Below are 124,403 nucleotides of genomic sequence, written 5' to 3'. Positions count from 1 at the left end.
TAGTTATTACCTTTAAAGCACTGCAAGCCTTAAGTCTGGGCTACCTTAGAAAGCACCTTCTTCTGTATGATCCTCATCGCACCTTGAGGTCATCTGGATAGGTCTGTCTCCAGTTACCACTAGTACATCTGGTGGCAACTCAAGAGTCAGGCCTTCTCTGTAGCTGCTCCTGGCCTATGGAATGCATTCCAGGCAGATATCCGTAATTTAGGCTTGTGGTTGGCCTTTGAGAGAGCCCTAAAAACCTACGGGTTTGGCCTGACCTTCCAAGGATTTTAAATTGTTTTTAACTATTTTAAATGGATTTTTAGAACTGTTTTAAAGTTGTTTTTATATTGGTTTAAGCAGTGTGTGTTCAATGGTGTTTGTTCAATGGTGTTCAATGGTGTTTTTCTGTCATCGTTGTTGTTGTTTGTTGTTTTTAAACTTGTGCACTGCCCAGAGCCTTTGGATGAGGCAGTCTAGAAGTTAACAAAGAAACCCACAGGTTTAAACACAAGAATAGTACAAACACAGCTGCACAACTGATGGCCACTAGAAATAACTGTTCTGAGTTTATTATAGTAAAAGAAAGGAACAGGGTTCGCAGTCAAATAAGAGTCAGGATAAAAAAGAAGTTGTACAAAAAGCACAAAGCATTCATAGCTACTTCCTGGTGTAGGTGTAGATGGACCAGGAGGCAATTTTCCTGGTTGCAAAAGAGATGGATTCAGAATCTCAAGCCTAGAAGCATGCTTGTGAACCTTGGCCCTAGGTGGGAACAAAGGAATCCGATATTTCATCAAAGAGAAATCTGTCTCTAGGTGTCTGGGCTAATCTCTAACAGGATTACCGATGGCCTGAAATCCTCGGCTGCTCTTTAATCCTTACAGCCACACAGGCAAAGGGAAGAGAAGAACACTGTTCCGCCATTTGCATCCATGACTCTGAATGCCTGTGATGATGGCAACCATTAACCCCAAATGGTCAAGTGTGGAAACATACCGTCTGCAGGTGCCTTGCAATCTTTCCGAAAATGGAGTCTAAAACTTAAAATGAGGACACCGAACACAGGGCTTTCTCCACATCCATGTCCAATAAAAGCTACTTTACCGGTATGGCCTCGAATCCCCCCTGAACCAGGCTTGAATTTGAGCTGAACAGAGGCCAGTTCGGGTGCTCACAAAACTGGACCGGACCTGGATCAGCTTAAATCTGGTTTGATTTGAACGAACCAGGTTTTCTGGTTTTCTGCACACCCCTACTGCTCTGATGGTGAAAGTGCAGTACAACATCTGTTTTTACTCACGGTCATCTTTACTGGTGTGCACAAAATTGGATTGCTCAGTTCAGTAGGAGTCCAAACTCGTCTCGAACCCAACCAGTCATGTTCGGTTTAGGCACAGCTAACAAACCCGCCAGCTAAACTCCAATTGAGCTGGTTCATTGGGTTTAGAGTTTTAAAAAATTGTTTTAACACTAACTGCCTACAGAGGGTGCTTCTGCAGCTATGGGGGGTGGGTCTCCAGTGGTTCCTCTTCTCCGATGCGGCCTTCCCCTGGTCAATCCTGGTCCCTTCTGGGCCTTGCAGAGATGATGGTTGCCATTTTGGAGGCCACCATACAATCACCCTGACCATTTATTTTAGAACCCTTGAACCAGCCCTGAACTGGTCTGGGGGAAGGTTAGGCTCAACTTCGAGCTGAACCAGGCCCAGTCTGACTCAAGGGCAAGCCTTTGAGCTGGACCAGTTGGATGTTGAACTGACTCAAGGTCAAGCTGGTTGGCACATCTTTTTTTTTTTTTTTAGTGCTGGTGCCTTGATACTCTGAGACAACTGCCTGACCTTGCCTCATGAAAGGGCCATCCCTGCTACACTACAAGACAGTCAGTATGTCCTCCAGAATCACTGCCCTGCCCCAGCATGTCACTCCCTCCCTTGATCTCACAGCTCAGCATTACACGGGCACAGGGGCGTAACGATAGGGGGGGGCAGGCAGGGCACGTGCCCTGGGCGCCACCCCAGCGGGCCACGTGGGGGGGCGCCAAAAAGTGGCTTTCCCCCCGCCCCCCGGATCGCCCGCCACCACGGCGGTGACTGGTGGCCGGCGTGGCGGCAATGGGCTGTAGCGTGGCCCGAGCGGCAGCAGCGGATCAACCACTGCACCGAGGAGTGCAGACAGAGTGATGCCGAGCCTGCCTCCTGGCCCGGCGTCGCTTCCCAACTGTGTAGGCGTGCCTGCGCAGTTGACAGAATAACCCGCCGCCACTGTCCGCCATATCGCCGCCGCATGCCCTCAGCACTCGGCTGGCGACCCACCGCCGAATCTGCTGCCTGGGGGGCGCCCCCGTGACCTCACAGGTATGTGGGGGCCGGGGGGCGGGGGGCCGGGGGGCACCATTACAGGGCCAGAGCTTGCCCTGGGCGCCGTTTCCCCTGATACGCCACTGCATGGGCAAGCCTGGCTACCAGTCACGAAAGCTTCTGTTTTCACAGTTACAGCTCTTCCCTCTTCACACAAAGGCAGCTGTAACCATGAGCACCAAGATCGAGAGGGTGAGTTATGTTATTGCGGGTGGGTGGGTGGGGTGGATTTCCGGCTGGCTTTGGTGCTGTAACCATTAACAGGGCTTTTTTCTGCCCATGTCTTAATAGGACTCTGGTCTTCTCTTCCCCAGGATAAAAATACCCAGATCATTCAACCACTTCCCATTGAACAGTTCCAAGTTCCCTCCCTGGTGGCATCTCAAGGGAGGGCTGAGAGAGCCTCCTAAGGACTGAAGAGTAGTCAGTCCTCCCGGGAGGGGGCTTGCTAGAGTCCTCCTCCTCCCTTGGTGAAAGCTTTGACTCCTCCTGCCAAAGAGATTTCCCCTGAAACAGGAAGACCTTTTATGAACTTTACTACAAAGTCAAGTTTTCTTGTCACACAGGAAAAAGGAAACACCGGAATTTCAAGGACAAAGACTATTCCATGGAATGCATCTTCAAGGTGCTCCCAAGCCACACCAATGCCCGCATCTTCTAGCCTCTTTTTGTACAGCAGTCCATCATCTCTTAGTACATCATATTCACAGGTTAGAATGTACGTTTCTGGGAGCTGGCTAATGATGTCGTCTTCAGCTAGAAGTGGGGAAAAGGTGGTGTCAAAAAACTCATTGGATTGTTCTAAGACTTTGGGGGAGAAAGGAGTTGGTGGTGCAGGCTTATATCCTCTGCTTTTGAATCTTTTTGGGATATGGTCTGGATTTATCCAGGTCTTCCACTTGATTCTCATGTCCTCAGGAACATGGGAGCCCTTCATAGCTACCTGCAGAAGTGACCAGTCTTTTCCTAGATACTTCAACCCAACTTTCAGTATTGTATTTTTGGATATCATGGGCGCAAAAGCATTTTGCTGATATGATGGTAAATTAAAATCTACCGCCTGCAGAAAAGGGTGCAGCAAGATTTGGGCCCGCACTTTGGGGAGGTCAGTTCTCTTGACCAACTCTTGGCAGACGGCAGCGGCAAGTGTAGCCCCTGAACTATCTCCGCTAATTACGATACAGTCAGGATCCACCCCGTATTCCTTTGCATTTTTCAAAAGGTGAATGGTAGCCTTCAGGCAGTCTTCAAACTGTGCAGGATAAGGGTGCTCAGGAGCTAGACGGTACCTGGACCAACACAAACACGCATCATGCCTCATTTGCTCCTAGAATCACCGGCTTGACACTTGACACTGCAGCACTTGTACAAACAAACCCATCACATTAGTGCAAGGCTGTGGTGCTAGCCAAGAATCCCAGCCCCAATGAGAGTCACCTTGATCCCACAGACCCAGAGCAGCCAGAGCAAATTGTGAACCCTTTGGGGACAGGGAGCAAACTTATTTCTTTGTCTATGATCTCCAACTGGCAATGGACAGAGGAAGTGTGATCCTCTTGGGTCTCTCGGTGGCTTTTGATACTATCAACCATAGTATCCTTCTGGAACGTCTGAGGGTGTTGGGGATGGGAGGCACTGTTTTACAGTGGTTCCGCTCCTACTTCTCGGACAGATTCCAGATTGTGTCAATTGGAGACCGTAGTTCTTCAAAATCTGAGCTTAGGTATGGTGTCCCTCAAGGCTCCATACTTTCTCCAGTGCTTTTTAACATCTACATGAAACCGCTGGGAGAGATCATCAGGGGATTTGGAGCTGGGTGTTACCAGTATGCTGATGACACCCAGATCTATTTCTCCGTGTCAACTTCTTCAGGAGTTGGCATATCCTCCCTAAATGCCTGCCTGGAAGCAGTAATGGGCTGGATGAGGGAGAATAAACTGAAGCTGAATCCAGATAAGATGGAGGTACTTATTGTGTGGGGTCGGAAGTCTAGAGATGATTTTGATCTGCCTGTTCTAGACGGGGTCACACTTCCCCAAAGGAACAGGTTCGCAATCTGGGAGTACTTCTGGATCAACATCTCTCCTTGGTTTCTCATGTTGAGGCGGTGGCCAGGGGTGCTTTTTACCAGCTCCAGCTGATACGCCAGCAGTGCCCGTTTCTCAAGATCAATGACCTTAAAACAGTGGTACATTTGTTGGTAACCTCCAGACTGGACTTCTGTAATGTGCTCTACGTGGGGCTGCCTTTGTACGTAGTCCGGAAACTTCAGTTTGTTCAGAATGCGGCAGCCATGTTGGTCTCTGAGTCATCTCGGAGAGACCACATTACTCCTTTGCTGATGGAGTTACACTGGCTGCCAATAGTTTCCCGGGCAAAATACAAAGTGCTAGTTATAACTTATAAAGCCCTAAATGGCTTAGGCCCTGGGTATTTAAGAGAGCGTCTTCTCCGCTATGAGCCCCACCGCCCATTCAAGTCACTTGAGGAGGTCCGTCTCCTCTTGCCCCCAACGCGTTTGGTGGCTACACAGAGACGGGCCTTCTCAGCTGCTGCCCCGAGATTGTGGAATGTGCTCCTTGCCGAGATATGATCCTCTGCATCTCTGGCATTTTTCAAAAAACACCTGAAAACACATCTCTTCAACCAGGCTCTCTCCGCTTTTTAAAACTTGTTTTTAAATCCTTCTGATTATTTAATTGTTGTTTTACGATGTTTTTAATTGTTAATTATTTTTATGCTTTATAATTTTTGTTTTAATTATTAATTGATTTTAATGGTGTTTTAATGTAAACCGCCCTGAGCCTTTTGGAAGGGCGGTATAAAAGTTTTAATAATAAATAAATAATAAATAAATATGTAAAGCATTTGGGACTTTTGTGGCGGTGGGGGGGGGCTGCAAAGTGGTATATAAATACTTATAATAATAACAGCTGACATAGTGTGCAATGCTATGCATCTATGGTGGGTCATAACATCTGTGGAGTTGCACAAGAGGCCCATTTTGGGGCACGTGCACAAATGGAAATGTGCAACCGTGCAGCAAGGATATATAAAGGCTGCACGGTCACACAACTCCATTTGTGAATATTTAATCCAGTACAATGGTGCTTTCACTAATTTTACATCCCACTGTATGTGTGATCTTGCACACACTGTCAGCAAACAGCAGCAACAGCACCAGGGCTGTTTTCTATTGAAATTAAAAATCCACATGTTCCTTCATGTCTGGACCCGAAATGTCCATGGCTGGACCCAAAATATCCACAATTGTGAATTATCGGAATGTGTTCAAACACAACAGATGGGATCCCCAACAGTCAAAATTCTGGCTGAGCTCCCTACTGTCATATCTGAACGAGGTTAAATAACAAGCAAGCTGACTCTAACCTAAAATATTCCTGCTGGTGTGGGACACAATCCCCAGAAAGATATGAGAAATGCAGTTGCCTCTGAAGAAGAGCATTCGATGCTCAAAGCATACAAGGCAATAAACCATTCATTGACATCCATTTAACACCCCTGGGAATTTGTTCCCCCTCTTTTGTTCTGACTGTTTGGTGCTGCATCATCTCCGTCCCCCTTCTGTCTTTTCTCAGGTTGCTTTGCCCGCACTTCACAATTCTGGGAGTAGAATCCTCAAACAGCAGACCAGGAGGCAGCTGAAAGAGAAAGTCTCCTTAAGCCAGCTTCCCCCCCCCTCCTTTTTTTAGAAAAAAATGCTTTTATTAGTATTACAAGTAGAAACAGAAAGGTTACGTCTCTGAGAGTCCAACAAAACCATACAAGTTTACATACAAGATCTTCAGGAAAGGAGGAAGGAAGGAAGGAAGGTCTGATTTTGGGGATTTCTTTTATCAGCACTGAGTTCATGCTATGCTACCTATTGCTGCTCTGACTATTTTGCTCTCAGATTGACAAAGGGGGAACAAAAAGGAGGGCATTTCAAAATGTATTCAAAGGGACGGAGGCAGAGTGAAGCCTTACTTCAGGAGAGGAGGAAGGAATTAAGGGATTTAATTGTGTGGTTTTCTTTTCTCAGCACTGAGTATATTGCTATTCCACCTTCCTATTGCTGCTATCTGGTTTTGCTGGATCTCAGATTGACAAAGGCAGAACTTAGGTGCCTTCTTACCTTCCTTGAGTTATGGTTTTGTCTGTTTTTGAGATGGTGTTGGTGAGAAATAGACAGTTTCTGTGAGCTCTCTCTCTCTCTCATTTTCTTGGTGACTGCTGTGAGATGAGCTCCATATCTCACTTTGAGAGTAACTTGTGCTTCACTTACTGCTCTGGTCTGCTGTGCAATCTGTAAATATTCTGCATTGCAAGGTGAACTTCTCAAAATATTGCTGGAAAAGCTGCTTTAGTTGAGCTCATTGCTATGCTTTCTGGCTGCTAAGGGTGCTGCTGTGGCAGCTGTTGCAAATGAGGACAGAGTCCTAATTGTGTGTAAAAGAGCAACTTGTGCCACTGATGCTACTGCAGCATAGGGACTGTGGCTGACAGTAGATTCTGGGTCAGTGATTCTTTTTTGGCCATCTTTAGACTGTGTGTTTGGCAAAATGTGGTGTTCTGTACTGGGAGGAGAGATTGTGTGTGCTTCTGTTCTGCAGTCTTCCAAACCTTTTCAAATTTCCCCTCAAACTCCCTAGGATCCTTTAAGAAAATTAAAAACCACCCACTTGCCCATTTCTTTTGTGGTTTGGGTGGTAGGTAGCACTCATCACACTGTACTACCCAACCCACTTTGGTATGCCTCGGACCAAGCCATGATTAATAATGGGATGATTTGAATTCCCCATCATTCCCTATGGGTGAATTACACAATATTTTTGCCAATATTTGATTTGATTCATTCAACCAGCCGGCTATGATTCATAAACATCTTGAGTAGGGAGCTCGCTGGTGGCTGGAGGATGAAGTCCTGCTGGGGACTCCCCTTCTTCTGTTATCCCAAATCACATGAAACCAAGCCATGCCCCCTGTGTCTGATGTCAGACACAAGGGGAGTGGAGAGTACCAGGTATGGGGCCAATCAGCCCCTGCAGAGTTTCCCAAGTCAGCAGCTTGTTGAATTTCTGGGACTGGGAATTTCTTTCTCTGTCTCCTCAAACTCCACACACTCCCCCTGCTTCTGATGTCAGATGCAGGGGGATTAGCCACCCAGACCCTCTCTCCATCCTCTCCAGTCAGTTTTTCATTGAAACACCCCAAATGTCAAAGTTTCCTCCCCCACCAGCCCAGCCAGCAATTCAATGGACCACCAGCTGCAGAGGATGGCGAGATTGTCTAAATGGATCCTTTCCCATAGCAGTGGACAAGCCCTAACAGAACCGTTTAGTACACACCCCTACTGGGGAGGAGAGAGAGATGGACTCCAGTGAGCACTTCCCTGGCTGGGTGCAGGAGAGGGCAAGGGGCTGCACCATCTGAGGGTCAGGGGGTGCCTTGGAATCCATCCAACCTTGCCGGCCGAGGGATGTTCATCCCCTCTTGCTCCATTGTCCCCACTCTCCTGTCTGGCGGACAAGATAGGAAAGGTGGAGACAGGAGAACTCTGAGGGAACAGCAAGCCACTAGGAACACTTATGAGCTTTCATCATATTCTAATTAAGCCTGAAATAAGTAATGAAGCAAACCGAACTCACTTACTCGACAGACACAACAAATGAGGCACTTTCTCTGGCAAGATAGCGGCAGACCCTTTCGTAGATATCTGGGGAGTGCAAACAGACCGGAGTCAGTATGTTGGCCATCATCAGAGGATTCCTCTCCATATCGCTCAATATGAATGCAACATTCAGAAATTGGAATAGCCCTAAAGGGTCAGGGCCAAGGCCCATCTAGTCCAGCATCCTGTTTCACACAGTGGCCCACCAGATGCCACAGGCAAGAGCTGAGGGCATGCCCTCTCTCCTACTGTTACTCCCCTGAAACTGGTATCTAGATGCATCCTGCCTCTGAAGCTGGAGGTGGCCTATAAGCCTCAGACCAGTAGCCACTGAGAGACCTTTTTCACTGAGACCTTTGCGAGACCTTTGCGAGCCATTGAGAGACTTTTCCATTGAGTTGACATTTTCAACGGGCTGTCCACCATGACTCCAAGATCCCTCTCCTGGTCCATCAGTGACAGCACAGATCCCATCAGTATATATGTGAAGTTGGTGGTGGTTTGGGGTTTTTTGCCCCAATATGCATCACTTTACACTTGTTAACAATGATCTGCATTTGCCATTTTGTTGCCCACTCCCCAGCTTGGAAAGATCCTTTTGGAGCTCCTTGCAATCTCTTTTACCCACAATAGTTTTGTGTCATCTGCAAATTTGGCCACCTAACAGCTTACCCCAACTTCTACATCATTTATGATAAATTAAAAAGCAACAGTCCCAGTAAAGATCCCTTGGGGACCCCAATTCTTACTCCCCTCCATTTAGAGAAATGTCCATTAATTCCTAAACTGTTTAAATAAATTTTTATTGTTTCGCTTGATGCTTTTAGTTAAAAATGTTCCTCAGACTCTCCTTTTGCTTCCCTCATTGTCACCCTACATTTCTGTGGCCTGAGTTTGTGTTCCTTTCGGTTCTCTTCATTTGGGCAGGCCTTCCAATTTCTGAAGGATGTATTCTAACCCTTTATAGCTTCCTTGGATTTACTTTGTATTGTAGCCATGCTGTCAGTCTCCCGGACCTGGTGTTACCTTTCCTTGGTGGCGGTGGCGGTGGTGTTTTTAATATACACATCCCCCTCCTGTGGGTAGCACCATCTCATCCACGCACTGAAAACCCTCAGTTCTTCTCTTGAATGTGGAACAGGTAGCATTTCTGAGAATGCTTCCTTTGGGTTCCTGGGCTTCGATGTGCTACCTAACAGCCTAAATTGGGCTTTCAGGACCTCCTGATTGCATTTCCCATCATCGTTGGTGCCAACATACACTATGACAGCTGACTCCTCCCCAACTCCCCGGACCAGCTTTGGGGGTTCCAGGGATATTAAGTATTTGAGGGGGGAGAAGTTGGACTTACTGACACTGAGGGCTTCCATGGACTTGGGGGGTGCTGCTGTAGCCACGGAGTGATCTCCGTGTCTCCCCCTCCCCCCGCTGGCCAACCCCAGCCTATTTCAGGACTCTCTGAGCATGTGGTGGCCATTTGCGAGGCTACCACACATGTGCACAAGCCATTTACATGCCCGTGGTTGTGGATGCCAAGGGCCTAAAATGGGCAAGTCCATCCTTGGGGAGACCTGGGGGCAGGCCGGTGACGGGTGGAGGGACCACCATACCCCCTCATCAGGGCTGCAGAAGCCCTCAGTGGGGGTAAGTCTGCCTCTCCCCCCGAAAAAATTAACATTCCTTGGAACCACAGACTGGCCCGAAATCGGCCCGGATGTTCAGCTTCATCTCGAGCTGAGCTGAACCGGGCCTGGTTCGGCATAGGCTGGAATATTTATTTATTTATTTATTTATTTATTTATTTATTTATTTATTTGGAACATTTGATATACCGCCCACTCCAAAGACTCTGGGCAGTGTACAAAAACATGCAAAACAAGACAGCATCAAAATTGCATCCTAAATAAAACTAAAGTAACTAACGGGGTGGGGGGGATAGATAAACTTCAGGGTAAAAGCCTGGCGCAAAAGAAAAGTCTTCAATAAAGATTTAAAAACCGACAAGGAAGGAGCTAAACGAATCTGCAGGGAAAGGAATTCCAGAGAAGTGGGGCGGCACCCGAGAAGGCCCTTTCACGGGTTCTAGTGCCCCAAACCTCTCGGAAATCGGGGACCTACAAAAGGGCCATCTGAGCAGATCTGACCGGACGGGGTGTAACTGGATGGGAGAGGCGGGTCTGTCGGTAAACAGGTGCCAAACCCCGCAAGGCTTTGAAGGTCAAAACCAAAATATCACATTCAGTATCATATCACATTCACCATATTCGACATTTATTACAATGGGCATATAGCAGCCATAATAAATGCTTTTAATTAGACTCCTTTCCTTACTAATGACATTCCAGATGCAAATTCCTCCGTGAAAGAAGAGAATTCCTCTTTGATGCTTGGTGTGGTCTCCCCGTGACTGGCACAGCTTCACAGGCACACCGTCAAACCGGGATTGCGTGATATGAAGCTTCGGATCTTGTTTGAAGATGGGGAATCCCTTACAGAGAAACCTCGTCACAGTGTGGTGATTGCAGAGGCCCATTTTCCATGCTGTATAGTCCTGTTTGAATTGGAAGAAAGAAATGTCCGTGCTCAGAAATCCTCGAAGCCTGACACAGAGCAGAGTGCTCACTCTTGTTATTTATTTGATTTATATACTGCCCTTCCAGATATGAGTTGTATTTGCTCTGGAAATCTACCAACAATAGTTGGGGCAATATCTTCACCTGACTATTCTACTTGAACAAAAAGCATATAGAACAATAAATAAATAAATAAATAAATAAATAAATTTTTAAAAATGCACAGGGTTTTAATTAAGGCTGCAATTCTGTACAGACTTATTTGAGAGAAGATCTGATTGAAACCAACAGTGCTTGCTTCTAAGTAGGCATGCATAGCATTTAAAGCCTTCAACCTGGCAATACAAATCCTAATAGGCAGGCAATGAAGCTCTTCTCACGATCAGTGAGAAGAGCTTCTGGCAGGACTGCAGGGAGAGCAGGCTTAGTTTGGCCCCTGGAAGTGTCCGGGGCATGGTGGAGAGACCCCCGAGGCCGGGATGCTGGCTGCAGCCTCCTGGTCTGGGATCTACTGGTGTGCCGCTGTGCACCGCAGCGGCACACGAGCAAAAAAATGAGGTTAACAGAACTCTCGCTCTGTTAACCTCATGTAAGGGAAGGGAGAATTAGATGGGCTAGCTGCCTTGGAACTACCGGGTTCACCTGGAAGGGTTGATTTGTTACGAGCACAAATCAAATTTTAAAAAATCAATTTGTGCACATCCCTACTTTGTAGAACCCAACACCTTTCAGTTTTATACTGTAGTTTGTATACAGCTTCCCTCATCCATTTTTCATGTCTGGAGAGAGAGAGAGAGAGAGAGAGAGAGAGAGAGAGAGCGCCACCATCCTTTGCATTATTTATTTATTTGAAATGTTAGGGAGGCCCCACACATGCTGATTCACCCTCAGACCCTTTCCCACCTCCTCTGCACCTTTGTGGATAAATGTATCCATGTGCACCACTCTGGGCTTTTTGGAAGAAGCACAGGCTATACCTGTAAAAGTAAATAAATCTATATGTGCCACAAGAAAAGCAGTGACGAGCTAAAGAAGCAGAGAACAGATGCGTTCTGAAATTCCAAGAGGAGCTCTGCCTGCCTATTTCAGAAAGGCACACATAAATAACAGAAAAAATACAGGATTTTCCAAGATGCTTGCTGCCACTATGAACCATCTCCTGTATAGGACAGCATAGGAAGCAAAGATGCATGGGGAATCTCTCATAGAGTACGCTGTGCAGAGTGGCACATTCACTGCTCACAGCCCCTCCAGCCACAGTACTCTCAATCAAACATGGCAGACAGTACTTGCCAACACAGGGGAAAGTGTGGATGTCACAATCACATCCCTTGGTCCCGGGGCCCCTGCTCTTCACTAACCTGGGTTAAGATTGAGGGCAAGAAGCAGGGTTACCCAGATTCAGTCTGTCAGGGCATGGGCTTTTTGCCCTGCTTCACATGAGCATGCAACCCTGGTTTGGAGGCAGAAATCCCAGGTTTAGGCACTTGTGTAAAGAGGCTTAGTACTGTCTTCGGCTCTCCAGTGTTTCAGGCAGGCTCTTACCCAGCCCTACCCGGAGACGCCAAGAGGGATGGAACCTGAGACCACCTGCATGAAAATCAGCTGTTTCTACCCCATCCCTAAAAGATATCATTACACAATCAAAACTGGGCATACAATTATCAGGATGTATCAGTCAGAGCTGGGATAGAAGGCCTGCATGTGTCGGAAGATGCCATGATTGCCTTGGCTCAGACATTCATTCATGCTTTCTTTACGGTGTCCCCTCTACCCACCATGACAGATACAAATTAAGAGCCTTTGCAGATGATATAATTTTGTTCTTACAAGATCCTCTATAGTCACTCGATACATTACTGGAAATATTAGAATCATATGGTAGTTTGGCAGGGTTCTATATAAATAAGGATAAGACAAAGGTATTAATTAAAAATATGAACAAAGAATATATTGAAAATTTTGTTTTGAGATGTAGTTTCAATGTGGGGGGAAAGGTAAAATACCTAGGAGTTACTTTACAACAAATAATGCTTTATTGTTTCAAAATAATTATATTAAAACCTGGGAGGAAATAAAGACTTATGTAGATGGAATAGATTGAATTTATCATTAAGTGGAAGAATTGTGTTTAAAATGACTTTCCCTAAGAGCCCAGAAACAATATTACTAGGAATTGATAATAGCTCACTGCCTAGAAAATACTGGATCCTTTTTATGTATTTAACAGCACCAGCAAGATTGACACTTGCATACAAATGGAAAGATATCGATTGCCCAAGTAAAGAAGACTGGATATTAAAACGCTAGAGCTTCAGAAATGGCAAAGCTAACGGCATTATTAAGAAATACTTTTGAAGCATTTAAATGGGAGTGGGACCCTCTTCTTATTTACCTAAAAACACATTATAAAATAGATTTGTATCAGGCTTTTGAGTGGTAACAAAAATGTTTCAAAAATGCCCTAGAGCTGACTTTTGTATGATTTAACTGGGGGAGAACGATTAGGTTACAGGCAAGACTTGGGTATTGATACTTGTTCTAATGATGAGATGAAAGACCATTTTTTCTCTTATTATTGTTTTCTATTTTTTCCTTTTTTTCTCTTTTTTTGGTTTGGTTTTTTTTCTGTCTGTGTGTGATGTTGTGGAAAAATTGAATATAAAGTTATTGGGAAAAGAAAAAAGAAAAAAAAAGAAAGTGATCTCTTTGCAAAAGTTAGATAACAAAAACTCTAAATAAAATTCATCAGAGTGATCTAGAAACTTCCCCCAAAGAAGAGAAATTAGTTTTAAACTAGCATTGCTATAAAATTTACAGTATAAAATTTATTTATTTATGTATTTTATTATTACAGCCAATGGCCTCTCAATACAACAAAACCACACACAAAACTATACATCACAAGCATCTCAAGAAACTGCAATAGAACTCGTACAGTAAGAGTATCATGCATAAAAATTTTAAATAAATAAAATCTGAATAAAATAAAATTCCCAACAGTATAAAATAACATGAGTGGTAGTTTCCAATCCCACTTCCATCCTGCAACTGAGGACCTTCCAGTCCAAGTTGCTGATGGAACTGCCTCAAGGGTGATTGGTCATCACCCCCAAGTTTGGGCTGTTGGAAATTCTCTGTGGTGAGAGAATTCTTCTCATTATAGCAGAGTGCACAGAGGCACAACACAGCAGAAATTTAGTTAAGCATGCGTGTTTGCTGAGAGTAAAGTAACTTGGAGCCAATTCATTAAGGAACTCCATTCTAGATAGGAAAGTGAAGAGTTAGGATCTCTAATCTATCTATCTAGCTGGATGCAGATGGATTCTGCATCCTCTCTGCACATATGGTGCAGGGAGAGAGGCTTGCATATTGCAAGGTAGAAGGAACAGGAAGAGAAGGAAGAGGAAGTGCAAAGCGAGTAGCAAGAGTAGCAATCTACATTTCAAAGGGATAGCATCAGAGCAGTGGAGAAGGGATGACCAATGTCGACGCTCTAGCCCTCTGACTTACTAATCTGTCCTCCACTGTCTGAGGCAAAGAGACAGCGCAAAGTCCTTTAACTTCCAACATGGGCGATGTCAGGAATTTAGCTCAAAAGGGAGACTGTTCCAAGCAGTTTTAATTTATGCAAGCATCTGAACTCAAGAAACCGGCTTGAGAGAGAGTTTAATTAACAAAAAGGGGGTTATTGGAAGAAAATTAAAAGCAACTAGCTAGGCCAGACACAGAGCACCTGTGTCTCTAGTTCTCCCCAGCCGGCCATTTCCTTCTTCCCCCCAGCCCTTCACCACTGCAGTTTTCTCCCGCCTGCCCTGTCTCCCCACTCCTGTTTCCTTCCATTCCTTCCTCCTCGCCCACCTGCCTCCCCCGCAGTTTCCTCCAAGTCCCCACCTGCTCAAGCCACAATTTACTCCCCGTCCATGCCCACCTCCGTCTCCTCCTCCCCACCCACCTCCACCACCATTGCCTCCTTGCTCTCCCACACACCATCTGGAGCTCTTGTTTGCCCACCTGCTGCAGCCGTAAACTCCCGGCCAGCAGGCCAGCTGCCCATCCCCGTTGCTATTGTCCCCGTTGCTGTCCGGCAGCTCTGTTTCTGTGTCCTGTTTCTAGTCCTGCCCTGAGGAGCAACAGGGAACAAGTCCACTCCTATTTCCTGCAGGTATCTGAAGATGGTGCTCATCTCTCCCCTTAGCCTTCTTCTCCCCAGGATAAATATAACCAGCTCCTTTAACCGTTCCTCACAGGACTTGGTGTTCAGATCCTACACCATCTTTCTTGTCCTCCACCGAACCAACTACAGTCCATCATTTATCTCAGAATTCATTTCCCAAAACTGGACACAGTAAGCCTCTTCACACAAGTTTCCAAACCTGTTTTATCTGACTCTAACCCAGGGTTATATGCTTAACCAAGGAAAATCTCCCAAGCGCTAGTAGAGGCTATTCACACAATGGAGGAAAACTGGGCTAAGGAAACCCATCCCGGGTTCCTTCCATCATGAGAATGGAGGTGGCTAGCCCGCCAAAGCAGCTCTCCCCTTAAATGAGGTTAGCAGAGATGAAGTGTGCTGTCAAGTCTATTTTGACTTGTGCCCATAGAGCCCTGTGGTTTTCTTTTGGTAGAATACAGGAGGGGTTTACCATTGCCATCTCCCATGCAGTATGAGATGATGCCTTTCAGCATCTTCCTATATCACTGTTGCCCAATATAGTACCAGCAGGGATTTTAACAGGCAAGCTTCTCCTTGTTAGCCAAGCATTTCCCCGCTGTGCCACTCATTACAGCAATATGCAGATCAAAGGAAGGAGACATTCTTCCATTTGCACCCATGACTTTTAATGCCTCCCAAGATGACCATCATCCCAGCTGGTCAGGTGTGAAAAATACAGGCTGCAGGTAACTTGCAGTTTTTGAGGAAATGGAGAGTAAGATTCAAAACAAAGACTCCAATCACAGGGCGAAAAGGAGGCCCTTCTCCACCCCCATGATCAATAAAAGATATGTTCCTTTCATCCAGATGAGATATGTAGCATCTTTATTGCCCCATGAGTTCTGGGGTGTTGGCAACTGAGGGAGTTATGGGATTGCCTAACAAAATATCAGGAGAGACATCAGAGCACCATATCCATGGCTTGTGATCAATAGACAGAGTATGGCAAATAAAAAAGAAGAAGGGTGTGTACTCCTAGTACAGGAAGGTCAAGATGACTTGATAGATAGAGCTGAGATTTGATAGGATCAAGAACACTATGTCAAAACTGTTTACACCGGCAGAGAAATAAAGAATACTGTAGCACAGTGGAGAACATCGGGGGGGGGAATATATGGAGATGGAAAACGAAAAGAAAAATAGTAGCTGTGGCTAGGGGTGTGCACGGAACCATTTTTGGCAGCTTGGTGCAAATCCAAATAGTATTCGAACCAAACACCAGCCCACAAACTGGTTCAGTCAAAACGGCTGGTGGTGCAGCCTGTTCAATCCAACCAGGTCATACGGTTTTGACATGGTTTGACCCAGTTCAAAGGACTATATTAGTAAAGGGGAAACCAGTGAGGCTTCCCTTTTACAAGCAAAGGTGAATCCTGCATCTCAGGATTCTCACACAATGCCCAGTGGGGTGGGGCACTCGCCTGACCAGGAGGTGAGCAGATCAACAGTTGGGGGTTGGCTGGCCATACACGAAGCTGACAGCAAACATGCTGGGAGGCAGAGGAGGGTGAGGAAGACGGGAGCATGGCCACCCTTGGTGGCACTGCTCCCCAAGGTCAAATAGTTGGCAGGACAGCAGGAAGGGGAAACAGCTATTAGAGTTCTGATTGCCCTTCCTCTGTAATGGCCAGTTGACCTGTCAATATTACTTCTTCAGTTCCCTACCACCACCAGATTTGCAACCCCATAATTAGTGGATATGCCCCCTGTTTCCCAGTCTCCAGACAACCCTATATACATTAAATGTGTCTCACCCAAAGGATGCTTCAAGCAGAAGCCACCCATTCAACCACCACTACCACACGCAAGGTTCCTGGACCAAGAGGCCTGGCCCGCACCCTTGTTAACCCCTGAAGTGGCTCCCCCAAAGGGGTGGCCCCCTTTGGTGGCGACCCCGACTGTGGCAGGCCTTCCGCCACAAGCACTGTCCCTTTATAAGCCACTCTGGGCAGACGGTATGACTGCTGAGTCACTCCTGGGCCCCAATCCTGTACAGACTCCCCACAGAGCAGCCACAGCCAGAGGCCAATGTCCCCTAGTCAAGCAGGGGCTGGCAGATGCTCTCACCCTCCTTCTCTCCTGCAGCCAGCCACTCAATAGCAGCAGACAGCACCAGCCTCTCAGCCTGGGGGCTGTCTGGAAAACAAGTGGCCTCTCCCTCTCCTGCAGAGCTTCTGGCAGCTGAAGGCATTACACTTAGGAAATGCCTCCTAGTGTCTATCCTCAATTTGCTTCCTTGACATTTCGGGAGCAAGAAAGGACTGCAGTGAAATGCATTGAAGAGAAGTGTGGGGATGGAAATAGGTTATCCCGCCTCTGACTGATGGAAATGTACCCTTCAATGGTGAAGGGTACAGGAACCGGAAGTTCAATTAGAACAAGGACATGCCTGCTTCTCCTTCAGTGTGGCCCTTCAGGGCACAGTCGGATCTCCCCGTAGTCTTCCCTTCTCCAGGCTAAACATATCCAGCCACTTCAACTGTCATAGGACTTGCTTTCCAGTGTTTTCCTTTCCCTCCAACTCAAGCTGTGTATTGTGAACGGTGCACCGATTTCCTGCTCCTCTCCTCACTCCACCATTCTCTCTCCATGTTCCCCCTTCTCCTGGCATTATCTCCTTATCTAAGTCCCACTCTGACATTATGCTTCCCACTGGGAATCTGGTCCTGCTTCCCCTGCCTTTTGAAGGACAAGGGATAGGGAATGTAGTAGCAAAAAGAGGAGACCACAATTCCTGCCCCTCCATTCCCCGCCCCCGGTCTTTTCAAAAGGCAGAGAGAAGCATGGGCATGTGGTCACAGAAATGGCCTCTATGTGTGCACAGAGTTCACTAAAATCCCCACACACGTGCTCAGTGGGCAGAACCGGGCTGAAGAAGGCCTGAAGTGGACTGCCACTTGCCAGAGCTACTCTGGGGCAGGGCGGCAGTGTGGGGGCCCCACAGCACCCACCTTAAGCCACTGACATAGTTGTGACTAGCACTTAAGTACTAAATTACTCTCTTCTTGCCCCCTCTAGGTTTAGGAAAGCCCTAGCCCCAGCCCCTTAACTGGTAAAGGGCAATCCTAACCATTTCAGGCTTGTTCGGTGGTCGAACCGGACTGGAGTCCGGTACGACCACTGCGAAAACTGAACCAGACTGACAAATTTTGTGCACATCCCTACCAGTCAGTGCAGTAGTCTCAGTACTACTTCTTGTTGCAAATAAATACATCTTTCCATAGAATTCGAAAATTATAGAGTTGGTGAGGAAATTTGGAAATCTTCTAGTAAAAGGTGTGCAGAAATCAGTCATTTCCCAAAAAGATATGCTGATCAAGGGAGGTTCTGACCTAATTAGTTCCCCATTCCTTAATTCTTAATTAATTAGGATTAAGCCTAATTAACATGCACCTTAGTGTTACACGATGTTCTGATACGGGAGAGATGTGTTCTTGGGTCCTGACTCTATAAAAGTACACTGGAGGCAGCCACTCCTTGGAGAAAGCAGAGTCACAGACTGTCTCTCCACTTAGCCTCTTGCTATGGAGACAATGTACTTTCTGTGGGTCCTGCTGTGGATGGCCATTGTTGCAGTTCTTCTTTGCAACCTGCTAGTATGGACCTACCCTCACTACCTCCTCAGATATGAATTCCCATTTGCCATTTGTCAGCGGATCGTTGCCAGACTGACAGAGAACACAATCTTCATGGCCCTTAGGCTAGTAAGTATATTCTTCTGACTTAGGCTGCTTTGAAATTGGTCGGTCATGGTGGGCAGAGGGGGCACTGTAAAGAAAGCATGAATGAATGTCTGAGCCAAGGCAATCATGGCATCTTCCGATACGTGCAGGCCTTCTATCCCGCCTCTGACTGATACATCCTGATAATTGTATGCCCAGTTTTGATTGTGTAATGATATCTTTTAGGGATGGGGTAGAAACAGCTGATTTTCATGCAGGTGGTCTCAGGTTCCATCCCTCTTGGCGTCTCCGGGTAGGGCTGGGTAAGAGAGAGCCGAAGACAGTACTAAGCCTCTTTACACAAGTGCCTAAACCTGGGATTTCTGCCTCTAATCCAGGGCTGCATGCTCGTGTGAAGCAGGGCAAAAAGCCCATGCCCTGACAGACTGAATCTGGGCAACCCTGCTTCTTGCCCTCAATCTTAACCCAGGTTAATGAAGAGCAGGGGCCCCGGGACCAAGGGATGTGATTGTGACATCCACACTTTCCCCTGTGTTGGCAAGTACTGTTTGCCATGTTTGATTGAGATTAATGTGGTTGGAGGGGCTGTGAGCAGTGAATGTGCCACCCTGCACAGCGTACTCTATGAGAGTGTCCCCATGCATCTTTGCTTCCTATGCTGTCCTGTGCAGGAGATGGTTCAGCAAGCATAATGGAAAATCCTGTATTTTTTCTGTTATTTATGTGTGCCTTTCTGAAATAGGCAGGCAGAGCTCCTCTTGGAATTTCAGAATGCATCTGTTCTCTGCTGCTTTAGCTGGTCACTGCTTTTCCTGTGGCATATATAGATTTATTTACTTTTAGAGGTGTAGCCTGTGCTTCTTCCAAAAAGTCCAGAGTGGTGCACATGGATACATTTATCCACAAAGGTGCAGAGGAGGTGGGAAAGGGTGCTGCTAACCAGGACTGTGCCTGGGGGTGTGTGGGTCTGAGGGTGAATCAGCATATGTGGGGCCTCCTTAACATTTCAAATAAATAAATAAATAATGCAAAGGATTGTGGGTCTCTCTCTCTCTCTCTCTCTCCAGACATGAAAAATGGATGATGGAAGCTGTATACAAACTACAGTATAAAAACTGAAAGGTGTTGGGTTCTACAAAGTAGGGATGTGCACAAATTGAGTTTTTAAAATTTGATTTGTGCTCATAACAAATCAACCCTGATTTGTTTTTATCCAAATCTACCCCCTCCAAATCACCCCAGTTTCGATTTGTATTTGCCTTGATTTGATTTGGAGTTGGAAAAATTTGAAGCACTTAACAAGGACCTAGGAGCACCAAATTTAGCAGGTGTGTATGTCCAAAGGGGTGCCACCTGTCACCCAAATTTCAAGGCAGTGAAACACTTTGTTGATATTTAATGAATTGTTTTAGTTTTTACTGATTTTGAACATTTCCACCATAGGAAACAGTAGGGATTCGAAGTTGCCATATTTTAACTCTAAAACAGATCCCCAGCTTTCTTTAAAAACAACAAAAAAGCTAAGCTCTAGCCCTTGTAGAAGTGATGGAGCAAAATGTGCAGTCATTATTTTTCAAGTGTTTGGGTTCTTTGGTGTATAATAACATTTCTTCATAATGAAGCGCTATAAGGATTCATAGCACACCTTCCTTCATTTCTTCTGTTCATTTTGACTGTCACTGGACATATGCCAACTACAAGCCCCACATGCAAGGCATTGGGGTACTCATATTAATTTTTAGGAATATTGAAATGCTTAGATGTTTTGGTGTCTAAAAACTTTTTCTCATGATGAAGCCCTATGAAGATTTATTATATGCCTTCATTTCTTCTGTTCATTTTGACTATCATTGGACAGTGCCAACTGTCAACTGCCATGTGCCAACTACACTCCCCTCCCTGGGTAGTCAGTTTATTTTTAAGGTATTTTTGAAGTGTTTCGATTCTTTTGTGTTTTCGTTACACACCTTAATTTATTCTCTTCATTTTGACCCCACTGTTTTGCAGCTGGGGGGTGGGGGTGGGAAATTAGTGGCATCTCCGTGTTCCAACTACCCCCCCCCCCACAACGTACAATCCACTGGGTACTCAGTTCATATTTTAGGAATTTTTGAGGTGTTTAGACTCTTTGGTGCGTAATAAATCCTCATATTGATTCATTATTAGGAAAGGTTATTAGACACCAAAGAGCCTAAACACTTGAAAAAAAGCTTAGAACATAAACTGAGTAGTACCCCACTGCCTTGCTGGTGGGAGTGGGGTGTAGTTGGCACATGGCAGTTGACAGTTGGCACTGTCGAAAAGACAGTCAAAATGAACAGAAGAAATGAATGTGTGTATTGAATTCTCGTAGGGATTAAATAAGGGAAAGTTATTATACATCAAAGGATCCAAACACTTGAAAAATAGTGAACACACATTTTGCTCCAGAACTCCACTTCTACAAAGGCTAGAGCTTAGCTTTTTTTTGAAAATGAGAGCTGGGAATCTGAAGGCATTAATAGGAGGGATTCGAATCTCAAATCGATTCAAATCGAACCAGACATGATTCAATTTGTACCCGAATATAGCCAATGGACCACAGGGGTGATTTGTTTTCTCTCCAAATCACCCAGATCAGATAGATTCGGATACAAATTGATTTGTACCCAAATCAATTTGCACATCCCTACTACAAAGCTGCAGCATTTTTTCTGCCCAAGACTCTCACTGCTTTAGATAGACTTGAGTTTATTTTCTTGTTGCACTTGCTCCCTTATTATGCCATGGCATGCAGGCTCCTGTGCAAGCCCCGCCCACCTGCCGAACAGCTGATTGTTGGAGGGAAGGGACAGGAGGCTCAGAGGAGCTCAACAGCATCAGAAGCCTGCAAGCCAGCAGAGAAAGAGCTTTGTGGAGCTCACACTGGCTGCTCCTGCCCACCTTCCACTCCCGCCGCCAAAATGTGGGGGAAAGAGGGTCCTGGATGGGACAAGCACTTCCCCTGAAAATGCGGGACATCCCACATAATGTGGGAATGTGGGCATCCCTACTCATTTCTCTATCCACCCGCACGAATCTCTTCCTCTTCCCCTTTGCCTATGGGAAAGAGAGATGGTTTGCAAGCAGTGTGTCTAGCACCATGCTTTTGAAAATGACCCCCACACACACACCTGACTCCTCAATTCCTTGCAGCAGCATCCCAAACAGGCACATCACCCCCTACACACACACAGTGTGCTGTTGAGTCAGTGTCAACTCCTGGCGACCTTCTCTTTGGTAGAATACAGAAGGTGTTTAGCATTGCCATCTCCCACGCAGTATGAGATGATGCCTTTCAGAATCTTCCTATATTGCTGCTGCCCAATATAGGTGTTTCACCAGTGGGGATTCAAACCAACAGCCTCTGGCTTGCTAGTCAAGTCATTTCCCCATTGCACCATTAGTTGGCTATAGACATAGAGGTGCACCTAGGTGATTTTGGACCCTGGACTGTTAAAGGCCTTTGGAGTAGGGTTGCCATGTCACCCGGAATTTTGGGTAGCCCCCAAATTCTGGCTCCTCCACCCGGCTGCTGAATTAACCCATATTTTACCCTGATTAACAAATATGCCATCCAGTTTACCCGGATTTCACTGGTGGAGTGAAAGCAGCCTGAGAAATCTCTGCCCAGCTGCTTCTGTGTGTTGTGTGGCTTTCAGTGCAGTAATCTCCTGAGGACTGTTGCCTTTGTTTTTTATCAGCAGGGGCTCTCTTATCAGGCAGTTGAAAGGATAGCTTGCTTTTGATGTAATTCACTGAAGCTCTTCTCAGGATCATTAGGAAGTTGGCCAAGGGAACCTAGCCCTCTTTCTCCTGATAGTCAGAACCAGCGGGCTTGCGGGCAAACCCGGTGGTTCCAAGGCAGCTAGCCCGCCTAATTCTCCCTTCCCTTAAATGAGGTTAACAGGGAGAGAGTTCAGTTAACCTCATTTTTTTGCTCGTGTGCCGCTGTGGTGCACAGCGGCACACCAGTAGACCCCAGACCAGGAGGCTGCAGCCAGCCTCCCGGCCTCGGGGGTCTCTCCACCATGCCCCGGGCACTTCCAGGGGCCAGACTAAGCCTGCTCTCCCTGCAGTCCTGCCAGAAGCTCTTCTCACTGATCGTGAGAAGAGCTTCATTGCCTGCCTAATAGGATTTGTATTGCCAGGTTGAAGGCTTTAAATGCTATGCATGCCTACTAAGAAGCAAGCACTGTTGGTTTCAATCAGATCTTCTCTCAAATAAGTCTGTACAGAATTTCAGCCTTCATTAAAACCCTATGCATTTTTAAAAATTTATTTATTTATTTATTGTTCTATTTGCTTTTTGTTCAAGGAGAATAGTCAGGTAAAGATATTGCCCCAACTATTGTTGGTAGATTTCCAGAGCAAATACAACTCATTTCTATAAATCAAATAAATTTATTTGTTTGTTATTTCTCTGTGTAAACCACCCTGGGCCATTTTGGGAAGGGAGGTATAGAAATTGAATTATTATTATTATTATTAATAATAATAATAATAATAATAATAATAATAATAATAATAATAATAAATAACAAGGGTGAACACTCTGCTCTGTGTCAGGCTTTGAGGATTTCTGAGCATGGACATTTCTTTCTTCCAATGCAAACAGGACTATACAGCATGGAAAATGGGCCTCTGCAATCACCACACTATGACGAGGTTTCTCTTTAAGGGATTCCCCATCTTCAAACAAGATCCGAAGCTTCATATCACACAATCCCGGTTTGACGGTGTGCCTGTGAAGCTGTGCCAGCCACGGGGAGACCACACCAAGCATCAAAGAGGCATTCTCTTCTTTCACGGAGGAATTGGCATCTGGAGCGCCCTTAGTAAGGAAAGGAGTCTAATTAAAAGCATTCATTATGGCTGCTATATGCCCATTGTAATAAATGTCGAATATGGTGAATGTGATATGATACTGAATGTGATATTTTGGTTTTGACCTTCAAAGCCTTGCGGGGTTTGGCACCTGTTTACCAACAGACCCGCCTCTCCCATCCAGTTACATCCCGTCCGGTCAGATCTGCTCAGATGGCCCTTTTGTAGGTCCCCGATTTCCGAGAGGTTTGGGGCACTAGAACCCGTGAAAGGGCCTTCTCGGTTGCCGCCCCACTTCTCTGGAATTCCTTTCCCCTGCAGATTCGATTAGCTCCTTCCTTGTCGGTTTTTAAATCTTTATTGAAGACTTTTCTTTTGTGCCACCACATGCTCAGAAAGAACTGAAATAGGCTGGGGTCGGCCAGCGGGGGGGGGGGACACGGAGATCACTCCGTGGCTACAGCAGCACCCCCCAAGTCCATGGAAGCCCTCAGTGTCAGTAAGTCCAACTTCTCCCCCCTCAAATACGTGATATCCCTGGAACCCCCAAAGCTGGTCCGAACAAATTCAAGCCAAGCTGGGTCCCTCATTCAGGGTGCCCAAACTGAACCTGCCCAGTCTGGTGTGTTTGCAGTTCAAACTCAGACTTGATGGGTATGTGGATGAGACCTTCAGGGTTGTGGTAGAGGCAACCCACTCCCACACTGATGTCTCTGCTGCTGTCAGGAAGAATGAAGGTCTTTAGGATGGAGTACAGCATTCGCGGAAATGGGAAATGCTCCCTTAGAAGGAATCCCTTCTGTGAATGATGAGCCCATATACTTGCGAAAATGCGCCCATAAGTGGATTTATAAGTGGATTATGAGCCCATAAATGGATTTGCAAAAAGGAGGCTGGGGGCCTCCTAGTAGTCGGTGATTCATTCATTAGGGGTATAGAGGTCTGAGACACGCATGTAGACTGCAAGGTGACTTGCCTGCCTGGTGCAAAGGTTGCAGGTGTCTAGATAGGCTGTTTGGCAGAGTTGGGGAGGAGTCAGCTGTCATAGTGTATGTTGGCACCAACGATGATGGGAAATGCAATCAGGAGGTCCTGAAAGCCCAATTTAGGCTGTTAGGTAGCACATCGAAGCCCAGGAACCCAAAGGAAGCATTCTCAGAAATGCTACCTGTTCCACATGCAGGAGAAGAATTGAGGGTTTTCAGTGCGTGGATGAGATGGTGCTACCCACAGGAGGGGGATGTGTATATTAAAAACACCACCGCCACCGAGGAAAAGTACCACCAGGTCTGGGAGACTGACAGCATGGCTACAATACAAAGTAAATCCAAGGAAGCTATAAAGGGGAGGAAAACATCCTTCAGAAATTGGAAGGCCTGCCCAAATGAAGAGAACCAAAAGGAACACAAACTCAGGCCACAGAAATGTAGGGTGACAATGAGGGAAGCAAAAGGAGAGTCTGAGGAACATTTTTAACTAAAAGCATCAAGGGAAACAATAAAAATTTATTTAAACAGTTTAGGAATTAATGGACATTTCTCTAAATGGAGGGGAGTAAGAAGTGGGGTCCCCAAGGGATCTTTACTGGGACTGTTGCTTTTTAATTTATCATAAATGATGTAGAAGTTGGGGTAAGCTGTTAGGTGGCCAAATTTGCAGATGACACAAAACTATTGTGGGCAAAAGAGATTGCAAGGAGCTCCAAAAGGATCTTTCCAAGCTGGGGAGTGGGCAACAAAATGGCAAATGCCGATCATTGTTAACAAGTGTAAAGTGATGCATATTGGGGCAAAAAACCCCAAACCACCACTAACTTCACATAAACACTGATGGGATCTGAGCTGTTGCTGACTTACCAGGAGAGGGATCTTGGAGTCATGGTGGACAGCCCGTTGAAAATGTCAACTAAATGTGCGGCATTGAGTTGAAAAAAGGTCTCTCAATGGCTCTCAAAGGTCTCCGTGAAAAAGGTCTCTCAGTGGCTACTAGTCTGAGAGCTATAGGCCACCTCCAGCTTCAGAGGCAGGATGCATCTAGATACCAGTTTCAGGGGAGTAACAGTAGGAGAGAGAGCATGCCCTCAGCTCTTGTCTGTGGCATCTGGTGGGCCACTGTGTAAAACAGGATGCTGGACTAGATGGGCCTTGGCCCTGATCCTTTAGGGCTATTCCAATTTCTGAATGTTGCATTCATGTTGAGCGATATGGAGAGCAATCCTCTGATGATGGCCAACATACTGACTGCGTTCTGTTTACACTCCCCAGATATCTACGAAAGGGTCTGCCGCTATCTTGCCAGAGAAAGTGCCTCGTTTGTTGTGTCTGTCGAGTAAGTGAGCTCGGTTTGCTTCATTACTTATTTCAGGCTTAATTAGAATATGATGAAAGCTCATAAGTGTTCCTAGTGGCTTGCTGTTCCCTCAGAGTTCTCCTGTCTCCACCTTTCCTATCTTGTCCGCCAGACAGGAGAGTGAGGACAACGGAGCAAGAGGGGATGAACATCCTTCGGCCGGCAAGGTTGGATGGCTTCCAAGGCACCCCCTGACCCTCAGATGGTGCACCCCCTTGCCCTCTCCTGCACCCAGCCAGGGAAGTCCTCACTGGATGGGAGCATGAAGTCCATCTATCTCCTCGCCAGTAGGCAGGCGCGTAACAATGATAGGGCAAGGGGAGACAGTTGTCTGGGGGCCCCACTGCCTGGAGGGGCACCCCAGAGGCACCTCATGTGACTCCCCATTGCCCCCTGCCCAGCCCCATAGCCTCTCAGCCACTTGCCCTCTTCGCCGTCTCTCCTGCTTGTTCTGCTGGCCGCAATCGAAGCAGCAGGCAAGCTGCCAAGAGCTCCTTTTCTCCCGCCTCTCAGCTGATCGGCGGGTGGGCGGGGCTTCCACGGAGGCCTCCGGTGTAGGCCGCAGTGAAGCCTGAACTCGAGTAGGGCCCAAGCCAGCCAGGAAGGAGGAGGCAGCCAGAGTGTTCTCTGCAGCAGAAGACCCCTTGCTGCCCTGCTTAACCCAGACCAGCATTTGCTAGGTAGAGTGTGAACTCCTTTTTGTGGTTACCTTTCCCGCCCCCCCCGCCCCCATATATAGGGATCTGCTTGCCATAGGGCTTGGATATGGGGGTGGGGGTGGGGAGGGACCGAGAAGTCTCTGAATATTTATTTTGAAACAGCTTGGAAAATTTGCTGACTTAAAAAAAAACTATCTAAAAAGTCCTATAAGTGGCTTGTTTCATGGCAGAAAATTGCAAAAACTTCTGGAACAGTATTTTATTAATTTTATTTATTCATTGATTCATTTATAAATGCACTTATGTTCAAGTTGTTTTGCAACCCAGAAGGTCTGAGTGAGAACTGTGAAGCATGTGTGGTGCTTTTATTTTATTTTTCTTGTGTGTGAACTGCTCCCCAATAACTTGCAGGGACTTCAGGGTAAATCTGGCCAACATGTGAATGCAGCACCTCCATTCCAGAGGAGATGTGTCTTAAAGGGCTTTAAAAGCCTCCTGTGAAAAACCTCCTGCAATCAAACTTGACTGAATTTGTTCAGAATTCTGAGAAAACAAACATAGGCTTACCCTGCATGGTTGAAAGTCTCCTTTGCTAATCTGCAGCGAGGGGCCCATTTTAATCATTCATCTTTCTAGTGTGTTCTAGGCATTAAAAGTAATACAAATGTATAGTACTCAATGTATATCACTATATATTGTGATGTGTGTGTGTGTATTCAGTGAAATGTATTTGCAGGCAGCATACTTATTTTGGAATATCAGACTTAAATCCTTGGGGGCCTGGGGTGTGCGGAGGCCCTGGACTTTGGGGGCGGGGGGCCCATTTTAAAATCTTGTCTCTGGGCCCACTCCAACCTTGCTACGCCCCTGCCAGTAGGGATGTTCAGTTCGGGCTTGTCCACTGTTCAGTTCGGCCTGTCCACTGCTATGGGAGAGGGTCCATTCAGACCATCTCACCATCCTCCCCAGCTGGTGGTCCATTGAATTGCTGGCTGGGCTGGTGGTGGTGGTGGGTGGGGGTACCCAGCCATTTGGGGTATTTCAATGAAATGCTGACTGGAGAGGATGGAGAGAGGGTCTGAGTGGCCAAGCTCCCTGCATGCTCCCTGTCCCCAAAGGGCTTACAATTTGCTCTGGCTGCTCTGGGCCTGTGGGATCAAGGTGACTCTCATTGGGGCTGGGATTCTTGGCTAGCACCACAGCCTTGCACTAATGTGATGGGTTTGTTTGTACAAGTGCTGCAGTGTCAAGTGTCTAGCCGGTGATTCTAGGAGCAAATGAGGCATGATGTGTGTTTGTGTTGTTCCAGGTACCGTCTAGCTCCTGAGCACCCTTATCCTGCACAGTTTGAAGACTGCCTGAAGGCTACCATTCACCTTTTGAAAAATGCAAAGGAATACGGGGTGGATCCTTACTGTATCCTGGTCGGCGGAGATAGTTCAGGGGCTACACTTGCCGCTGCTGTCTGCCAAGAGCTGGTCAAGAGAGCTGACCTCCCCAAAGTGCGGGCCCAAATCTTGCTGCACCCTTTTCTGCAGGCGGTAGATTTTAACTTACCATCATATCAGCAAAATGCTTTTGCTCCAATGATATCCAAAAATACAATACTGAAAGTTGGGTTGAAGTATCTAGGAAAAGACTGTTCGCTTCTGCAGGCAGCTATGAAGGTCTCTCATGTTCCTGAGGACATGAGAATCAAGTGGAAGACCTGGATAAATCCAGACCATATCTCAAAAAGGTTCAAAAGCAGAGGATATAAGCCTCCACCACCAACTCCTTTCTCCCCTAAAGTCTACGAACAAGCCAAGGAGTTTTTGGACACCACCCTTTCCCCACTTCTAGCCGAAGATGACATCATTAGCCAACTCCCGGAAACATACATTCTAACCTGTGAATACGATGTAGTAAGAGATGACGGACTGCTGTACAAAAAGAGGCTCGAAGATGCGGGCGTTGGTGTGACTTGGGAGCACCTTGAAGACGCATTCCATGGAGTAGTCTTTATCCTTGATATTCCGGTGTTTCCTTTTTCCTGTGCAACAAGAAAACTTGACTTCGTAGTAAAGTTCATAAAAGGTCTTCATGTTTCAGAGGAAAGCTCTTTGGCAGGAGGAGTCAAAGCTTTCACCAAGGGAGGAGGAGGACTCTAGCAAGCCCCCTCCCGGGAGGACTGACAACTCTTCAGTACTTAGGAGGCTCGCTCAGCCCTGTCTGAGAGATGCCACAAGGGAGGGAAATTGGAACTGTCCAATGGGAAGTGGTTGAATGATCTGGGTATTTTTATCCTGGGGAAGAGAAGACCAGAGTCCTATTAAAACATGGGCAGAAAAAAGCCCTGTTAATGGTTACAGCACCAAAGCCAGCCAGAAGTGCACCCCACTGTAATAACATAACTCACCCCCTCGATCTTGGTGCTCATGGTTACAGCTGCCTTTGTGTGAAGAGGGAAGAGCTGTAACTGAGAAAACAGAAGCCTCCGTGACTGGTAGCCAGGCTTGCCCATGCAGTAGCGTATCGGGGGGAAACGGCGCCCAGGGCAAGCTCTGGCCCTGAAATGGTGCCCCCTTGCCCCCCGGGCCCCCTGGCCCCCATATACCTGTGAGGGCACGGAGGCGCCCCCCCCCAGTTGGCAGATTTGGCGGTGGGTCGCCTGCCGAGTGCGGCGGGCATGTGGCGGCGATATGGCAGGCAGCAGTGGCGGTTCATTCTGTGAACTGCGCAGGCGCGCCTACACAGTTGGGAAGCGACGCCGGGCCAGGAGGCAGGCTCGGCGTCGCTCTTCCTGCACTCCTCGGTGTGGCGGGCGATCCGCCGCCGACCTGCCGCTGCCGCCCGCCGTGGTGGCGGGCGATCCGGGGGGGCGGGGGGAAAGCCACTTTTGGCGCCCCCCCCACGTGGCCCGCTGGGGTGGCGCCCAGGGCACGTGCCCTGCCTGCCCCCCCTATCGTTACGCCCCTGTGCCCGTGTAATGCTGAGCTGTGAGATCAAGGGAGGGAGTGACATGCTGGGGCAGGGCAGTGATTCTGGAGGACATACTGACTGTCTTGTAGTGTAGCAGGGATGGCCCTTTCGTGAGGCAAGGTCAGGCAGTTGTCTCAGAGTATCAAGGCACCAGCACTAAAAAAAAAAAAAAAAGATGTGCCAACCAGCTTGACCTTGAGTCAGTTCAACATCCAACTGGTCCAGCTCAAAGGCTTGCCCTTGAGTCAGACTGGGCCTGGTTCAGCTCGAAGTTGAGCCTAACCTTCCCCCAGACCAGTTCAGGGCTGGTTCAAGGGTTCTAAAATAAATGGTCAGGGTGATTGTATGGTGGCCTCAAAAATGGCAACCATCATCTCTGCAAGGCCCAGAAGGGACCAGGATTGACCAGGGGAAGGCCGCATCGGAGAAGAGGAACCACTGGAGACCCACCCCCCATAGCTGCAGAAGCACCCTCTGTAGGCAGTTAGTGTTAAAACAATTTTTTAAAACTCTAAACCCAATGAACCAGCTCAATTGGAGTTTAGCTGGCGGGTTTGTTAGCTGTGCCTAAACCGAACATGACTGGTTGGGTTTGAGACGAGTTTGGACTCCTACTGAACTGAGCAATCCAATTTTGTGCACACCACTAAGGATGACCATGAGTAAAAACAGATGTTGTACTGCACTTTCACCATCAGAGCAGTAGGGATGTGCACAAAACCAGAAAACCTGGTTCGTTCAAAGCAAACCAGATTTAAGCTGATCCAGGTCCGGTCCAGTTTTGTGAACACCCGAACTGGCCTCTGTTCAGATCAAATTCAAGCCTGGTTCAGGGGGGATTCGAAGCCATACCGGTAAAGTAGCTTTTATTGGACATGGATGTGGAGAAAGCCCTGTGTTCGGCATCCTCATTTTAGACTCCATTTTCGGAAAGATTGCAAGGCACCTGCAGACGGTTTGTTTCCACACTTGACCATTTGGGGTTAATGGTTGCCATCATCACAGGCATTCAGAGTCATGGATGCAAATGGCGGAACAGTGTTCTTCTCTTCCCTTTGCCTGTGTGGCTGTAAGGATTAAAGAGCAGCCGAGGATTTCAGGCCATCGGTAATCCTGTTAGAGTGAATGCTTTGTGCTTTTTATACAACTTCTTTTTTATCCTGACCCTTATTTGCCTGCAAACCCTGTTCCTTTCTTTTACTATAATAAACTCAGAACAGTTATTTCTAGTGGCCATCAGTTGTGCAGCTGTGTTTGTACTATTCTTGTGTTTAAACCTGTGGGTTTCTTTGTTCTAGACTGCCCCATCCAAAGGCTCTGGGCAGTGCACAAGTTTAAAAACAACAAACAACAACAACAACAACAGAAAAACACCATTGAACACCATTGAACAAACACCAGTGAACACACACTGCTTAAACCAATATAAAAACAACTTTAAAACAGTTCTAAAAATCCATTTAACAATAGTTAAAAACAATTTAAAATCCTTGGAAGGTCAGGCCAAACCTGTAGGTTTTTCGGGCTCTCTCAAAGGCCAACCACGAGCCTAAATTACAGATATCTGCTGGGAGTGCATTCCATAGGCCAGGAGAAGCTACAGAGAAGGCCTGACTCTGAGTTGCCACCAGATGTACTAGTGGTAACTGGAGACAGACCTATCCAGATGACCTCAAGGTGCGATGAGGATCATACAGAAGAAGGTGCTTTCTAAGGTAGCCCAGACTTAAGGCTTGCAGTACTTTAAAGGTAATAACTAGCACTTTGTGTTTTGCCTAGAAACATATCAGCAGCCGTACAACTGTTTTAAAATAGGCATAATATGGTATCTCCGGGTTTCCCCAGAGACCAGTCTGGCTGTCGCATTTTGAACTAAGTTTACGAACTACCTACAAGGGCAGTTGTCGTGACCAGTCTTCCCACCCTCTAAAGAGTTAACAGGAAGTGAACCCTTATCTTGACTGACAGGCTGGTGAATGCCAGGACTCAACCAATTAGTCAACCAGGTGGGTGGGACAGGGAAGCTGCAGGGGGAATTCTGGGAAGAAGAAAGGAAGTCTGTGCTGGGAGCATGGAGGACGTGCTGCAATGGAGTTTGCTGCCGCAGGATGACTGTAGATCCTTGTAAGACAGGATTGCAGGAGGCTTGATTCTCATCAGGTTTTGATGGGTTCAAGGACAGGAAGCCAGGGCTTTGGCTTCAGGAATTTAGCATAGGAAAAAAGTGTTTAGTCAGACTTCACATCAGTTCTTGGTGCCTACCCTGGGTGTCTACCACCCACCCCACTTTTGTGCCCCTAGGAGCTCTACATAGGGAGTAATGGGCCAGTTCAAGTCCCCAAAACTAGGACAAGCAAAACCCAAACTAAACCTACTCACCCTGGTTCGAAGCTGGTTCACATTCGAACCAAACAGGCCAAGCCAGTTTTGTGTACATCCCAACTCCCTGACGGACCCTTAGAGTGAGGGAGATAATGAAGAAAATAGGGAGAGGTGGACCTGGGGGCTCCTCAGGAGCTGGGGGCCTGGGTTCTTTGGACCCATTTCTTCAATCATAGCTACACCCCTTGACGATCCCTTAAAAGACAGAGGTTAAATACAGGTAACACCTGTTTTTGCCCAAAAGAAAGAGGACTCTGAACCAGACCCCCCTAATATTAAACCCAATATTAAACAGTAAAGAATTGGGGGAAGGGAACCTCATCTTGGATTTGGGTTAATATGGTAGACATGAAAGTGGATAATCCTGTCAAGAGCACTCAGGCACTGGAGGATGTGTTGGAGGCTGAAGTCAGCACTTGCTCATTATCCCAGCAGAGGGCGAGGAGCAAGCAAGTGAAGAGAGCAGGAAGGGCCTCTTCCTCACTAGTGGGTCTTCTGGATATTGCTGTTCTGGATATCTAACATGCCAGTGCCAGCAACAGCTAGGCGAGGTCAGGTAGAGAGAAGAAGTACCTGTCTCCGGGACAGAGGGCTGCTCCTTTAAGGCTCCCCCTCTCCAGGTATTTATTGTTTATTGCCAGTGTAGTGTAGTGTAGTGTAGTGTAGTGTAGTGTAGTGTAGTGTAGTGCTTAGAGCATTGGACTAGGACCACGGGGACCTGAGTTCAAATCCCCATTCAGCCATGAAAACCACTGGTTGACTCTGGGCCAGTCACTTCTCCCTCAGTCTTACCCAGGCCTGCTCAACTTCCTTAATCCCCAGCAACTGTGGCCAATAGCCAGGGATTGTGGGAGTTGTAGGCCAACATCTGCAGGGGGGCTGAAGTTGAGCAGGCCTGGTCTAACCTACCCCACAGGGTTGTGGGGATAAACATAACCATGTCATGTGGGGACAAAGCAAACATAACATTACCACGTCGTGGGGGATAAACATAATCTCTGGACTATGTGGAGGAAGCGAGGGATATAAATGTAAAAATAGGATGAGTACAAATGTAAAAATTAGGATGAGTCCATGTTCCTGATTATATTATGTATATATTACTACTATATAATGTGTATTATTATGTATGTAAATTTTGGTCTATGGCCATATATAAACATGATGATGATGAATAATAAATAAATAAATTTTAAAAATGTTTTTTTAACATATTTTATACTACTCCATCTAGAAAGGCATGCAAGTGGAGGCAGTTTACATCAAGGTGGTGGCAAATCTGAGTTAAAAAAATTCTTTCCTCCCATCCCAAGCCTTTTAATTCAAGTCCCCTGGTTCCCCCTTCCCCTTTATTGGTAAAGGGGAATCTTTACCAGATTCCCCTTTACCTGTATGGCCTCAGACCCCCCTCAACCTGGCTGGAATTCAAGATGAACAGGGCCTGGTTTGGGTGTTTATGAAACCAGACTGGAGGTCATGGTTCAGTTTAAATCTGGTTCGATTAGAATGAACCAAGATTTTCCAGTTTTGTGCACATCCCTTGCTCTGATGGCCATGGTGCAGTACATCATCTGTTTTTATTCACAGTCATCTTTAGGGGTGTGCACAAAACTGGATTGCCCAGTTCAGTCTGAGTCCAAACTGGACTTTATCTGAACTGGTCATTTTCAGTTTTGGCACCGCAAAGAACCTCCCTGGCTCAGCTAGAATTTGAGCCGGTTAAGGGGTTCTAGAATTTTTTTAAAAAAAATAGTTTAATACTGCCTATGAGGGGTGCAGCTACGGGGTATGTGTGATCTCTGGTGGTTCCCCCTTCTCCTGGTGGCCTCCATCAGGTTAATCCTGGCCCATTTCCGTCCTTTTCTGAAATGGCAGTGGCCAATTTGGAGGCCAACACACATTTGTCCTTACCATTTACTCTAGAATCCCTGAACCAGCCCTGAGCTGGACCGGGGGAAAGTTAGGCTTGACCGGTTCCGGTTCCCGAAGGGAGGGCAGCGTCTTTCCTAGCTCCTTTGAGCTTTGTTTTTAATTCCATTACTTTTCTTGTTTTAATCTTTTGAGGCTTTGTTTTTTCGCTCCCCTGCCCTTCGTTCTTTTTTACTGCTAACATCGAGCCTGTCAGCAAGGTATTTCAAGGTCGGCATTTGGAGCAGGAGTTATGAGTCCGCAGCTCCCGTCTGCTTTCTATGTTTGCTGACTCAGTTTGAGTCAGACCTCAGCTGGCTACAATGGGAAGAAAACAGTCAAGAAACAGCCCATGTAATTCGACCACGGAGCCCAACAAGCGTGCAAAACAAGTCTCAAAGCAAGCAAGCAAGCTTCAATTCGTCACTTCTTGCCAACTGCAGATATCGTAAGTTCTTTGGATTCAGGCACTCTAGCTACTAATTTGGTGGTGCAGGGTCATACGCAGACCCCAGGTGCACCAGAGCAAGATCTTATACAGCTTAAGCACACCACGGTGAGAAACGGAGTCTCCCAGAAGCTGTTATGCTCAGGAAATGACTAATTAACCTCAACAGAGCAGCCTACTCCTAATGCCAAAGGGAGGGAACGGAGAGCTTCTCAAGCAACCTCCCATAACTCCCAGAACCCTAACAGCAATAAGGGGATGGGCAAATTATTGGCCTCCAAAACCAAGACACCCAAAAAGCTTCAGCTTCAGCAGCCTTCAGATTTTCCATCTTGTCGGCTGGTAGCTGAAACGCTTAAAGCTGTATTCGATAGACTCTCACTACTAGAGAGGAAAGTGGACACTGTTAAGACTCTTCTGCATGATTTATCTAAAGGACAGACTAAGAGAGGGAGGTCCGATAACGATGGTAGTGGGGAAAAGAAGCACGGCTGCGACTGTGGCATTTATCAGACCTACCACAACTCCAATGTGATCCCAGGAGGAAGATGCTCAGTCAATAGAATACTGCAACCATATCGTATCTCCCTTGTAGTTTGCCAGAACAGGGTAAACTACAATAAGTGGTATAATTTTTATTCTATCAGATGCTCTTTAAGTCAGCTCTTGAATTGTAGCCTGAGAGATGTGGACCTCAAACGCTTTGAAAGGCTACCATCTAACCATTTCCAAAGTAGGTTTATGCTAGACTTTTATTCGTCCTGGATCCCGAATAGGATTCTTCAAAGGAAATCCTGGATTGAAGGCTTTGAGATTTTCCCTAATTGCTGTTTTGCTAACACCATCTTGGAGCCTCTAATTTCAAAACCTCCCAGGAAAATACCAGAGCAGCCGGATGAACAAGGGCATCGCAAGCATGCTGAGACTGTACCTTTTGTCCCGGAACCACTCTCGCCCATGGAATTTCACTCAGTTGACTCCCTCTTCATGCAGTTTACAGAGGAAATCAATGTTACAACTGACGAATTGAATCCTTCGGTAATTAGCATCTCCTCAATGATAGAAGAGCAGACTGATGCAAGTAACCAGCCTACCTGGAGGAAGTCCGAGGAGAGGTCAGATAATAGGGTAGACTTTCTCTCCTCCTCACCAGTTATGACTAGTAACTATATGCCCTCTTCACAGGGCCAGAAGGGGGCTGACCTGCAGCATGAGCTGGAATTAATTAAGACAGATCTCCCACTTTTGACACACCTTGCAGAAGTATTTAACCAGCCAGAAACTCCCCCTAAGAAAGATCGGTGGTTTAACTTACTGGCTGATCCCCACTCTGCAGCTGCTGTGCCACTCTTGAAGTCAGGACAAGACTGTTCCAAAACTCTAGATTCTTCAACTAAAAGCACTACCTTGGAATCCCAAGTTGATACGATGAACACAAATACTCTTACTGTTCCATCACAAACTCCAGCCCCTCACATAGATTCCAATCTAACGGTCCCGAAGGTAATGCAAGAGATCCCCTCCCTGGAAAAGGTCAAGAAATATTGACCCAGGAAACTACCAGGGGCAGAGAGGCCCCATCCAATCATTGAAGGGAGGCTGATCAGTACGGGCTTGTTCTAGTGTCCGGGAATGTGGGGGGCTGAGAAGCTAGATCCAAGGTCCCCTCATGTCTGAGCTTTTTGGACAGATTTGACATCATATTGATGCAAGAAACCTGGGCACTCTCTGATCCGGTACTTAACGGTTTCTATGTATTTTCCCTACTGGCTGTTAAGAGCAAGAAAAAGGGCAGACCCAGCGGAGGACTCGGGACTTTTATTTCAACTAAGCTATGGGCATCATCAAAATGGGTTTCTTCTTTGGATAACATAGCACTGACTGTGGAAGTTGCTTATAATCAGACCGTAGTGCTGATAGTCAATGTATACCTTCCACCGAAAGGTAGGGCCCAGGAAATTAAGGACATTTGGGGAAAGCTGGAAGGGTACATCGTTGCCCTTACAGAGGAATCTCCCAATGCAAGTATAATTTTGGGAGGTGACTTTAACGCAAGAATGGGCCCCAGTGACGAATTTCTTTACGCACGATATAAGAGAAGCCACCCTATTTGGGAAGAGTACGTGCTCCCGTACCCACACCTCTCTAAGGATAACATCTCAAATTTGGGTGGATATTGTTTGGCCCAAATGACCTATGGCTTAGACTTATTTGTTTTAAATGGCTCAGTGGACAATGACCATCCGGCAGAGTTGACATTTTGAGCGGGGAGGAGAGAGAGTGCCATTGACTATTATTATTTCAAGGTGTCTGGCCCAGTACTCCCCAAGTCTGGAGGTGGTCCCACAAGTGGAAAGTGATCACCATCCAGTTTCTCTGCTGCTGCAAAACCTGTTGGGCCCTAAACAGCTTGAGTCAGTCCATTCTGTGAAGACAAAGGATAACTGCTGTCATGTCAGATGGTCTCAGAGTTTGGCTCATAAAATCTCCACTCTTCTTCAGTCGCAACATCTACAGAAGTTGAGCCAAGATATGCTCGATCTCTCGGACCCGGTTCAAACTTTACAAGTTTATAACTCCATTACCTTGGAACTGCAGAAACATCTTATCTCTAAACAGCGTTAATCCCCCAAAGGTCAATGGAGACCTTCTAAACCATGGTTTGACCAAGAGTGTGTGAAGTGCAGACACCATCTTTTGGAAAGATACCAAACCTATAAGCTAGATCCCATTGCTACAACAGCCCAAGAACTATTGCTACAGAAAAAGCAATACAAACAGCTGATTAAACAGAAAAAGCGAATCTATATGAAATCTTCTTGGGATTTGTTATTGTACTCAATTCAATCAAGACAGCAGTCCCTTTTCTGGCGAGCTGTGGCAGGGATTCCGCTTGGAAGACAGCTAATGCCCGATGCTCACATCCATCCAGAGCTCTGGGAGAGGCACTTTCGAAAGTTGTACTGGGAGGAAGGGACCCTGTCAGGCCCCTTTACATTCAATGAGAAGCCATTACCTGACTGGCCGCCCGTTTCTACAGCAGAAGTCTCTGACCTAATACGTCAACTGAAGCCTGGCAAGGCCCCCGGCGCGGACCTGGTCCCACCAGAGTTGCTTTTGTCTAATGTAGACTGGTGGGCGCCGGTGCTTGCATCGTTGTTTACTGCCATTGATAGCTCAGGGTGCATACCGAAAGACTGGGGCCTGTCCATCATTATACCAATCTACAAGAAGGGGTGCAGAAGTGAGCCAGGCAACTATAGGCCGATTAGTCTTCTGAGTACAGTTAGTAAGCTTTATGCTAAACACCTCTATGGGAAGCTGAGGGACTGAATGGTTCAGAACAACATTCTTGCAGATGAGCAAGCGGGGTTCAGAGAAGGGAGGTCTACCATCGACCATTGTTTTGTTCTGCATCATCTAGCACAGAAATATGCCCAGTCCTTGCATGTTGCCTTTGTTGATCTTAGGTTCGCCTTTGACTCAATCCCACGGGACAGGCTCTGAGATAAACTGAGAGTTTCCTCCATTGACCGGCGACTCTTAGCCCTAATTAGAGCTTTACACGTATCACCAATCATGAGGATTAGGTGCAACCCGCAAGGAGGATTAACCAGAGCTATTCCAATTGGAAAGGGGGTCCGTCAAGGATGTGTGCTGGCGCCCCTGCTGTTTAACTTTTATATTAATGATATGGTGACCCATCTAGATAGCTGTGATTTCCATCCTCCCAAGCTAGCTGGAAGAAGTATCTCGGTGCTGCTGTATGCAGATGACGCGGCCATTCTGGCTAGAACCCCAGTTGGGCTTAGGAGGGCCTTAGGGGCATTGGCTGTCTATTGTAAGAGTGAACGGCTGAGTATTAATTACCAGAAAACAAAGGTGCTCTCCTTTGCTAGGAGACCCAAGAGACGGGTTTGGAAAATCGACGGACAAAGGATAAGCAGGTCCAAAACTTTGTATATTTGGGGGTAGCTGTTCACTCATCGGGTACAAGACGGGCCCATGCTTTGCACGTGGCCCAGAAATCATTGGCACAGTTACTGTACGGTGCCCAGCTGGGTCCCTTACTCAGATCTGTCCCCCTTAGAAGTGGTGCAGTCTAAGTTCCTGAGAGCATTATTTCAGACCCCCAAATGTACCCCCAATGCGAGGCTTAGATTGGAGGCGGGCCTCATCAGAGTTGAGGCCAGATGTTGGCAAATGGCGCTGTTTTACTGGCTGAGAGTCCTTTCCTCTGAGATAGAGCTGAGCCGCTTAGTATTAGCGGACTCTTATCAGTCGATGTGGAAGCGCTCACTGAACCAAAAGATGACTTCTTTGGGCCTTGATCAGTCTGCCCTGCTTACGCAAAGTTTGGAGACAGCTAGGAAGCTCATCAAAAGGATATTGAGAGAAAAATAGATCTGGCAAGGGTACCTGACTTTCAGTGCCAGGAATCAGTTAGGTATTGTTTGGCCCCAGCACCCTATCTCACTGCCTTGGAGGTGCCCCCTCTTAGAAGAGTTTTCACCCTGGCAAGATGCAATGCCCTGCCTTCAGCCCTCTTAGAGGGCCGATACAGAGGGATCCCCTACGGGGAGAGGCTCTGCCCATGCGGTGAGGGTCAAGTTGAAACAGTTACCCATGTGCTGTTGGAATGTCTGCTCTATAGAGACCTGCGCTGCGATCTCATACACCCTTTGACAGTCAAATGCCCACGTCTCGATTTACCTCAGATGACTGCCAGGCTGCTGGAAGGAAGTAATTCCTGTGCGGGTAGCCAAATTTTGCAGTGCAGCCCTTCGCGTTTGGAAGAGCTTAAAAATGGGCAAATAAACGATGGACTTAATGCCAGAGCAATTTGTAGCCACACCTTGGCTTGTTGCAGGTGGGCATGTGGGGACAGCTATCGCCAGCTCAAAAGCAGCTAATTTAATGATAATATTTTATAGAGCTCCTGAATTGTATATCCCCTCCCAGTTTTGGGAGTTGAGCTGAGCTTTGAGTTGTAATAGTCCTATAAGCAGGAATATGCTGCCCCTTTTATCTTAAATTATTTTAGTAGTATTTTAGTAGTATTTCCAGTGACTTTGTGCCGAGGAGGATTTTTTGGATTTTATTGGGTGCTACTGATCCCATGGAATGCTGATTATCTTCTCTTTTATATTTTTCTTGACTTCACGCTGGTCTTCGACCGAAACAAAGTGTCAGATTGTGTCCTTTTTAGCTTATATGTATTTTAGCTACTCTGTTTGTGCTTTATAGCATAATTTAAACATTTTGTATTTTTTAGATTCCTCCCATCTCAGCCTTATCTGCTATATCAATGTTAATCTCCGTAATACTGTAACATTTCCCCCCCTTTTATGTAGCATTTATTGTATAGTATTACTGTTTTATAACCTGTGCTGGTCTATGACCGTAATAAAGATTGATTGATTGATTGATTGATTGATTGATTGATTGATTGATTGATTAAGGCTGATAGGACTCACTGCCCGTCATCCACTGACGAATGCTGATCGTAGCCACACAGTACCTGGCAATGCTATATGTAATGGCAGGCTTAGAGTCAGAGAGTAGCAAGGAGCTGTAGAATTGGTTCGGATGACCTGGATACTTGCTTAGCCATGGAAGGATGAGGGAGGCATAATTGTCTCCATAGAACAAGCAGTACAGGAGGACATACTCAGTAGTTTCGATCTGGGGTATAGTAGTTTCGATCTGGCCACAGGGATATAGTCGCTCTGCAAATGGGGTCCCTCTATAGCGGTCTTTCAGGACTGCCGAGGGGAAGCTATGGCAGCGAGCCAAAGTGAATGCCCTTCTGTGGTTAGGGACCTCCAGTTGGGTGAGGTATGTTGCTGGAGGGGGCTAACCCTAACCCTAACCCTAAGACTAAGCCTAACCCTAACCCTAACCCCAAGCCTGTCAGTGATGTAAAATTTTGGAACACTGCTGAGATCATTCTGGCACTCAGTGTCTACAATGCGCTGTTTGATGGTTGCTTTTGCCTGTTCATAGCCCATGTTGAGCAAGGTCAGGCCCATTTTGGGGCACATGCACAAATGGAAATGTGCAACAGTGCACCTGTCATGCCACTCCTTGCAAATATTTCCTCTCGTACAATGGCGCTTGCACTAATTTTACATCCTACAGTAGTAGCAGCAGGAAGGCGGTTTTCTATTGAAATAAAAAATCCACATTTTCCTTTCTGCCTAATTATATTTCATGTTTGAGTTTTGTCTTGTTTGTGTTGCATTGCATGCAAACTCAGTAGAACTTCCTGCTCACAGTGTGACAAGAGGGTACAGACATCCTCCCAGCCCTGACTCAGGAAACAACCTCTGTCCTTTTGTAGCTGCTTCTGTTCAGCCCTCTCGGCCCAGCGACCATCCGCAGATGCCCCTGTGCTTCCTACATGGAAATTCCCCCTCCCCCTGCTGGCCTTCCTTATGTCAAAATCACCTAGTTTGGGTTTTCTTTGGCAGGTTCTGGGCCTACCCCACTAGTATTGGACATTTTGGAGGTCCCCATGCATGTGCAATGGGCCTCTGTGTGGCCTGGGTCATGACCTGGCCATGCAGGGGCAAATTGTGCATGTGCTGTGGCCTCCAAAATGGCCGATGAGAGGGGGAAGGGCAGGGGGAGGGGAAACCTCCATGGACCACCCTGCCCCCGGTGGCCTTGGAGAGGCCTTGGAGTAGCCTCCAGGAGTGGGTAAGTACTTGTCGTAAACCTGTCAGCCTAATCAAGAGCTATATATTAGCAGACAGAGCGTGAAGTAGGAATAGGGTCAAAAGGAGAATGTCCGAGCTGGGTAGATCACCAAAGCACAACGTTGCTACCAGCAATGCGGCTAAGGCAAAGCCATCTTAAATAGGCTGAAGCCATGTACACTCAATCATGGGTCCCTGACTCAGCTGCTCTCCTTGTTAGTCGAGCCATTCTACGCGTTTGTCTCCTTATCTCCTCCTGTCTCTTCGACTGATGCCTCTCTACATCTGAGAACAGCCGCACCTCCTCCACAGGAGCTGTCCTACTAGGCTCTGTTTTTTTTCTCAGTCCTGTGAGTCTATCCCGCTTGCCTCTGCAACCTTTTGCCTTTGAGGTTGCTGCACTCCCTCCTCCGCTGTCACACTGCCTGCCTCCTCCTCCTCCTCCTCCTCGGAGTCCGACAGCATGCCCATGACAATACTATTTTTTTAAAAAGAACTTTAAAAATGCTTGTGAACTCCCCAGATGGCCAGGAGTTTACTCTTCACTTAGTAAAAATGAGGCTGAAGAAGTTACTGTAGCTGAGCTTATGGCTCTGCTTTTTGGCTGCTAAGGGTGCTGCTGTGGCAGCCATTGCAAGTGAGGACAGCATTCTAATTGTGTGTGTGAAAGAGCAACTTGTGCCAATGATGCTACTGCAGCACAGGCTCTGTGGCTGGCAGTAGATTCTGGGTCAGTACATCTTTTTTGGCCATCTTTAGACTGTGTTCGGCAAAATGTGGTGTTCTGTTTCGGGAGAGGTTGTGTGTGCTTCTGTTCTGCAGTGGTGTTTTTAAAGGAGAGGAGAGCTGGTCTTGTGGTAGCAAGCATGACTTGTCCCATTAGCTAAGCAGGGTCCACCCCGGTTGCATTTGAATGGAAGAGCACATGTGAGCATTGTAAGGATGTGAGCATCCTTCCCCCTTCGCCTTGGGGGAAGGAGCCGCACTGAAAAGAGCTGAAGGTTTCAAGTTACCTCCCTGGGCTGAGAGAGATTCCTGCCTGTAACCTTGGAGAAGACGCTGACAGTCTGTGTGGACAATATTGAGCTAGCTAGACCAATGGTCTGACTCGATATATGGCAGCTTCAAATGTTCCTAAGGCAGGGTTGCAAAATGTGTGCAGTCTGCTTGTTACACCCCTAGGAAACAATGAGGAACTAAATTACCCTATTGTTCCCGATGCTTAGACCCAAGGGACAACAAGATGGGTTGGGTGGTATGGTGTGACAGGCACCCAATCCACAAAAGAAACAGGTAAGCAGGTACTATTAATTTGTTTAAAACAAACGTTTTTGAACTTTTCTCCAAGCCCCCTCAGATCCTATGGCGGTTTAGGTTTTTATAAAAATTGAAGGTTGCCCACTTGCCCATTTCTTTTTTGTTTTAGGTGGTAGGTAAGGAGCATCATCATGCTGTACTACCCAACCCACGTTGGTGTATCCCAGACCTACCCATGGGGAACAATGGAGTGATCTGAGTTCCCCATTGTTTCCTATGGGTGAATCACACATTATTTCTGTGAATATTTGATTTGGTTCGTTCAACCAGCTGGCTATGATTCATGCACATCTTGAGTAGGGAGCTCATTGGTGGCTGGAGGATAAAGTCCTGCTGGCGGATCCCCTCCTCTGTTATCCGAAATTGCATGCAACCAAGCCGTGCCCCCTACGTCTGATGTCAGACGCAGGGGGAATGGAGAGTACCAGGGATGCAGCCAATCAGCCCCTGCAGAGTTTCCCAAAGCAGCACCTCATTGAATCACTGACTGGGAGTTTCTTTCGCTGCCTCCTCACACTCCACACACTCCCCTGCTTCTGATGTCAGATGCAGGGGGATTGGCCACTCAAGCCCCCTGCAGTTGACCCTCTCCCCATCTTCTCCATTCAGAAACACCCCAAATGGCTGGGTACCCCCCCCCACCATCCCAGCCAGCGATTCAATGGAACACCCGCTCAGGGTGATGAGAGGGTCTGAATGGACCCTCTCCCATATCAGTGGACAAGCGTGAACTGAACCGTTTAGTACACCCTCCTACTAGGGAGGAGAGGGATGGACTTCATGCTCTCTTCCAGTGAGCACTTCCCTGGCTGGGTGCAAGAGAGGGCAAGGGGGCGCACCATCCGAAGGTGAGGGGGTGCTTTGGAAGACGCCCCCACCCTGCTGGCCGAGGGATGTTCATCCCCTCTTGCTCCGTTGTCCCCACACTCCTGCCTGGCGGACAAGATAGGAAAGGAGGAGACAGGAGAACTCTGAGGGGACAGCAAGCCACTGGGGACATTTATGAGCTTTCATCATATCCTAATTAAGCCTGAAATAAATAATGAAGCAAACCGTGCTCACTTACGCAACAGACACAACAAATGGCACTTTCTCTGGCAAGATAGCGGCAGACCCTTTCGTAGGTATCTAGGGAGTGAAAACAGACCGGAGTCAGTATGCTGGCCATCATCAGAGGATTCCTCTCCATATCACTCAACATGAATGCTACATTCAGAAAGTGGAACAGCCTGCCTCTCATGGTGGTGTGCTCATCCTCCCTGGAAGTTTTCAAAGAAAGGCTGGAGAGCCATCTAGTTGGGGTTGTGTTTCCAATTTCCTGCACTGAGGAGGAGGACAGACTAGGAGGCCCTGCAACTCCCTTCCACCTATAAGTCTAAAGGGATGCAGATGAGTCATACTGCTTCCAGGGCAAGAGACTGCATTTTAAGAACACTCATTCACTGGTGTGAGTTCAGAGGAAGGCAACCAAGATGGTGAGGGATCTGAAAACCAAGTCCTAGGAGGAACTGTTAAATGTTTAGCCTGGAGAGAAGATGATGAAGGGGAGGGATGAGAGACATCTTCAAATAGCTGGAGGACTTTCACAGAGAAGAAGGAGTGGACTTGTTCCCTGTTGCTCCTGAGGGCAGGATAGAATCATTGGGATTTAGGGTAGACCGGAGAATATCCTTAATGTGGAGCTGTTTGACACTGCAACCATCTCCTCAGGCAATGTTGGACTCTCCTTCTCTGGAGATTTCCAAATCCTTGACAGCCATTTCAACGGTGTAGTAGTTTGTGAAGATGTCATCCACCCTGATCCAAGATGGTGGATGTGTAAACCTTTTAGGCACAAGTGGGCTAACTTGTGAACCGCCTAACCAGTTTGAACCTAATTTGCTACAGCTGTAGGGACACATGGGTATGCCCAAATGGCATGGTGTGTGATGATGTCATCCATTCCAATTCAAGATGGTGGCCGTGTGAACATCTGAGGTGCAAGCAAGCTAATTTGTGGACTGTCTTAACTGATTTAAACCAAATTGGGTACAGCTGCAGTGAGTGACATGTAGGGACACCTCAGTGGCATAGCTTGTGATTATGTCATCCACACCAATTCAAGATGGAGGACACAAACTTTTGAAGAGCAAGTGGGACAAACATTTTGTTTGACCCTAGGTCAACATTCTTTGACCTTCTATTTTACCAGAAATGTATTGGCAGCCAATATGCTTCTTTTAGTATAGGAATAATATGGTCTCTCTGAGTTGACCCATTGCCCCAAATGGTTACCGTATTCTGTATCAGCTGCAGATTCCAGTCTATGTACAAAGGCAGCCCCACACAGAGCGCGTTGCAGTAGTCAAGTCTGGAGGATCCAGCATATGTACCACTGTTCTGATGTCATTTATCTCAAGAAATGGACACAGCTGGCATAAGTATCTGAGGCTATCTTCTCAACCTGGGACACCAGGAAGAGGTTTGGATACAGAACCACCCCCAGACTGTGTACTGTGTCTCCTGGGGAATGATGACATGATCCGGAACTGAAGATCAAAATAGTCTCCTGAGTTATGACCCTGCACAATAAGTACCTCGGTCTTATCTGCATCCAGTCTCAGTTTGTTATCCCTCATCAAGCCCATAACTTCCTCTAGGCAGGGATCAGGGTGGTTATGCTTGCACCTGAAGATGTTGAAATGGAGAAATAGGTTTGGGTATAATCAGCATACTGATAACACCCTGTGCCCAATCTCCTGATGATATCTCCCAGTAGTTTCACATAGAAGTTAAAGAACATTGGAGACAATATGGAGCCCTGGGGTACACCATATAAATGTTCAGGTTTTAGAGAGCAACAGTCTCCAAGGGACACCATCTGGAAGCTTCCTGAGAGGTAGGAGAAGAACTACTTCAAAGCAGTGCCTCCCATCCCCAACCCCTTCCGATGCTCCAGGAAAATATTATGGTCGATAGTATTGAAAGCTGCTGAGAGATCCAAATGGAAAAACAGAGTCACCCTTCCTCTGTCTTTTCCTAATTTCCCCTGCTAACTTGGCAAAGAGGCACCGTGGTGATTCTCATTATTTAGCAAGGGGAGAGTAACTGGCCCTATCCGCTCCCAGCACAGTACCCCTCCAGTGACTGTTGCTGGTGTCTATCTTATCTTTCTTTTTAGGTTGTAAGCCCTTTGGGGACAGGGAGCCATCTTATTTATTTATTATTTCTCTGTGTAAACTGCCCTCAGCCATTTTTGGAAGGGTGGTCTAGAAATCAAATCAAATAAAAAAATAAAAAAAATAATTAGAGACCATTGATCAGGCTGACCAAGGGAGTCCCCACTCCAGTCTTCCTAGGTTTTCTAGCTGGCTAGATTCTATCGCTTCTTTTACAAACAGTGCTACTCCACGGCAATATACCATTCCCTGTCCTTTCAATCGACTTTATATGCAGAGATAACTGTGTCCTGCTGTTGCTCACTGTTCCACCATGTTTCTTTTATGCCCACTATAGCTATCTTTTCATTAGCAACCAATCACTCCAGATAGTCCATCTTGGCTCAGAGGCTTCTGGCATTGTCATATAAGCACCTATATGCTGAATCTCTATTATGTGTGCTGTCTTTCTTTTGGACATTTGATCTCTTTTGCCAGCTAGCACAGCCTTCTGTCTGCTCGGGATGGCCCAGCCAGTTTCAGGCCTCTCTGAGCATGCGGTGGCCATTTTGGAGGCCACCACACAAGTACATGGGCTGTTTGCATGCCAAGGGTCATGCATACCTGAGGCCTGGAAAATGGCCTAAAATGGGCCAGATCTGACCTGGGGAGACCATTGGGAGGCTGGCGGAACCACTGGAGCCTCCTACCCTCGAGGCCGCAGAATCCCTTGGCGGCAATAAGTCTGCATTACCAGCACACACACAAATCCCTGCACCTATGAACCCATTCCGAACCAGCCTGGGGTCTTGGGCTCAATCTTGAGCTCTCTAACTGGGCCAATTTGATGTTGAGCTGGTTCACACATCCCTGCTGAGGTGGCTTCTCCTCTTCCACGGGTAGGCTGCAATATCACATTCAGCATATCCTGACATTTATTACAATGCACATGCAGCAACATAATAAATGCAATATGGTAGACTCTAACTTCTGTCTTTTCCAGTGCTGCACCAGATGCCAATTCCTCCGTGAAAGAAGAGAATGCCTCTTTGATGTTTGGTGTGGTCTTCTCGTGGTTGGTACTGCTTCACAGGCACACCGTCAAACTGGAGTTTCTTGATATGAAGCCTCGGGTCTTGTTTGAAGATGGGGAGTCCATTCATGAAAAACCTCGTAACTGTGTGGCGATTGCTGAAGCCCAGTTTCCATGCTATATAATCCTGTTTGCATTGAGAGAGAGAAATGTCAGTGCTCAGAAATCCTTGAAGCCTAACACAGAGCAGAGTGTTTCCCCTTTTTGCCACCCTACTGTAAGAGAGAGTTTCTTTCCCTTTTCTTCTGTTATATTGTTCTAGTCAAGTTGGGGTCTCTGCTGGGGCAGGGATCTGAAGGGATCACAGACCTTGGACAGCTAAGAGGGGAAGGGGAATCAGTACCTTGGTTAGCTCCAAAGAGGTATCGACAAATCCAGCAACACGGGAGTGATGTTGCACCCCCATGGGAGGGCTGTTGGAGCAGACTGCCAGGTTTGATGGCTTCATTTCTTAAAAGGGGCTGTGTCCAATTTTGTACGTGCTGGCTCCGGTGGTGCTGGGGAAGCCCTGCTAATCCGGAAGGTCCTCAGTCAGAGGGCGGAAGTGGGATCTTTTTCAAAGATGCTGGTGTCAAGTGAGATATGCCCCATCCGGGAGGTGTGCATTTCATTATTGTTGCCTCAATGCACAACTTTGCATTTCCCATGGTTGAATTTGGTTTTCTTACTTTCCGCTCCATTTTTCATTTTAGCAGGGACATTTGGAATGTCATTCTTTCTGAAGTGTTAGCTGTCCTTCCCAGCTGTCTGTAATCTGCAAATCTGAATAGGATGCCCTCCATCTCTTTAATTAAGTCACTGGTAAATATGTCCATGAGTCAACCCATTAGAAATTGTCCTCCATCTCACCCACATTTGACCAGTTCACTTACCAAAATATCACGGGGAACTTTGTTATATGTTTTGACGGAATGAAGAAAAATCATAGAGTGGGCTGCGCAGAGTGGCACATTCACTGCTCACAGCCCCTCCAACCTCATTAATCTCAACACAACCCATCTCCAGCCTGAACCGGCAAACACAGTGGAAACACTCCTGACAGCCGGTACCAGCAGACACAAGGGAAAGTGCACACACGACCACAACCCCAGCCCCTGGGTCCCCTGCTCTTCACTAACCTGGGTTAAGATTGAGGGCAAGAAGCAGGGTTACCCAGATTCAGACTGTCAGGGCTTTTTGCCCTGCTTCACATGAGCATGCAGCCCTGGATTAGAGGCAGAAATCCCAGGTTTAGGCACTTGTGTAAAGAGGCTTAGTACTGTCTTCGGCTCTCCAGTGTTTCAGGCAGGCTCTTACCCAGCCCTACCCAGAGACGCCAAGAGGGATGGAACCGGAGACCTTCTGCATGAAAATCAGCTGTTTCTACCCCATCCCTAAAAGATATCATTACACAATCAAAACTGGGCATACAATTATCAGGATGTATCAGTCAGAGGCGGGATAGAAGGCCTGCATGTATCGGAAGATGCCATGATTGCCTTGGCTCAGACATTAATGCTTTCTTTACAGTGCCCCCTCTGCCCACCATGACAGACCAATTTCAAAGCAGCCTCAGTCAGAAGAATATACTTCATAGCCTAAGGGCCATGAAGAATGTGTTCTCTGTCAGTCTGGCAATGATCCGCTGACAAATGGCAAATGGGAATTCATATCTGAGGAGGTAGTGAGGGTAGGTCCATGCTAGCAGGTGGCAAAGAAGAACTGCCACAATGGCCATCCACAGCAGGACCCACAGAAAGTCCATTGTCTCCTTGGCAAGAGGCTAAGTGGAGAGAGAGTCTGTTACTCTGCTTTCTCCAAAGAGCGGCTGCCTCCAGTGTACTTTTATAGAGTCAGGACCCAAGAACACGTCTCTCCCGTATCAGAACATCCTGTAACACTAAGTAAGGAGCATGTTAATTAGGTTCCTTGAATGAAGAATTAAGGAGTGGGGAATTAATTAGGTCAGAACCTCCCTTGATCAGCATATCTTTTTGGGAAATGACTGATTTCTACACACCTTTTACTAGAAGATTTCCAAATTTCCTCACCAACTCTATAATAGCAATAGCTATTGCAATAGCACTTACATTTATATACCGCTCTATAGCCGGAGCTCTCTAAGCGGTTTACAGTGATTTAGCATATTGCCCCCAACATTCTGGGTACTCATTTTACCGACCTCGGAAGGATGGAAGGCTGAGTCAACCTTGAGCGCCTGGTCAGGATCGAACTTGTAACCTTCTGGTTACAGGGTGGCAGTTTTACCACTGCGCCACCAGGGGCTCTTATAAGTATCGGATTCTATGGAAAGATGTATTTATTTGCAACAAGAAGTAGTACTGAGACTACTGCACTGACTGGTAGGGATGTGCACAAAATTGGCCAGTCTGGTTCAGTTTTGGCAGTGGTCGAACCGGACTCCAGTCTGGTTCGACCACTGAACAAGCTTTAAATGGTTAGGATTGCCCTTTACCAGTTGAGGGGCTGGGGCTAGGGCTTTCCTAAATCTAGAGGGGGCAAGAAGAGAGTAATTTACTTTTTAAATGCAAGTTGCAACTAAAGGTGGCTAAAGGAGAGCAGCAGCCCTCCCCCAGAGTAGCTCTGGCAAGTGGCAGTCCGCTTCAGGCCTTCTTCAGCCCGGTTCTGGCTGCTGCGCATATGTGTGGGGATTTTAGTGAACTCTGTGCACACATAGAGGCCATCTGTGTGACCACATGGCCATGCTGAGTCTTTCATTATGAGATGAGTTTTCCCAGTTGTTAGCCATTGTTCAATATCACCTCCTTGCAAAATGTGATTGAACTGTTTTGATAGTTGTTTATGAAGGCTTGTTAGGTGTTTAAGCCAAAAGTCATGCAGTTCATCGTCGCCTGGTGTAGTCCAATTTTTAATTTTCTTTGCTCTTTTACTTATTAATTCTGGTGTTATTATTAGATCTTGCATTTGTTGGTTAAATTTTTCGACCTCTTTTACCCAGCCTGCTTTTTTATTATAATCTATTGGATTGTCCCATAATTTCCCCCAGAATCGCACTGTTTCTTCTTTATTTGGTGTTTCTATGTTTCTAAGCTGCAAGAGTTTCTCCTTCTATGCTTTGGTAGAAACGTCTCTGATTCGACTGGAATTGGAGATTCTGCCTGTGTTGTGTATTGTAATTCTGGCTTTGTATCTGCTAATCTTCTTTGACACTGCTGTCATTTGCTGCTTTATTATTTCCAGGACTTCTCTAATTTTCCTTGAATCTAGGTGGTATTTTTGGATCAAATACTGTTTGGTGTTTTCATTCTTCAGCTTCTTGTCTTTCATATCTTTCAATTTACTAGCATCTGATCTAAGCCTGGAGATTTTATTTTCTAATCTAATCTTCCATTTAGGTGACGTACTACTTTCTTTTTTTACAGGTCCACTGATCTTATATCCGAACTCTTGTGTTGTTATTGTTGCTGCTTGAAAATTATTGGTTGTTATTTCTGCAAGTGCAGCATTCATAGCTTTTAATGCCTGAGCAAGTTGTTTTTTGGCAACTGTTTTTAGAGCTGGAAGTTGAACCCTGGTGGTTGTTTGGTTCATGTGCTCAGTTATGTTTTGCTTTAGTTCTTGTTGCTTTTCTGTTAAACGGCATTTGGTTTTTTGAGGTGAAGGCAAAGGGGAGGTTTCCTGGTTTTGATTTTGAAACAGTTTAGCAACAGTGGCACCCTCTATTTCCAACACCTTCTTCCATATCTTCTTCTTGAGCCTGTGTTGCTCTTTGCAGTTTTTCCAGCTCAACTTCTGTGAATACTTTTATGAATATATTATGAATCTTCTGAATATATTATGAATATTTTATGAATATATTATGAATATATTATGAATCTTCTCTGGACTGCTAGCCTTTGTTCTGTTGTTTCTGTATATGGATACTTCTCTTTCCAAATTTGGTACATTCTCTTTAAACAACCTCTTCTAGCTGGACTAGACTTGTAATAGCAGATCATTATTTCCTTGTTGGCATTTTTTGTATATTTTTTCTGGTTAAGCGATGTTTCTTCCAGTAACCCTGCAGTCTCCAGCCCTGGTTGCTCAACTGAAGATTTTTGAGTCCTATAGCCCACTTGCCACCAGATGTCCAGGGATTCCAGCACCTGGCGCAGTCCATGTTGACCCGGGCGATGACCGATCCGGTATAGATTTCTTAAAGTTACATCCACCATTTTGAACTGGGCTGGATGACATCATCATAGACTATGACATCATCACAAACCCCTGATAACTTTTACCATGCCACCTTTTACCATGGTGATTCTCTTTATTTAGCAGGGGGAGAGTAACTGGCCCTATCTACCCCCAGCACAGTACCTCCAGTGACTGTTGCTGGTATCTGTCTTATGTTTCTTTGTAGATTGTGACCCCTTTGGGGACAGGGTTCCATCTTGTTTGTTGGTTTTTCTCTGTGTAAACTGCCCTGCACCATCACAGTGATGTTCAAGCGTCATTGAATTGGATGATCCCCCAGGCTCGGATAAATTCTTCTCCAGTCTCCCCACCTGTGGGGGCTTTTGCTGGTCAGGAGAGCTGGTCAGGAGAGGAGAGCTTGTCTTGTGGTAGCAAGCATGACTTGTCCCCATAGCTAAGCAGGGTCTGCCCTGGTTGCATCTGAATGGGAGACTTGATGTGTTGAGCACTGCAATAGATTCCCCTCAGGGGATGGAGCCGCTCTGGGAACAGCAGAAGGTTTTCAAGTTCCCTCTCTGGCTTCTCCAAGACAGGGCTGAGAGAGATTCCTGCCTGTAACCTTTGAGGAACCGCTGCCAGTCTGTGACGACAATACTGAGCTCGATAGACCTATGGTCTGACTCAGTATATGGCAGTTTCCTATGTTCCTATGTTTTGATGCTGCTGTCTATGGCCTTAAAAAAAAAAACGGCCAAATTTGGCATTCCTCGTAGGAGAGCACAGCAGATGAGAATACCCCTGGTGCTGCATCCCTGCCTTTGGATTCCAACACTCCTTCCTCTTCATTGTGCAAGAGTCAGCTGCTAGAATGACTTGTGCCTCCAGTGTACTTAATTACAATATTAGCCTGGAATATGAATGTTTGGGCTTCTTAGATCTGTGATCCAGATTTTTTTGGCTTACATTTCTGGACATGGTATTCTGGCTTATTGAGAAACTTGGCAAACTGATGATTTATACAGTACTTACCTGGTTATACTTTTTTTGTTGAATGCTGTGCCAGATGGAATAACTGGAAGATCTATGGCCAGCATTCTAGTTTTTGTTTCCACTGCCTGTCAGGCAAACCGGGCATAACCAGGTAAGTATAAATCATCAGTTTGCCAAGTTTCTCAAAAAGCCAGAATATCATGTCCAGAAATGAAAGCCAAAAAAATCTGGATCACGGATCTTAGAAGCTCAACCATTTCTGGGAATGATGTTTTTTTTCGGATTAGCTTTGCTTTTCTCTACTGCTGATCTTTCATTTATTTTAATAAATGTGTATATTCCCCGGGCTGGTTTACAGAAAGGGTTGTGGGCCCAAGTGGAGAGCCTTATTTTGGAATTGCAGGCTAGTCGCCCTCACGTACATCTGGTGGTAGTAGGTGACTTTAATGCCCGAGCTGGCCCAAATGACCATACAATTCCCATAAATTCCAGCAGTATCCCCCTTCTCCTTCCACCCCGTGACCTTTTTTGTTGAGACAGTCCAAAGATATGATATGTAATGCTAGGGGTTTAGAAAAAGTCCAATCCGGCTTTCTGAGATTGCTGTTGGGGGTACCAAAATGCGTCCCGGACTCCTTAATATGGCTGGAGACTGGGCTTTTGGAATTGGAGACTAGGGCCTGGCTTCTTATCATCCTGTATTGGATTAAGATTTACCTTTACCCGGAAGGACTTATGCCTAACCTCCTTGCCGCCACCCCACAACCCCATTGGTGCAAGGTGGTTGAGGAGGGACTCCGGAGGATGGGTTTCTACCCAGCACAACTTCTAGAGTGTGGCGAGTCAACGGCAAGACGCCTAGTTAAACAAAGGCTTAGGGACATAAACTGTCAGGAGGAAAGGGCCTCTATAAATAGGCCTCCCCAACTGCTAAACGCTAAGAAAGATTGGGCCACAGCCACTTATTTTTATACAATCTATTCCCCAAAACTTCGCTGGGTGTTTACAAGAGCTCGCTCGAATGCCCTGCCCTCAGCGATGTTATCAGGGAGATTGGAGAGACAACCCTACGAGGAGAGACTATGCCCTTGCGGCTCTGCCCCCGAAACATTGAAGCTTTTACTGCTACACTGCCCACTTTATATCGCTGTAAGAGACTTATTCTTATCCCAGTGCCAGAAACGTTTGAAAAGCCACTCGGAGGAAATGGTTCTTACATGGCTACTAGAAGATAGGGACCCAACAATATCCTTGGCGGTTGCCAAATTCTGTTATATTCTAATCAAATTAAGAGAGGTTAGAGCACAGCAATCAGCTACTGCCAAAGGTTTTTGATTGTATGTATGTGACAATATTTTAGTTTCTGTTTTTGCTTTTACTTTACTGAGTATATTCTGCTTGTATTGCTGTTTGATCTAAGATCGTAAATAAACAACTAACTAGCTAGGGGTTTAGATCGTCTGCTGGCATGCCAAAAGGCAGACTTATTTATTCTTAATGGTTTGGCCCCAACTGATTTTGTGTCAAAATTTGCTCATTGGTCGGGGCCGAAGCCTTCACTGCTTGATTACATAGCTATTTCATACAGCCTCGTGCCAAGGGTGAGAATTTTTTTAGTTCTCCCCCATTCTGAGAGTGACCATTTGCCTCTACTCTTGAGTTTTGGGTTGAATGATGATGCTCAGTGAGAGGGTTCCCGGGTTCCCTGTCCTGAACAGACTAGGGCCTACCAGAAAGTTAGGCAGAGCCAACACTAAATCCTTCCAAGACTTTTGGAATCCTCTTGGATCCAATAACCTTCTTGGGCAGACCATCCTAATAGGCTATGAACTCCTGAGCTGCCATGGGCAGATTAGTCCCAAAATGAACATTGCAGCACCACAAGCCGGGGGACTCCAACACCAAGCCTGAGACCAAGTACGTCAGCTCAGTTACGGACTCTGTTGAGCAGCGGGGTGATCAGTACACCAACCGAAGCCCCGGTCTATCCCTGGTCCCCAAACTTAGGCACACACATTTGATATGGTCTGACACTTCAACAGGGATCCTGGTAAGGGCAATATTATTCTTATAGACCACAGCCACTCCCCCTCCCACCCACAGTCCTGTTGGGAATTCTCTCTGGTAGGACAAACCCTTTTTCATTAGAGTAGAGTACACAGAGGCACAACACAGCGGAATTTAGTGGGGCATGCGTGTATGCTGAGAGTAAAGTAACTTGGAGCCAGTTCATAGTTTCAAATCAATATAAATTGTATTTATTAGAGAACTCCATTCTAAATAGGAAAATGAAGAGTTAGGATCTCTAATCTATCTATCTAGCTGGATGCTGATGGATTCTGCATCTCTGCACACATGGTGCAGGGAGAGGAGCTTGCATATTGCACGGTAGAAGGAACAGGAAGAGAAGCGGGAAGAGGAAGTGCAAAGCAGGAAGTAAGTAAGTTAGTCCCTAAGAGTAGCAATCTACATTCCAAAGGTATAGTGTCAGACCAGTAGAGAAGGGATGACCAATGTCTTGACCCTCTAGCCCTCTGACTCACTAGTCTGTCCTCCACTGTCTTTGAGACAAGAGACAGCGCAAAGTTCTTCACTTCCAACAAGTCCCTCATCCACTACTCTACAGAATACTCTGGAAGAAGGTGGGACCCGACAGAGTCCCCAGCCAGGTCTCTGTAATACATACTAGGTCGGCTCCTTCATCCAGAATCAGATCATGGATGATTTCTGATTTGTTCTGGACTGACCTGGCATTGCAGAGGAGCAAGGTAAGGTTCCAAGGGTGGTTGCCACTGCTCCCCAAGGTCAAAGAGCTGGCAGGGCAGCCAGAAGGGGCATTTCTGATTGCCCTTCCCCTGTAATGGCCTGCTAACCTGCCAACAATTTACTGTGTTTTAATAGTTTGATTTTAATTGTTAATTTGTTTTAATTGTTTTTATGATGTTGTGAACCGCCCTGAGCCATTTTTGGAAGGGCGGTATATAAATTTAATAAATAAATAAACAAACAAACAAACAAACAAACATTACTTCTTCTGTTCCCTACTACCAGAGTCACCACCCCATAATTAGTGGATACGCCCCCGTCTCCCCATCTCCAGACAACCCTAAACACGTTAAATGTGTCTCACCCAAAGGATGCTTCAAGCAGAAGCCACCCGTTTCCTGCTCCTCTCCTCACTCCACCATTCTCTCTCCATGTTCCCCCTTCTCCTAACATTATCTCCTTATCTAAGTCCCACTCTGACATTATGCTTCCCACTGGGAATCTGGTCCTGCTTCCCCTGCCTTTGAAGGACAAGGGATAGGGAATGTAGTAGCAAAAAGAGGAGACCACAATTCCTGCACCTCCATTCCCCGCCCCCAGTCTTTTCAAAAGGCAGAGAGAAGCATGGCCATGTGGTCACAGAAATGGCCTCTATGTGTGCACAGAGTTCACTAAAATCCCCCCACACGTGCTCAGCGGCCAGAACCGGGCTGAAAAAGGCCTGAAGCGGACAGCCACTTGCCAGAGCTACTCTGGAGCAGGGTTGCTGCTCTCCTTTAGCCACCTTTAGTTGTGACTTGCACAAGTACTAAATAACTCTCTTCTTGCCCCCTCTAGGTTTAGGAAAGCCCTAGCCCCTTAACTGTTAAAGGGGAATCCTAACCATTTCAAGCTTGTTCGGTTCGACCACTGCCAAAACTGAACCAGACTGGCCAATTTTTTGCATATCCCTACCAGACAGTGCAGTATTCACCATACTACTTCTTATTGCAGATAAAAATATCTTTCCATAGGAAATTTAGAAATCTTCTAGTAAAAGGTGCAGAAATCAGTCACTTCCCAAAAAGATATGCTGATCAAGGGAGGTTCTGACCTAATTAATTCCCCACTCCTTAATTCTTCATTCAAGGAACCTAATTAACATGCTCCTTACTTAGTGTTACAGGATGTTCTGATACGGGAGAGACGTGTTCTTGGGTCCTGACTCTATAAAAGTACACTGGAGGCAGCCACTCCTTGGAGAAAGCAGAGTCACCGACTGTCTCCCCACTTAGCCTCTTGCCAAGGAGACAATGTACTTTCTGTGGGTCCTGCTGTGGATGGCCATTGTGGCAGTTCTTCTTTGCTACCTGCTAGCATGGACCTACCCTCACTACCTCCTCAGATATGAATTCCCATTTGCAATTTGTTATCGGATCATTGCCAGACTGACAGAGAACACAATCTTCATGGCCCTTAGGCTAGTAAGTATATTCTTCTGACTGAGGCTGCTTTGAAATTGGTCGGTCATGGTGGGCAGAGGGGGCACTGTAAAGAAAGCATGAATGAATGTCTGAGCCAAGGCAGTCATGGCATCTTCCGATACGTGCAGGCCTTCTATCCCGCCTCTGACTGACACATCCTGATAATTGTATGCCCAGTTTTGATTGTGTAATGATATCTTTTAGGGATGGGGTGGAAACAGCTGATTTTCATGCAGAAGGTCTCTGGTTCCATCCCTCTTGGCGTCTCCGGGTAGGGCTGGGTAAGAGCCTGCCTGAAACACTGGAGAGCCGAAGACAGTACTAAGACTCTTTACACAAGTGCCTAAACCTGGGATTTCTGCCTCTAATCCAGGGCTGCATGCTCGTGTGAAGCAGGGCAAAAAGCCCATGCCCTGACAGTCTGAATCTGGGTAACCCTGCTTCTTGCCCTCAATCTTAACCCAGGTTAGTGAAGAGCAGGGGACCCAGGGGCTGGGGTTGTGGTCGTGTGTGCACTTTCCCCTGTGTCTGCTGGTACCGGCTGTCAGGAGTGTTTCCACTGTGTTTGCCGGTTCAGGCTGGAGATGGGTTGTGTTGAGATTAATGTGGTTGGAGGGGCTGTGAGCAGTGAATGTGCCACTCTGCGCAGCGTACTCTATGAGAGAGTCCCCATGCATCTTTGCTTCCTATGCTGTCCTATACAGGAGATGGTTCATAGTGGCAGCAAGCATCTTGGAAAATCCTGTATTTTTTCTGTTATTTATGTGTGCCTTTCTGAAATAGGCAGGCAGAGCTCCTCTTGGAATTTCAGAACGTATCTGTTCTCTGCTTCTTTAGCTCGTCACTGCTTTTCTTGTGGCACATATAGATTTATTTACTTTTACAGGTATAGCCTGTGCTTCTTCCAAAAAGCCCAGAGTGGTGCACATGGATACATTTATCCACAAAGGTGCAGAGGAGGTGGGAAAGGGTCTGAGGGTGAATCAGCATGTGTGGGGCCTCCCTAACATTTCAAATAAATAAATAATGCAAAGGATGGTGGGTCTCTCTCTCTCTCTCTCTCTCTCTCTCTCTCTCTCTCTCTCTCTCTCTCTCTCCAGACATGAAAAATGGATGAGGGAAGCTGTATACAAACTACAGTATAAAACTGAAAGGTGTTGGGTTCTACAAAGTAGGGATGTGCACAAATTGATTTTTTTAAATTTGATTTGTGCTCATAACAAATCAACCCTTCCGGGCGAACCCGGTGGTTCCAAGGCAGCTAGCCCACCTAATTCTCCCTTCCCTTACATGAGGTTAACAGAGCGAGAGTTCTGTTAACCTCATTTTTTTGCTCGTGTGCCGCTGCGGTGCACAGCGGCACACTAGTAGACCCCAGACCAGGAGGCTGCAGCCAGCCTCCCGGCCTCGGGGGTCTCTCCACCATGCCTCGGGCACTTCCAGGGGCCAAACTAAGCCTGCTCTCCCTGCAGTCCTGCCAGAAGCTCTTCTCACTGATCGTGAGAAGAGCTTCATTGCCTGCCTATTAGGATTTGTATTGCCAGGTTGAAGGCTTTAAATGCTATGCATGCCTACTTAGAAGCAAGCACTGTTGGTTTCAATCAGATCTTCTCTCAAATAAGTCTGTACAGAATTGCAGCCTTAATTAAAACCCTGTGCATTTTTAAAAAATTATTTATTTATTTATTTATTTATTGTTCTATATGCTTTTTGTTCAAGTAGAATAGTCAGGTGAAGATATTGCCCCAACTATTGTTGGTAGATATCCAGAGCAAATACAACTCATATCTGGAAGGGCAGTATATAAATCAAATAAATAACAAGAGTGAGCACTCTGCTCTGTGTCAGGCTTCGAGGATTTCTGAGCACGGACATTTCTTTCTTCCAATGCAAACAGGACTATACAGCATGGAAAATGGGCCTCTGCAATCACCACACTGTGACGAGGTTTCTCTGTAAGGGATTCCCCATCTTCAAACAAGATCCGAAGCTTCATATCACGCAATCCCGGTTTGACGGTGTGCCTGTGAAGCTGTGCCAGCCACGGGGAGACCACACCAAGCATCAAAGAGGCATTCTCTTCTTTCATGGAGGAATTGGCATCTGGAGCGTCCTTAGTAAGGAAAAGAGTCTAATTAAAAGCATTTATTATGGCTGCTATATGCCCATTGTAATAAATGTCGAATATGGTGAATGTGATATGATACTGAATGTGATATTTTGGTTTTGACCTTCAAAGCCTTGCGGGGTTTGGCACCTGTTTACCGACAGACCCGCCTCTCCCATCCAGTTACATCCCATCCGGTCAGATCTGCTCAGATGGCCCTTTTGTAGGTCCCCGATTTCCGAGAGGTTTGGGGCACTAGAACCCGTGAAAGGGCCTTCTCGGTTGCCGCCCCACTTCTCTGGAATTCCTTTCCCTGCAGATTCGTTTAGCTCCTTCCTTGTCGGTTTTTAAATCTTTATTGAAGACTTTTCTTTTGCGCCAGGCTTTTACCCTGAAGTTTATCTATCCCCTCCACCCCGTTAGTTACTTTAGTTTTATTTAGGATGAAATTTTGATGCTGTCTTGTTTTGCATGTTTTTGTACACTGCCCAGAGTCTTTGGAGTGGGCGGTATATCAAATGTTCCAAATAAATAAATAAATATTCCAGCCTATGCCGAACCAGGCCCGGTTCAGCTCAGCTCGAGATGAAGCTGAACATCCGGGCCCATTTCAGGCCAGTCTGTGGTTCCAAGGAATGTTAATTTTTTCGGGGGGAGAGGCAGACTTACCCCCACTGAGGGCTTCTGCAGCCCTGATGAGGGGGTATGGTGGTCCCTCCACCCGTCACCGGCCTGCCCCCAGGTCTTCCCAAGGATGGACTTGCCCATTTTAGGCCCTTGGCATCCACAACCACGGGCATGTAAATGGCTTGTGCACATGTGTGGTAGCCTCGCAAATGGCCACCACATGCTCAGAGAGTCCTGAAATAGGCTGGGGCTGGCCAGCGGGGGGGGGGGGAGACACGGAGATCACTCCGTGGCTACAGCAGCACCCCCCAAGTCCATGGAAGCCCTCAGTGTCAGTAAGTCCAACTTCTCCCCCCTCAAATACTTAATATCCCTGGAACCCCCAAAGCTGGTCCGAACCAGTTCAAATTCAAGCCAAGCTGTGTCCCTCATTCAAGGTGCCCAAACTGAACCTGCCCAGTCTGGTGTGTTTGCAGTTCAAACTCAGACTTGATGGGTATGTGGATGAGACCTTCAGGGTTGTGGTAGAGGCAACCCACTCCCACACTGATGTCTCCGCTGCTGTCAGGAAGAATGAAGGTCTTTAGGATGGAGTACAGCATTCGCGGAAATGGGAAATGCTCCCTTAGAAGGAATCCCTTCTGTGAATGATGAGCCCATATACTTGCGAAAATGCGCCCATAAGTGGATTTATAAGTGGATTATGAGCCCATAAATGGATTTGCGAAAAGGAGGCTGGGGGCCTCCTAGTAGTCGGTGATTCATTCATTAGGGGTATAGAGGTCTGAGACACGCATGTAGACTGCAAGGTGACTTGCCTGCCTGGTGCAAAGGTTGCAGGTGTCTAGATAGGCTGTTTGGCAGAGTTGGGGAGGAGTCAGCTGTCATAGTGTATGTTGGCACCAACGATGATGGGAAATGCAATCAGGAGGTCCTGAAAGCCCAATTTAGGCTGTTAGGTAGCACATCGAAGCCCAGGAACCCAAAGGAAGCATTCTCAGAAATGCTACCTGTTCCACATGCAAGAGAAGAACTGAGGGTTTTCAGTGCGTGGATGAGATGGTGCTACCCACAGGAGGGGGATGTGTATATTAAAAACACCACCGCCACCGCCACCAAGGAAAGGTAACACCAGGTCCGGGAGACTGACAGCATGGCTACAATACAAAGTAAATCCAAGGAAGCTATAAAGGGTTAGAATACATCCTTCAGAAATTGGAAGGCCTGCCCAAATGAAGAGAACCGAAAGGAACACAAACTCAGGCCACAGAAATGTAGGGTGACAATGAGGGAAGCAAAAGGAGAGTCTGAGGAACATTTTTAACTAAAAGCATCAAGGGAAACAATAAAAATTTATTTAAACAGTTTAGGAATTAATGGACATTTCTCTAAATGGAGGGGAGTAAGAATTGGGGTCCCCAAGGGATCTTTACTGGGACTGTTGCTTTTTAATTTATCATAAATGATGTAGAAGTTGGGGTAAGCTGTTTGGTGGCCAAATTTGCAGATGACACAAAACTATTGTGGGTAAAAGAGATTGCAAGGAGCTCCAAAAGGATCTTTCCAAGCTGGGGAGTGGGCAACAAAATGGCAAATGCAGATCATTGTTAACAAGTGTAAAGTGATGCATATTGGGGCAAAAAACCCCAAACCACCACCAACTTCACATATATACTGATGGGATCTGTGCTGTCACTGATGGACCAGGAGAGGGATCTTGGAGTCATGGTGGACAGCCCGTTGAAAATGTCAGCTCAATGGAAAAGTCTCTCAATGGCTCTCAAAGGTCTCGCAAAGGTCTCAGTGAAAAAGGTCTCTCAGTGGCTACTGGTCTGAGGCTTATAGGCCACCTCCAGCTTCAGAGGCATGATGCATCTAGATACCAGTTTCAGGGGAGTAACAGTAGGAGAGAGGGCATGCCCTCAGCTCTTGCCTGTGGCATCTGGTGGGCCACTGTGTGAAACAGGATGCTGGACTAGATGGGCCTTGGCCCTGACCCTTTAGGGCTATTCCAATTTCTGAATGTTGCATTCATATTGAGCGATATGGAGAGGAATCCTCTGATGATGGCCAACATACTGACTCCGGTCTGTTTTCACTCCCCAGATATCTACGAAAGGGTCTGCCGCTATCTTGCCAGAGAAAGTGCCTCATTTGTTGTGTCTGTCGAGTAAGTGAGCTCGGTTTGCTTCATTACTTATTTCAGGCTTAATTAGGATATGATGAAAGCTCATAAGTGTTCCTAGTGGCTTGCTGTTCCCTCAGAGTTCTCCTGTCTCCACCTTTCCTATCTTGTCCGCCAGACAGGAGAGTGGGGACAATGGAGCAAGAGGGGATGAACATCCCTCGGCCGGCAAGGTTGGATGGATTCCAAGGCACCCCCTGACCCTCAGATGGTGCAGCCCCTTGCCCTCTCCTGCACCCAGCCAGGGAAGTGCTCACTGGAGTCCATCTCTCTCTTCTCCCCAGTAGGGGTGTGTACTAAACGGTTCTGTTAGGGCTTGTCCACTGCTATGGGAAAGGATCCATTTAGACAATCTCGCCATCCTCTGCAGCTGGTGGTCCATTGAATTGCTGGCTGGGCTGGTGGGGGAGGAAACTTAGACATTTGGGGTGTTTCAATGAAAAACTGACTGGAGAGGATGGCTGCATCTGACATCAGAAGCAGGGGGAGTGTGTGGAGTTTGAGGAGACAGAGAAAGAAATTCCCAGTCCCAGAAATTCAACAAGCTGCTGACTTGGGAAACTCTGCAGGGGCTGATTGGCCCCATCCCTGGTACTCTCCACTCCCCTTGTGTCTGACATCAGACACAGGGGGCATGGCTTGGTTTCATGTGATTTGGGATAACAGAAGAAGGGGAGTCCCCAGCAGGACTTCATCCTCCAGCCACCAGCGAGCTCCCTACTCAAGATGTTTATGAATCATAGCCGGCTGGTTGAATGAATCAAATCAAATATTGGCAAAAATATTGTGTAATTCACCCATAGGGAATGATGGGGAATTCAAATCATCCCATTATTAATCATGGCTTGGTCCGAGGCATACCAAAGTGGGTTGGGTGGTACAGTGTGATGAGTGCTACCTACCACCCAAACCACAAAAGAAATGGGCAAGTGGGTGGTTTTTAATTTTCTTAAAGGATCCTAGGGAGTTTGAGGGGAAATTTGAAAAGGTTTGGAAGACTGCAGAACAGAAGCACACACAATCTCTCCTCCCAATACAGAACACCACATTTTGCCAAACACACAGTCTAAAGATGGCCAAAAAAGAATCACTGACCCAGAATCTACTGTCAGCCACAGTCCCTATGCTGCAGTAGCATCAGTGGCACAAGTTGCTCTTTTACACACAATTAGGACTCTGTCCTCATTTGCAACAGCTGCCACAGCAGCACCCTTAGCAGCCAGAAAGCATAGCAATGAGCTCAACTAAAGCAGCTTTTCCAGCAATATTTTGAGAAGTTCACCTTGCAATGCAGAATATTTACAGATTGCACAGCAGACCAGAGCAGTAAGTGAAGCACAAGCTACTCTCAAAGTGAGATATGGAGCTCATCTCACAGCAGTCACCAAGAAAATGAGAGAGAGAGAGAGCTCACAGAAACTGTCTATTTCTCACCAACACCATCTCAAAAACAGACAAAACCATAACTCAAGGAAGGTAAGAAGGCACCTAAGTTCTGCCTTTGTCAATCTGAGATCCAGCAAAACCAGATAGCAGCAATAGGAAGGTGGAATAGCAATATACTCAGTGCTGAGAAAAGAAAACCACACAATTAAATCCCTTAATTCCTTCCTCCTCTCCTGAAGTCAGGGTTCACTCTGCCTCCGTCCCTTTGAATACATTTTGAAATGCCCTCCTTTTTGTTCCCCCTTTGTCAATCTGAGAGCAAAATAGTCAGAGCAGCAATAGGTAGCATAGCATGAACTCAGTGCTGATAAAAGAAATCCCCAAAATCAGACCTTCCTTCCTTCCTCCTTTCCTGAAGATCTTGTATGTAAACTTGTATGGTTTTGTTGGACTCTCAGAGACGTAACCTTTCTGTTTCTACTTGTAATACTAATTAAAGCATTTTTTTCTAAAAAAAAGGAGGGGGGGAAGCTGGCTTAAGGAGACTTTCTCTTTCAGCTGCCTCCTGGTCTGCTGTTTGAGGATTCTACTCCCAGAATTATGAAGTGCGGGCAAAGCAACCTGAGAAAAGACAGAAGGGGGACGGAGATGATGCAGCACCAAACAGTCAGAACAAAAGAGGGGGAACAAATTCCCAGGGGTGTTAAATGGATGTCAATGAATGGTTTATTGCCTTGTATGCTTTGAGCATCGAATGCTCTTCTTCAGAGGCAACTGCATTTCTCATATCTTTCTGGGGATTGTGTCCCACACCAGCAGGAATATTTTAGGTTAGAGTCAGCTTGCTTGTTATTTAACCTCGTTCAGATATGACAGTAGGGAGCTCAGCCAGAATTTTGACTGTTGGGGATCCCATCTGTTGTGTTTGAACACATTCCGATAATTCACAATTGTGGATATTTTGGGTCCAGGCATGGACATTTCGGGTCCAGACATGAAGGAACATGTGGATTTTTAATTTCAATAGAAAACAGCCCTGGTGCTGTTGCTGCTGTTTGCTGACAGTGTGTGCAAGATCACACATACAGTGGGATGTAAAATTAGTGAAAGCACCATTGTACTGGATTAAATATTCACAAATGGAGTTGTGTGACCATGCAGCCTTTATATATCCTTGCTGCACGGTTGCACATTTCCATTTGTGCACGTGCCCCAAAATGGGCCTCTTGTGCAACTCCACAGATGTTATGACCCACCATAGATGCATAGCATTGCACACTATGTCAGCTGTTATTATTATAAGTATTTATATACCACTTTGCAGGCCCCCCCCCCACCGCCACAAAAGTCCCAAATGCTTTACATATTTATTTATTATTTATTTATTATTAAAACTTTTATACCGCCCTTCCAAAAGGCTCAGGGCGGTTTACATTAAAACACCATTAAAATCAATTAATAATTAAAACAAATATTATAAAGCATAAAAATAATTAACAATTAAAAACATCGTAAAACAACAATTAAATAATCAGAAGGATTTAAAAACAAGTTTTAAAAAGCGGAGAGAGCCTGGTTGAAGAGATGTGTTTTCAGGTGTTTTTTGAAAAATGCCAGAGATGCAGAGGATCATATCTCGGCAAGGAGCACATTCCACAATCTCGGGGCAGCAGCTGAGAAGGCCCGTCTCTGTGTAGCCACCAAACGCGTTGGGGGCAAGAGGAGACGGACCTCCTCAAGTGACTTGAATGGGCGGTGAGGCTCATAGCGGAGAAGACGCTCTCTTAAATACCCAGGGCCTAAGCCATTTAGGGCTTTATAAGTTATAACTAGCACTTTGTATTTTGCCCGGGAAACTATTGGCAGCCAGTGTAACTCCATCAGCAAAGGAGTAATGTGGTCTCTCCGAGATGACTCAGAGACCAACATGGCTGCCGCATTCTGAACGAACTGAAGTTTCCGGACTACGTACAAAGGCAGCCCCCACCTAGAGCACATTACAGAAGTCCAGTCTGGAGGTTACCAACAAATGTACCACTGTTTTAAGGTCATTGATCTTGAGAAACGGGCACTGCTGGCGTATCAGCTGGAGCTGGTAAAAAGCACCCCTGGCCACCGCCTCAACCTGAGAAACCAAGGAGAGATGTTGATCCAGAAGTACTCCCAGATTGCGAACCTGTTCCTTTGGGGAAGTGTGACCCCGTCTAGAACAGGCAGATCAAAATCATCTCTAGAGTTCCGACCCCACACAATAAGTACCTCCATCTTATCTGGATTCAGCTTCAGTTTATTCTCCCTCATCCAGCCCATTACTGCTTCCAGGCAGGCATTTAGGGAGGATATGCCAACTCCTGAAGAAGTTGACACGGAGAAATAGATCTGGGTGTCATCAGCATACTGGTAACACCCAGCTCCAAATCCCCCGATGATCTCTCCCAGCAGTTTCATGTAGATGTTAAAAAGCACTGGAGAAAGTATGGAGCCTTGAGGGACACCATACCTAAGCTCAGATTTTGAAGAACTACGGTCTCCAATTGACACAATCTGGAATCTGTCCGAGAAGTAGGAGCGGAACCACTGTAAAACAGTGCCTCCCATCCCCAACACCCTCAGACGTTCCAGAAGGATACTATGGTTGATAGTATCGAAAGCCACTGAGAGACCCAAGAGGATCACACTTCCTCTGTCCATTGCCAGTTGGAGATCATAGACAAAGAAATAAGTTTGCTCCCTGTCCCCAAAGGGCTCACAATTTGCTCTGGCTGCTCTGGGTCTGTGGGATCAAGGTGACTCTCATTGGGGCTGGGATTCTTGGCTAGCACCACAGCCTTGCACTAATGTGATGGGTTTGTTTGTACAAGTGCTGCAGTGTCAAGTGTCAAGCCGGTGATTCTAGGAGCAAATGAGGCATGATGCATGTTTGTGTTGTTCCAGGTACCGTCTAGCTCCTGAGCACCCTTATCCTGCACAGTTTGAAGACTGCCTGAAGGCTACCATTCACCTTTTGAAAAATGCAAAGGAATACGGGGTGGATCCTGACTGTATCGTAATTAGCGGAGATAGTTCAGGGGCTACACTTGCCGCTGCTGTCTGCCAAGAGTTGGTCAAGAGAACTGACCTCCCCAAAGTGCAGGCCCAAATCTTGCTGCACCCTTTTCTGCAGGCAGTAGATTTTAATTTACCATCATATCAGCAAAATGCTTTTGCGCCCATGATATCCAAAAATACAATACTGAAAGTTGGGTTGAAGTATCTAGGAAAAGACTGGTCACTTCTGCAGGTAGCTATGAAGGGCTCCCATGTTCCTGAGGACATGAGAATCAAGTGGAAGACCTGGATAAATCCAGACCATATCCCAAAAAGATTCAAAAGCAGAGGATATAAGCCTGCACCACCAACTCCTTTCTCCCCCAAAGTCTTAGAACAATCCAATGAGTTTTTTGACACCACCTTTTCCCCACTTCTAGCTGAAGACGACATCATTAGCCAGCTCCCAGAAACGTACATTCTAACCTGTGAATACGATGTACTAAGAGATGATGGACTGCTGTACAAAAAGAGGCTAGAAGATGCAGGCATTGGTGTGACTTGGGAGCACCTTGAAGATGCATTCCATGGAATAGTCTTTGTCCTTGAAATTCCGGTGTTTCCTTTTTCCTGTGTGACAAGAAAACTTGACTTTGTAGTAAAGTTCATAAAAGGTCTTCATGTTTCAGGGGAAATCTCTTTGGCAGGAGGAGTCAAAGCTTTCACCAAGGGAGGAGGAGGACTCTAGCAAGCCCCCTCCCGGGAGGACTGACTACTCTTCAGTCCTTAGGAGGCTCTCTCAGCCCTCCCTTGAGATGCCACCAGGGAGGGAACTTGGAACTGTTCAATGGGAAGTGGTTGAATGATCTGGGTATTTTTATCCTGGGGAAGAGAAGACCAGAGTCCTATTAAGACATGGGCAGAAAAAAGCCCTGTTAATGGTTACAGCACCAAAGCCAGCCGGAAATCCACCCCACCCACCCCCGCAATAACATAACTCACCCTCTTGATCTTGGTGCTCATGGTTACAGCTGCCTTTGTGTGAAGAGGGAAGAGCTGTAACTGTGAAAACAGAAGCTTTCGTGACTGGTAGCCAGGCTTGCCCATGCAGTGGCGTATCAGGGGAAACGGCGCCCAGGGCAAGCTCTGCCCCTGAAATGTTGCCCCCCGGCCCCCGGCCCCCACATACCTGTGAGGTCACGGGGGCGCCCCCCAGGCAGCAGATTCGGCGGTGGGTCGCCAGCCGAGTGCTGAGGGCATGCGGCGGCGATATGGCAGACATTGGCGGCGGGTTATTCTGTGAACTGCGCAGGCACGCCTACACAGTTGGGAAGCGACGCCGGGCCAGGAGGCAGGATCGGCATCACTCTGTCTGCACTCCTCGGTGCGGTGGGTGATCTGCTGCTGCCGCTCGGGCCACGCTACAGCCCATTGCCGCCACGCCAGCCACCAGTCTGGTGGCGGGCGATCCGGGGGGCGGGGGAAAAGCCACTTTTTGGCGCCCCCCCCCACGTGGCCCGCTGGGGTGGCGCCCAGGGCACGTGCCCTGCCTGCCCCCCCTATCGTTACGCCCCTGTGCCCGTGTAATGCTGAGCTGTGAGATCAAGGGAGGGAGTGACATGCTGGGGCAGGGCAGTGATTCTGGAGGACATACTGACTGTCTTGTAGTGTAGCAGGGATGGCCCTTTCATGAGGCAAGGTCAGGCAGTTGTCTCAGAGTATCAAGGCACCAGCACTAAAAAAAAAAAAAAAGATGTGCCAACCAGCTTGACCTTGAGTCAGTTCAACATCCAACTGGTCCAGCTCAAAGGCTTGCCCTTGAGTCAGACTGGGCCTGGTTCAGCTCGAAGTTGAGCCTAACCTTCCCCCAGACCAGTTCAGGGCTGGTTCAAGGGTTCTAAAATAAATGGTCAGGGTGATTGTATGGTGGCCTCCAAAATGGCAACCATCATCTCTGCAAGGCCCAGAAGGGACCAGGATTGACCAGGGGAAGGCCGCATCGGAGAAGAGGAACCACTGGAGACCCACCCCCCATGGCTGCAGAAGCACCCTCTGTAGGCAGTTAGTGTTAAAACAATTTTTTTAAACTCTAAACCCAATGAACCAGCTCAATTGGAGTTTAGCTGGCGGGTTTGTTAGCTGTGCCTAAACCGAACATGACTGGTTGGGTTCGAGATGAGTTTGGACTCCTACTGAACTGAGCAATCCAATTTTGTGCACACCAGTAAAGATGACCGTGAGTAAAAACAGATGTTGTACTGCACTTTCACCATCAGAGCAGTAGGGGTGTGCAGAAAACCAGAAAACCTGGTTCGTTCAAATCAAACCAGATTTAAGCTGATCCAGGTCCGGTCCAGTTTTGTGAGCACCCGAACTGGCCTCTGTTCAGCTCAAATTCAAGCCTGGTTCAGGGGGGATTCGAGGCCATACCGGTAAAGTAGCTTTTATTGGACATGGATGTGGAGAAAGCCCTGTGTTCGGCGTCCTCATTTTAAGTTTTAGACTCCATTTTCGGAAAGATTGCAAGGCACCTGCAGACGGTATGTTTCCACACTTGACCATTTGGGGTTAATGGTTGCCATCATCACAGGCATTCAGAGTCATGGATGCAAATGGCGGAACAGTGTTCTTCTCTTCCCTTTGCCTGTGTGGCTGTAAGGATTAAAGAGCAGCCGAGGATTTCAGGCCATCGGTAATCCTGTTAGAGATTAGCCCAGACACCTAGAGACAGATTTCTCTTTGATGAAATATCGGATTCCTTTGTTCCCACCTAGGGCCAAGGTTCACAAGCATGCTTCTAGGCTTGAGATTCTGAATCCATCTCTTTTGCAACCAGGAAAATTGCCTCCTGGTCCATCTACACCTACACCAGGAAGTAGCTATGAATGCTTTGTGCTTTTTGTACAACTTCTTTTTTATCCTGACTCTTATTTGACTGCGAACCCTGTTCCTTTCTTTTACTATAATAAACTCAGAACAGTTATTTCTAGTGGCCATCAGTTGTGCAGCTGTGTTTGTACTATTCTTGTGTTTAAACCTGTGGGTTTCTTTGTTAACTTCTAGACTGCCTCATCCAAAGGCTCTGGGCAGTGCACAAGTTTAAAAACAACAAACAACAACAACAACGACAGAAAAACACCATTGAACACCATTGAACAAACACCATTGAACACACACTGCTTAAACCAATATAAAAACAACTTTAAAACAGTTCTAAAAATCCATTTAAAATAGTTAAAAACAATTTAAAATCCTTGGAAGGTCAGGCCAAACCCGTAGGTTTTTAGGGCTCTCTCAAAGGCCAACCACAAGCCTAAATTACGGATATCTGCCTGGAGTGCATTCCATAGGCCAGGAGCAGCTACAGAGAAGGCCTGACTCTTGAGTTGCCACCAGATGTACTAGTGGTAACTGGAGACAGACCTATCCAGATGACCTCAAGGTGCGATGAGGATCATACAGAAGAAGGTGCTTTCTAAGGTAGCCCAGACTTAAGGCTTGCAGTGCTTTAAAGGTAATGACTAGCACTTTGGGTTTTGCCTGGAAACATATCAGCAGCCGTACAACTGTTTTAAAATAGGCATAATATGGTATCTCCGGGTTTCCCCAGAGACCAGTCTGGCTGCCGCATTTTGAACTAAGTTTACGAACTACCTACAGGGGCAGTTGTCGTGACCAGTCTTCCCACCCTCTAAAGAGTTAACAGGAAGTGAACCCTTGTCTTGACTGACAGGCTGGTGAACTCCAGGACTCAACCAATTAGTCAATCAGGTGGGTGGGACAGGGAAGCTGCAGGGGGAATTCTGGGAAGAAGAAAGGAAGTCTGTGCTGGGAGCATGGAGGACATGCTGCAATGGAGTTTGCTGCCGCAGGATGACTGTAGATCCTTGTAAGACAGGATTGCAGGAGGCTTGATTCTCATCAGGAGTTTGATGGGTTCAAGGACAGGAAGCTAGGGCTTTGGCTTCAGGAATTTAGCATAGGAAAAATGTGTTTTTAGCATAGGAAAAAGAACTTCACATCAGTTCTGGGTGCCTGCCCTGGGTGTCTACCACCCACCCCACTTTTGTGCCCCAGGTGCTCTACATAGGGAGTAATGGGCCAGTTTGAGTCTCCAAAACTAGGACAAGCAAAACCCAAACTAAACCTACCCACCCTGGTTCGAAGCTGGTTCACATTCGAACCAAACAGGCGAAGCCAGTTTTGTGTACATCCCAACTCCCTGATGGACCCTTGGAGTGAGGGAGATAATGAAGAAAATAAGGAGAGGTGGAACTGGGGGCATGAAAAGGTGGAACATGGTAGACATGAAAGTGGATAATCCTGTCAAGAGCACTCAGGCACTGGAGGATGTGTTGGAGGCTGAAGTCAGCACTTGCTCCTTATCCCAGCAGAGGGCGAGGAGCAAGCAAGTGAAGAGAGCAGGAAGGGCCTCTTCCTCACTAGTGGGTCTTCTGGATATTGCTGTTCTGGATATCTAACATGCCAGTGCCAGCAACAGCTAGGCGAGGTCAGGTAGAGAGGAGAAGTACCTGTCTCCGGGACAGAGGGCTGCTCCTTTAAGGCTCCGCCTCTCCAGGTATTTATTGTTTACTGCCAGTGTAGTGTAGTGCTTAGAGCATTGGACTAGGACCAGGGGGACCTGAGTTCAAATCCCCATTCAGCCATGAAAACCACTGGTTGACTCTGGGCCAGTCACTTCTCCCTCAGTCTTACCCAGGCCTGCTCAACTCCACCCCCCCAGCTGTTTTTGGACAACAACTCCCTTAATCCCCAGCAACTGTGGCCAATAGCCAGGGATTGTGAGAGTTGTAGGCCAACATCTGCAGGAGGGCTGAAGTTGAGCAGGCCTGGTCTAACCTACCCCTCGATCTCACAGCTCAGCATTAAGAAAATAACCTACCCCATAACCATGTCATGTGGGGACAAAGCAAACATAACATTACCACGTCGTGGGGATAAACATAATTTCTGGGCTCTGTGGAGGAAGAGAGGGATATAAATGTAAAAATAAATAAAATAAAAATAAATAAATAAAATGTTTATTTAATATATTTTATACTACTCCATCTAGAAAGGCATGCAAGTGGAGGCAGTTTACATCAAGGTGGGGGCAAATTTGAGTTAAAAAAATTCTGTCCTCCCATCCCAAGCCTTTTTATTCAAGTCCCCTGGTTCCCCCTTCCCCTGTATTGGTAAAGGGGAATCTTTACCAGATTCCCCTTTACCTGTATGGCCTCAGACTGGGCTGGAATTCAAGATGAACAGGGCCCGGTTTGGGTGTTCATGAAACTGGACTGGAGGACTTGGTTCCTTTTAAATCTAATAAGTAATAAATCAAATAAACCGATTAGAAAGAACCAAGAATTTCCGGTTTTGTGCACATCCCTACTGCTCTGATGGCCATGGTGCAGTACATCATCTGTTTTTATTCACAGTCATCTTTAGGGGTGTGCACAAAACTGGATTGCCCAGTTCAATTTGAGTCCAAACTGGACCTGAACTGAACTGGTCATGTTCAGTTTTAGCACCGCATACAACCCCCCTGGCTCAGCTAGAATTTGAGCCGGTTAAGGGGTTCTAGAATTTTTTTTAAAAAAATAGTTTTAATACTGCCTATGAGGGGTGCAGCTGCAGGGTATGTATGATCTCTGGTGGTCCCCCCTTCTCCTGGTGGCCTCCATCAGGTTAATCCTGGGCCATTTTGGCCCATTTCTGGCCATTCCGGCCTTTGCTGAAATGGCAGTGGCCAATTTGGATGCCAACACACATTTGTCCGTACTATTTACTCTAGAATCCCTGAACCAGCCCTGAGTCGGACCGGGGGAAGGTTAGGCTTGACCTCGAGCCAAACCGGGCCCAGTCTGGTTGAAGGGCAAGCCATTGAACTGGACCAGTTCGATGTTGAACCAGCTCAAGTTCGAGCCGGTTCACACATCCCTAATCATCTTATTCTTAGAGCTGGTGCCCCAATACTCTGAGACAGCTGCTTGACCTTGCCTCGCGAAAGGGCCATCCCTGCTACAAGACAGTCAGTATGTCCTCCAGAATCACTACTCTGCCCCAGAATGACTCTCCCTCCCTTGATCTCACAGCTCAGCATTAAGAAAATAAGAACAGCCCTGCTGGATCAGGCCCAAGGCAGCCCATCTAGTCCAGCATCCTGTTTTGCACAGTAGCCCACCAGATGCTGCTGGAAGCCACAGGCAGGAGTTGAGGGCATGCCCTTTCTCCTGCTGTTACTCCCCTGCAACTGGTACTCAGAGGCATCCTGAGCATTACATGGGCAAGCCCTGCTGCCAGTCACGGAAGCATCTGTTCTCACAGTTACAGCTCTTCCCTCTTCACACAAAGGCCGCTGTAACCATGAGCACCAAGATCGAGGGGGTGAGTTATGTTATTACAGTGGGGGGCACTTCTGGCTGGCTTTGGTGCTTAAATTAACAGGGCTTTTTTTCTTCCCATGTCTTAATAGGACTCTGGTCTTCTCTTCCCCAGGATAAAAATACCCAGATCATTCAACCACTTCCCATTGGACAGTTCCAAGTTCCCTCCCTGGTGGCATCTCAAGGGAAGGCTGAGAGAGCCTTCTAAGGACTGAAGAGTAGTCAGTCCTCCCGGGAGGGGGCTTGCTAGAGTCCTCCTCCTCCCTTGGTGAAAGCTTTGACTCCTCCTGCCAAAGAGATTTCCCCTGAAACATGAAGACCTTTTATGAACTTGACTATTCTGTCCATTTTTCTTTTCGCACAGGAAAAAGGAAACACCGGAATATCAAGGACTATGACTACTCCAGGGAATGCGTCTTCAAGGTGCTCCCAAGTCACACCAACGCCTGCATCTTCTAGCCTCTTTTTGTACAGCAATCCGTCATCTCTTAGTACATCGTATTCACAGGTTAGAATGTAAGTTTCAGGAGTTGGCTATTGATGTCATCTGCTAAAAGTGGGGAAACGGTGGTCTCAAAAAATTCATTGGATTGTTCGTAGACTTTGGGTGGAAAAGGAGTTGGTGGTGCAGGCCTATATCCTCTGCTTTTGAATCTTTTTGGGATATGGTCTGGATTTATCCAGGTCTTCCACTTGATTCTCATGTCCTCAGGAACATGGGAGCCCTTCCTAGCTACCTGCACTGAGTATTTTCTTCGATATGTCAACCCAATTTCCAGTAACATACGTTTGGATATTATGAGATTAAAAGCGTTTTGCTGATATGAGTGTGGTCTATTCACGAATCAGCCAAGCATGGTCTACTCACGAGTAAGCCGAGCGTGGTCGACTCATGAGTAAACCAACCCGGGTCTATTCGCATGTGTGGCAGCTGGGGTCTACTCGTGAGTCGCTGACAGGTTTGTCTAACCGTGTATAACCTTTTTAAGGTCTTTTTGTATTTTCTTACATCCATGTTTTTGGCAACTGTGTGCCACCCCAATATGATCTGGGCTGCTTTTTGACCTGTTCTTGCAACCAGTGAGTGTTTTTACTGAGTGGAACTAAGACGGAAGAAGAGTGTAGCATTTGAATGAATGCTATCATGTTCTTTGCATTTTGCAAGCTTATCCGAGCTGATTTTTAAGTCAAGGAAAGGAGGCTTTTCCTCTGCTGCAACATGCCTCATACGTGCAGAAACTATGCCTTTTATAACCACGTTCAAGCTTGCACATTGCACGAATGAGCCGACGCGGTCTACTCACGAGTGAGCCAACCCGGGTCTACTAACCAGTACGCCTAGCATGGTCTACTCACGAGTAAACCGAGTGTGGTCTATTGACGCGTCAGCCAAGCATGGTCTACTCGCGAGTAAGCCGAGCGTGGTCTACGCATGAGTAAACAAACCGGGGTCTATTCGCATTTATGGCAGCTGGGGTCTACTCATGAGTCGCTGACGGGTTTGTCTAACCGTCTAATCTAAGCTTTTTAAGGTCTTTTTGTATATTCTTACATCCATGTTTTTGGCAACAGTGTGCCACCCCAATATGATCTGGGCTGGTTTTTGACCTGTTCTTGCAACCAGTGAGTGTTTTTACTAAGACTGAAGAAGGTTGTAGCATTTGAATGAATGCTATCTTGTTCTTTGCATTTTGCAAGCTTATCCGACCTGATTTTTAAGTCAAGAAAAAGCAGGCTTTTCCTCTGGTGCAACATGCCTCATATGTGCAGAAACTACGCCTTTTCGTGGCACGCAATATGTGGCACGCAATATGCCACGTTAAAGCTTGCACATTGCACGAATGAGTCGACGGGGTCTACTCACGAGTAAGCCAACCTGGGTCTACTAACCAGTACGCCTAGCGTGGTCTACTCACGAGTAAACCGAGTGTGGTCTATTCACGAGTCAGCCAAGCATGGTCTACTCGCGAGTAACCCGAGCGTGGTCTATTCATGAGTAAAGTAACCCGGGTCTTTTCGCATGTATGGCAGCTGGGGTCTACTCGTGAGTCGCTGACGGGTTTGTCTAACCGTCTAATCTAAGCTTTTTAAGGTCTTTTTGTATATTCTTACATCCATGTTTTTGGCAACTATGTGCCACCCCAATATGATCTGGGCTGCTTTTTGACCCGTTCTTGCAACCAGTGAGTGTTTCTACTGATTGGAACTAAGACTGAAGAAGTGTGTAGCATTTGAATGAATGCTATCTTGTTCCTTGCATGTTGCAAGCTTATCCGAGCTGATTTTTAAGTCAAGGAAAGGAGGGTTTTCCTCTGCTGCAACAATCCTCATATGAGCAGAAACTACGCCTTTTATCAACACGTGTAAGCTTGCACATTGCACGAATGAGCCGACGGGGTCTACTCACGAGTAAGCCAACCCGGGTCTACTAAACACGACGTCTAGCGTGGTCTACTCACGAGTAAACCGAGTGTGGTCTATTCACGAGTCAGCCAAGCATGGTCTACTCGCGAGTAAGCCAAGCGTGGTCTACGCATGAGTAAACCAACCGAGGTCTATTCGCATGTATGGCAGCTGGGGTCTACTCGTGAGTCGCTGACGAGTTTGTCTAACCGTCTAATCTAACGTTTTAAAGGTCTTTTTGTATTTTCTTACATCCATGTTTTTGGCAACTGTGTTCCTCCCAAATATGATCTGGGCTGCTTTTTGACCCGTTCTTGCAACCAGTGAGTGTTTCTACTGATTGGAACTAAGACTGAAGAAGTGTGTAGCATTTGAATGAATGCTATCTTGTTCCTTGCATTTTGCAAGCTTATCCGAGCTGATTTGTAAGTCAAGGAAAGGAGGCTTTTCCTCTGCTGCAACATGCCTCATATGTGCAGAAACTACGCCTTTTATCACCACGTTTAATCTTGCACATTGCACGAATGAGCCGACGGGGTCTACTCACGAGTAAGCAAACCCGGGTATACCAACCATTACGCCTAGCGTGGTCTACTCACGAGTAAGCCGAGTGTGGTCTATTCACGAGTCAGCCAAGCATGGGCTACTCGCGAGTAAGCCGAGCATGGTCTACGCATGAGTAAACTAAGCCGGGTCTATTCGCATGTATGGCAGCTGGGGTCTACTCGTGAATCGCTGACGGGTTTGTCTAACCGTCTAATCTAAGCTTTTTAAGGTCTTTTTGTATATTCTTACATCCATGTTTTTGGCAACTGTGTGCCACCCCAATATGATCTGGGCTGGTTTTTGACCCGTTCTTGCAACCAGTGAGTGTTTTTACTGAGTGGAACAAAGACTGAAGAAGTGTGTAGCATTTGAATGAATGCTATCTTGTTCTTTGCATTTTGCAAGCTTATCTGAGCTGATTTTAAAGTCAAGGAAAGGAGGCTTTTCCTCTGCTGCAACATGCCTCATATGTGCAGAAACTACGCCTTTTATCACCACGTTAAAGCTTGCACATTGCACGAATGAGCCGACGGGGTCTACTCACGAGTAAGCCAACCTGGGTCTACTAACCAGTACGCCTAGCGTGGTCTACTCACGAGTAAACCGAGTGTGGTCTATTCACGAGTCAGCCAAGCATGGTCTACTCGCGAGTAACCCGAGCGTGGTCTATTCATGAGTAAAGTAACCCGGGTCTTTTCGCATGTATGGCAGCTGGGGTCTACTCGTGAGTCGCTGACGGGTTTGTCTAACCGTCTAATCTAAGCTTTTTAAGGTCTTTTTGTATATTCTTACATCCATGTTTTTGCAACTGTGTGCCACCCCAATATGATCTGGGCTGGTTTTTGACCTGTTCTTGCAACCAGTGAGTGTTTTTACTGAGTGGAACAAAGACTGAAGAAGTGTGTAGCATTTGAATGAATGCTATCTTGTTCCTTGCATTTTGCAAGCTTATCCGAGCTGATTTGTAAGTCAAGGAAAGGAGGCTTTTCCTCTGCTGCAACATGCCTCATATGTGCAGAAACTGCGACTTTTATCAACACGTGTAAGCTTGCACATTGCACGAATGAGCCGACGGGGTCTACTCATGAGTAAGCCAACCCGGGTCTACTAACCAGTACGCCTAGCGTGGTCTACTCACGAGTAAACCGAGTGTGGTCTATTCACGAGTCAGCCAAGCATGCTCTACTCGCGAGTAAGCCGAGCGTGGTCTACTCATGAATAAACCAACCCGGGTCTATTCGCATGTATGGCAGCTGGGGTCTACTCGTGAGTCGCTGAAGAGTTTGTCTAACCGTCTAATCTAAGCCTTTAAGGTCTTTTTGTATATTCTTACATCCATGTTTTTGGCAACTATGTGCCACCCCAATATGATCTGGGCTGCTTTTTGACCCGTTCTTGCAACCAGTGAGTGTTTCTACTGATTGGAACTAAGACTGAAGAAGTGTGTAGCATTTGAATGAATGCTATCTTGTTCTTTGCATTTTGCAAGCTTATCCGAGCTGATTTTTAAGTCAAGGAAAGGAGGATTTTCCTCTGCTGCAACAAGCCTCATATGAGCAGAAACTACGCCTTTTATCAACACGTGTAAGCTTGCACATTGCACGAATGAGCCGACGGGGTCTACTCACGAGTAAGCCAACCTGGGTCTACTAACCAGTACGCCTAGCGTGGTCTACTCACGAGTAAACCGAGTGTGGTCTATTCACGAGTCAGCCAAGCATGCTCTACTCGCGAGTAAGCCGAGCGTGGTCTACTCATGAATAAACCAACCCGGGTCTATTCGCATGTATGGCAGCTGGGGTCTACTCGTGAGTCGCTGACGGGTTTGTCTAACCGTCTAATCTAAGCCTTTAAGGTCTTTTTGTATATTCTTACATCCATGTTTTTGGCAACTATGTGCCACCCCAATATGATCTGGGCTGCTTTTTGACCCGTTCTTGCAACCAGTGAGTGTTTTTACTGAGTGGAACTAAGACTGAAGAAGTGTGTAGCATTTGAATGAATGCTATCTTCTTCTTTGCATTTTGCAAGCTTATCTGAGCTGATTTTTAAGTCAAGGAAAGGAGGCTTTTCCTCTGCTGCAACATGCCTCATATGTGCAGAAACTACGCCTTTTATCACCACGTTTAAGCTTGCACATTGCACGAATGAGCCGACGGGGTCTACTCACGAGTAAGCCAACCTGGGTCTACTAACCAGTACGCCTAGCGTGGTCTACTCACGAGTAAACCGAGTGTGGTCTATTGACGCGTCAGCCAAGCATGGTCTACTCGCGAGTAAGCCGAGCGTGGTCTACGCATGAGTAAACTAAGCCGGGTCTATTCGCATGTATGGCAGCTGGGGTCTACTCGTGAGTCGCTGAAGAGTTTGTCTAACCGTCTAATCTAAGCCTTTAAGGTCTTTTTGTATATTCTTACATCCATGTTTTTGGCAACTATGTGCCACCCCAATATGATCTGGGCTGCTTTTTGACCCGTTCTTGCAACCAGTGAGTGTTTCTACTGATTGGAACTAAGACTGAAGAAGTGTGTAGCATTTGAATGAATGCTATCTTGTTCTTTGCATTTTGCAAGCTTATCCGAGCTGATTTTTAAGTCAAGGAAAGGAGGATTTTCCTCTGCTGCAACAAGCCTCATATGAGCAGAAACTACGCCTTTTATCAACACGTGTAAGCTTGCACATTGCACGAATGAGCCGACGGGGTCTACTCACGAGTAAGCCAACCTGGGTCTACTAACCAGTACGCCTAGCGTGGTCTACTCACGAGTAAACCGAGTGTGGTCTATTCACGAGTCAGCCAAGCATGGTCTACTCGCGAGTAACCCGAGCGTGGTCTATTCATGAGTAAAGTAACCCGGGTCTTTTCGCATGTATGGCAGCTGGGGTCTACTCGTGAGTCGCTGACGGGTTTGTCTAACCGTCTAATCTAAGCTTTTTAAGGTCTTTTTGTATATTCTTACATCCATGTTTTTGGCAACTGTGTGCCACCCCAATATGATCTGGGCTGGTTTTTGACCTGTTCTTGCAACCAGTGAGTGTTTTTACTGAGTGGAACAAAGACTGAAGAAGTGTGTAGCATTTGAATGAATGCTATCTTGTTCCTTGCATTTTGCAAGCTTATCCGAGCTGATTTGTAAGTCAAGGAAAGGAGGCTTTTCCTCTGCTGCAACATGCCTCATATGTGCAGAAACTACGCCTTTTATCAACACGTGTAAGCTTGCACATTGCACGAATGAGCCGACGGGGTCTACTCATGAGTAAGCCAACCCGGGTCTACTAACCAGTACGCCTAGCGTGGTCTACTCACGAGTAAACCGAGTGTGGTCTATTCACGAGTCAGCCAAGCATGGTCTACTCGCAAGTAACCCAAGCGTGGTCTACGCATGAGTAAACTAAGCCGGGTCTATTCGCATGTATGGCAGCTGGGGTCTACTCGTGAGTCGCTGACGAGTTTGTCTAACCGTCTAATCTAACCTTTTTAAGGTCTTTTTGTATTTTCTTACATCCATGTTTTTGGCAACTGTGTGCCTACCAAATATGATCTGGGCTGCTTTTTGACCCGTTCTTGCAACCAGTGAGTGTTTTTACTGAGTGGAACAAGGACTGAAGAAGTGTGTAGCATTTGAATGAATGCTATCTTCTTCTTTGCATTTTGCAAGCTTATCTGAGCTGATTTTAAAGTCAAGGAAAGGAGGCTTTTCCTCTGCTGCAACATGCCTCATATGTGCAGAAACTACGCCTTTTATCACCACGTTAAAGCTTGCACATTGCACGAATGAGCCGACGGGGTCTACTCACGAGTAAGCAAACCCGGGTATACCAACCATTACGCCTAGCGTGGTCTACTCACGAGTAACCCGAGTGTGATCTATTCACGAGTCAGCCAAGCATGGTCTACTCGCGAGTAAGCCGAGCATGCTCTACGCATGAGTAAACTAAGCCGGGTCTATTCGCATGTATGGCAGCTGGGGTCTACTCGTGAGTCGCTGACGGGTTTGTCTAACCGTCTAATCTAAGCCTTTAAGGTCTTTTTGTATATTCTTACATCCATGTTTTTGGCAACTATGTGCCACCCCAATATGATCTGGGCTGCTTTTTGACCCGTTCTTGCAACCAGTGAGTGTTTTTACTGATTGGAACTAAGACTGAAGAAGTGTGTAGCATTTGAATGAATGCTATCTTGTTCTTTGCATTTTGCAAGCTTATCCGAGCTGATTTTTAAGTCAAGGAAAGGAGGATTTTCCTCTGCTGCAACAAGCCTCATATGAGCAGAAACTACGCCTTTTATCAACACGTGTAAGCTTGCACATTGCACGAATGAGCCGACGGGGTCTACTCACGAGTAAGCCAACCTGGGTCTACTAACCAGTACGCCTAGCGTGGTCTACTCACGAGTAAACCGAGTGTGGTCTATTCACGAGTCAGCCAAGCATGGTCTACTCGCGAGTAACCCGAGCGTGGTCTATTCATGAGTAAAGTAACCCGGGTCTTTTCGCATGTATGGCAGCTGGGGTCTACTCGTGAGTCGCTGACGGGTTTGTCTAACCGTCTAATCTAAGCTTTTTAAGGTCTTTTTGTATATTCTTACATCCATGTTTTTGGCAACTGTGTGCCACCCCAATATGATCTGGGCTGGTTTTTGACCTGTTCTTGCAACCAGTGAGTGTTTTTACTGAGTGGAACAAAGACTGAAGAAGTGTGTAGCATTTGAATGAATGCTATCTTGTTCCTTGCATTTTGCAAGCTTATCCGAGCTGATTTGTAAGTCAAGGAAAGGAGGCTTTTCCTCTGCTGCAACATGCCTCATATGTGCAGAAACTGCGCCTTTTATCAACACGTGTAAGCTTGCACATTGCACGAATGAGCCGACGGGGTCTACTCATGAGTAAGCCAACCCGGGTCTACTAACCAGTACGCCTAGCGTGGTCTACTCACGAGTAAAGCGAGTGTGGTCTATTCACGAGTCAGCCAAGCATGGTCTACTCGCGAGTAAGCCGAGCGTGGTCTACGCATGAGTAAACTAAGCCGGGTCTATTCGCATGTATGGCAGCTGGGGTCTACTCGTGAGTCGCTGACGAGTTTGTCTAACCGTCTAATCTAACCTTTTTAAGGTCTTTTTGTATTTTCTTACATCCATGTTTTTGGCAACTGTGTGCCTCCCAAATATGATCTGGGCTGCTTTTTGACCCGTTCTTGCAAACAGTGAGTGTTTTTAACTGAGTGGAACAAAGACTGAAGAAGTGTGTAGCATTTGAATGAATGCTATCTTCTTCTTTGCATTTTGCAAGCTTATCTGAGCTGATTTTAAAGTCAAGGAAAGGAGGCTTTTCCTCTGCTGCAACATGCCTCATATGTGCAGAAACTACAACTTTTATCACCACGTTAAAGCTTGCACATTGCACGAATGAGCCGACGGGGTCTACTCACGAGTAAGCCAACCTGGGTCTACTAACCAGTACGCCTAGCGTGGTCTACTCACGAGTAAACCGAGTGTGGTCTATTCACGAGTCAGCCAAGCATGGTCTACTCGCAAGTAACCCGAGCGTGGTCTACGCATGAGTAAACTAAGCCGGGTCTATTCGCATGTATGGCAGCTGGGGTCTACTCGTGAGTCGCTGACGAGTTTGTCTAACCGTCTAATCTAACCTTTTTAAGGTCTTTTTGTATTTTCTTACATCCATGTTTTTGGCAACTGTGTGCCTACCAAATATGATCTGGGCTGCTTTTTGACCCGTTCTTGCAACCAGTGAGTGTTTTTACTGAGTGGAACAAGGACTGAAGAAGTGTGTAGCATTTGAATGAATGCTATCTTCTTCTTTGCATTTTGCAAGCTTATCTGAGCTGATTTTAAAGTCAAGGAAAGGAGGCTTTTCCTCTGCTGCAACATGCCTCATATGTGCAGAAACTACGCCTTTTATCACCACGTTAAAGCTTGCACATTGCACGAATGAGCCGACGGGGTCTACTCACGAGTAAGCAAACCCGGGTATACCAACCATTACGCCTAGCGTGGTCTACTCACGAGTAACCCGAGTGTGATCTATTCACGAGTCAGCCAAGCATGGTCTACTCGCGAGTAAGCCGAGCATGCTCTACGCATGAGTAAACTAAGCCGGGTCTATTCGCATGTATGGCAGCTGGGGTCTACTCGTGAGTCGCTGACGGGTTTGTCTAACCGTCTAATCTAAGCCTTTAAGGTCTTTTTGTATATTCTTACATCCATGTTTTTGGCAACTATGTGCCACCCCAATATGATCTGGGCTGGTTTTTGACCTGTTCTTGCAACCAGTGAGTGTTTCTACTGATTGGAACTAAGACTGAAGAAGTGTGTAGCATTTGAATGAATGCTATCTTGTTCTTTGCATTTTGCAAGCTTATCCGAGCTGATTTTTAAGTCAAGGAAAGGAGGATTTTCCTCTGCTGCAACAAGCCTCATATGAGCAGAAACTACGCCTTTTATCAACACGTGTAAGCTTGCACATTGCACGAATGAGCCGACGGGGTCTACTCACAAGTAAGCCAACCTGGGTCTACTAACCAGTACGCCTAGCGTGGTCTACTCACGAGTAAACCGAGTGTGGTCTATTCACGAGTCAGCCAAGCATGGTCTACTCGCGAGTAACCCGAGCGTGGTCTATTCATGAGTAAAGTAACCCGGGTCTTTTCGCATGTATGGCAGCTGGGGTCTACTCGTGAGTCGCTGACGGGTTTGTCTAACCGTCTAATCTAAGCTTTTTAAGGTCTTTTTGTATATTCTTACATCCATGTTTTTGGCAACTGTGTGCCACCCCAATATGATCTGGGCTGGTTTTTGACCTGTTCTTGCAACCAGTGAGTGTTTTTACTGAGTGGAACAAAGACTGAAGAAGTGTGTAGCATTTGAATGAATGCTATCTTGTTCCTTGCATTTTGCAAGATTATCCGAGCTGATTTGTAAGTCAAGGAAAGGAGGCTTTTCCTCTGCTGCAACATGCCTCATATGTGCAGAAACTGCGCCTTTTATCAACACGTGTAAGCTTGCACATTGCACGAATGAGCCGACGGGGTCTACTCATGAGTAAGCCAACCCGGGTCTACTAACCAGTACGCCTAGCGTGGTCTACTCACGAGTAAAGCGAGTGTGGTCTATTCACGAGTCAGCCAAGCATGGTCTACTCGCGAGTAAGCCGAGCGTGGTCTACGCATGAGTAAACTAAGCCGGGTCTATTCGCATGTATGGCAGCTGGGGTCTACTCGTGAGTCGCTGACGAGTTTGTCTAACCGTCTAATCTAACCTTTTTAAGGTCTTTTTGTATTTTCTTACATCCATGTTTTTGGCAACTGTGTGCCTCCCAAATATGATCTGGGCTGCTTTTTGACCCGTTCTTGCAAACAGTGAGTGTTTTTAACTGAGTGGAACAAAGACTGAAGAAGTGTGTAGCATTTGAATGAATGCTATCTTCTTCTTTGCATTTTGCAAGCTTATCTGAGCTGATTTTAAAGTCAAGGAAAGGAGGCTTTTCCTCTGCTGCAACATGCCTCATATGTGCAGAAACTACGCCTTTTATCACCACGTTAAAGCTTGCACATTGCACGAATGAGCCGACGGGGTCTACTCACGAGTAAGCCAACCTGGGTCTACTAACCAGTACGCCTAGCGTGGTCTCCTCACGAGTAAACCGAGTGTGGTCTATTCACGAGTCAGCCAAGCATGGTCTACTCGCGAGTAAGCCGAGCGTGGTCTACGCATGAGTAAACTAAGCCGGGTCTATTCGCATGTATGGCAGCTGGGGTCTACTCGTGAGTCGCTGACGAGTTTGTCTAACCGTCTAATCTAACCTTTTTAAGGTCTTTTTGTATTTTCTTACATCCATGTTTTTGGCAACTGTGTGCCTCCCAAATATGATCTGGGCTGCTTTTTGACCCGTTCTTGCAACCAGTGAGTGTTTTTACTGAGTGGAACAAAGACTGAAGAAGTGTGTAGCATTTGAATGAATGCTATCTTCTTCTTTGCATTTTGCAAGCTTATCTGAGCTGATTTTAAAGTCAAGGAAAGGAGGCTTTTCCTCTGCTGCAACATGCCTCATATGTGCAGAAACTACACCTTTTATCACCACGTTAAAGCTTGCACATTGCACGAATGAGCCGACGGGGTCTACTCACGAGTAAGCCAACCTGGGTCTACTAACCAGTACGCCTAGCGTGGTCTCCTCACGAGTAAACCGAGTGTGGTCTATTCACGAGTCAGCCAAGCATGGTCTACTCGCAAGTAACCCGAGCGTGGTCTACGCATGAGTAAACTAAGCCGGGTCTATTCGCATGTATGGCAGCTGGGGTCTACTCGTGAGTCGCTGACGAGTTTGTCTAACCGTCTATTCTAACCTTTTTAAGGTCTTTTTGTATTTTCTTACATCCATGTTTTTGGCAACTGTGTGCCTACCAAATATGATCTGGGCTGCTTTTTGACCCGTTCTTGCAACCAGTGAGTGTTTTTACTGAGTGGAACAAGGACTGAAGAAGTGTGTAGCATTTGAATGAATGCTATCTTGTTCCTTGCATTTTGCAAGCTTATCCGAGCTGATTTGTAAGTCAAGGAAAGGAGGCTTTTCCTCTGCTGCAACATGCCTCATATGTGCAGAAACTGCGCCTTTTATCAACACGTGTAAGCTTGCACATTGCACGAATGAGCCGACGGGGTCTACTCATGAGTAAGCCAACCCGGGTCTACTAACCAGTACGCCTAGCGTGGTCTACTCACGAGTAAAGCGAGTGTGGTCTATTCACGAGTCAGCCAAGCATGGTCTACTCGCGAGTAAGCCGAGCGTGGTCTACGCATGAGTAAACTAAGCCGGGTCTATTCGCATGTATGGCAGCTGGGGTCTACTCGTGAGTCGCTGACGAGTTTGTCTAACCGTCTAATCTAACCTTTTTAAGGTCTTTTTGTATTTTCTTACATCCATGTTTTTGGCAACTGTGTGCCTCCCAAATATGATCTGGGCTGCTTTTTGACCCGTTCTTGCAACCAGTGAGTGTTTTTACTGAGTGGAACAAAGACTGAAGAAGTGTGTAGCATTTGAATGAATGCTATCTTCTTCTTTGCATTTTGCAAGCTTATCTGAGCTGATTTTAAAGTCAAGGAAAGGAGGCTTTTCCTCTGCTGCAACATGCCTCATATGTGCAGAAACTACGCCTTTTATCACCACGTTAAAGCTTGCACATTGCACGAATGAGCCGACGGGGTCTACTCACGAGTAAGCCAACCTGGGTCTACTAACCAGTACGCCTAGCGTGGTCTACTCACGAGTAAACCGAGTGTGGTCTATTCACGAGTCAGCCAAGCATGGTCTACTCGCAAGTAACCCGAGCGTGGTCTACGCATGAGTAAACTAAGCCGGGTCTATTCGCATGTATGGCAGCTGGGGTCTACTCGTGAGTCGCTGACGAGTTTGTCTAACCGTCTAATCTAACCTTTTTAAGGTCTTTTTGTATTTTCTTACATCCATGTTTTTGGCAACTGTGTGCCTACCAAATATGATCTGGGCTGCTTTTTGACCCGTTCTTGCAACCAGTGAGTGTTTTTACTGAGTGGAACAAGGACTGAAGAAGTGTGTAGCATTTGAATGAATGCTATCTTCTTCTTTGCATTTTGCAAGCTTATCTGAGCTGATTTTAAAGTCAAGGAAAGGAGGCTTTTCCTCTGCTGCAACATGCCTCATATGTGCAGAAACTACGCCTTTTATCACCACGTTAAAGCTTGCACATTGCACGAATGAGCCGACGGGGTCTACTCACGAGTAAGCAAACCCGGGTATACCAACCATTACGCCTAGCGTGGTCTACTCACGAGTAACCCGAGTGTGATCTATTCACGAGTCAGCCAAGCATGGTCTACTCGCGAGTAAGCCGAGCATGCTCTACGCATGAGTAAACTAAGCCGGGTCTATTCGCATGTATGGCAGCTGGGGTCTACTCGTGAGTCGCTGACGGGTTTGTCTAACCGTCTAATCTAAGCCTTTAAGGTCTTTTTGTATATTCTTACATCCATGTTTTTGGCAACTATGTGCCACCCCAATATGATCTGGGCTGCTTTTTGACCCGTTCTTGCAACCAGTGAGTGTTTCTACTGATTGGAACTAAGACTGAAGAAGTGTGTAGCATTTGAATGAATGCTATCTTGTTCTTTGCATTTTGCAAGCTTATCCGAGCTGATTTTTAAGTCAAGGAAAGGAGGATTTTCCTCTGCTGCAACAAGCCTCATATGAGCAGAAACTACGCCTTTTATCAACACGTGTAAGCTTGCACATTGCACGAATGAGCCGACGGGGTCTACTCACGAGTAAGCCAACCTGGGTCTACTAACCAGTACGCCTAGCGTGGTCTACTCACGAGTAAACCGAGTGTGGTCTATTCACGAGTCAGCCAAGCATGGTCTACTCGCGAGTAACCCGAGCGTGGTCTATTCATGAGTAAAGTAACCCGGGTCTTTTCGCATGTATGGCAGCTGGGGTCTACTCGTGAGTCGCTGACGGGTTTGTCTAACCGTCTAATCTAAGCTTTTTAAGGTCTTTTTGTATTTTCTTACATCCATGTTTTTGGCAACTGTGTGCCACCCCAATATGATCTGGGCTGGTTTTTGACCTGTTCTTGCAACCAGTGAGTGTTTTTACTGAGTGGAACAAAGACTGAAGAAGTGTGTAGCATTTGAATGAATGCTATCTTGTTCCTTGCATTTTGCAAGCTTATCCGAGCTGATTTGTAAGTCAAGGAAAGGAGGCTTTTCCTCTGCTGCAACATGCCTCATATGTGCAGAAACTGCGCCTTTTATCAACACGTGTAAGCTTGCACATTGCACGAATGAGCCGACGGGGTCTACTCATGAGTAAGCCAACCCGGGTCTACTAACCAGTACGCCTAGCGTGGTCTACTCACGAGTAAAGCGAGTGTGGTCTATTCACGAGTCAGCCAAGCATGGTCTACTCGCGAGTAAGCCGAGCGTGGTCTACGCATGAGTAAACTAAGCCGGGTCTATTCGCATGTATGGCAGCTGGGGTCTACTCGTGAGTCGCTGACGAGTTTGTCTAACCGTCTAATCTAACCTTTTTAAGGTCTTTTTGTATTTTCTTACATCCATGTTTTTGGCAACTGTGTGCCTCCCAAATATGATCTGGGCTGCTTTTTGACCCGTTCTTGCAACCAGTGAGTGTTTTTACTGAGTGGAACAAAGACTGAAGAAGTGTGTAGCATTTGAATGAATGCTATCTTCTTCTTTGCATTTTGCAAGCTTATCTGAGCTGATTTTAAAGTCAAGGAAAGGAGGCTTTTCCTCTGCTGCAACATGCCTCATATGTGCAGAAACTACGCCTTTTATCACCACGTTAAAGCTTGCACATTGCACGAATGAGCCGACGGGGTCTACTCACGAGTAAGCCAACCTGGGTCTACTAACCAGTACGCCTAGCGTGGTCTACTCACGAGTAAACCGAGTGTGGTCTATTCACGAGTCAGCCAAGCATGGTCTACTCGCAAGTAACCCGAGCGTGGTCTACGCATGAGTAAACTAAGCCGGGTCTATTCGCATGTATGGCAGCTGGGGTCTACTCGTGAGTCGCTGACGAGTTTGTCTAACCGTCTAATCTAACCTTTTTAAGGTCTTTTTGTATTTTCTTACATCCATGTTTTTGGCAACTGTGTGCCTACCAAATATGATCTGGGCTGCTTTTTGACCCGTTCTTGCAACCAGTGAGTGTTTTTACTGAGTGGAACAAGGACTGAAGAAGTGTGTAGCATTTGAATGAATGCTATCTTCTTCTTTGCATTTTGCAAGCTTATCTGAGCTGATTTTAAAGTCAAGGAAAGGAGACTTTTCCTCTGCTGCAACATGCCTCATATGTGCAGAAACTACGCCTTTTATCACCACGTTAAAGCTTGCACATTGCACGAATGAGCCGACGGGGTCTACTCACGAGTAAGCCAACCTGGGTCTACTAACCAGTACGCCTAGCGTGGTCTACTCACGAGTAAACCGAGTGTGGTCTATTCACGAGTCAGCCAAGCATGGTCTACTCGCAAGTAACCCGAGCGTGGTCTACGCATGAGTAAACTAAGCCGGGTCTATTCGCATGTATGGCAGCTGGGGTCTACTCGTGAGTCGCTGACGAGTTTGTCTAACCGTCTAATCTAACCTTTTTAAGGTCTTTTTGTATTTTCTTACATCCATGTTTTTGGCAACTGTGTGCCTACCAAATATGATCTGGGCTGCTTTTTGACCCGTTCTTGCAACCAGTGAGTGTTTTTACTGAGTGGAACAAGGACTGAAGAAGTGTGTAGCATTTGAATGAATGCTATCTTGTTCCTTGCATTTTGCAAGCTTATCCGAGCTGATTTGTAAGTCAAGGAAAGGAGGCTTTTCCTCTGCTGCAACATGCCTCATATGTGCAGAAACTGCGCCTTTTATCAACACGTGTAAGCTTGCACATTGCACGAATGAGCCGACGGGGTCTACTCATGAGTAAGCCAACCCGGGTCTACTAACCAGTACGCCTAGCGTGGTCTACTCACGAGTAAAGCGAGTGTGGTCTATTCACGAGTCAGCCAAGCATGGTCTACTCGCGAGTAAGCCGAGCGTGGTCTACGCATGAGTAAACTAAGCCGGGTCTATTCGCATGTATGGCAGCTGGGGTCTACTCGTGAGTCGCTGACGAGTTTGTCTAACCGTCTAATCTAACCTTTTTAAGGTCTTTTTGTATTTTCTTACATCCATGTTTTTGGCAACTGTGTGCCTCCCAAATATGATCTGGGCTGCTTTTTGACCCGTTCTTGCAACCAGTGAGTGTTTTTACTGAGTGGAACAAAGACTGAAGAAGTGTGTAGCATTTGAATGAATGCTATCTTCTTCTTTGCATTTTGCAAGCTTATCTGAGCTGATTTTAAAGTCAAGGAAAGGAGGCTTTTCCTCTGCTGCAACATGCCTCATATGTGCAGAAACTACGCCTTTTATCACCACGTTAAAGCTTGCACATTGCACGAATGAGCCGACGGGGTCTACTCACGAGTAAGCCAACCTGGGTCTACTAACCAGTACGCCTAGCGTGGTCTACTCACGAGTAAACCGAGTGTGGTCTATTCACGAGTCAGCCAAGCATGGTCTACTCGCAAGTAACCCGAGCGTGGTCTACGCATGAGTAAACTAAGCCGGGTCTATTCGCATGTATGGCAGCTGGGGTCTACTCGTGAGTCGCTGACGAGTTTGTCTAACCGTCTAATCTAACCTTTTTAAGGTCTTTTTGTATTTTCTTACATCCATGTTTTTGGCAACTGTGTGCCTACCAAATATGATCTGGGCTGCTTTTTGACCCGTTCTTGCAACCAGTGAGTGTTTTTACTGAGTGGAACAAGGACTGAAGAAGTGTGTAGCATTTGAATGAATGCTATCTTCTTCTTTGCATTTTGCAAGCTTATCTGAGCTGATTTTAAAGTCAAGGAAAGGAGGCTTTTCCTCTGCTGCAACATGCCTCATATGTGCAGAAACTACGCCTTTTATCACCACGTTAAAGCTTGCACATTGCACGAATGAGCCGACGGGGTCTACTCACGAGTAAGCAAACCCGGGTATACCAACCATTACGCCTAGCGTGGTCTACTCACGAGTAACCCGAGTGTGATCTATTCACGAGTCAGCCAAGCATGGTCTACTCGCGAGTAAGCCGAGCATGCTCTACGCATGAGTAAACTAAGCCGGGTCTATTCGCATGTATGGCAGCTGGGGTCTACTCGTGAGTCGCTGACGGGTTTGTCTAACCGTCTAATCTAAGCCTTTAAGGTCTTTTTGTATATTCTTACATCCATGTTTTTGGCAACTATGTGCCACCCCAATATGATCTGGGCTGCTTTTTGACCCGTTCTTGCAACCAGTGAGTGTTTCTACTGATTGGAACTAAGACTGAAGAAGTGTGTAGCATTTGAATGAATGCTATCTTGTTCTTTGCATTTTGCAAGCTTATCCGAGCTGATTTTTAAGTCAAGGAAAGGAGGATTTTCCTCTGCTGCAACAAGCCTCATATGAGCAGAAACTACGCCTTTTATCAACACGTGTAAGCTTGCACATTGCACGAATGAGCCGACGGGGTCTACTCACGAGTAAGCCAACCTGGGTCTACTAACCAGTACGCCTAGCGTGGTCTACTCACGAGTAAACCGAGTGTGGTCTATTCACGAGTCAGCCAAGCATGGTCTACTCGCGAGTAACCCGAGCGTGGTCTATTCATGAGTAAAGTAACCCGGGTCTTTTCGCATGTATGGCAGCTGGGGTCTACTCGTGAGTCGCTGACGGGTTTGTCTAACCGTCTAATCTAAGCTTTTTAAGGTCTTTTTGTATTTTCTTACATCCATGTTTTTGGCAACTGTGTGCCACCCCAATATGATCTGGGCTGGTTTTTGACCTGTTCTTGCAACCAGTGAGTGTTTTTACTGAGTGGAACAAAGACTGAAGAAGTGTGTAGCATTTGAATGAATGCTATCTTGTTCCTTGCATTTTGCAAGCTTATCCGAGCTGATTTGTAAGTCAAGGAAAGGAGGCTTTTCCTCTGCTGCAACATGCCTCATATGTGCAGAAACTGCGCCTTTTATCAACACGTGTAAGCTTGCACATTGCACGAATGAGCCGACGGGGTCTACTCATGAGTAAGCCAACCCGGGTCTACTAACCAGTACGCCTAGCGTGGTCTACTCACGAGTAAAGCGAGTGTGGTCTATTCACGAGTCAGCCAAGCATGGTCTACTCGCGAGTAAGCCGAGCGTGGTCTACGCATGAGTAAACTAAGCCGGGTCTATTCGCATGTATGGCAGCTGGGGTCTACTCGTGAGTCGCTGACGAGTTTGTCTAACCGTCTAATCTAACCTTTTTAAGGTCTTTTTGTATTTTCTTACATCCATGTTTTTGGCAACTGTGTGCCTCCCAAATATGATCTGGGCTGCTTTTTGACCCGTTCTTGCAACCAGTGAGTGTTTTTACTGAGTGGAACAAAGACTGAAGAAGTGTGTAGCATTTGAATGAATGCTATCTTCTTCTTTGCATTTTGCAAGCTTATCTGAGCTGATTTTAAAGTCAAGGAAAGGAGGCTTTTCCTCTGCTGCAACATGCCTCATATGTGCAGAAACTACGCCTTTTATCACCACGTTAAAGCTTGCACATTGCACGAATGAGCCGACGGGGTCTACTCACGAGTAAGCCAACCTGGGTCTACTAACCAGTACGCCTAGCGTGGTCTACTCACGAGTAAACCGAGTGTGGTCTATTCACGAGTCAGCCAAGCATGGTCTACTCGCGAGTAACCCGAGCGTGGTCTATTCATGAGTAAAGTAACCCGGGTCTTTTCGCATGTATGGCAGCTGGGGTCTACTCGTGAGTCGCTGACGGGTTTGTCTAACCGTCTAATCTAAGCTTTTTAAGGTCTTTTTGTATTTTCTTACATCCATGTTTTTGGCAACTGTGTGCCACCCCAATATGATCTGGGCTGGTTTTTGACCTGTTCTTGCAACCAGTGAGTGTTTTTACTGAGTGGAACAAAGACTGAAGAAGTGTGTAGCATTTGAATGAATGCTATCTTGTTCCTTGCATTTTGCAAGCTTATCCGAGCTGATTTGTAAGTCAAGGAAAGGAGGCTTTTCCTCTGCTGCAACATGCCTCATATGTGCAGAAACTGCGCCTTTTATCAACACGTGTAAGCTTGCACATTGCACGAATGAGCCGACGGGGTCTACTCACGAGTAAGCCAACCTGGGTCTACTAACCAGTACGCCTAGCGTGGTCTACTCACGAGTAAACCGAGTGTGGTCTATTCACGAGTCAGCCAAGCATGGTCTACTCGCAAGTAACCCGAGCGTGGTCTACGCATGAGTAAACTAAGCCGGGTCTATTCGCATGTATGGCAGCTGGGGTCTACTCGTGAGTCGCTGACGAGTTTGTCTAACCGTCTAATCTAACCTTTTTAAGGTCTTTTTGTATTTTCTTACATCCATGTTTTTGGCAACTGTGTGCCTACCAAATATGATCTGGGCTGCTTTTTGACCCGTTCTTGCAACCAGTGAGTGTTTTTACTGAGTGGAACAAGGACTGAAGAAGTGTGTAGCATTTGAATGAATGCTATCTTCTTCTTTGCATTTTGCAAGCTTATCTGAGCTGATTTTAAAGTCAAGGAAAGGAGACTTTTCCTCTGCTGCAACATGCCTCATATGTGCAGAAACTACGCCTTTTATCACCACGTTAAAGCTTGCACATTGCACGAATGAGCCGACGGGGTCTACTCACGAGTAAGCCAACCTGGGTCTACTAACCAGTACGCCTAGCGTGGTCTCCTCACGAGTAAACCGAGTGTGGTCTATTCACGAGTCAGCCAAGCATGGTCTACTCGCAAGTAACCCGAGCGTGGTCTACGCATGAGTAAACTAAGCCGGGTCTATTCGCATGTATGGCAGCTGGGGTCTACTCGTGAGTCGCTGACGAGTTTGTCTAACCGTCTAATCTAACCTTTTTAAGGTCTTTTTGTATTTTCTTACATCCATGTTTTTGGCAACTGTGTGCCTACCAAATATGATCTGGGCTGCTTTTTGACCCGTTCTTGCAACCAGTGAGTGTTTTTACTGAGTGGAACAAGGACTGAAGAAGTGTGTAGCATTTGAATGAATGCTATCTTGTTCCTTGCATTTTGCAAGCTTATCCGAGCTGATTTGTAAGTCAAGGAAAGGAGGCTTTTCCTCTGCTGCAACATGCCTCATATGTGCAGAAACTGCGCCTTTTATCAATACGTTAAAGCTTGCACATTGCACGAATGAGCCGACGGGGTCTACTCATGAGTAAGCCAACCCGGGTCTACTAACCAGTACGCCTAGCGTGGTCTACTCACGAGTAAAGCGAGTGTGGTCTATTCACGAGTCAGCCAAGCATGGTCTACTCGCGAGTAAGCCGAGCGTGGTCTACGCATGAGTAAACTAAGCCGGGTCTATTCGCATGTATGGCAGCTGGGATCTACTCGTGAGTCGCTGACGAGTTTGTCTAACCGTCTAATCTAACCTTTTTAAGGTCTTTTTGTATTTTCTTACATCCATGTTTTTGGCAACTGTGTGCCTACCAAATATGATCTGGGCTGCTTTTTGACCCGTTCTTGCAACCAGTGAGTGTTTTTACTGAGTGGAACAAGGACTGAAGAAGTGTGTAGCATTTGAATGAATGCTATCTTCTTCTTTGCATTTTGCAAGCTTATCTGAGCTGATTTTAAAGTCAAGGAAAGGAGGCTTTTCCTCTGCTGCAACATGCCTCATATGTGCAGAAACTACGCCTTTTATCACCACGTTAAAGCTTGCACATTGCACGAATGAGCCGACGGGGTCTACTCACGAGTAAGCAAACCCGGGTATACCAACCATTACGCCTAGCGTGGTCTACTCACGAGTAACCCGAGTGTGATCTATTCACGAGTCAGCCAAGCATGGTCTACTCGCGAGTAAGCCGAGCATGCTCTACGCATGAGTAAACTAAGCCGGGTCTATTCGCATGTATGGCAGCTGGGGTCTACTCGTGAGTCGCTGACGGGTTTGTCTAACCGTCTAATCTAAGCCTTTAAGGTCTTTTTGTATATTCTTACATCCATGTTTTTGGCAACTATGTGCCACCCCAATATGATCTGGGCTGCTTTTTGACCCGTTCTTGCAACCAGTGAGTGTTTCTACTGATTGGAACTAAGACTGAAGAAGTGTGTAGCATTTGAATGAATGCTATCTTGTTCTTTGCATTTTGCAAGCTTATCCGAGCTGATTTTTAAGTCAAGGAAAGGAGGATTTTCCTCTGCTGCAACAAGCCTCATATGAGCAGAAACTACGCCTTTTATCAACACGTGTAAGCTTGCACATTGCACGAATGAGCCGACGGGGTCTACTCACGAGTAAGCCAACCTGGGTCTACTAACCAGTACGCCTAGCGTGGTCTACTCACGAGTAAACCGAGTGTGGTCTATTCACGAGTCAGCCAAGCATGGTCTACTCGCGAGTAACCCGAGCGTGGTCTATTCATGAGTAAAGTAACCCGGGTCTTTTCGCATGTATGGCAGCTGGGGTCTACTCGTGAGTCGCTGACGGGTTTGTCTAACCGTCTAATCTAAGCTTTTTAAGGTCTTTTTGTATTTTCTTACATCCATGTTTTTGGCAACTGTGTGCCACCCCAATATGATCTGGGCTGGTTTTTGACCTGTTCTTGCAACCAGTGAGTGTTTTTACTGAGTGGAACAAAGACTGAAGAAGTGTGTAGCATTTGAATGAATGCTATCTTGTTCCTTGCATTTTGCAAGCTTATCCGAGCTGATTTGTAAGTCAAGGAAAGGAGGCTTTTCCTCTGCTGCAACATGCCTCATATGTGCAGAAACTGCGCCTTTTATCAACACGTGTAAGCTTGCACATTGCACGAATGAGCCGACGGGGTCTACTCATGAGTAAGCCAACCCGGGTCTACTAACCAGTACGCCTAGCGTGGTCTACTCACGAGTAAAGCGAGTGTGGTCTATTCACGAGTCAGCCAAGCATGGTCTACTCGCGAGTAAGCCGAGCGTGGTCTACGCATGAGTAAACTAAGCCGGGTCTATTCGCATGTATGGCAGCTGGGGTCTACTCGTGAGTCGCTGACGAGTTTGTCTAACCGTCTAATCTAACCTTTTTAAGGTCTTTTTGTATTTTCTTACATCCATGTTTTTGGCAACTGTGTGCCTACCAAATATGATCTGGGCTGCTTTTTGACCCGTTCTTGCAACCAGTGAGTGTTTTTACTGAGTGGAACAAGGACTGAAGAAGTGTGTAGCATTTGAATGAATGCTATCTTCTTCTTTGCATTTTGCAAGCTTATCTGAGCTGATTTTAAAGTCAAGGAAAGGAGACTTTTCCTCTGCTGCAACATGCCTCATATGTGCAGAAACTACGCCTTTTATCACCACGTTAAAGCTTGCACATTGCACGAATGAGCCGACGGGGTCTACTCACGAGTAAGCCAACCTGGGTCTACTAACCAGTACGCCTAGCGTGGTCTACTCACGAGTAAACCGAGTGTGGTCTATTCACGAGTCAGCCAAGCATGGTCTACTCGCAAGTAACCCGAGCGTGGTCTACGCATGAGTAAACTAAGCCGGGTCTATTCGCATGTATGGCAGCTGGGGTCTACTCGTGAGTCGCTGACGAGTTTGTCTAACCGTCTAATCTAACCTTTTTAAGGTCTTTTTGTATTTTCTTACATCCATGTTTTTGGCAACTGTGTGCCTACCAAATATGATCTGGGCTGCTTTTTGACCCGTTCTTGCAACCAGTGAGTGTTTTTACTGAGTGGAACAAGGACTGAAGAAGTGTGTAGCATTTGAATGAATGCTATCTTGTTCCTTGCATTTTGCAAGCTTATCCGAGCTGATTTGTAAGTCAAGGAAAGGAGGCTTTTCCTCTGCTGCAACATGCCTCATATGTGCAGAAACTGCGCCTTTTATCAACACGTGTAAGCTTGCACATTGCACGAATGAGCCGACGGGGTCTACTCATGAGTAAGCCAACCCGGGTCTACTAACCAGTACGCCTAGCGTGGTCTACTCACGAGTAAAGCGAGTGTGGTCTATTCACGAGTCAGCCAAGCATGGTCTACTCGCGAGTAAGCCGAGCGTGGTCTACGCATGAGTAAACTAAGCCGGGTCTATTCGCATGTATGGCAGCTGGGGTCTACTCGTGAGTCGCTGACGAGTTTGTCTAACCGTCTAATCTAACCTTTTTAAGGTCTTTTTGTATTTTCTTACATCCATGTTTTTGGCAACTGTGTGCCTCCCAAATATGATCTGGGCTGCTTTTTGACCCGTTCTTGCAACCAGTGAGTGTTTTTACTGAGTGGAACAAAGACTGAAGAAGTGTGTAGCATTTGAATGAATGCTATCTTCTTCTTTGCATTTTGCAAGCTTATCTGAGCTGATTTTAAAGTCAAGGAAAGGAGGCTTTTCCTCTGCTGCAACATGCCTCATATGTGCAGAAACTACGCCTTTTATCACCACGTTAAAGCTTGCACATTGCACGAATGAGCCGACGGGGTCTACTCACGAGTAAGCCAACCTGGGTCTACTAACCAGTACGCCTAGCGTGGTCTACTCACGAGTAAACCGAGTGTGGTCTATTCACGAGTCAGCCAAGCATGGTCTACTCGCAAGTAACCCGAGCGTGGTCTACGCATGAGTAAACTAAGCCGGGTCTATTCGCATGTATGGCAGCTGGGGTCTACTCGTGAGTCGCTGACGAGTTTGTCTAACCGTCTAATCTAACCTTTTTAAGGTCTTTTTGTATTTTCTTACATCCATGTTTTTGGCAACTGTGTGCCTACCAAATATGATCTGGGCTGCTTTTTGACCCGTTCTTGCAACCAGTGAGTGTTTTTACTGAGTGGAACAAGGACTGAAGAAGTGTGTAGCATTTGAATGAATGCTATCTTCTTCTTTGCATTTTGCAAGCTTATCTGAGCTGATTTTAAAGTCAAGGAAAGGAGGCTTTTCCTCTGCTGCAACATGCCTCATATGTGCAGAAACTACGCCTTTTATCACCACGTTAAAGCTTGCACATTGCACGAATGAGCCGACGGGGTCTACTCACGAGTAAGCAAACCCGGGTATACCAACCATTACGCCTAGCGTGGTCTACTCACGAGTAACCCGAGTGTGATCTATTCACGAGTCAGCCAAGCATGGTCTACTCGCGAGTAAGCCGAGCATGCTCTACGCATGAGTAAACTAAGCCGGGTCTATTCGCATGTATGGCAGCTGGGGTCTACTCGTGAGTCGCTGACGGGTTTGTCTAACCGTCTAATCTAAGCCTTTAAGGTCTTTTTGTATATTCTTACATCCATGTTTTTGGCAACTATGTGCCACCCCAATATGATCTGCGCTGCTTTTTGACCCGTTCTTGCAACCAGTGAGTGTTTCTACTGATTGGAACTAAGACTGAAGAAGTGTGTAGCATTTGAATGAATGCTATCTTGTTCTTTGCATTTTGCAAGCTTATCCGAGCTGATTTTTAAGTCAAGGAAAGGAGGATTTTCCTCTGCTGCAACAAGCCTCATATGAGCAGAAACTACGCCTTTTATCAACACGTGTAAGCTTGCACATTGCACGAATGAGCCGACGGGGTCTACTCACGAGTAAGCCAACCTGGGTCTACTAACCAGTACGCCTAGCGTGGTCTACTCACGAGTAAACCGAGTGTGGTCTATTCACGAGTCAGCCAAGCATGGTCTACTCGCGAGTAACCCGAGCGTGGTCTATTCATGAGTAAAGTAACCCGGGTCTTTTCGCATGTATGGCAGCTGGGGTCTACTCGTGAGTCGCTGACGGGTTTGTCTAACCGTCTAATCTAAGCTTTTTAAGGTCTTTTTGTATTTTCTTACATCCATGTTTTTGGCAACTGTGTGCCACCCCAATATGATCTGGGCTGGTTTTTGACCTGTTCTTGCAACCAGTGAGTGTTTTTACTGAGTGGAACAAAGACTGAAGAAGTGTGTAGCATTTGAATGAATGCTATCTTGTTCCTTGCATTTTGCAAGCTTATCCGAGCTGATTTGTAAGTCAAGGAAAGGAGGCTTTTCCTCTGCTGCAACATGCCTCATATGTGCAGAAACTGCGCCTTTTATCAACACGTGTAAGCTTGCACATTGCACGAATGAGCCGACGGGGTCTACTCATGAGTAAGCCAACCCGGGTCTACTAACCAGTACGCCTAGCGTGGTCTACTCACGAGTAAAGCGAGTGTGGTCTATTCACGAGTCAGCCAAGCATGGTCTACTCGCGAGTAAGCCGAGCGTGGTCTACGCATGAGTAAACTAAGCCGGGTCTATTCGCATGTATGGCAGCTGGGGTCTACTCGTGAGTCGCTGACGAGTTTGTCTAACCGTCTAATCTAACCTTTTTAAGGTCTTTTTGTATTTTCTTACATCCATGTTTTTGGCAACTGTGTGCCTCCCAAATATGATCTGGGCTGCTTTTTGACCCGTTCTTGCAACCAGTGAGTGTTTTTACTGAGTGGAACAAAGACTGAAGAAGTGTGTAGCATTTGAATGAATGCTATCTTCTTCTTTGCATTTTGCAAGCTTATCTGAGCTGATTTTAAAGTCAAGGAAAGGAGGCTTTTCCTCTGCTGCAACATGCCTCATATGTGCAGAAACTACGCCTTTTATCACCACGTTAAAGCTTGCACATTGCACGAATGAGCCGACGGGGTCTACTCACGAGTAAGCCAACCTGGGTCTACTAACCAGTACGCCTAGCGTGGTCTACTCACGAGTAAACCGAGTGTGGTCTATTCACGAGTCAGCCAAGCATGGTCTACTCGCAAGTAACCCGAGCGTGGTCTACGCATGAGTAAACTAAGCCGGGTCTATTCGCATGTATGGCAGCTGGGGTCTACTCGTGAGTCGCTGACGAGTTTGTCTAACCGTCTAATCTAACCTTTTTAAGGTCTTTTTGTATTTTCTTACATCCATGTTTTTGGCAACTGTGTGCCTCCCAAATATGATCTGGGCTGCTTTTTGACCCGTTCTTGCAACCAGTGAGTGTTTTTACTGAGTGGAACAAGGACTGAAGAAGTGTGTAGCATTTGAATGAATGCTATCTTCTTCTTTGCATTTTGCAAGCTTATCTGAGCTGATTTTAAAGTCAAGGAAAGGAGGCTTTTCCTCTGCTGCAACATGCCTCATATGTGCAGAAACTACGCCTTTTATCACCACGTTAAAGCTTGCACATTGCACGAATGAGCCGACGGGGTCTACTCACGAGTAAGCCAACCTGGGTCTACTAACCAGTACGCCTAGCGTGGTCTACTCACGAGTAAACCGAGTGTGGTCTATTCACGAGTCAGCCAAGCATGGTCTACTCGCAAGTAACCCGAGCGTGGTCTACGCATGAGTAAACTAAGCCGGGTCTATTCGCATGTATGGCAGCTGGGGTCTACTCGTGAGTCGCTGACGAGTTTGTCTAACCGTCTAATCTAACCTTTTTAAGGTCTTTTTGTATTTTCTTACATCCATGTTTTTGGCAACTGTGTGCCTACCAAATATGATCTGGGCTGCTTTTTGACCCGTTCTTGCAACCAGTGAGTGTTTTTACTGAGTGGAACAAGGACTGAAGAAGTGTGTAGCATTTGAATGAATGCTATCTTCTTCTTTGCATTTTGCAAGCTTATCTGAGCTGATTTTAAAGTCAAGGAAAGGAGGCTTTTCCTCTGCTGCAACATGCCTCATATGTGCAGAAACTACGCCTTTTATCACCACGTTAAAGCTTGCACATTGCACGAATGAGCCGACGGGGTCTACTCACGAGTAAGCAAACCCGGGTATACCAACCATTACGCCTAGCGTGGTCTACTCACGAGTAACCCGAGTGTGATCTATTCACGAGTCAGCCAAGCATGGTCTACTCGCGAGTAAGCCGAGCATGCTCTACGCATGAGTAAACTAAGCCGGGTCTATTCGCATGTATGGCAGCTGGGGTCTACTCGTGAGTCGCTGACGGGTTTGTCTAACCGTCTAATCTAAGCCTTTAAGGTCTTTTTGTATATTCTTACATCCATGTTTTTGGCAACTATGTGCCACCCCAATATGATCTGGGCTGCTTTTTGACCCGTTCTTGCAACCAGTGAGTGTTTCTACTGATTGGAACTAAGACTGAAGAAGTGTGTAGCATTTGAATGAATGCTATCTTGTTCTTTGCATTTTGCAAGCTTATCCGAGCTGATTTTTAAGTCAAGGAAAGGAGGATTTTCCTCTGCTGCAACAAGCCTCATATGAGCAGAAACTACGCCTTTTATCAACACGTGTAAGCTTGCACATTGCACGAATGAGCCGACGGGGTCTACTCACGAGTAAGCCAACCTGGGTCTACTAACCAGTACGCCTAGCGTGGTCTACTCACGAGTAAACCGAGTGTGGTCTATTCACGAGTCAGCCAAGCATGGTCTACTCGCGAGTAACCCGAGCGTGGTCTATTCATGAGTAAAGTAACCCGGGTCTTTTCGCATGTATGGCAGCTGGGGTCTACTCGTGAGTCGCTGACGGGTTTGTCTAACCGTCTAATCTAAGCTTTTTAAGGTCTTTTTGTATTTTCTTACATCCATGTTTTTGGCAACTGTGTGCCACCCCAATATGATCTGGGCTGGTTTTTGACCTGTTCTTGCAACCAGTGAGTGTTTTTACTGAGTGGAACAAAGACTGAAGAAGTGTGTAGCATTTGAATGAATGCTATCTTGTTCCTTGCATTTTGCAAGCTTATCCGAGCTGATTTGTAAGTCAAGGAAAGGAGGCTTTTCCTCTGCTGCAACATGCCTCATATGTGCAGAAACTGCGCCTTTTATCAACACGTGTAAGCTTGCACATTGCACGAATGAGCCGACGGGGTCTACTCATGAGTAAGCCAACCCGGGTCTACTAACCAGTACGCCTAGCGTGGTCTACTCACGAGTAAAGCGAGTGTGGTCTATTCACGAGTCAGCCAAGCATGGTCTACTCGCGAGTAAGCCGAGCGTGGTCTACGCATGAGTAAACTAAGCCGGGTCTATTCGCATGTATGGCAGCTGGGGTCTACTCGTGAGTCGCTGACGAGTTTGTCTAACCGTCTAATCTAACCTTTTTAAGGTCTTTTTGTATTTTCTTACATCCATGTTTTTGGCAACTGTGTGCCTCCCAAATATGATCTGGGCTGCTTTTTGACCCGTTCTTGCAACCAGTGAGTGTTTTTACTGAGTGGAACAAAGACTGAAGAAGTGTGTAGCATTTGAATGAATGCTATCTTCTTCTTTGCATTTTGCAAGCTTATCTGAGCTGATTTTAAAGTCAAGGAAAGGAGGCTTTTCCTCTGCTGCAACATGCCTCATATGTGCAGAAACTACGCCTTTTATCACCACGTTAAAGCTTGCACATTGCACGAATGAGCCGACGGGGTCTACTCACGAGTAAGCCAACCTGGGTCTACTAACCAGTACGCCTAGCGTGGTCTACTCACGAGTAAACCGAGTGTGGTCTATTCACGAGTCAGCCAAGCATGGTCTACTCGCAAGTAACCCGAGCGTGGTCTACGCATGAGTAAACTAAGCCGGGTCTATTCGCATGTATGGCAGCTGGGGTCTACTCGTGAGTCGCTGACGAGTTTGTCTAACCGTCTAATCTAACCTTTTTAAGGTCTTTTTGTATTTTCTTACATCCATGTTTTTGGCAACTGTGTGCCTACCAAATATGATCTGGGCTGCTTTTTGACCCGTTCTTGCAACCAGTGAGTGTTTTTACTGAGTGGAACAAGGACTGAAGAAGTGTGTAGCATTTGAATGAATGCTATCTTCTTCTTTGCATTTTGCAAGCTTATCTGAGCTGATTTTAAAGTCAAGGAAAGGAGACTTTTCCTCTGCTGCAACATGCCTCATATGTGCAGAAACTACGCCTTTTATCACCACGTTAAAGCTTGCACATTGCACGAATGAGCCGACGGGGTCTACTCACGAGTAAGCCAACCTGGGTCTACTAACCAGTACGCCTAGCGTGGTCTACTCACGAGTAAACCGAGTGTGGTCTATTCACGAGTCAGCCAAGCATGGTCTACTCGCAAGTAACCCGAGCGTGGTCTACGCATGAGTAAACTAAGCCGGGTCTATTCGCATGTATGGCAGCTGGGGTCTACTCGTGAGTCGCTGACGAGTTTGTCTAACCGTCTAATCTAACCTTTTTAAGGTCTTTTTGTATTTTCTTACATCCATGTTTTTGGCAACTGTGTGCCTACCAAATATGATCTGGGCTGCTTTTTGACCCGTTCTTGCAACCAGTGAGTGTTTTTACTGAGTGGAACAAGGACTGAAGAAGTGTGTAGCATTTGAATGAATGCTATCTTGTTCCTTGCATTTTGCAAGCTTATCCGAGCTGATTTGTAAGTCAAGGAAAGGAGGCTTTTCCTCTGCTGCAACATGCCTCATATGTGCAGAAACTGCGCCTTTTATCAACACGTGTAAGCTTGCACATTGCACGAATGAGCCGACGGGGTCTACTCATGAGTAAGCCAACCCGGGTCTACTAACCAGTACGCCTAGCGTGGTCTACTCACGAGTAAAGCGAGTGTGGTCTATTCACGAGTCAGCCAAGCATGGTCTACTCGCGAGTAAGCCGAGCGTGGTCTACGCATGAGTAAACTAAGCCGGGTCTATTCGCATGTATGGCAGCTGGGGTCTACTCGTGAGTCGCTGACGAGTTTGTCTAACCGTCTAATCTAACCTTTTTAAGGTCTTTTTGTATTTTCTTACATCCATGTTTTTGGCAACTGTGTGCCTCCCAAATATGATCTGGGCTGCTTTTTGACCCGTTCTTGCAACCAGTGAGTGTTTTTACTGAGTGGAACAAAGACTGAAGAAGTGTGTAGCATTTGAATGAATGCTATCTTCTTCTTTGCATTTTGCAAGCTTATCTGAGCTGATTTTAAAGTCAAGGAAAGGAGGCTTTTCCTCTGCTGCAACATGCCTCATATGTGCAGAAACTACGCCTTTTATCACCACGTTAAAGCTTGCACATTGCACGAATGAGCCGACGGGGTCTACTCACGAGTAAGCCAACCTGGGTCTACTAACCAGTACGCCTAGCGTGGTCTACTCACGAGTAAACCGAGTGTGGTCTATTCACGAGTCAGCCAAGCATGGTCTACTCGCGAGTAAGCCGAGCGTGGTCTACGCATGAGTAAACTAAGCCGGGTCTATTCGCATGTATGGCAGCTGGGGTCTACTCGTGAGTCGCTGACGAGTTTGTCTAACCGTCTAATCTAACCTTTTTAAGGTCTTTTTGTATTTTCTTACATCCATGTTTTTGGCAACTGTGTGCCTACCAAATATGATCTGGGCTGCTTTTTGACCCGTTCTTGCAACCAGTGAGTGTTTTTACTGAGTGGAACAAGGACTGAAGAAGTGTGTAGCATTTGAATGAATGCTATCTTCTTCTTTGCATTTTGCAAGCTTATCTGAGCTGATTTTAAAGTCAAGGAAAGGAGGCTTTTCCTCTGCTGCAACATGCCTCATATGTGCAGAAACTACGCCTTTTATCACCACGTTAAAGCTTGCACATTGCACGAATGAGCCGACGGGGTCTACTCACGAGTAAGCAAACCCGGGTATACCAACCATTACGCCTAGCGTGGTCTACTCACGAGTAACCCGAGTGTGATCTATTCACGAGTCAGCCAAGCATGGTCTACTCGCGAGTAAGCCGAGCATGCTCTACGCATGAGTAAACTAAGCCGGGTCTATTCGCATGTATGGCAGCTGGGGTCTACTCGTGAGTCGCTGACGGGTTTGTCTAACCGTCTAATCTAAGCCTTTAAGGTCTTTTTGTATATTCTTACATCCATGTTTTTGGCAACTATGTGCCACCCCAATATGATCTGGGCTGCTTTTTGACCCGTTCTTGCAACCAGTGAGTGTTTCTACTGATTGGAACTAAGACTGAAGAAGTGTGTAGCATTTGAATGAATGCTATCTTGTTCTTTGCATTTTGCAAGCTTATCCGAGCTGATTTTTAAGTCAAGGAAAGGAGGATTTTCCTCTGCTGCAACAAGCCTCATATGAGCAGAAACTACGCCTTTTATCAACACGTGTAAGCTTGCACATTGCACGAATGAGCCGACGGGGTCTACTCACGAGTAAGCCAACCTGGGTCTACTAACCAGTACGCCTAGCGTGGTCTACTCACGAGTAAACCGAGTGTGGTCTATTCACGAGTCAGCCAAGCATGGTCTACTCGCGAGTAACCCGAGCGTGGTCTATTCATGAGTAAAGTAACCCGGGTCTTTTCGCATGTATGGCAGCTGGGGTCTACTCGTGAGTCGCTGACGGGTTTGTCTAACCGTCTAATCTAAGCTTTTTAAGGTCTTTTTGTATTTTCTTACATCCATGTTTTTGGCAACTGTGTGCCACCCCAATATGATCTGGGCTGGTTTTTGACCTGTTCTTGCAACCAGTGAGTGTTTTTACTGAGTGGAACAAAGACTGAAGAAGTGTGTAGCATTTGAATGAATGCTATCTTCTTCTTTGCATTTTGCAAGCTTATCTGAGCTGATTTTAAAGTCAAGGAAAGGAGGCTTTTCCTCTGCTGCAACATGCCTCATATGTGCAGAAACTACGCCTTTTATCACCACGTTAAAGCTTGCACATTGCACGAATGAGCCGACGGGGTCTACTCACGAGTAAGCCAACCTGGGTCTACTAACCAGTACGCCTAGCGTGGTCTACTCACGAGTAAACCGAGTGTGGTCTATTCACGAGTCAGCCAAGCATGGTCTACTCGCAAGTAACCCGAGCGTGGTCTACGCATGAGTAAACTAAGCCGGGTCTATTCGCATGTATGGCAGCTGGGGTCTACTCGTGAGTCGCTGACGAGTTTGTCTAACCGTCTAATCTAACCTTTTTAAGGTCTTTTTGTATTTTCTTACATCCATGTTTTTGGCAACTGTGTGCCTACCAAATATGATCTGGGCTGCTTTTTGACCCGTTCTTGCAACCAGTGAGTGTTTTTACTGAGTGGAACAAGGACTGAAGAAGTGTGTAGCATTTGAATGAATGCTATCTTCTTCTTTGCATTTTGCAAGCTTATCTGAGCTGATTTTAAAGTCAAGGAAAGGAGACTTTTCCTCTGCTGCAACATGCCTCATATGTGCAGAAACTACGCCTTTTATCACCACGTTAAAGCTTGCACATTGCACGAATGAGCCGACGGGGTCTACTCACGAGTAAGCCAACCTGGGTCTACTAACCAGTACGCCTAGCGTGGTCTACTCACGAGTAAACCGAGTGTGGTCTATTCACGAGTCAGCCAAGCATGGTCTACTCGCAAGTAACCCGAGCGTGGTCTACGCATGAGTAAACTAAGCCGGGTCTATTCGCATGTATGGCAGCTGGGGTCTACTCGTGAGTCGCTGACGAGTTTGTCTAACCGTCTAATCTAACCTTTTTAAGGTCTTTTTGTATTTTCTTACATCCATGTTTTTGGCAACTGTGTGCCTACCAAATATGATCTGGGCTGCTTTTTGACCCGTTCTTGCAACCAGTGAGTGTTTTTACTGAGTGGAACAAGGACTGAAGAAGTGTGTAGCATTTGAATGAATGCTATCTTGTTCTTTGCATTTTGCAAGCTTATCTGAGCTGATTTTAAAGTCAAGGAAAGGAGGCTTTTCCTCTGCTGCAACATGCCTCATATGTGCAGAAACTACGCCTTTTATCACCACGTTAAAGCTTGCACATTGCACGAATGAGCCGACGGGGTCTACTCACAAGTAAGCAAGCCCGGGTATACCAACCATTACGCCTAGCGTGGTCTACTCACGAGTAACCCGAGTGTGATCTATTCACGAGTCAGCCAAGCATGGTCTACTCGCGAGTAAGCCAAGCATGCTCTACGCATGAGTAAACTAAGCCGGGTCTATTCGCATGTATGGCAGCTGGGGTCTACTCGTGAGTCGCTGACGGGTTTGTCTAACCGTCTAATCTAAGCCTTTAAGGTCTTTTTGTATATTCTTACATCCATGTTTTTGGCAACTATGTGCCACCCCAATATGATCTGGGCTGCTTTTTGACCCGTTCTTGCAACCAGTGAGTGTTTCTACTGATTGGAACTAAGACTGAAGAAGTGTGTAGCATTTGAATGAATGCTATCTTGTTCTTTGCATTTTGCAAGCTTATCCGAGCTGATTTTTAAGTCAAGGAAAGGAGGCTTTTCCTCTGCTGCAACATGCCTCATATGTGCAGAAACTGCGCCTTTTATCAACACGTGTAAGCTTGCACATTGCACGAATGAGCCGACGGGGTCTACTCATGAGTAAGCCAACCCGGGTCTACTAACCAGTACGCCTAGCGTGGTCTACTCACGAGTAAAGCGAGTGTGGTCTATTCACGAGTCAGCCAAGCATGGTCTACTCGCGAGTAAGCCGAGCGTGGTCTACGCATGAGTAAACTAAGCCGGGTCTATTCGCATGTATGGCAGCTGGGGTCTACTCGTGAGTCGCTGACGAGTTTGTCTAACCGTCTAATCTAACCTTTTTAAGGTCTTTTTGTATTTTCTTACATCCATGTTTTTGGCAACTGTGTGCCTCCCAAATATGATCTGGGCTGCTTTTTGACCCGTTCTTGCAACCAGTGAGTGTTTTTACTGAGTGGAACAAAGACTGAAGAAGTGTGTAGCATTTGAATGAATGCTATCTTCTTCTTTGCATTTTGCAAGCTTATCTGAGCTGATTTTAAAGTCAAGGAAAGGAGGCTTTTCCTCTGCTGCAACATGCCTCATATGTGCAGAAACTACGCCTTTTATCACCACGTTAAAGCTTGCACATTGCACGAATGAGCCGACGGGGTCTACTCACGAGTAAGCCAACCTGGGTCTACTAACCAGTACGCCTAGCGTGGTCTACTCACGAGTAAACCGAGTGTGGTCTATTCACGAGTCAGCCAAGCATGGTCTACTCGCAAGTAACCCGAGCGTGGTCTACGCATGAGTAAACTAAGCCGGGTCTATTCGCATGTATGGCAGCTGGGGTCTACTCGTGAGTCGCTGACGAGTTTGTCTAACCGTCTAATCTAACCTTTTTAAGGTCTTTTTGTATTTTCTTACATCCATGTTTTTGGCAACTGTGTGCCTACCAAATATGATCTGGGCTGCTTTTTGACCCGTTCTTGCAACCAGTGAGTGTTTTTACTGAGTGGAACAAGGACTGAAGAAGTGTGTAGCATTTGAATGAATGCTATCTTCTTCTTTGCATTTTGCAAGCTTATCTGAGCTGATTTTAAAGTCAAGGAAAGGAGGCTTTTCCTCTGCTGCAACATGCCTCATATGTGCAGAAACTACGCCTTTTATCACCACGTTAAAGCTTGCACATTGCACGAATGAGCCGACGGGGTCTACTCACGAGTAAGCAAACCCGGGTATACCAACCATTACGCCTAGCGTGGTCTACTCACGAGTAACCCGAGTGTGATCTATTCACGAGTCAGCCAAGCATGGTCTACTCGCGAGTAAGCCGAGCATGCTCTACGCATGAGTAAACTAAGCCGGGTCTATTCGCATGTATGGCAGCTGGGGTCTACTCGTGAGTCGCTGACGGGTTTGTCTAACCGTCTAATCTAAGCCTTTATGGTCTTTTTGTATATTCTTACATCCATGTTTTTGGCAACTATGTGCCACCCCAATATGATCTGGGCTGCTTTTTGACCCGTTCTTGCAACCAGTGAGTGTTTTTACTGAGTGGAACAAGGACTGAAGAAGTGTGTAGCATTTGAATGAATGCTATCTTCTTCTTTGCATTTTGCAAGCTTATCCGAGCTGATTTTTAAGTCAAGGAAAGGAGGATTTTCCTCTGCTGCAACAAGCCTCATATGAGCAGAAACTACGCCTTTTATCAACACGTGTAAGCTTGCACATTGCACGAATGAGCCGACGGGGTCTACTCACGAGTAAGCCAACCTGGGTCTACTAACCAGTACGCCTAGCGTGGTCTACTCACGAGTAAACCGAGTGTGGTCTATTCACGAGTCAGCCAAGCATGGTCTACTCGCGAGTAACCCGAGCGTGGTCTATTCATGAGTAAAGTAACCCGGGTCTTTTCGCATGTATGGCAGCTGGGGTCTACTCGTGAGTCGCTGACGGGTTTGTCTAACCGTCTAATCTAAGCTTTTTAAGGTCTTTTTGTATATTCTTACATCCATGTTTTTGGCAACTGTGTGCCACCCCAATATGATCTGGGCTGGTTTTTGACCTGTTCTTGCAACCAGTGAGTGTTTTTACTGAGTGGAACTAAGACTGAAGAAGTGTGTAGCATTTGAATGAATGCTATCTTGTTCCTTGCATTTTGCAAGCTTATCCGAGCTGATTTGTAAGTCAAGGAAAGGAGGCTTTTCCTCTGCTGCAACATGCCTCATATGTGCAGAAACTACGCCTTTTATCACCACGTTAAAGCTTGCACATTGCACGAATGAGCCGACGGGGTCTACTCACGAGTAAGCCAACCTGGGTCTACTAACCAGTACGCCTAGCGTGGTCTACTCACGAGTAAACCGAGTGTGGTCTATTCACGAGTCAGCCAAGCATGGTCTACTCGCGAGTAACCCGAGCGTTGTCTATTCATGAGTAAAGTAACCCGGGTCTTTTCGCATGTATGGCAGCTGGGGTCTACTCGTGAGTCGCTGACGGGTTTGTCTAACCGTCTAATCTAAGCTTTTTAAGGTCTTTTTGTATATTCTTACATCCATGTTTTTGGCAACTGTGTGCCACCCCAATATGATCTGGGCTGGTTTTTGACCTGTTCTTGCAACCAGTGAGTGTTTTTACTGAGTGGAACAAAGACTGAAGAAGTGTGTAGCATTTGAATGAATGCTATCTTGTTCCTTGCATTTTGCAAGCTTATCCGAGCTGATTTGTAAGTCAAGGAAAGGAGGCTTTTCCTCTGCTGCAACATGCCTCATATGTGCAGAAACTGCGCCTTTTATCAACACGTGTAAGCTTGCACATTGCACGAATGAGCCGACGGGGTCTACTCATGAGTAAGCCAACCCGGGTCTACTAACCAGTACGCCTAGCGTGGTCTACTCACGAGTAAAGCGAGTGTGGTCTATTCACGAGTCAGCCAAGCATGGTCTACTCGTGAGTAAGCCGAGCGTGGTCTACGCATGAGTAAACTAAGCCGGGTCTATTCGCATGTATGGCAGCTGGGGTCTACTCGTGAGTCGCTGACGAGTTTGTCTAACCGTCTAATCTAACCTTTTTAAGGTCTTTTTGTATTTTCTTACATCCATGTTTTTGGCAACTGTGTGCCTCCCAAATATGATCTGGGCTGCTTTTTGACCCGTTCTTGCAACCAGTGAGTGTTTTTACTGAGTGGAACAAAGACTGAAGAAGTGTGTAGCATTTGAATGAATGCTATCTTCTTCTTTGCATTTTGCAAGCTTATCTGAGCTGATTTTAAAGTCAAGGAAAGGAGGCTTTTCCTCTGCTGCAACATGCCTCATATGTGCAGAAACTACGCCTTTTATCACCACGTTAAAGCTTGCACATTGCACGAATGAGCCGACGGGGTCTACTCACGAGTAAGCCAACCTGGGTCTACTAACCAGTACGCCTAGCGTGGTCTACTCACGAGTAAACCGAGTGTGGTCTATTCACGAGTCAGCCAAGCATGGTCTACTCGCAAGTAACCCGAGCGTGGTCTACGCATGAGTAAACTAAGCCGGGTCTATTCGCATGTATGGCAGCTGGGGTCTACTCGTGAGTCGCTGACGAGTTTGTCTAACCGTCTAATCTAACCTTTTTAAGGTCTTTTTGTATTTTCTTACATCCATGTTTTTGGCAACTGTGTGCCTACCAAATATGATCTGGGCTGCTTTTTGACCCGTTCTTGCAACCAGTGAGTGTTTTTACTGAGTGGAACAAGGACTGAAGAAGTGTGTAGCATTTGAATGAATGCTATCTTCTTCTTTGCATTTTGCAAGCTTATCTGAGCTGATTTTAAAGTCAAGGAAAGGAGGCTTTTCCTCTGCTGCAACATGCCTCATATGTGCAGAAACTACGCCTTTTATCACCACGTTAAAGCTTGCACATTGCACGAATGAGCCGACGGGGTCTACTCACGAGTAAGCAAACCCGGGTATACCAACCATTACGCCTAGCGTGGTCTACTCACGAGTAACCCGAGTGTGATCTATTCACGAGTCAGCCAAGCATGGTCTACTCGCGAGTAAGCCGAGCATGCTCTACGCATGAGTAAACTAAGCCGGGTCTATTCGCATGTATGGCAGCTGGGGTCTACTCGTGAGTCGCTGACGGGTTTGTCTAACCGTCTAATCTAAGCCTTTATGGTCTTTTTGTATATTCTTACATCCATGTTTTTGGCAACTATGTGCCACCCCAATATGATCTGGGCTGCTTTTTGACCCGTTCTTGCAACCAGTGAGTGTTTTTACTGAGTGGAACAAGGACTGAAGAAGTGTGTAGCATTTGAATGAATGCTATCTTCTTCTTTGCATTTTGCAAGCTTATCCGAGCTGATTTTTAAGTCAAGGAAAGGAGGATTTTCCTCTGCTGCAACAAGCCTCATATGAGCAGAAACTACGCCTTTTATCAACACGTGTAAGCTTGCACATTGCACGAATGAGCCGACGGGGTCTACTCACGAGTAAGCCAACCTGGGTCTACTAACCAGTACGCCTAGCGTGGTCTACTCACGAGTAAACCGAGTGTGGTCTATTCACGAGTCAGCCAAGCATGGTCTACTCGCGAGTAACCCGAGCGTGGTCTATTAATGAGTAAAGTAACCCGGGTCTTTTCGCATGTATGGCAGCTGGGGTCTACTCGTGAGTCGCTGACGGGTTTGTCTAACCGTCTAATCTAAGCTTTTTAAGGTCTTTTTGTATATTCTTACATCCATGTTTTTGGCAACTGTGTGCCACCCCAATATGATCTGGGCTGGTTTTTGACCTGTTCTTGCAACCAGTGAGTGTTTTTACTGAGTGGAACTAAGACTGAAGAAGTGTGTAGCATTTGAATGAATGCTATCTTGTTCCTTGCATTTTGCAAGCTTATCCGAGCTGATTTGTAAGTCAAGGAAAGGAGGCTTTTCCTCTGCTGCAACATGCCTCATATGTGCAGAAACTACGCCTTTTATCACCACGTTAAAGCTTGCACATTGCACGAATGAGCCGACGGGGTCTACTCACGAGTAAGCCAACCTGGGTCTACTAACCAGTACGCCTAGCGTGGTCTACTCACGAGTAAACCGAGTGTGGTCTATTCACGAGTCAGCCAAGCATGGTCTACTCGCGAGTAACCCGAGCGTGGTCTATTCATGAGTAAAGTAACCCGGGTCTTTTCGCATGTATGGCAGCTGGGGTCTACTCGTGAGTCGCTGACGGGTTTGTCTAACCGTCTAATCTAAGCTTTTTAAGGTCTTTTTGTATATTCTTACATCCATGTTTTTGGCAACTGTGTGCCACCCCAATATGATCTGGGCTGGTTTTTGACCTGTTCTTGCAACCAGTGAGTGTTTTTACTGAGTGGAACAAAGACTGAAGAAGTGTGTAGCATTTGAATGAATGCTATCTTGTTCCTTGCATTTTGCAAGCTTATCCGAGCTGATTTGTAAGTCAAGGAAAGGAGGCTTTTCCTCTGCTGCAACATGCCTCATATGTGCAGAAACTGCGCCTTTTATCAACACGTGTAAGCTTGCACATTGCACGAATGAGCCGACGGGGTCTACTCATGAGTAAGCCAACCCGGGTCTACTAACCAGTACGCCTAGCGTGGTCTACTCACGAGTAAAGCGAGTGTGGTCTATTCACGAGTCAGCCAAGCATGGTCTACTCGCGAGTAAGCCGAGCGTGGTCTACGCATGAGTAAACTAAGCCGGGTCTATTCGCATGTATGGCAGCTGGGGTCTACTCGTGAGTCGCTGACGAGTTTGTCTAACCGTCTAATCTAACCTTTTTAAGGTCTTTTTGTATTTTCTTACATCCATGTTTTTGGCAACTGTGTGCCTCCCAAATATGATCTGGGCTGCTTTTTGACCCGTTCTTGCAACCAGTGAGTGTTTTTACTGAGTGGAACAAAGACTGAAGAAGTGTGTAGCATTTGAATGAATGCTATCTTCTTCTTTGCATTTTGCAAGCTTATCTGAGCTGATTTTAAAGTCAAGGAAAGGAGGCTTTTCCTCTGCTGCAACATGCCTCATATGTGCAGAAACTACGCCTTTTATCACCACGTTAAAGCTTGCACATTGCACGAATGAGCCGACGGGGTCTACTCACGAGTAAGCCAACCTGGGTCTACTAACCAGTACGCCTAGCGTGGTCTACTCACGAGTAAACCGAGTGTGGTCTATTCACGAGTCAGCCAAGCATGGTCTACTCGCAAGTAACCCGAGCGTGGTCTACGCATGAGTAAACTAAGCCGGGTCTATTCGCATGTATGGCAGCTGGGGTCTACTCGTGAGTCGCTGACGAGTTTGTCTAACCGTCTAATCTAACCTTTTTAAGGTCTTTTTGTATTTTCTTACATCCATGTTTTTGGCAACTGTGTGCCTACCAAATATGATCTGGGCTGCTTTTTGACCCGTTCTTGCAACCAGTGAGTGTTTTTACTGAGTGGAACAAGGACTGAAGAAGTGTGTAGCATTTGAATGAATGCTATCTTCTTCTTTGCATTTTGCAAGCTTATCTGAGCTGATTTTAAAGTCAAGGAAAGGAGGCTTTTCCTCTGCTGCAACATGCCTCATATGTGCAGAAACTACGCCTTTTATCACCACGTTAAAGCTTGCACATTGCACGAATGAGCCGACGGGGTCTACTCACGAGTAAGCAAACCCGGGTATACCAACCATTACGCCTAGCGTGGTCTACTCACGAGTAACCCGAGTGTGATCTATTCACGAGTCAGCCAAGCATGGTCTACTCGCGAGTAAGCCGAGCATGCTCTACGCATGAGTAAACTAAGCCGGGTCTATTCGCATGTATGGCAGCTGGGGTCTACTCGTGAGTCGCTGACGGGTTTGTCTAACCGTCTAATCTAAGCCTTTATGGTCTTTTTGTATATTCTTACATCCATGTTTTTGGCAACTATGTGCCACCCCAATATGATCTGGGCTGCTTTTTGACCCGTTCTTGCAACCAGTGAGTGTTTTTACTGAGTGGAACAAGGACTGAAGAAGTGTGTAGCATTTGAATGAATGCTATCTTCTTCTTTGCATTTTGCAAGCTTATCCGAGCTGATTTTTAAGTCAAGGAAAGGAGGATTTTCCTCTGCTGCAACAAGCCTCATATGAGCAGAAACTACGCCTTTTATCAACACGTGTAAGCTTGCACATTGCACGAATGAGCCGACGGGGTCTACTCACGAGTAAGCCAACCTGGGTCTACTAACCAGTACGCCTAGCGTGGTCTACTCACGAGTAAACCGAGTGTGGTCTATTCACGAGTCAGCCAAGCATGGTCTACTCGCGAGTAACCCGAGCGTGGTCTATTCATGAGTAAAGTAACCCGGGTCTTTTCGCATGTATGGCAGCTGGGGTCTACTCGTGAGTCGCTGACGGGTTTGTCTAACCGTCTAATCTAAGCTTTTTAAGGTCTTTTTGTATATTCTTACATCCATGTTTTTGGCAACTGTGTGCCACCCCAATATGATCTGGGCTGGTTTTTGACCTGTTCTTGCAACCAGTGAGTGTTTTTACTGAGTGGAACTAAGACTGAAGAAGTGTGTAGCATTTGAATGAATGCTATCTTGTTCCTTGCATTTTGCAAGCTTATCCGAGCTGATTTGTAAGTCAAGGAAAGGAGGCTTTTCCTCTGCTGCAACATGCCTCATATGTGCAGAAACTACGCCTTTTATCACCACGTTAAAGCTTGCACATTGCACGAATGAGCCGACGGGGTCTACTCACGAGTAAGCCAACCTGGGTCTACTAACCAGTACGCCTAGCGTGGTCTACTCACGAGTAAACCGAGTGTGGTCTATTCACGAGTCAGCCAAGCATGGTCTACTCGCGAGTAACCCGAGCGTTGTCTATTCATGAGTAAAGTAACCCGGGTCTTTTCGCATGTATGGCAGCTGGGGTCTACTCGTGAGTCGCTGACGGGTTTGTCTAACCGTCTAATCTAAGCTTTTTAAGGTCTTTTTGTATATTCTTACATCCATGTTTTTGGCAACTGTGTGCCACCCCAATATGATCTGGGCTGGTTTTTGACCTGTTCTTGCAACCAGTGAGTGTTTTTACTGAGTGGAACAAAGACTGAAGAAGTGTGTAGCATTTGAATGAATGCTATCTTGTTCCTTGCATTTTGCAAGCTTATCCGAGCTGATTTGTAAGTCAAGGAAAGGAGGCTTTTCCTCTGCTGCAACATGCCTCATATGTGCAGAAACTGCGCCTTTTATCAACACGTGTAAGCTTGCACATTGCACGAATGAGCCGACGGGGTCTACTCATGAGTAAGCCAACCCGGGTCTACTAACCAGTACGCCTAGCGTGGTCTACTCACGAGTAAAGCGAGTGTGGTCTATTCACGAGTCAGCCAAGCATGGTCTACTCGCGAGTAAGCCGAGCATGCTCTACGCATGAGTAAACTAAGCCGGGTCTATTCGCATGTATGGCAGCTGGGGTCTACTCGTGAGTCGCTGACGGGTTTGTCTAACCGTCTAATCTAAGCCTTTATGGTCTTTTTGTATATTCTTACATCCATGTTTTTGGCAACTATGTGCCACCCCAATATGATCTGGGCTGCTTTTTGACCCGTTCTTGCAACCAGTGAGTGTTTTTACTGAGTGGAACAAGGACTGAAGAAGTGTGTAGCATTTGAATGAATGCTATCTTCTTCTTTGCATTTTGCAAGCTTATCCGAGCTGATTTTTAAGTCAAGGAAAGGAGGATTTTCCTCTGCTGCAACAAGCCTCATATGAGCAGAAACTACGCCTTTTATCAACACGTGTAAGCTTGCACATTGCACGAATGAGCCGACGGGGTCTACTCACGAGTAAGCCAACCTGGGTCTACTAACCAGTACGCCTAGCGTGGTCTACTCACGAGTAAACCGAGTGTGGTCTATTCACGAGTCAGCCAAGCATGGTCTACTCGCGAGTAACCCGAGCGTGGTCTATTCATGAGTAAAGTAACCCGGGTCTTTTCGCATGTATGGCAGCTGGGGTCTACTCGTGAGTCGCTGACGGGTTTGTCTAACCGTCTAATCTAAGCTTTTTAAGGTCTTTTTGTATATTCTTACATCCATGTTTTTGGCAACTGTGTGCCACCCCAATATGATCTGGGCTGGTTTTTGACCTGTTCTTGCAACCAGTGAGTGTTTTTACTGAGTGGAACAAAGACTGAAGAAGTGTGTAGCATTTGAATGAATGCTATCTTGTTCCTTGCATTTTGCAAGCTTATCCGAGCTGATTTGTAAGTCAAGGAAAGGAGGCTTTTCCTCTGCTGCAACATGCCTCATATGTGCAGAAACTGCGCCTTTTATCAACACGTGTAAGCTTGCACATTGCACGAATGAGCCGACGGGGTCTACTCATGAGTAAGCCAACCCGGGTCTACTAACCAGTACGCCTAGCGTGGTCTACTCACGAGTAAAGCGAGTGTGGTCTATTCACGAGTCAGCCAAGCATGGTCTACTCGCGAGTAAGCCGAGCGTGGTCTACGCATGAGTAAACTAAGCCGGGTCTATTCGCATGTATGGCAGCTGGGGTCTACTCGTGAGTCGCTGACGAGTTTGTCTAACCGTCTAATCTAACCTTTTTAAGGTCTTTTTGTATATTCTTACATCCATGTTTTTGGCAACTATGTGCCACCCCAATATGATCTGGGCTGCTTTTTGACCCGTTCTTGCAACCAGTGAGTGTTTTTACTGAGTGGAACAAGGACTGAAGAAGTGTGTAGCATTTGAATGAATGCTATCTTGTTCCTTGCATTTTGCAAGCTTATCCGAGCTGATTTGTAAGTCAAGGAAAGGAGGCTTTTCCTCTGCTGCAACATGCCTCATATGTGCAGAAACTGCGCCTTTTATCAACACGTGTAAGCTTGCACATTGCACGAATGAGCCGACGGGGTCTACTCATGAGTAAGCCAACCCGGGTCTACTAACCAGTACGCCTAGCGTGGTCTACTCACGAGTAAAGCGAGTGTGGTCTATTCACGAGTCAGCCAAGCATGGTCTACTCGCAAGTAACCCGAGCGTGGTCTACGCATGAGTAAACTAAGCCGGGTCTATTCGCATGTATGGCAGCTGGGGTCTACTCGTGAGTCGCTGACGAGTTTGTCTAACCGTCTAATCTAACCTTTTTAAGGTCTTTTTGTATTTTCTTACATCCATGTTTTTGGCAACTGTGTGCCTACCAAATATGATCTGGGCTGCTTTTTGACCCGTTCTTGCAACCAGTGAGTGTTTTTACTGAGTGGAACAAGGACTGAAGAAGTGTGTAGCATTTGAATGAATGCTATCTTCTTCTTTGCATTTTGCAAGCTTATCTGAGCTGATTTTAAAGTCAAGGAAAGGAGGCTTTTCCTCTGCTGCAACATGCCTCATATGTGCAGAAACTACGCCTTTTATCACCACGTTAAAGCTTGCACATTGCACGAATGAGCCGACGGGGTCTACTCACGAGTAAGCAAACCCGGGTATACCAACCATTACGCCTAGCGTGGTCTACTCACGAGTAACCCGAGTGTGATCTATTCACGAGTCAGCCAAGCATGGTCTACTCGCGAGTAAGCCGAGCATGCTCTACGCATGAGTAAACTAAGCCGGGTCTATTCGCATGTATGGCAGCTGGGGTCTACTCGTGAGTCGCTGACGGGTTTGTCTAACCGTCTAATCTAAGCCTTTAAGGTCTTTTTGTATATTCTTACATCCATGTTTTTGGCAACTATGTGCCACCCCAATATGATCTGGGCTGCTTTTTGACCCGTTCTTGCAACCAGTGAGTGTTTTTACTGAGTGGAACAAGGACTGAAGAAGTGTGTAGCATTTGAATGAATGCTATCTTGTTCTTTGCATTTTGCAAGCTTATCCGAGCTGATTTTTAAGTCAAGGAAAGGAGGATTTTCCTCTGCTGCAACAAGCCTCATATGAGCAGAAACTACGCCTTTTATCAACACGTGTAAGCTTGCACATTGCACGAATGAGCCGACGGGGTCTACTCACGAGTAAGCCAACCTGGGTCTACTAACCAGTACGCCTAGTGTGGTCTACTCACGAGTAAACCGAGTGTGGTCTATTCACGAGTCAGCCAAGCATGGTCTACTCGCGAGTAACCCGAGCGTGGTCTATTCATGAGTAAAGTAACCCGGGTCTTTTCGCATGTATGGCAGCTGGGGTCTACTCGTGAGTCGCTGACGGGTTTGTCTAACCGTCTAATCTAAGCTTTTTAAGGTCTTTTTGTATATTCTTACATCCATGTTTTTGGCAACTGTGTGCCACCCCAATATGATCTGGGCTGGTTTTTGACCTGTTCTTGCAACCAGTGAGTGTTTTTACTGAGTGGAACTAAGACTGAAGAAGTGTGTAGCATTTGAATGAATGCTATCTTGTTCCTTGCATTTTGCAAGCTTATCCGAGCTGATTTGTAAGTCAAGGAAAGGAGGCTTTTCCTCTGCTGCAACATGCCTCATATGTGCAGAAACTACGCCTTTTATCACCACGTTAAAGCTTGCACATTGCACGAATGAGCCGACGGGGTCTACTCACGAGTAAGCCAACCTGGGTCTACTAACCAGTACGCCTAGCGTGGTCTACTCACGAGTAAACCGAGTGTGGTCTATTCACGAGTCAGCCAAGCATGGTCTACTCGCGAGTAACCCGAGCGTTGTCTATTCATGAGTAAAGTAACCCGGGTCTTTTCGCATGTATGGCAGCTGGGGTCTACTCGTGAGTCGCTGACGGGTTTGTCTAACCGTCTAATCTAAGCTTTTTAAGGTCTTTTTGTATATTCTTACATCCATGTTTTTGGCAACTGTGTGCCACCCCAATATGATCTGGGCTGGTTTTTGACCTGTTCTTGCAACCAGTGAGTGTTTTTACTGAGTGGAACAAAGACTGAAGAAGTGTGTAGCATTTGAATGAATGCTATCTTGTTCCTTGCATTTTGCAAGCTTATCCGAGCTGATTTGTAAGTCAAGGAAAGGAGGCTTTTCCTCTGCTGCAACATGCCTCATATGTGCAGAAACTGCGCCTTTTATCAACACGTGTAAGCTTGCACATTGCACGAATGAGCCGACGGGGTCTACTCATGAGTAAGCCAACCCGGGTCTACTAACCAGTACGCCTAGCGTTGTCTACTCACGAGTAAAGCGAGTGTGGTCTATTCACGAGTCAGCCAAGCATGGTCTACTCGCGAGTAAGCCGAGCGTGGTCTACGCATGAGTAAACTAAGCCGGGTCTATTCGCATGTATGGCAGCTGGGGTCTACTCGTGAGTCGCTGACGAGTTTGTCTAACCGTCTAATCTAACCTTTTTAAGGTCTTTTTGTATTTTCTTACATCCATGTTTTTGGCAACTGTGTGCCTCCCAAATATGATCTGGGCTGCTTTTTGACCCGTTCTTGCAACCAGTGAGTGTTTTTACTGAGTGGAACAAAGACTGAAGAAGTGTGTAGCATTTGAATGAATGCTATCTTCTTCTTTGCATTTTGCAAGCTTATCTGAGCTGATTTTAAAGTCAAGGAAAGGAGGCTTTTCCTCTGCTGCAACATGCCTCATATGTGCAGAAACTACGCCTTTTATCACCACGTTAAAGCTTGCACATTGCACGAATGAGCCGACGGGGTCTACTCACGAGTAAGCCAACCTGGGTCTACTAACCAGTACGCCTAGCGTGGTCTACTCACGAGTAAACCGAGTGTGGTCTATTCACGAGTCAGCCAAGCATGGTCTACTCGCAAGTAACCCGAGCGTGGTCTACGCATGAGTAAACTAAGCCGGGTCTATTCGCATGTATGGCAGCTGGGGTCTACTCGTGAGTCGCTGACGAGTTTGTCTAACCGTCTAATCTAAGCTTTTTAAGGTCTTTTTGTATTTTCTTACATCCATGTTTTTGGCAACTGTGTGCCTCCCAAATATGATCTGGGCTGCTTTTTGACCCGTTCTTGCAACCAGTGAGTGTTTTTACTGAGTGGAACAAAGACTGAAGAAGTGTGTAGCATTTGAATGAATGCTATCTTCTTCTTTGCATTTTGCAAGCTTATCTGAGCTGATTTTAAAGTCAAGGAAAGGAGGCTTTTCCTCTGCTGCAACATGCCTCATATGTGCAGAAACTACGCCTTTTATCACCACGTTAAAGCTTGCACATTGCACGAATGAGCCGACGGGGTCTACTCACGAGTAAGCCAACCTGGGTCTACTAACCAGTACGCCTAGCGTGGTCTACTCATGAGTAAACCGAGTGTGGTCTATTCACGAGTCAGCCAAGCATGGTCTACTCGCAAGTAACCCGAGCGTGGTCTACGCATGAGTAAACTAAGCCGGGTCTATTCGCATGTATGGCAGCTGGGGTCTACTCGTGAGTCGCTGACGAGTTTGTCTAACCGTCTAATCTAACCTTTTTAAGGTCTTTTTGTATTTTCTTACATCCATGTTTTTGGCAACTGTGTGCCTACCAAATATGATCTGGGCTGCTTTTTGACCCGTTCTTGCAACCAGTGAGTGTTTTTACTGAGTGGAACAAGGACTGAAGAAGTGTGTAGCATTTGAATGAATGCTATCTTCTTCTTTGCATTTTGCAAGCTTATCTGAGCTGATTTTAAAGTCAAGGAAAGGAGGCTTTTCCTCTGCTGCAACATGCCTCATATGTGCAGAAACTACGCCTTTTATCACCACGTTAAAGCTTGCACATTGCACGAATGAGCCGACGGGGTCTACTCACGAGTAAGCCAACCTGGGTCTACTAACCAGTACGCCTAGCGTGGTCTACTCACGAGTAAACCGAGTGTGGTCTATTCACGAGTCAGCCAAGCATGGTCTACTCGCAAGTAACCCGAGCGTGGTCTACGCATGAGTAAACTAAGCCGGGTCTATTCGCATGTATGGCAGCTGGGGTCTACTCGTGAGTCGCTGACGAGTTTGTCTAACCGTCTAATCTAACCTTTTTAAGGTCTTTTTGTATTTTCTTACATCCATGTTTTTGGCAACTGTGTGCCTACCAAATAGGATCTGGGCTGCTTTTTGACCCGTTCTTGCAACCAGTGAGTGTTTTTACTGAGTGGAACAAGGACTGAAGAAGTGTGTAGCATTTGAATGAATGCTATCTTGTTCCTTGCATTTTGCAAGCTTATCCGAGCTGATTTGTAAGTCAAGGAAAGGAGGCTTTTCCTCTGCTGCAACATGCCTCATATGTGCAGAAACTACGCCTTTTATCACCACGTTAAAGCTTGCACATTGCACGAATGAGCCGACGGGGTCTACTCACGAGTAAGCCAACCTGGGTCTACTAACCAGTACGCCTAGCGTGGTCTACTCACGAGTAAACCGAGTGTGGTCTATTCACGAGTCAGCCAAGCATGGTCTACTCGCGAGTAACCCGAGCGTTGTCTATTCATGAGTAAAGTAACCCGGGTCTTTTCGCATGTATGGCAGCTGGGGTCTACTCGTGAGTCGCTGACGGGTTTGTCTAACCGTCTAATCTAAGCTTTTTAAGGTCTTTTTGTATATTCTTACATCCATGTTTTTGGCAACTGTGTGCCACCCCAATATGATCTGGGCTGGTTTTTGACCTGTTCTTGCAACCAGTGAGTGTTTTTACTGAGTGGAACAAAGACTGAAGAAATGTGTAGCATTTGAATGAATGCTATCTTGTTCCTTGCATTTTGCAAGCTTATCCGAGCTGATTTGTAAGTCAAGGAAAGGAGGCTTTTCCTCTGCTGCAACATGCCTCATATGTGCAGAAACTGCGCCTTTTATCAACACGTGTAAGCTTGCACATTGCACGAATGAGCCGACGGGGTCTACTCTTGAGTAAGCCAACCCGGGTCTACTAACCAGTACGCCTAGCGTTGTCTACTCACGAGTAAAGCGAGTGTGGTCTATTCACGAGTCAGCCAAGCATGGTCTACTCGCGAGTAAGCCGAGCGTGGTCTACGCATGAGTAAACTAAGCCGGGTCTATTCGCATGTATGGCAGCTGGGGTCTACTCGTGAGTCGCTGACGAGTTTGTCTAACCGTCTAATCTAACCTTTTTAAGGTCTTTTTGTATTTTCTTACATCCATGTTTTTGGCAACTGTGTGCCTCCCAAATATGATCTGGGCTGCTTTTTGACCCGTTCTTGCAACCAGTGAGTGTTTTTACTGAGTGGAACAAAGACTGAAGAAGTGTGTAGCATTTGAATGAATGCTATCTTCTTCTTTGCATTTTGCAAGCTTATCTGAGCTGATTTTAAAGTCAAGGAAAGGAGGCTTTTCCTCTGCTGCAACATGCCTCATATGTGCAGAAACTACGCCTTTTATCACCACGTTAAAGCTTGCACATTGCACGAATGAGCCGACGGGGTCTACTCACGAGTAAGCCAACCTGGGTCTACTAACCAGTACGCCTAGCGTGGTCTACTCACGAGTAAACCGAGTGTGGTCTATTCACGAGTCAGCCAAGCATGGTCTACTCGCAAGTAACCCGAGCGTGGTCTACGCATGAGTAAACTAAGCCGGGTCTATTCGCATGTATGGCAGCTGGGGTCTACTCGTGAGTCGCTGACGAGTTTGTCTAACCGTCTAATCTAAGCTTTTTAAGGTCTTTTTGTATTTTCTTACATCCATGTTTTTGGCAACTGTGTGCCTCCCAAATATGATCTGGGCTGCTTTTTGACCCGTTCTTGCAACCAGTGAGTGTTTTTACTGAGTGGAACAAAGACTGAAGAAGTGTGTAGCATTTGAATGAATGCTATCTTCTTCTTTGCATTTTGCAAGCTTATCTGAGCTGATTTTAAAGTCAAGGAAAGGAGGCTTTTCCTCTGCTGCAACATGCCTCATATGTGCAGAAACTACGCCTTTTATCACCACGTTAAAGCTTGCACATTGCACGAATGAGCCGACGGGGTCTACTCACGAGTAAGCCAACCTGGGTCTACTAACCAGTACGCCTAGCGTGGTCTACTCATGAGTAAACCGAGTGTGGTCTATTCACGAGTCAGCCAAGCATGGTCTACTCGCAAGTAACCCGAGCGTGGTCTACGCATGAGTAAACTAAGCCGGGTCTATTCGCATGTATGGCAGCTGGGGTCTACTCGTGAGTCGCTGACGAGTTTGTCTAACCGTCTAATCTAACCTTTTTAAGGTCTTTTTGTATTTTCTTACATCCATGTTTTTGGCAACTGTGTGCCTACCAAATATGATCTGGGCTGCTTTTTGACCCGTTCTTGCAACCAGTGAGTGTTTTTACTGAGTGGAACAAGGACTGAAGAAGTGTGTAGCATTTGAATGAATGCTATCTTCTTCTTTGCATTTTGCAAGCTTATCTGAGCTGATTTTAAAGTCAAGGAAAGGAGGCTTTTCCTCTGCTGCAACATGCCTCATATGTGCAGAAACTACGCCTTTTATCACCACGTTAAAGCTTGCACATTGCACGAATGAGCCGACGGGGTCTACTCACGAGTAAGCCAACCTGGGTCTACTAACCAGTACGCCTAGCGTGGTCTACTCACGAGTAAACCGAGTGTGGTCTATTCACGAGTCAGCCAAGCATGGTCTACTCGCAAGTAACCCGAGCGTGGTCTACGCATGAGTAAACTAAGCCGGGTCTATTCGCATGTATGGCAGCTGGGGTCTACTCGTGAGTCGCTGACGAGTTTGTCTAACCGTCTAATCTAACCTTTTTAAGGTCTTTTTGTATTTTCTTACATCCATGTTTTTGGCAACTGTGTGCCTACCAAATATGATCTGGGCTGCTTTTTGACCCGTTCTTGCAACCAGTGAGTGTTTTTACTGAGTGGAACAAGGACTGAAGAAGTGTGTAGCATTTGAATGAATGCTATCTTGTTCCTTGCATTTTGCAAGCTTATCCGAGCTGATTTGTAAGTCAAGGAAAGGAGGCTTTTCCTCTGCTGCAACATGCCTCATATGTGCAGAAACTGCGCCTTTTATCAACACGTGTAAGCTTGCACATTGCACGAATGAGCCGACGGGGTCTACTCATGAGTAAGCCAACCCGGGTCTACTAACCAGTACGCCTAGCGTGGTCTACTCACGAGTAAAGCGAGTGTGGTCTATTCACGAGTCAGCCAAGCATGGTCTACTCGCGAGTAAGCCGAGCGTGGTCTACGCATGAGTAAACTAAGCCGGGTCTATTCGCATGTATGGCAGCTGGGGTCTACTCGTGAGTCGCTGACGGGTTTGTCTAACCGTCTAATCTAAGCCTTTAAGGTCTTTTTGTATATTCTTACATCCATGTTTTTGGCAACTATGTGCCACCCCAATATGATCTGGGCTGCTTTTTGACCCGTTCTTGCAACCAGTGAGTGTTTTTACTGAGTGGAACAAGGACTGAAGAAGTGTGTAGCATTTGAATGAATGCTATCTTGTTCTTTGCATTTTGCAAGCTTATCCGAGCTGATTTTTAAGTCAAGGAAAGGAGGATTTTCCTCTGCTGCAACAAGCCTCATATGAGCAGAAACTACGCCTTTTATCAACACGTGTAAGCTTGCACATTGCACGAATGAGCCGACGGGGTCTACTCACGAGTAAGCCAACCTGGGTCTACTAACCAGTACGCCTAGCGTGGTCTACTCACGAGTAAACCGAGTGTGGTCTATTCACGAGTCAGCCAAGCATGGTCTACTCGCGAGTAACCCGAGCGTGGTCTATTCATGAGTAAAGTAACCCGGGTCTTTTCGCATGTATGGCAGCTGGGGTCTACTCGTGAGTCGCTGACGGGTTCGTCTAACCGTCTAATCTAAGCTTTTTAAGGTCTTTTTGTATATTCTTACATCCATGTTTTTGGCAACTGTGTGCCACCCCAATATGATCTGGGCTGGTTTTTGACCTGTTCTTGCAACCAGTGAGTGTTTTTACTGAGTGGAACTAAGACTGAAGAAGTGTGTAGCATTTGAATGAATGCTATCTTGTTCCTTGCATTTTGCAAGCTTATCCGAGCTGATTTGTAAGTCAAGGAAAGGAGGCTTTTCCTCTGCTGCAACATGCCTCATATGTGCAGAAACTACGCCTTTTATCACCACGTTAAAGCTTGCACATTGCACGAATGAGCCGACGGGGTCTACTCACGAGTAAGCCAACCTGGGTCTACTAACCAGTACGCCTAGCGTGGTCTACTCACGAGTAAACCGAGTGTGGTCTATTCACGAGTCAGCCAAGCATGGTCTACTCGCAAGTAACCCGAGCGTGGTCTACGCATGAGTAAACTAAGCCGGGTCTATTCGCATGTATGGCAGCTGGGGTCTACTCGTGAGTCGCTGACGAGTTTGTCTAACCGTCTAATCTAACCTTTTTAAGGTCTTTTTGTATTTTCTTACATCCATGTTTTTGGCAACTGTGTGCCTACCAAATATGATCTGGGCTGCTTTTTGAACCGTTCTTGCAACCAGTGAGTGTTTTTACTGAGTGGAACAAGGACTGAAGAAGTGTGTAGCATTTGAATGAATGCTATCTTGTTCCTTGCATTTTGCAAGCTTATCCGAGCTGATTTGTAAGTCAAGGAAAGGAGGCTTTTCCTCTGCTGCAACATGCCTCATATGTGCAGAAACTGCGCCTTTTATCAACACGTGTAAGCTTGCACATTGCACGAATGAGCCGACGGGGTCTACTCATGAGTAAGCCAACCCGGGTCTACTAACCAGTACGCCTAGCGTGGTCTACTCACGAGTAAAGCGAGTGTGGTCTATTCACGAGTCAGCCAAGCATGGTCTACTCGCGAGTAAGCCGAGCGTGGTCTACGCATGAGTAAACTAAGCCGGGTCTATTCGCATGTATGGCAGCTGGGGTCTACTCGTGAGTCGCTGACGAGTTTGTCTAACCGTCTAATCTAACCTTTTTAAGGTCTTTTTGTATTTTCTTACATCCATGTTTTTGGCAACTGTGTGCCTACCAAATATGATCTGGGCTGCTTTTTGACCCGTTCTTGCAACCAGTGAGTGTTTTTACTGAGTGGAACAAGGACTGAAGAAGTGTGTAGCATTTGAATGAATGCTATCTTCTTCTTTGCATTTTGCAAGCTTATCTGAGCTGATTTTAAAGTCAAGGAAAGGAGGCTTTTCCTCTGCTGCAACATGCCTCATATGTGCAGAAACTACGCCTTTTATCACCACGTTAAAGCTTGCACATTGCACGAATGAGCCGACGGGGTCTACTCACGAGTAAGCAAACCCGGGTATACCAACCATTACGCCTAGCGTGGTCTACTCACGAGTAACCCGAGTGTGATCTATTCACGAGTCAGCCAAGCATGGTCTACTCGCGAGTAAGCCGAGCATGCTCTACGCATGAGTAAACTAAGCCGGGTCTATTCGCATGTATGGCAGCTGGGGTCTACTCGTGAGTCGCTGACGGGTTTGTCTAACCGTCTAATCTAAGCCTTTAAGGTCTTTTTGTATATTCTTACATCCATGTTTTTGGCAACTATGTGCCACCCCAATATGATCTGGGCTGCTTTTTGACCCGTTCTTGCAACCAGTGAGTGTTTCTACTGATTGGAACTAAGACTGAAGAAGTGTGTAGCATTTGAATGAATGCTATCTTGTTCTTTGCATTTTGCAAGCTTATCCGAGCTGATTTTTAAGTCAAGGAAAGGAGGATTTTCCTCTGCTGCAACAAGCCTCATATGAGCAGAAACTACGCCTTTTATCAACACGTGTAAGCTTGCACATTGCACGAATGAGCCGACGGGGTCTACTCACGAGTAAGCCAACCTGGGTCTACTAACCAGTACGCCTAGCGTGGTCTACTCACGAGTAAACCGAGTGTGGTCTATTCACGAGTCAGCCAAGCATGGTCTACTCGCGAGTAACCCGAGCGTGGTCTATTCATGAGTAAAGTAACCCGGGTCTTTTCGCATGTATGGCAGCTGGGGTCTACTCGTGAGTCGCTGACGGGTTTGTCTAACCGTCTAATCTAAGCTTTTTAAGGTCTTTTTGTATATTCTTACATCCATGTTTTTGGCAACTGTGTGCCACCCCAATATGATCTGGGCTGGTTTTTGACCTGTTCTTGCAACCAGTGAGTGTTTTTACTGAGTGGAACTAAGACTGAAGAAGTGTGTAGCATTTGAATGAATGCTATCTTGTTCCTTGCATTTTGCAAGCTTATCTGAGCTGATTTTAAAGTCAAGGAAAGGAGGCTTTTCCTCTGCTGCAACATGCCTCATATGTGCAGAAACTACGCCTTTTATCACCACGTTAAAGCTTGCACATTGCACGAATGAGCCGACGGGGTCTACTCACGAGTAAGCAAACCCGGGTATACCAACCATTACGCCTAGCGTGGTCTACTCACGAGTAACCCGAGTGTGATCTATTCACGAGTCAGCCAAGCATGGTCTACTCGCGAGTAAGCAGAGCATGCTCTACGCATGAGTAAACTAAGCCGGGTCTATTC

At 46.4% G+C, this 124,403-nt stretch overlaps 2 protein-coding genes across 2 annotated transcripts; one reads left to right on the top strand and one right to left on the bottom strand.

The window, feature by feature from the left end:
• Window positions 1–2,792: 2,792 nt before the first annotated feature.
• Window positions 2,793–46,967, bottom strand: LOC128338621 (arylacetamide deacetylase-like 4). Its single transcript, XM_053281343.1, has 5 exons — window positions 46,956–46,967; window positions 46,206–46,414; window positions 38,602–38,612; window positions 7,997–8,060; window positions 2,793–3,633 (listed from the first exon to the last, which is right to left on the bottom strand). The coding sequence occupies exons 1-5, from the start codon at window positions 46,965–46,967 to the stop codon at window positions 2,793–2,795; spliced, it is 1,137 nt and encodes a 378-aa protein (XP_053137318.1).
• A 10,591-nt stretch (window positions 46,968–57,558) lies between these two features.
• On the top strand, window positions 57,559–65,723 carry LOC128338620 (arylacetamide deacetylase-like 4). The gene is made up of 3 exons (XM_053281342.1): window positions 57,559–57,760; window positions 60,484–60,547; window positions 64,883–65,723. Exons 1-3 carry the CDS (start codon window positions 57,559–57,561, stop codon window positions 65,721–65,723), a joined length of 1,107 nt encoding a protein of 368 aa, XP_053137317.1.
• Window positions 65,724–124,403: the final 58,680 nt, after the last annotated feature.

This window comes from Hemicordylus capensis, chromosome 16 (assembly GCF_027244095.1).
Source record: "Hemicordylus capensis ecotype Gifberg chromosome 16, rHemCap1.1.pri, whole genome shotgun sequence".
NCBI lineage: Eukaryota > Metazoa > Chordata > Lepidosauria > Squamata > Cordylidae > Hemicordylus > Hemicordylus capensis.
The sequence above is the reverse complement of the archived record's forward strand: the minus strand, read 5'-3'. Positions and strand labels throughout refer to the sequence as shown.

What these genes read in the sequence shown, in the direction of transcription:
- LOC128338621 (XM_053281343.1), bottom strand. An exon ending in TCATTTGTTGTGTCTGTCGA is followed by an intron (nt 3,634 to 7,996) that starts GTAAGTGAGTTC and finishes GTGTTGGTCCAG; the next exon opens with GTACCGTCTAGCTCCTGAGC.
- LOC128338620 (XM_053281342.1), top strand. Translation starts at nt 57,559, where the DNA reads ATGGGCCTCTGCAATCACCACACTGTGACGAGGTTTCTCTGTAAGGGA. An exon ending in TGGCATCTGGAGCGTCCTTA is followed by an intron (nt 57,761 to 60,483) that starts GTAAGGAAAAGA and finishes TTCACTCCCCAG; the next exon opens with ATATCTACGAAAGGGTCTGC. An exon ending in TCATTTGTTGTGTCTGTCGA is followed by an intron (nt 60,548 to 64,882) that starts GTAAGTGAGCTC and finishes GTGTTGTTCCAG; the next exon opens with GTACCGTCTAGCTCCTGAGC.